Source organism: Trachurus trachurus, assembly GCF_905171665.1.
Source record: "Trachurus trachurus genome assembly, chromosome: 6".
Classification (NCBI taxonomy): domain Eukaryota; kingdom Metazoa; phylum Chordata; class Actinopteri; order Carangiformes; family Carangidae; genus Trachurus; species Trachurus trachurus.
This window is the reverse complement of record NC_139897.1, coordinates 28,887,981-29,032,159: the sequence shown is the minus strand read 5'-3', so window position 1 is coordinate 29,032,159 and position 144,179 is coordinate 28,887,981. Positions and strand designations below refer to the sequence as shown.

At 41.2% G+C, this 144,179-nt stretch overlaps 5 protein-coding genes and 1 long non-coding RNA gene across 7 annotated transcripts; 3 read left to right on the top strand and 3 right to left on the bottom strand.

The window, feature by feature from the left end:
- The first annotated feature begins 50,982 nt into the window (after positions 1–50,982).
- On the top strand, positions 50,983–56,759 carry LOC310988002 (ferritin light chain). The gene is made up of 3 exons (XM_083974482.1): positions 50,983–51,368; positions 52,476–52,622; positions 56,372–56,759. The coding sequence occupies exons 1-3, from the start codon at positions 51,198–51,200 to the stop codon at positions 56,660–56,662; spliced, it is 609 nt and encodes a 202-aa protein (XP_083830608.1). The 5' UTR covers positions 50,983–51,197; the 3' UTR covers positions 56,663–56,759.
- Positions 56,760–61,187: 4,428 nt separating this feature from the next.
- Positions 61,188–65,431, top strand: LOC310986959 (myoblast determination protein 1 homolog). The gene is made up of 3 exons (XM_083973090.1): positions 61,188–61,986; positions 62,863–62,943; positions 63,771–65,431. Exons 1-3 carry the CDS (start codon positions 61,366–61,368, stop codon positions 64,017–64,019), a joined length of 951 nt encoding a protein of 316 aa, XP_083829216.1. The 5' UTR covers positions 61,188–61,365; the 3' UTR covers positions 64,020–65,431.
- A 2,455-nt stretch (positions 65,432–67,886) lies between these two features.
- LOC310987594 (troponin T, fast skeletal muscle isoforms-like) lies at positions 67,887–77,152 on the bottom strand. The gene is made up of 11 exons (XM_083973923.1): positions 77,065–77,152; positions 76,378–76,542; positions 73,824–73,842; positions 73,652–73,697; positions 73,440–73,556; positions 72,996–73,073; positions 72,768–72,881; positions 72,325–72,437; positions 71,672–71,762; positions 70,914–70,954; positions 67,887–68,257 (listed from the first exon to the last, which is right to left on the bottom strand). The coding sequence occupies exons 1-11, from the start codon at positions 77,135–77,137 to the stop codon at positions 68,221–68,223; spliced, it is 894 nt and encodes a 297-aa protein (XP_083830049.1). The 5' UTR covers positions 77,138–77,152; the 3' UTR covers positions 67,887–68,220.
- Positions 77,153–77,773: 621 nt separating this feature from the next.
- Positions 77,774–80,014, bottom strand: LOC310987633. Its single transcript, XR_014595453.1, has 3 exons — positions 79,843–80,014; positions 77,888–77,928; positions 77,774–77,785 (listed from the first exon to the last, which is right to left on the bottom strand). It is a non-coding gene; the product is annotated as an uncharacterized lncRNA (long non-coding RNA).
- Positions 80,015–82,466: 2,452 nt separating this feature from the next.
- On the top strand, positions 82,467–91,845 carry prr33 (proline rich 33). The gene is made up of 3 exons (XM_083973865.1): positions 82,467–82,709; positions 83,163–83,210; positions 86,549–91,845. The coding sequence occupies exon 3, from the start codon at positions 86,564–86,566 to the stop codon at positions 89,894–89,896; it is 3,333 nt and encodes a 1,110-aa protein (XP_083829991.1). The 5' UTR covers positions 82,467–82,709; positions 83,163–83,210; positions 86,549–86,563; the 3' UTR covers positions 89,897–91,845.
- On the bottom strand, positions 85,440–122,799 carry lsp1a (lymphocyte specific protein 1 a). 2 transcript variants are annotated; one of them, XM_083973889.1, is made up of 13 exons: positions 122,469–122,799; positions 108,138–108,284; positions 103,786–104,182; positions 102,393–102,523; positions 101,983–102,223; positions 101,354–101,491; positions 99,754–99,797; positions 95,566–95,647; positions 94,179–94,319; positions 93,427–93,522; positions 92,860–92,940; positions 92,515–92,623; positions 85,440–86,139 (listed from the first exon to the last, which is right to left on the bottom strand). In XM_083973889.1, exons 1-13 carry the CDS (start codon positions 122,525–122,527, stop codon positions 86,117–86,119), a joined length of 1,689 nt encoding a protein of 562 aa, XP_083830015.1. In that variant the 5' UTR covers positions 122,528–122,799; the 3' UTR covers positions 85,440–86,116. The 2 variants fall into 2 exon arrangements, with proteins under 2 accessions (XP_083830015.1, XP_083830016.1); XM_083973890.1 differs by having other exon boundaries at positions 101,983–102,220.
- Positions 122,800–144,179: the final 21,380 nt, after the last annotated feature.

Below are 144,179 nucleotides of genomic sequence, written 5' to 3'. Positions count from 1 at the left end.
GTGCTTTTCAGATGGAGTCGCACACACACACGCCAACATAATGATGATGATGATGTCACTTCCTGTCCATCATGTACCAGAGAGTAAACATAAATGAGTGAAGCACTGTAAACAAAACTAAAATCACATCCTCGTGCTCGTCTGAAGCGTTTTTGTGTGACATTTTGTCGTGACTGTTTATGTGAAATTTTGAGTTTGAGTCCAAGTGAAGGTTTGCACCACATCTGTAAGAACTCATTGACAGATGTGTTGTGTTCAACAAGGCACAGCTTCTACAGTATTGATGAGTTGAAACATGAACAACAACCAGCTCAGTTCTCTGGGGTCCTCAAACGCCACCCGGGCCGAGTCGGGCCAGAGAACAGAACGGCTCCACAGCTCCACATCTGTCTCATGTTTCAAAGTCAAGTCCTCAGCACCAGCTGTGGGGCGAGTGAGAGAGAGAGAGAGAGGATGAAGACAGAAGAACGAGCTCGTTGGATAAAGTGCAGATGTTCTGCAGGACGAGAAGAAGCTGCTGAGTCTCTGAGCCGACACAACGTCAACAACAGACTCTCAATAAAGTTTATTCAATGAAAGGCTGAAACAGACAGTCAACAAACTACAGAGTTTTTAATGACGGGTTTGTTTGTTTGTTCATTTTACTTTTTAAATCACAATAAAACTCCGATCACCATCACGATCATCTCTGATGTCAACAGTGAAACATTTGTTGTTAATTTTTTGTGTGAAAAAGACACAGATATAAAATCAATTTAAATGCAAATTAACTGGATTATAGTTGCATTTCCTACATATTCCTGATGAATTAGCTTGTACAAACAGTAAAAATATATATATATTTTTTTTTACTTTTTCCTTATATATTATTTTCATTGATTATAAATAAAGATATGATCGTTTTCACAGGTGCCTGTTATGTTTCATGTATTTTGGGACTGATGTGTTTTTAAAGGAGTCAAAAAGCTGACTTTTTTTTTTTCCCTTTTGGTCTTTTCTTGATGTTTCTTTGTTTTTCTTGTGTTTTTGTTTCCTGACTCTCTCATGTCTCAGCTCAACATTATTGTTTCCTTTTAATTTATCTTGAATTAAAGTATCTTTATCTTTTTATTTAATCCTTTTGCTCAAACGAGTCTCTATCAATGTCAACATCTTCCTGTTTTAAATAAAGGTTGAATGAAACTTGGTGGAGGGATGGTAACATCATGTTACAGGAAAAAAAACAAAATAACATCCAATTTCTTTTCATTTCCTAAACCTTGTGGTTGTTTTTCTCCTCGGTGAGTCAAGCGATTCACCGATTGATCATTTTTATTGCGTCTATAAAATCAACAGGAAGTGAGAAACGTCCACTCGTCCGTGTTTCCTGACGCTTCGTCTCAACATCTGTGTGTTGTGTCCTCACTTCAGACGTTACCCTTGACTTTCCTCCTGTAACCTGACCCCCCCACCCCCCATCGCCCCGGACGACGACCCCTCCCCCTTTGTCCTCGCTGACCCCCTCTCACCGAACAACAGAGCCTGAATTTACATTCTTGCACCAATCCTTTAAGCTCGGCGACCAAGACGCTCTCATCCCCTGATCAAAACAGACCTGTTGACACGTCCAGCCGAGTCCCGGGACGCCGCTCGTCCTCCTCGCCGCCAACAACGCCGCCTCTAATTGGCTCTTTGAGAAGAAAAAGATGTCGGTGCAGAGACGAAGGGGGAAAAAAAGAGGAATCCTGCTAAAAAAATATCTGCTGTCGTCGTCGTCCAAGGAGACAAGAACGTCTTCATTAGGAGGAGATGAAAGGTCAAAGGTCAGGGATGATGCATGGAGAAGAAAACACCTGCAGGACCTGGTTCAAACTGTCGCTGTAATACACCGAGTGGCCACTAGAGGAGGTGGTGGTGGTGATGGTGCTGGTGACCTTTGACCTCCGTGTGGAAAAACAAACGCCGGCCGGAGACATGAAGCATCTCACCGACCTGAAACCAGATCTGAGAATGAAACGATGACGGATAGAGAAGCGATGAAACGATGACTCGGTCGATGCCCGAGCTGTGACTGTGATCCCCCGGCATGCTGTGACTCATCATGTTAATATCAAAACTATGAGAGGGACTCGTTTCGCTCTGAGTAACCATGACGATGATGACAATGATGAGGAGGATGACGGCACAACTGAAGCCTCACAGCCAAAAAAAACCTCAGGAGAATAATGCAAACAGGAAATATGGACATAAATTGAATTTCCATACAAGTAAAAACTAAAATATTGTGTATGGTGATGTGTGTGGCCCTTCACAATAAGAGCGCCTAAATGATATAGGTCATATTGAGTTTCAGTCTGGGATGAAAGCAGGAAATGATATTCACCGATATTATTTGTGTAATGCACTTCTTCTTCCAGGAAACTCTCACTCTGCTAAAAATAAAGTTATTAAACCTTTAACACCATTAAAATTGTTTCACAGCTTGAAGTCTTTGCAGTCGGACGACATCATATCGTGTGTTGTCATGTCCAGGTTTTAAGTCGGCCTCAGGGTGGAAACATTAGGAGTTATTTTTGATTAAAAATGATTTTGATCATTCTAACAAAACAACAAAACAGATAAAAAAGCTTCTTAGTAGATAAATGCAGGAAAAATAGGCCACGCCCCCAGCTATGCATAACTTTAAATATTGATAAAATGTGAGTTACACCGGGGAAAAAAGTCTTTGATCCTCTGCTGATACAGTATTTGCCCTTATGTCACTTGATCAATTATATGATGATATTATTTCTGGATTGTTTGTTGATATTCTGTCTCTCTTTCTTTTTATTTAACCATAAAAACTATAGACCGTCCACTTCTTTGTGGGAGAGCAAACTTACAAAATCAGCAGGGGATCAAATACTTATTTTCCCCACTATATATAAACAGGAAATTAGTTGTTGAGACCAAAACTTTTTTTTTTTTTTTTTTTTTTTACCAGATTGTAAACATGTTTATTTTAGCTGTTTAACACAAGACTGACTCACTCACTCACTCGACTAGTGACTAGTGGTCATCAGAGGAACTGCAGCTTTTATCTCCTCACTGTCGGCTTCATGTTTTAGTTGTTTCTTGGTTTCTTTAAGGAATAAAAAGTTATTTTCTATAAAGTTACCTACCGAACCTTTTAAATCTGGAACATGTTTCTCTGTGTCATGTGAAGAACAACAGCTGCTGGACAGAGAACATCTGTTTGGCTCCTTCTCCTCCTCCTCATACTTTCTTTCATTCTTTCTTTCTTTTGCTTTTTTTTTGACACAAGATTCACCAAACTGAGAATCTCAGAGAAGGAGCCAGGATCCGTTTACAGGAATCTGAGACAACACCAGATATTAAAGACGCCACCTCTAACGCCTCCATGAAACGACTCTCAGACTCAAACACTCTGTTATAGATTTCAAAATAAGAGTTTGAACTGGAGTCTCAGACTGGACCCGTCCTGATGGACTCGGGGCAGCGAGGTGAAGTGAAGCCTCGGTGCTGAGCGCTACCGTCTGATGGCCGGTCTGCGGCTGCAGCGGCTGCGGCTGCATGCCTGAGGCCTGACTGTCGTAAAACTCGCTCTAATCAATTAAAGCGTTGAGCTGCAGTGTGTGGAGCCGATCGTGTTTCCCATTCAGAGCACCTGCTATCGGCCGTGATCACAGCCCAGAACCCACTGACTCACACCGGCCTCACAGTTGGCCCGTCCACTGACAGGGCATCAACACACACACACACACACACACATATAACACAACACACACACACACATACACACACGTATGCATACATATCGGCTTACACAGCGGCGTGCGTGCCAACAGCTAACACGCTCCTCCATGCACAGCCCTGCAAACTTTGTCATTTTATTTTCGTGCCCGTCACAATTTCACACGTCTTTTCCGGGCGTGGCTGGATAATCCCTCGCGGGGCGAACGCCTGCGGGCCAGCGGGGGCCAGCGGCGTGCCGAGCCGAGACCGTCACGACCGCAAAAACACAAGGCATTCTGGGTGCTTTCTGTCTTTTTTTTTTTTTTTTTTCTGGAGGTTCAGCGATGAAACTTCATCCGACATTTCCAGGAGCTTTTTTCAGAGCAGATCGAGTGACTCGGTTAAAAACTGAGCTGAAGACGAGTCGACACAACAGAAAGAGAGAAAGAGAGCGGTGTCACATTTATAGATGATTTACAATTTAATTTCACTGTTAAAGTTCAGCTGACGACAGTTTAACATCAATAAAATAAAAAAAACAACAACACAAGTTTGAGAAGGAACTGGTTTCCTTGTGCTGTCTTTTCTGTTTTCAATTCAAAAAATGTTGTTTGTTATGAGGAATATGGAAAATATAAAATCTTTTACTGATCCTGTTTACGTATCAAACGACCCCAGAAAGGACCCCGACCCAAAGGTTGAGAAACTCTTTGACAGAGTTTTACCCTTTTGTTTCATCAATTATTCAAACAGCAGAATTGGTCTTTATATGATTAATTCATATTCTTATGTGTGGTTTTAAAAGAAGAGAAGGCCGTTCCCTTTCTCTGTGTATCATTAAAATAAAGGTAAAAAAAAAAAATCGAAACAATTTAAAAAATGTAATTAGGGTTATAATCCAAAGTCTCTCCTGGTTGTTTGTGTTTTCAGGTGTTGGTCGACCAAAACAGGACATTTCAGGACTCTTATCTTCTCTAAGACTGTTTTTTTTTTTTTTTTTTTTTTTTTAAATCACTGTCAGACATCATGTAGATCAATTAATTATCTAAAACCAAGGAAAATCTTATGTTAATGACAATAACTGAGAGCAGCACTTAACAGCAGAAACTGTTTTAAACACTGTCGTTCTAAAGTATATACACACTACTCACAAAAAGTCAGGGCTATTTGACTTTCAGGTGAATTTGATGTCTAAAATGTTTCTGCTACAGTGATGTTACATCATGACAGTGGTGATGTCATGAAATGGTCATTTCTTTGTTGTGTGACCAAAGGGACGTCCACTTTTCTGCCTTTCTGTGACTCTTCCAGTCTCTCTGTGTCTCCATGGCAACCTGCTGTGACACAACTTCCTTCTGACAACATCCCATCGTCTGAAGCCTCCACATGGCCCAGGTAACTGTTGGTGGGTCGTTATACAGATGTGGTCGTGGTCTCATGATGTCATCACGATGAAGAGGATGATGATAAAAAACAGCCCGGGCTTCTATACAGTAATATCACTGTAGCATGATTATTGCCATAATCCCTATAGTCATAGCAGTAGGTTCGTTACCTTTAATTGTCGGTGCAAGCTATTTTTAGAACGGCGGAGCAGAGCCGTGAGCTGCTCAGAGCTACACTACGGAGGCTAGTGGGATTTCTTTGGTTTCCCTCATCAAACTCATCAAATACACAATCCAACAACTCCACAACGCTCTGGTGGACAAGTTGTGACCTGCACATTCACCACGCTATGAGATAATAACACAACGTTACCAGACAGAGTTGGGTTTTTTTTTGTAAATATGTTTTATTGATTTTCTGGATTTTTTTGAGATAGAGTTGTTTTAAATAAAGGTAACAAACCTACTGCTAAGACTATAGGGATTATGGAAATGGGCCAATTTGCCACAATGTTGAACGTTAAATCTATTGTCTGAACTGAAGCAGGAGGAGAACTTTACAAAGAGACATCAGAAGGAGGAGAAGAAGACGTTACAGTCTGGTTTTAAGACCTTGAATCCAGGTAATTAAAACCTCCTCAGACTTTTAAAGGGTCAGAGGATCTTCCTGCCGTCCCCCTGGTGGAGTAACTCAGTACGCCTGCTGCTGCGTCCTGCTGCGTGTACTCTACATGAGAGCGAGTGCTGCTCTGGGCTCATGAATCAGGGCGCCGGCCTCTCTCCCGTGGAGCTGTGGGACTCCTGAGATTAATCTGCTCCAGCAGTTTGTCTTTTCTCTGCACTTATACGACTCATCGCTGTGAAGCGCCCCTCGTGCTTTGGGAGTGGAGTCAGCTCGTTAAAAACGGGGGGATTACCTCAGCGATTGTGCACGGTGCAGAGGCCGGGCTCTGCCGCGGCCTTCACACACATTCCTTCCAGTTTACAGCCGCGAAAAAAGACGAGTAACGGAGCGCCGAGCCACAGAGAGGAGACCGGAGGAGAGGAGGCGTTTTCTGAGCTCTCGGCTAATTATGTTGTTGTTAACAGACAATAACAGACTGTAACTGTGTCTGTGGCTCTGAGTGCAGGTTTCCAGCTGCACTGCTCCGTCTCAGAGTTTTACATCTTGATCTGTTTGGGTTTCAGAGTTAAACAAGAGTGAAGTTTAAAATGTCTGTAGTAGTAATTGAACTTCACAATATTTTCTGCCAGATGTGATTAGTCATAATATGATTTTGGACAAAGAACTTCGCAGTGACCTGTTGCACCGACGCCATGTTGGCTCCTGACTCCGCCCCCTTTCTGCTAAAACCTGTAAAAATAGACAACCTCCTTAATTATGCGCAAGTTTAAGCCTTAATAAAAATGTAAACAGACGACTTGTATAATAGTTCTTACTGGATTTAAACATAATCTATAAGGATTGACTCAGTGTTGGAGTCAGACTCTAGTGGCCATTAGAGGAACTGCAGTTTATTCAATTTTTTTTGCATCAGTTTCTCAAATTTGTTTACGCATGACAAATGAACCTTTGAAATATTGTTAAGCTGCAGCATCACTTATACCTGCAAAATAAAATATATAATAATATATTATGTACAAAAAAACAACAACTGAAACCGAAAATAAAACAATATCATGGTACGCTGCCATAATATCATATATTTCCATTTTTGGGGGGTCCAATTTCTGAATTTTGGATTTCATGACAGACATGGCTGACTCTCTAACAAGCAGTGTTGGGAAAGTTCACTCTCTACATGAACTAGTTCAAAGTTCAGTTCACAAATTTTAAAATGAACCTTCAGTTTAAAGTCCATAATTCAAAAATTTGAACTAAGTTCACGTTTCTCAAAATTTAAATTATTGCCACAGCCCATATAGAACCACAGACAGCAATTATTTATCAAACTACTCATCTTCGTATTCAATTTTGAATCCTCATCCAACCAGGGTTTTATATTAGCGGTGTGACACTCTGATAGCTCGTGTTGCCAGATTTTTTGTTTGTTTTGCTTTGTTATTTGTGCAATTGCTTTTATCGGTGAGGTTTAAATATAAGACCGTAGTGGGTTTCTACCTCACCCACACATGTTTTATTTTATTTTATTTTATTCTATACCTTAAGCACAGAAACATCCCACACATCGTTCCGGGACAGAGCGAGGTCGTACTGTACGGGCGGTCCGGGTGTCTGTGGTGTGTAAGAGGAGGGGGCTCAGAGGTCAGAGGTCGTGGGTGACTGTGGAGGCTGTAAACAGCAGTGGTGGCCACAGCGGGGCAGGTACAGCCACCGCCACTGTTTTATTTATGAAGCCGCAGCCGCAGTCCAGGTCACGGTTGCCAGTGGCAACAGGGGGGGCGCAGTGGGGTGGTGGGGGTTGGGGGGGGGTCGTTACCGTGCCCATGGGGATAGGAAGTTGGTCACAGGGTCAGAGGTGGAGGGGGTGGGGTAAAGGTTTGGGTTTGTGGGTAAGAGGGGGAGGAGGGGGGGCTGGGGTCGGATCGACAGGTGGGACGCCGCTGCAGACCGGCCACACCTGCCCCGCCTGTCAATCACCGTCCAGGCACGAGTGTGTGGTTACAGTGAGAGTGTGTGTGTGTTTTGTGAATGAGATGACAGAAATACAGAGAAAGATGAACAGACGGAAAAGATAACTGTTTAATACACACTGTGTGTGTGTGTGTGTCTGTGTGATGACTAGAGTTACATGGATAGACTTTGTTGATTTCCTATAATGTCTAAACCAATAATAATGAGGTTAAACTAAACAAGTAAAGCTAATATTTATTGATTTAATCACTCCTGCTATTTTTGATGTATTGATTAAGGACGTCCCAATCAGCTCCATACAGTATAAAGGTAGATGTTTGTATTAAAGCTCCATACAGTATAAAGGTAGATGTTTGTGTTAAAGCTCCATACAGTATAAAGGTAGATGTTTGTGTTAAAGCTCCATACAGTATAAAGGTAGATGTTTGTATTAAAGCTCCATACAGTATAAAGGTAGATGTTTGTGTTAAAGCTCCATACAGTATAAAGGTAGATGTTTGTATTAAAGCTCCATACAGTATAAAGGTAGATGTTTGTGTTAAAGCTCCATACAGTATAAAGGTAGATGTTTGTATTAAAGCTCCATACAGTATAAAGGTAGATGTTTCGGTAACACTTTATAATAAGTATACCCTATTAAGCATTAAATACTGAATTCATCATTTATAACACATGAATACTCATTAGTATGTGGTTTATAAACACAGTTAAAAATGTTTAACTCATCATTAATAAGCACTGTATTTATAAACTACATACTAATGAGTATTCATGCGTTATAAATGAAGAATTCAGTATTTATTAATGCTTAACCAATGCTTAATAGTGTGTACTTATTATAAAGTGTTACCGATGTTTCTATTAAAGCTCCATACAGTATAAAGGTACTGTAGATGTTTATGACTTTGTGATGTCAAAAACAGTCACTAAGGCCCCCCACCTGGATCCACCATCCAACACTTACAGGATTTGATTTCTCTGAGTGTTTTACTTCATCTAAAATACTATACTAATATACTAATATAGTATAATATAGTATAATATCGTATAGTATAATATAATATAATATAATATAATATAGTATAGTATGATGTATAGTATAGTAGTATACTATATTGTAAACATGACTCCACTTGATGATCATCACTCTATCTGAGGAACATTATGTTTATCTGTCGATCAGTTTCCCAGCATGCACTGCAGTTGGTCAGTCGGAGGCTCGGCTCCGTCTGGCTGTTATGTTGTGTGTGTGTGACTCTGTGTGTGTGTGTGTGACTGTGTGTGTGTGTGTGTGTGTGTGTGTGTGTGTGTGTGTGTGTGTGTGTGTGTGTGTGTGTGTGTGTGTGTGTGTAGACGTACATTTGCTGTGTCAGTGGCAGGTGCAGATTAGACGGGTCGTTGTCCCGACAGTTGCAGCCGACCCAAAACAACACATGCAACACACACACACGCAACACACACTAAACCGCTTCAGTGAGTCAGCAACGTGTGTGTTTATATGTGTGTGTGTGTGTGTAAACTACACTTTCAACAAAACACTTTCCTATGAGCTTGTTTGAACTTTATTTTCTTTATTTAATCATTTGGATCAATAAAGTTAAAGTTCAACTATTTATTTTGATCAGAAATCATGAGTATGTATATATATATATAATGTGTGTGTATTGTGTATATTTGTTTACATATTGGTTGTGTATATATTGATAACATGATATAGACACAACAATAATGTTTTAATCTGCAGATTAAAAAGTGTTCAGTGTTGCTGTACCTAATAAAATGGAAACTGTGTCCAAGCTTTAAACTTCACTCTTAGTTTAGAGAAACTTTTCTGTATCTTTTGCTTCATTTACGATCAATTCTATTGATCATTATTGATAAATCTTCCTTATCTAATTGATCTGCAGCTGTTTTATCACCCACTGATTAACTGTTTCCTGTAAAGTTGATGACAGCAAACGAAACTGAAAGACAAACGCAGCAGAGCTGAGATCGTGTCGGCAGCTTTAACTGATCATCCGTATCGTTGTTGGTTTGTTTTCTGTCAATAAACCGATTGATAACTGATTAGTTACCACACTGATCGCTGGTTTCATGTTAAAGTTTCACCAACACTCAGCTGTGCAGCGCGGGACTCACTGGTGGGTCCAGCAGAGTGTGTGTGTGTGTGTGTGTGTGTGTTCAGTGTAATTTCACGGTGTGTTTTCATGAAACTTGCCTCCGTTAACTGAACAGATCGTTTTCTTCTGTCGTTACACAGTCGGCTTCAAACACACAACTTCACACACTCGACTTCTTGTATCATTCATTATCTGTTTCAAGTCACAGATCAGACTATTTTCATAATTTAGCTTTTCAGATCATCACTCTTTATTGATCGGGAACTCTTTCTAATGAGCTGAGCATCATAAAATCAGTTGATACCAGTAAAAAAATTGACTAATCCAGGGATGTAAATACAACACGATCTTTCTATTGGGGAGTTGCATCAATGAAAGTATCAATCAGTGATTGTTTTCGGTCGATAACATGGTTTCAGATCAGCCAGGACAAACATAAAGGACGAACACAGTGTTCTGTGCAAAGGGAGAGAGGGAGGGAGGGGGTGAAATATGTTAAAAAAGCATGTTGTCTCTAGAGGGCGCTAATCCTGCTGTACTGCCAGCGCGTGTGTGTGTGTCTATGTGTGTATATGTGTGTGTGTGTGTGTTTTGAAGGCCATGAGGGACCCATGGGACTCTCCAGTTGCAGGCCTGCAGACTGGCTGGCACCCTCAAAGTAGCTTCTTCATCCTGGAGACAGCTGTTGTCTCCGTGACGACACGATTGGCCAATGAAGGAGTGGGTGGGGAGGAGGGGGAGGGGGAGGGAGGGTTGTGTGCTGGCCTGCGCATGTATGTGTGTGTGTGTGCATGTGTGTGTGTAAGTGGTCATATCAAGTGGCACGGATCAAGTAAAGTCAGATTTACTTGTAAATAAATACAGACAGAAAATAATGAAACCCGGGAAATTAAGAGTTTGAGACTCTGACGTACAGCTTGTGTTTGAACGGTTGTGTTTAAATGTGTGTGTGTGTGTGCGTTTAAGTGTGTGTGTGTGTGTGTGTGTCAGCAGAGACCAGAGTCCAGTTGGCTCCGTGCAGTAAACACCATTCCTTCAGTCCCACCGTGGCCTGAAGAAAAGACTCTATATAGATTCAACAACAAGGAAACGTAATTCTGGGTCTGATCCTGCAGTTAGCAGCTGGACGCCAGAGTCCACCAGGACGAGTCCACCGGGAACCAGACCAGGCTAAGGTCTCACTAACAAAAAAAGTGTTAGCTTACATCCAACACAGCTGAACTGTGCAAATATATATGTAGCCTACATACACACGAGCATGTAAACAAAGATTCAAGATTAGGATTAGAAACAAGATTCCTTCTGAGCACCGCTAACACGCTAACGACTGACGCTAATGTTTAGTGCTAAAAGTTGTTAGAAGATACGTTCATGGTTTTAAGATATAAAACCACCATCAGAGAAACCAAATGCTGAGAGTTGTTGGATGGATGGTGGGTCCAGGTGGTGAGGGGGCGGGGCTTTGTTGTGACATCACAAAGTGACAGGAAGTCCTGACGGCTGGTTTTAAGGCTCAGTTTCTGAATACAGGCTGTGTGCATTTCTCTGTGGACTGAGGCTTTGATACTTTCACAGTATTAATATAGAACCTAGAGCTGCTTTATAATCACACTACACATGGACATCTACCTTTATACTGTATGGAGCTTTAATACAAACATCTACCTTTATACTGTATGGAGCTTTAACACAAACATCTACCTTTATACTGTATGGAGCTTTAACACAAACATCTACCTTTATACTGTATGGAGCTTTAACACAAACATCTACCTTTATACTGTATGGAGCTTTAATACAAACATCTACCTTTATACTGTATGGAGCTGTAATCGGAAGAAGAAAACAAAAGAAACAGCTGGTGTCCGTGATGACGACTCCACGGTCGACAGGTGGAGTTCAGAGATTAAAAGAATAGAAGAAGAGGAACACAGTGGGGTTTGAACCAGGTGAACGAGTTGAACAACGGTCTGAACAAAGTGATTGGCCAGATGAGGCAGCGACAGGTCGTGACCTCTGCTCCTCAGGAAGTGACCTCACAGCCACGAACACGACGTCCAGTCTGAACCTCTGACCTCCTGCAGGGAAAAAAGTGCTGACGTGGTCTGAAGGAGGCGGAGTGTGTCCGGGACAGGTGTGTGTGTGTGTGTGTGTGTGTGTGTGTGTGTGTGTAGGGACAGTAGGTCGGGTTCATCTTCCTTTGGTCTTTAAAGTCACTTTCAGCTGTTATCTCCAACTTTATCAAATATAAACATGCCAGATTTTACTTACTCACCAGGGCTGTCAACGAATATTCTAAATTCGAATATATATTCGAATATTAAAAAAAACACGAGATTCGAATGTGAAAATTAATATTCGAATATTAAATAAACAGTGGGGAAAAAAACGAAAAAAGAAAAAAAAGGCCTAAATAAAACAGCGGGCGCACTGTATGATGGCCGGGCTCATCGCTCATTATTTATACTAATAGCCAACTGCACAACTGAAAATATTGTAGCGACCCCGCAGTAATGTTGTTATGATGTCTGTGATTTCTGACTGACTGTGAATGTGTACGGGCAGGTAGCGTATGGTTGGATGAGAAACGGGGCCGGGGTGAGTGTGAGGACAGAGTCCTGTGTGTGTGTGTGTGTGTGTGTGTGTGTGTGTGTGTGTGTGTGTGTGTGTGTAGGTGAGTGAGTGAGTGAGGAGGAGCACTCACTTTTTCCTCTGCTCCTCCTCACACTCACCCCGGCCCCGTTTCTCATCCAACCATACGCTAATAGTCAGTCAGAAATCACAGACATCATAACAACAACATTACTGCGGGGTCGCTACAATATTTTCAGTTGTGTTTTAACATAACTCAGCTTCTGCAAACGGAGTTCTGCATGTGGATGCAGCAGCTGCTCTGCTCTCACCCGCGAGGCTCCAGCAGCTCGGAGCAGAAACAGGAAGCTCTCAGCCGACTGTCCCGCCCGGTCTTCATCTGGAGCAACACCGTGTCCTCCCCAAAGTCCTCCCGCGGTAAAATCTGATGGTCTCTGGGCCAAAGCAGACCGGCATCACCGACCCGAACCACAGAAGGACCGCGACCACCGGCGGGACCGGTGTTCATGAGCTACCCACAGACACACAGCTGAGTGGCCGAGGCGCGGCACGGAGAAATGCCCCCCCCACCCCCTCCCCTCGTGCACCGGAGCGCCCACGGAATCGGCACCGCTTCAATCACTGAATGAAGCCTGTCTATACAGACAAGAGTCGGGACCTTTAATTGCTCACACAAGTTAGAGGGGGCGGGAGAGCCGCGAGCCAGTTCATTTTGTAATGTCCTGGGCATTGTCAAAGATGTTAAAATTGAAAAAAAAAAGCCTATACAAGTAGTACTAGTTTGTCCACCTGTTGGCATAATGCGCAATTAGATATTCGAATATATTCGAATTATGTGTTATTTTTAGAACGAATATTCGAACGTCATTTTGGAGCAATTTTGACAGCCCTATTACTCACATACCTTACTGCCATTCCTCCTTACTCACTTAGGCACTTTCCTCCTAACATTTATCCCTACTCCCTTACATATGCCTTTACTTCCTTAACTACTTACTTACATATTCCCATCGAGCTGACCGGCTCTCCCTGCCCCCCCCCCTCCCCTCACCAGAGACTGCCTTCATCAACTCCTGCTAACATTTCCATTCCATTCGCACATTCTGTGACAAACTGTAAACTGTTTTCTTGTCTGTAACAACATCTATTGCACGTCTGTCCGTCCTGGGTGAGGGATCCCTCCTCTGTTGCTCACCCTGAGGTTTCTCCGATTTTTCCCTGTTAAAAGGGTTTCCATGCAGTTTTTCCTCAGTCGATGTGAGGGTCTAAGGACAGAGGATGTTGTTACGATGCCATGTAAAACCCTTTGAGACAAACTGTTTGTAAAAACGGGCTATACAAATAAAATTGCCTTGCCTTGCCTTGCCTTACTTTCTTTCATACTTCCTTCCTTCCTCTTTTCCTTACGTACTTCCTTATCATCTTACCTATTACTTCCTCCCTTACCTCCTAACTCACATACTTCCTTAATTCTCCACCTCTTTTTATCCTTATTAATATACTGCCTTACTTAGATTCCTGCTTCCTAACATTCTTTCTTCCTTACATACTTCCTTACCTCCTACCTACTTCGTTTTTTATATACCACATTTCTTACTTACAAACTTCTTTACCTCCTCACTTACACACTTTCTGTCTTCCTTCCCATAGACCAGAGCGGCATCTCTATGCAAATGAGAATGACTGATGCATCCTGGGTAATTTAGGGGCAGCACCCGGCATTTTTAAATTGCACTCAGTGGCTTTTTGTGTTTTGATGGAGCGTAGACTAACTAACAATCAATTTGAATGTTTTATTTTTTGTTTCTTTTGTAGCACTATGTCTCATAATTATTTTGACACCCTCTTTGAAACCCACCGTTCACGCTACCTTGAAAAATTACAATTAATGAATCTGCCGGTATGCTCATTTAGCCTCCCACAGTGATCAATGACCCCACAAAGTGGCCAGAAATGTCTTACCCAGACATCTACACGTGTTTGGTGGAATCACCGGGGAGGTTTTGGCTCAGTGTTGTCTGTAAATAGCCTGTTATAGACAACTTTTTGTTAGTTAGTTTGTCAAGCCAGTTAGGCTGAACTTTTCAATGGAGGGATGCCGGGCACTGCCCCTAAATTACCCAGGATGCCTCAGTCACTCTCATTTGCATAAAGATGCCGCTCTGGTCTATACACACTTCCTTCGTTACTTATGTACTTCCTTCCTTACCTCCCACTTACATACAGTACTTCCTCACCTCCTTGCTTCCTTATTCAAAAACTACCTTTCTTTCTTTCTTACTTACCCAGTTACCACTCCCTTACATACATATTTCTTCAGTTACTTAAATATGCACTAACTTCCTTACATACTTATCTCCTAAATTCCTTGCATACATGCATACTTCCTTTCTTCCTCCCTCAGGCAACAGCTTAAATAAAATCAATTAAATCATCAACATCAAATCAAACTGTATCTGCATTAAAGCAGATATCAGCTTCACGGCCGTTTCGGCTAATGCTGCGTTCAAGGCAGGCTTTTGAAACCGTAAGTTACAGCTTCAAGTCACAACTACGACTTGGTAGCGTTCCAGGTAACCCGTAGCTCGTGTTTTTACCATCCTGTTGTCTGTGAAAGTTCCCTATAACGGCCACTCGTAACTTCCGACCCGTGAACTCGTACCAGATCGAACTGGTATGACTTCACAGGAAGGAAAAACACAAAGTACGAGTTTCTTTGAACGCACCATGAGTTAGCAGCCCCCGCCCTTGTCAGGCATCAATTGGTCCTCGTGCTACGTCACCACATTCACGCGCATCCCTTGGCTGCACACACAGCCCTTCATGCCGTTCTCTCTCCTCATTGGATAACACTTGTATCCCACAAGGAAAATTTTCTCCTCGGGTTACAGCAGAGCAGAGTGACGGAGAGACTCGTGTTTAGGCTGAAATACTTCATGTAAGTGATTGCTGACGGAAAATAGGACTATTTAGGACTTATATTAACAAAAACATTCCACTGATATCTGCTTTAACTGCTTTCCTCTCCTAGTTAAATTATTAGTCTTTGGTTAAATGTTGATAAAAGACACACAATCATCAAATATAGACAAATATATGAACTCCACTACCATGGAAACATAATTGGGACTTTTTTTTCTTCTTTTGGCTGTGTGAGCGACTCCATCTGTTCCCAGAATCCTCTGCTTCTCGACCAGTAGCTGGACAAGAGAAGAAACCGGACACTGACTAGTCTGAGTGGTGAAGGAGGGTCAGGTCGAGGCGGGTCGGGCCGAGGTCAAGGCCATCATCCAGAAACCAGGAGCAGCCGCTGATCAACGAGCTCGAGGTGTCGCAGGGGACGAGTTTGACCCGTGAAAAAGTCCCAGTGGAAGGAAAACACTGATCTGAGAGCAGTGGGACACAAGAGGACGGACTGAGGGACCATGACGACGGACGGACCTCAGGTTCAACCACGAGTCCAACCAGAACAAATCAGAAGAGGGTCAAGGATAAAACCTCTGAGATAAATTATATTTTTGTTAAAAAACTTTGAAATGATTAAAAATAACTCAAAAAATAAGTCAAGGTCAAGATTATATTTTTTACTCGACAATTTAGCTTAAAGCTTCAAATTACAAATCTTTTTTTTCCACATTATTAAACATTTTAAGTGGCTGGAAACTCTTTTCTATGCATAAAAAAAACAATTTTTACTCAGTTTCCCCTGAGTTTTTTCTGGGCTCGTGCACATCAACAGTCTGAACTCCTGCTCGCTAAGTGGGAGCCACTGAGTGACGCCACCAAACGTCTCAGACCGAAGCTTTTAGTTCAGAGTCTCAGTTCGCTGATTGTGCAGAAAAAAAGCAGCTAGAGAACAACGTGTGAGGACGGCAGCTGTCAAAACAGACCGAGAGGACGGAGAGGTTTCTGCTCTTTTAACGAGATGCAGGAAAAAATTCTGATGCAAAGTCGAAACGATCATTAATGCAAAAATACTGAGAGCAGCAAAGTTCAGGAGACTGATGTTCCCTGTAGCCCAGAGTCAAATTAGACTGTAGGCTGAAATGTTTCATTTATTCACAAATGTTGCTTTTTTATAGCTTTGCATTTATTATTTGTTATTTGACTGATGTCTGTTGTTGCAATAGTTAATTTGCCACCATGGGCCAAATAAACAAAAATCTTATCTTTATCTTAGTTAAGCTTAGCTCATTTGATCTTATCTTATCTTATCTTATCTTATCTTAGCGATCAATTGTTGCCATCTCACAAAAACCACACAACCCTGTGCTAGATACAGTATAAGAGGATGTAGAAACCTGAACATTAAACTACATCTATGATTAACAGAATTACGGCCCAATTAATATTACAAAGTAAAAAATTATGATAACCAATGATCAATCAGCTAATGTTCCTCATGTTTACATAAACACACATATTTTTATAATGATCCAAACACTTAATAAACCTATATTGGTGATTCAATATTTTACTATTTAACAATAAATAACTTTGGTTATTGATGATGTCCTCAGTTGCAGCTCTGCAGTAAACTCTGAATAAAAACAAGTAGAAACGGGTGAAAATCCTCTAATGAATAATTTGCCCACTGTGTTGGATCAAACCACAAACTGAATGAATAACAATTACTTTTCTCTGGTGGATCAAACCAATGACAGGACATCTTTTCTACATGAAACCAGACAGTTCGTAGTTCAACTGCAAAGTCTAAAGATACGAAACAAGTCTGAACATCAGGTTTAATCAGATCGATTGATTGAAAATTGAACAATTTAAAAGGTGTTCATTGGTTTTTCAGCCTGTTGACATCATCTATTGGTCCGAGCCCAAAAACATCAGTTCCCTTTGAACATGTGAATTTGAAAAATATAAAAAATTGTGGTTTATTTTCTCAAAAAATGCGAAAATAGTGCAAAGTAGTGAATTCATCAGGGACTATGGTGGCGTATCAATGCGAGGATTTAGATTCTGACAGATGAGCTTGCTCAAACTCTCTAAAATCTTTAGCCTCCTCTCCAGCAGACTGATTACCCACGAGCCCCCTCTGCCTCGGGGACTTCCTGGTCAGAAAGTCATTTGTCAGTATTAAGGTGGATCATGTCGGGAGCCACCGGTGGTACCGAGGTTACAGGACGCAGCAGTTGAGTAAACACACGTCGGGGTATCGCTTTCAGTCCGGCTGCCGGCCTTCACCTCGACTTCTGCTGCTCAGGTATCAAAATCAAACTGACCCTCCATGTTCGCTGAAGAAAGAGAGGAATGGGGGGAAGAGGGGGGTGGAGGGGCAGACAGAAGATGACGGCGTGTTTATGTTTCCTCTCTGGTAATCGTGCGATCTAGTGTCCTGTCTGAGACGAGGCTTTCACTGCAGGGCAGACGATGACCTGTCGGACCTGGGCCGTCGCCACACCACACACACACACACACACACACACACACACACACACACACACACACACACACAGGAGGTCATTTTCACATTTCATTTTAGATTAAAAAACATCAAATTGTTGAGTCCGTTGTTTTTGTCCCGTGACGAGTAGTCGATGTGGATTTAAATTAATACAGATTAACTTCATGTCGGTTCAAATAAATTCTGACTTTTGTGATCTGAACTCTGTATATTTTATATTTTTAATAATAATAATAACAATAGTCCAAACAAAATTGACTTTGATGGCGAAGGACTTTTAAACTCCCCTGTGTGTGAATAACCTGAACCCAGACCAGCGACACTGTGTGAACACAGAAGCTTTGTTTTGTTTGTGTATCTGAATTCCCAGCTGGCTTTGAAGTATCCGCTCCCAAAGGCCCCGAACACAGACCAAGTGGTCAGAGAGGTCACGACCTCTTCAGACGTCCAGTTCATGTCCAATCAAAAGGTCACAGACACAGAGGAGCGATCAAAAGCAAGAGGAAGAAGAAGAAGGAGATGATGAAGACCCTTGTAGAAGAAGATGCAAAAAATGCACAACTTAAAATGACATAAATAAAGCAAAATAAAGTATTATACAATATCTTTGTTGGGATTTTTTCCCATTATTTAGTCTTAAAATTAACTTGACTAACTTGGCGTCAGGACCTGAGGCTGTAAACATCACGTGACATTGAACTCATCGTGTTTACTTCGCTGTTTGACACTAAACTATCACATTTCCAAAACAGCGGTGAGTCTCGATGAAACATTCAATGATGCTCGGGTTTCAGATGTTCAGCAGCCTGAATCCCCCAGCCCCCCCCCCCCCCCGGGTTCCCCAACCTGGAGCTTGGACCCTGTCAGTGGGATAAATGGCCCCCGGGAGCCATTTATAAGCCGACCCTGAGCTGGTGGGTGGGGGCATGCTCGTCCTTCTGAGCTTCTCTGCCGAGTGTTAAAAGAGAGATTCTAGAAAACGGAGCGACGGCCTCAGAGCTTTAAATGAGCTTTTCATCGAGGTGGGGGTCAAGTTTTCTCCTCTTACAGCCCAAAGCACTCAGAGTCAAGGCCGACCGCCTGCCCGACCCCCCAAACCCTCAACCACAACCACTACCACCGCCCTGGTCCTGGAGGATCTGAGCTGATGGAGCGAGGTGTTCTAGGGGAAGTCGGGGAAACATGTTCCAGTTTCCTCATCTTATTACACCCGGACAAGTGAATCGATCTATCGATAAATCTGTTACTCAGGCTCCGCCCCATGAAGTCATGTGACTAGAAATGGGAGAAAGACGTCAGATAGAGTCAGGACTTTATGTCAGTAGCAGGTCGGCGTGATATCAAAGGCCTGTGATGTGAGTTGTATTGTGTTTTATGTGTGTGTAGAGAACAAGTGTTGTTTTTTCATTATTGTGATGGATGTGTGGTGCATTTATGTTTTTTACAGTGAAACTTAAGGTAGGCTACATTAAAAAAAAACTAAATATAAAGTTGTTCTATACTGTGCAGAATTCCCATTTCGCAGTTTGACGTGTCTGTGGCCTATACGACCGAGATAAACAACAAGACAACAAACAAGAGAAAATACGACTTGAATCAGAAAAGTTCTGCAAAGCTGCAAGAAACAACTTAAAGACGGAGAATAAACTCTGCTGATGACGTGAAACCAAGGTGGCAGTTGTCGGTCTGAGAAGTGAAGCTCACTTCCGCGTTCAAAAAACTGCAATCCCCTCGGCTGTCGCTGGGGGCTGGCTCCAGAAGGGAGCAACTCCAATTAAGCCCCATGTTAAAATAGCCGATTTTACAGCTTAAAGGACAATTCCAGGCGAATTCAACTCTGGGGTGTATTTTCATATCATTTTAGGTCTAAAAGAAGGAATCTGAAGATTTTCAGTTTAATTGCTCCTGTTTTGCGGTAGTTGCATCTGTCCCCGCATCCCCACGGCAGCAATGAATGGGAGTGGATGTAAGTTCTGCTGTTTAGGCTGTTTCCAGCCCTCAAAGCCGCAATGTTTTTCCACAGACAGCGTCAGATGGCTACTCAAACATGCACCGAGAAGTTTATTTACTTCAAGCAAGCCGGCATGTTTGTAAAACTAGATCTAATTCAAAGTCTCCCGGAGTCTCGCGCGAGCCCGAAGTTGCAGTGCGCGGTGTATTCAGGCGCAGTAGGAGCTACCGCTTGTGTCATAAACACAGGAATATCAACTCTTTACTTGCTTCAAGTGTACATTTTTTTCCACAGACAGCGTCAGGTGGCTACTCAAACATGCGCCGAGAAGTTTTTTTTACTTGAAGCAAGTCAAGAGTTGATATTCCTGTGTTTATGACACAAACGGGAGCTTTCCAACTGCACCTGAATACACCGCGCACGGCAACTGGGTCTCGCGCGAGACTCCGGGAGACTTTGAATTAGATCTAGTTTTACAAACATGCCGGCTTGCTTGAAGTAAATAAACTTCTCGGTGCATGTTTGAGTAGCCATCTGACGCTGTCTGTGGGAAAAAATTGCGGCTTTGAGGGCTGGAAACAGCCTAAGCAGCGGAACTTACATCCACTCCCATTCATTGCTGCCGTGGGGATGCGGGGACAGATGCAACTACCGTAAAACAGGAGCAATTAAACTGAAAATCTTCAGATTCATTCTTTTAGACCTAAAATGATATGAAAATACACCCCAGAGTTGAATTCGCCTGGAATTGTCCTTTAAAAAAACATATTTACAGCCTGGTACATTTAATTTTTTTGGTCTCAACCGATACTTTCTACCCCCGCACACACTCTGAGGGGGGTGAATTTTTTTTAAACTCTACTGTTTTACTATTATTAGGTTTAAAGTTCTGGCCAATTAGGGCACAGAACCGTTGAGTGACAGGTCCGGGGACCGCTGCTTCGAGGCCAGTGGGCGGGCTCTCGGCCGGCCAACGGCCGCACCGCTCCAAATATGGCAAGTAGAATCCAACATGGCGCGGTTCAAACCCCCGTAGTAGCGGCACAAAACAGACTCCCCCAAACCAATGGGTGACGTCACGGGTGCTACGTCCATTCTTTTTACAGTCTATGCGTGAAACTGGTCACATGGTCACGACTGAGGAAGATGTTCGGTGAAGGTGAGGACAGTCAGCTGCATTTCTCTCTTGAGCAACACACACACGCACACAGTACATTCTCAAACACATACTGTACATACAGTTCACCGCAGACAGGTCGGGTATGGAGCCAGATCACTGACATTAAAATTTGGCATTGAAAACCGAATTTGACATTTTAATAAAAACTTTTGACATTTAAAATACATTTTTATTTATAATTTTTATTACAATGCCAAATTCTGTTTTCAATCGCAGATTTTAATGTTAGTGATCTGACTCCATAGTCTGGCAGTAAACACACAGTGACAGTAGCATATGTTGCTGTGGTCGCTATGAACCTGTCAGACCGTTTGCAGGGCGTTACACAGGTGGAGCTGAGTTGTAATTCGATGAACTGACGAGACTGAAAGGTGAGTGAAGGGTCGGAAGTCGGATTTTCTGAGTTTCATCATCAGAAACGCTCAAATTTTCCACCCTGAGCCTTAAATCCAAGATGGCCGCTCTGTGCATCAACAGTGAATAAAACAGTTTATCAGACACTTACGGTGCGTTCACACCGGGTGCGAGTAAAATATTCGCCTCGCTCTACTCGCTCGAGTTTTCCCGCTGGAATATTTGTTTTTACTCGCGGCATTCGCGCAAATATTTCGCTTGAGTTCAATATTTTGTGAACACGCCGTTAGTTTTGTGTCATTACATTAGTGGAAGTGACAGGATTGTTTAATTTCTACCTGTAGATATACTGTTATGTTGTTTTTGTACGTAAACTATCACCTAGTGTGCCATTATCCGCTGCTATTAGCTAACAATGCTAACAACACCAACAACTTTTCCCACGTGTTTCCAACTCAGATGTTGATGCCTGACTTGAATTAAACGCAGCATCAGTCAAAGTAGCAACATTCACTAACTCAGCAAACATTTCTTCAACTGCGTATATCAACACAATATGACCCAGTCTATCTATTTTAATAAGCATAAATTTAATCACATCCCAGCTGCCGTCCTTTGACCGTGATTGCTACGGTTCTTAGACACTTTTGTTTAGCTAGCTGGTTTTACAGGTGCAACTGATGCATAGAAATAAACGTCACTGTGTGCTCTTTATATTATGAGAGTTTTTTTTTAAATTGACTCAATCACTTAATTACCATGCTTACAGTATCCCATGCCAATATAAAATATCGTCACCTCCTTTATGTATCGTATCGCCACCTTCTTGCCAACACACATTACGACTGGTGATTGAAATGTTGGATGAACTTTGAAATTTAAAGTCGTCATTCACTCATATATTATTTACAGGATATTCAGTGCGTGACGTAACGGGGTGTGGGGGGGGGGGGGGAGAGAGCGTTGCTTCCCTGAGAAACGGGAGTCGGGATGCTCTGCAGTCGGGATAACCGTGTTTCCCAAAATAAAACCTTGAGAGCCTCTGGTTTGGGAATGTGAGCTATGGACGCCCTCTAAGCCCCGGGACCGGATTCCTCCTTAAAATAGCGCCGTGGGTGAAGAGAGAGAGACGTTCTGAGGCTGCACAGCTTCTTTCTGCAGGAATTTACACTTCACTTAATTGGCGGTTTCTTCATAGCGCTGGTGGACCGGCACGGAGACCTGGGAAATATCTGACATGTCTGTTTTAAAGGCAGGACTAGGACTGCCCTGACCTCTGACCTGCTTTACTGTCAGCTCCCTCGAGGAGATGTAGGCAGTTGGAGACTGTTTCTTATAACCTGATGGAGTTTGACCATCACTGTGTTTAAATTTGGTAATTAACTTTTTCTTTATGAGATTTTCTGCAGAAGAATTGTACCAAGGATTTGTCATCAGTTGAACACGATTGGGATTTGTCTCTACGGCTAATTTCCTGTTTATATAGCTCATGTTGTCTCAAACATGTTAACCTTTGATTAAGACTTAATAATATATAAAATTGAGGTGCATGGACTTTTTGAGTGACAGGTGGGTGAGTCTGCGAAGTCTGGGATCCATTAATGGGAGTTAAGGCCCATTTATACCCTACGGTAAAAACGGATACGGACACTTTCGTCCGTATCCGGAGGTCGTTTCATCCGTCAGTGGATCTGTTGCCTCTGAGTTTACGAATCCGGAGTGCTCCGGATGAAATGGAGCAATACCACTGGTAACCGGGGTGGCAGTATTGAGTCAGAAGCAGAGAAAAGTCACTCCATTACAAAAATCGGCGAGGAAGAGAGTAGTTGCCGGTAATTCAAAGAAGAAGGAGAAGACAAGAGTAAACATTGAACATTTAAAAATGGTGCAAAATTTGGAGAAGATATGTGAGTTGGTGAGAGGGTACATACTGTAGATTTAATGTTGGTGCCGGTAATGACAGCATTCGTCAAAAACACTGTAATTTATGACACACACTGCCCCCTAGAGGATAAGTTGCGTTACGTCCATAAAAACGGTGAAACCGGACGGAGGTATGTAGGCCAGTTACGGAGATAACGTTTGGTACGGACAGGGGGCTTTAGGGGGTGGAGTCAGGTACTGCCAAGATGGCATCCGTGCAGCAGCTCAGTCTGAACTTCAAACAGAAGGTAGGCTACATCCATCTACAATCTTTTTTACTTCAGTCGCTTTGGATCTCACAACATGTCGTCAGTCACAACCGAATTATAAACTACCAGCTGAACAGAAACCTCATCTATTAGGTCATTAATAGGTCAATAAAATAGAGTCGTAATCGTGATTATTTAGTTAGGACAATGTTAAAAATGTGAAAATCGTACAATCGATTTTTCACTTTAACTACGGTAATTACAGTATTTAACATTCCCCTTGGGATTAAGTTGGATTAAGTTGCTAAAAAGAAGAGCAAGTCTGTTGTGTGGAAGTGGTGCGGCTTCGACGCTCCGGATGAAGAGCAAAATACTCCGCATTGTAAAGTCTGTCTTAAGTCCGTGGCAGTTAAAAGCAGCACTACTGACTTATTTCACATCCTCCAGAAAAACCACGCACTGGAATAGCAGCAGTGTGTTGCATAGCAGACCGCACAGGGAATGCGTATGCAGCTACGCCACCACCAACTCCTCCAAAGCAAGTAACTCTGCCTGTGGTGTACCTTATGACAAGACCGAAAGGAGGTGGAAAAATATTACGGATGCAGTCGCGTTTCACATCACAACAGACATGGTCTCGATATACCCAGTAGAAAAGGCAGGCTTCCAACATTTGCTACAAGCAACCAGGCCGAAAACATTTCAGCGAAGTTGTCTTGCCCCATCTGTACAACACTACTCGTGTGAAAGTGACAAAGAATCTGGAAGACGTGCAGTTCTTTTCCGCTACGACGGACCTGTGGTTCAGTCGTACTATGCAACCATACCTGAGTTTAACAGCACTTTATCACTGACGAATGGAGTCTAGAAGATGCCTGCCTGCAAACCTCTTTCTTCCCAAGCGACCACATAAGTAACTAAAAATTGTTTAAAAAAAAGTTTATCTCTCTCTTTATACAGTGAATGCTGTCAAACACCCAAGGATTGATCGTGCCATCGGGATTTGCAAGAAGGTTGTTGGTTCTTTCTCATACAGCTGGAAAAGGAGGAGGGAGCTGTGGGGCTCCAGACAAGCGATGATAGAGCGTGTCCTGGAACAAGAGAGAGCCATAGCACGTGTCCTGCTCACCTGGAAAGATGGTGAGATTTTGGAGTCGTGAATAAAGCTGTTTGACTGCAAGATTTCACTGAGGCTTTGTCTGGGGAGAGTTATGTCACTGTCTCTATCATCAAAACGAACACTCAGCATGTTCAGAAGCAGCTTCTCAGGCCAGAAGACGAAGACTCTCTGTGCTTACAAGAAAAAAATCAAAGGACACATCCTTCATTACATTACTGAAAAATACAGTGACCCAGACAAAGACGAACTACTGGACATGGCCTCGCTGATGGATCCCAGTTTCCGCACAACCTACATCGACCCTGCCAAGGTGGAACAACATTAAGGAGAGAGCTGTGTGGAACAACATTAAGGAGAGAGCTGTCACAGAGCTGCTGCCAAACACACAAAGAAACCTTCCCTAGGCTCAGCAAGCTAGCCAGGAAATACCTCTCCATCCCTGCAACAAGTGCCCCGTCAGAGAGGCTCTTTACTGTAGGAGGGGGCGTTGTAACATGCTACAGGGCATCCCTCAAGCCAGACGCCGTAGACAGGCTCGTGTTCCTTGAAGGGTTAGGGTTATTTATTTTATGAAAAGTTAAAAGTTTTGCACTCTATTTATTCATTTTTGTTTAATCAAGGGGATGGAGAAACCTTAAGTTAAATGTGAAAGTGAGGTTTTTCCCTTAATCCCAAATGGATTGTCCTTTTTTTGTTCACAAGCAGTCTACAAGAAGATATGGAGCAAAGCCAAATGGCAAAAGTTCATAAATTTGTCTTTATATTTACCCCTTGAGGGATTTTTTGTTTAATAAAGAGCAAAGTTTGCACTTAAATCCCAATTAGTATTTGCAAAATGTTCAATAAAAAGTAACATTTGAAATATTTGTTTTGCCTTTTGTCATTAAAAAAAAAAAACGTAAACGGAAATCGGATTTTGAGAGTAGAAAATTGGGATTTTATTTTTGGGCAAAACACTGCCTGCAAAACACATAAACCCGTCTGAATGGTGAACCTGAGGCCGGTGATAATTGGGGGGTTTACAGCTGTTAGTCACAGAGAGCCTCCTCTCACAGGAAGTAACCTGTAACTTAAGGCCCATGGCCCCAAAATTGGTCAAACTGAGAGAGCAGAGACAAAACATCGTCAGCGTTTGATTTATAAATGAGAGACAATGTGTCTCAGTGATGAAGATGAACGATTTGTGGTGGGAAACGTCACGTTGACAGAGGAGGGATCATTAGAGCAGCTCCACTTCACTTTCTTTTTCTTTCTTTCTTTTTTTAAAATCAACAACAATTTTTAAAAAAGCTTGTTTTGCTCAACACAAACCTCCACTATGACTTCCAAACAAATTCAAAGGACATCTTCCACACGTTTCACTACACAACCAGACACCATGATTATCAGCAGAGTGCAACTAACTGCAGTCAACACAAGCCTCCATGTTGTTTTGCAGTAGGCTACATGTAGGCCTATAGATATTACAATAACAGTAGGTAAGGACTGATTTCAAAATAAAAGCGAACTTCCAAATCGAATTCATGTCAAGTAAATGTTGTAATTTTTTTTTACATATACTTAAATTTGCATCATTTGCAAGTTGATGTAAAAGTAAAAGCCAACTACTTCAGATTGATATAAATAGGAAAATAACGCATTATTGCAGAAAAACTCGGACAGACTGATACAGTAGTAGGCTACTCCACCTCAGAGTGTCACTCTGATTAAGCATTTCAGAATAAAAGCCACATGAATTATCTCATACTCTGTGTTCCCTCTAAATTCAGATTAGCATTAAAAGGAAACTGCCTGTTATTATGGAGCAATTCAGACTGATAGTGCTCCACCTCAGAGTGTCACACAGAAAATCTCAGGTCAACCGGATGTAGCATTTCAGAATAAAAACCCTCTAAATATCAATATTGTGCTCCATGCAGTGATTCAGTTAGCTACACATTGAAATCAACACCAACAACTTAAAACAAAAAAACACACTCGAGTCTTATTGGGAGCAGAAAACAACAACATGGAGGGAAATTCAAATTCAACCCGAAGCTGAACACAACAACAACAGCAGCAACAACACAACAATGTAGAAGTCTATGCACAACACATTTAGCCAACAGGAAACACACACAACAACTGTTGGACTTACCTGCTGATGTCACAAGGCTTTCTGGTCTGCGTCATCATCATCATCGTCGTCGTCGTCATGCAGCAGCGGTAAACCATGCTAAAACGACCAAACCGACGGCGACCACGGGAAGTGTTTCTTTAATCAGCGGAAGTCCAGTCCACCTGCCTCACCTGTGTTTCCCGCGCGGCTCGGTCGGAGTCAGGGTGCACTTCCGCTTTTCACCACCGTCACTGGTTATAATGGAGCCGCCGTTGGAGCCCAGAGGGGCGCTGTTGAGTTCAGTTAAAGACACTGAGGACTACGTGGTGATGAGTGACGAGGATCGATACATCAAGCTACAGCGTAAACAGATATTGATACATTATGTGGGAGCTGAAATGTTTTGGAGGAATATTTTTCTATTTATATATTGAGTATAAGCTGATTTTCTTGTTGTTATATTTATACAGTCTAAATATATCTCTTTGATACCGTTATTTTTACAGTTTTTCTTTCATTCTGCTGTTACTTAATCAATTTTTAAAGTTAAAGGTGTACAGAAAAGAAAATTGATTTTGATCCCACTATGGGTCCTATAACATTAGTGTAATAACTCATCTATCAGACGATGTAGGCCAAACTTTGTGCAAAATTCTATTTTCCAGTAAATCCAGGATGAAAGTGGCATAGTTTTTTTCGCATTGGATAATGCAGGCGCACGGATTATGTGTCACGTTGCTCATGATTCATCAGCCACTGATATTGGATCCGTCATCTGTCAATCAAACGTCTGAGACACACACACACCGAGCTCGGTCTCGCCCCAAACATTGAATATCCCGCCCGCTCGATAACAACCAATCAAATTTGTTTTCCTTACACGGTTAAACTCGTGCGGCAACTCGTGGAAACTCACGGCCATTTCTGAACACCTTTAAATTGTTGAATCATGAGGATATTCACTCATGTGTGTGTTTTGTCTTTTGTGTTGTGTAATTGTGTTACATAGTCCACTCAAATCAAGAAATTAAAGAATGTAAATAATAAACATGGAACCGTAATGACACAACAGTTATAGTTGAGTGGTCTGAATCTGTATTGTACTACAAAGAAAAGTCTCCTCAGTGTGAAACTTTTACAATAATTTTCTGTTCACAAAACAAAATATGTTGTTGTTTATATATTTATTTCTGTTTGTTTGTTTGTGAGGTTGCGTCTGAGCGTTGCTCTGAGCCGACCATGTGAACAGTAGCCTGAACGTTTAATGAGTCTCACAGATGGACAGACACCTGTCGCACTGAGACAGTGACCCCCAGTCAGGAGGTCAAAGGTCACGGAGCTGCACAAACACACCGGCCTATTTCTGTAGGTGGATCAGACAGATCTGCATCCATCATAATATACATGTATAGATGTAGAAACACAAATACACTAAGTTACAGTTTAATTAAAGTTTGATTTGGTTCATTTCCTCCTCGTTGATATAATGTGTAACACAACAGACAATATCCACCTCACACACACTTTACTTGAAGGAGCAGACTGAGATTAATCAGCAATAATTCTGCTAATCAATGAGTAATCTGAGTAATTAAAAAAAAACAATAAATATCAGGTAAAGTTCACTTATATGACACAAAAAGATAAAACACAGGACATATATCTGTATCTAAATACATTCACAGTCTTTACTCTATAGCAAATCGTTTAGTGAACATCTGATTAAGCTTGTGTTTTCTGATGTTAAATAAAGTAAACGATTAATCAATTAGTCAGAAAATCATAATCAGATAAGCAATTAACACACACATACTGTATGCACTAATATATATTATGTGTGTATGTATGTATGTAACATTGTGTCTAACACGCTGGGACGTCCCAACAACTGATATAAAGAAATAATCAATAACACTGAATTTGATTTTTGTGTGAGGTTCCTGCATGTTTCAATCAGCCTCATTTTTACATTTTATTGTGTCATTTTAATGTCAATTAAGCTCATTAACATAAAAACGCACTTGATTAATAAGTAAAAAAAAAAATAAAAAAAAAGATTTTGTCTTTGGTTAACCCATCACAAACGGGTCAATGTCAAACTTTGGGTTTTGAAACCATTTTGATCAATGGAGCCAAATCCAAACCAATGGATTTAGAGAACAGGTGAGTGCAGTGACAGACACAAAGAGGTTGAGTGGTGACGTCCTAAACTGCCACAATAAAGCGTAAATCTTGGCCTTAAGTGCACGCGAAGAGGCCGGAGCTGCAGAGTCAGCAGAGAAAACACTGGTGGAGCATCTGGAAACTCCATCCGCTCTCCCACTGTCCCTGAACCCCCCGCAGGCTGCAGGCTGCAGGACCAGGGAGCAGGGAAGTGTCCTCACTGGAAACTCCCACGGGACGGGAGGACAAACGAGCCTGCCATGTTAGAGCGAAGAGGGAACCGCCACGACCTGGAAGTCTGGTTTTCTACGTCAGACTCAATGTGGTAGACCCATCTCTCCACGGACGCCCTGGGAACCCAAAACACCGGTGAAGTACGAGGGGAAGGAGCAGGGAACACACAACCAGGAAGTGGAGTCAGAGGGTCAATAAAGTCAATTATGATGGTTTTCAATGTGACAATGAAAAGACACTGTTTTCAATTTCAAAATAAAAGAAAAATGAAGTTGAAAACAGAAATTAAACCCACTGCAAAGTTCATACTACTGAGATTCTATTGATATTATTGCACCATTTTCCCAGATAAGCAAATTTGTACCTGTCTTGTAATATATATATTTGTTTTACTGGGAAAACTCAGGAATACACTTAGATATAAGCCAATTTTAAAGGTCAAAAGACAAATTAAAAAGTGATGTTGAACTTATATCAAAGGGTTAGGACTAAAATGAAATAAAAGGGTCCAAAGAAATGCGACAACAATAAAAGCCATGAAAATATTGATAGATAAATAAATATAAACCTTAACAATACTGAAAGGAATGAATGAAACATTCAAATTATAATGGTTGGATCAGATAAAACCAGGAGCATCTGGAAGTAAAGTGATGTAATTGAAGATTTAAAGAGAAGAAAGTTTTCAGACTATTCTGCAACTTTGATGCATGTTGCAGCTGCACATTAAAATAAAATCATTGACAAGAAGTAAGAGGTTAAAAGACCAATAAGAGCTTCATAACTGATCATGACCCGTTTGACTCCAAAAAAAAAAACTAAAGAAGAAAAAAAATGATATTTGTCTGTTTCTGTAGAAACCTCCTGTGATTCTAAACACACCTGGACGTACAGTCTGATTCTCCACGCCCACTCAGGTTACCCCCCCCCCCCCCCCCCCCCCCCCCACACACACACACACACTCACACACACCCTGAGGCCCCGCCCACTCTCTACAGGTTTAATATTAAACCTGATCTGTGGTCGTAAACATCCAGTGTTTATATAAAACGACCGAAGCTGTGAAACAACTCAGACGACTGCACCTGTTTCTGACTGAGACCGAGGCGTTCAGGGACACGATGGTCGTTGTTCTGAGTGGGTTCACGTCAGTGGAGCTGCTTAGAGGTCAAAGGTCACTCTTCATTTTAATCTTTATTTTCAGTTTTTCTTCTTAGTCATGCTTTAAATTGCTGCCTGATAATGTTTGATGAACAAATTCAGAGCAAACAACATAAAACCTAATTCAGTTTAAAGATCAAAGATTATTTTTTACATCTCTCTGTCACAATAAATCAATAATAATAATCACAATTAAACAACATATTAAACAGTCAAACTTACAAAGATTTTCATTCTTTCATCAAAATTGATGTTAAAAGCAAAGCACATCAGTTCAACAACTGTCAAAACTGAAGGCTTAAAAACTTTGTTATGAGTTACGTGTCAGGGTTGCTGGGCGACAGGAGCCAGGCTTTATGATGGGCGAAGATGTTGCATTACAGGAAGTGCAGATGTTCATGAGGTGGTTACACTTCCTGTTTTCTTGTGTGGGCATGGCCACGTGGGTCTAATGCTTGTTTTTTTTGTTTGTTTGTTTTCCACCGGCTTCACATTAAAGGTGTACAGAAATGGCCGTTTGTCCTGTTTGTCGCGCTGAGTTTCCACGAGTTGCCGCACGAGTTTACCCGAGTAAGGAAAACAAATTTGATTGGTCGTTATCGAGCGGGCGGGATATTCAATGTTTGGGGCGAGACCGAGCTCCGTGTGTGTGTGCGTGTCTCAGACGTTTGATTGACGGATGACGGATCCAATATCAGTGGCTGATGAATCGTGAGCAGGGTGACGCATAATTTGTGCGCCTGCATTATCCAATGCGAAAAAAAAAAACACACTTTCATCCCGGATTAACTCGAAAATACATCATCATCTGATAGATGAGTTATTACACTAATGTTAGGACCCACAGTGGGCTCAAATTCAATTTTCTTTTCTGTACAGCTTTAAAGAGGAACTATGCAAGTCCAGTCGCCTTTCCGCTGTGTTGCTAACCTTCCTCTCGTCCATGTGCATCTGTTTGCAACAAAGCCGGCGAAAAATCAATACATGGAGCAATGGTTAACGTTACGATGTTACGGTGTGTGTGTTTGTGTAGTCTTAACCGTCAGAAACAAAAGATTACGGGTTATGGAGCTGCGACGGGAGCTGGGACACCTGCTCCCAGATACACTGATGTTGCAAGGTTGGTTTTCAGCCGCGAGACGCCAGGTGAAGGCAGAGAGCCTCCGTTGTCACTCGTAACAAGTCATGTAGTTACAATCACAATTACTCTGGAGCTTTTTAATTAAGGTAAACATGTAGCGAAGAATCCTGCTTAGTTCCCCTTTAAAAAAACAACCTTCTTCCTGGTCTACGGTGGCTGCAAAGGGCCAAACTTTCATAAGAGTAGTTCATCAGTTTGCCAGCAGCGGATCAATATTCAATTAATAATCAATAATCATGTGGCTGTAATTGTGTTAAACACAGAGGTGCAAGGAGTTTTTTTTTTCCATTGTGCAGCAGGGAAATTTAAAAGAAAAGAAAAAAAGCTGCAGAAACTCGTAGCTCCTCCTGCAGCCAGTTCTCACAGCTTCTTCTTCTCTTTCAACATTTGGACCCCACACTAAGCTCCCTCCCTCTCTCTCTATCTCTCTCTCTCTCTCTCTCTCTCTCTCCCTCTCACACACACACACACACACACACTCTCAGATGGCCTGGTTGGCCTGTTCCTGCTGTTTCCCGGTTTGCTCTACGACCCCCCACCCTGCCCCTGGCTGGTTGCCGCGGCGGCAGCAGCAGGACGGCGCCTCGATGGGCCGAGATGGTTCTGAGTCCGCGGCTCCCTCTGTCTGCCAGCGAAAACGTGGGATTACATCCTGCGGTTTGTGCCTAAATCCACCGACGCGGGGAAAAAGGAAAAGCTCTCTCTAAAGGCCGACGTCTGATTAAGAGCCTGAAAGCGCCATGACAGAACATGTGAGGTATTCGGCCGAGCGCCGCGCCGGGCACTGACTGCAGCAGGTGGAGCTTTATGAGGCTGAAACTCAAACATTTTAATGATATAAACAGTCCAGCGTATGAATGAAAGTGAAAACTGAGCTCGTTTGGATCAAGACGTCAGGGACAAAACACGCCGGGGCTCGTTGTTAAAGGGTTTAATTAGGGAAGTTAATTTCATAAAACAACTCAACATTGTGTGCTTGGTTAGCATCTTAGCATGTTAGCACAACCCCAGCCATTGCAGTCAGTTTTATTGGCTCATTCAGGCTAAATAAGCCCCTCCCACACAGAAATGGCCGACATGATCGTGTCAGCGTGATGCTAACAGCGTCCTTTAAACATGAGCATGAGGAGGTTGTCACATTTCCAAGCCGACTTTGAAGGCATCCTTCATTTCAACTCCTTATGGTCGAACCTTTCCCAGGATTCATTGCACACCAGCAATATGGCGCCTTTCCAAAGAGAAAAAAATTGCGTTTTTCTCCATTGGTTTGGCTCATTTCTTGCCACAGAAAGTACATTCTCAAAACAACATGGACAAACCTCCAAACCACTTCACAACAGGATTTAATTTCTCATTAATTTCATCAAATTGCAAATGTCTCAGTACGTCTTTGCAAATGATAAAGTGCAGGTGGCCTGCAGTTAACACAGCGTCCAGGTTAATAGATCTTGTTGATAAACTGATTGATTGATTCTCAGTCTAACGGTTGTTATCTCCAAAACATGTCGGCATCGTTTCACTGTATAAGTCATCACATGCACAATAGTCTGTTCAATTGTCAAAATTAGGCAAGCCATGAATACCGCATATAAATCTATTGGAACATTAATTGATTTGATTTGATATTACAGTATATTATGCTGTATACATTTTCTTTTCACTCTGATGTATGTGCGATGTCAAACCTTGGAAGCTACTCTTACCGTAAAATCCTTTTTTTTCAGTTTTATACACAATTGTATTGTGACATAAAAACTAGTACAGTAACCATTGTCACCTAAGGACTGGGTTACAGTAACTTAATCTAAATAAGTCATTTTTTAAAATGGCCTAGAGACAACAAGTTTTATTCTTTTACACTGGATAAGCCTGTGCATATTCTCATTTGTCCAGGTCATAGTATCTCAAAGGAATTGTAAATTGAAAGCAACTGGACTGTTCCAGTTGCTTTCGATTTAAAATTCCTTTGATTTACACTTGATGTTTTTCTCTGTTGAGCTCATTTGGATTTGTTGTCACAGGATTTGTTGTTTCTCTTTTTGTCTTTATTTCACTCACATACACTTTGTAACTTTGTTAAGAAAGGTCATAAAGTGTATTATATCATTTGGGACCTTGGATCCAAAAGGTCAAAGGTCAACATCACTGTGACATTCTGCAAAAAAACAACAACAACAACAGAAAACATTTCCTGTTTGTTGGTGACATTAAACGTCATATACTGTAGAAGGAAATTAAATTAAAGCAGCAAGAACCTGATCTTGGTTACTCAGATCCAAAAGACCTGCGATTTATTAAACACAAAGATTAATCCTGTTGCCTTTTCATTGATCATTTTCCACCTCATGAGTTCAGAGACTTTACTTGTTGCTTCACCACAGGAGAAACTCAACACGTTCATCTGACGTTTCCTGTGTGAAGCACCTTGCAGTGGCTTTAAGTGCTGATGATACGTATGTTTTGGGGTTTCTTTTCTTTTTTTTGTCCAGGACCCCCCGTTGGGAATCAAACCTGCGACCTCACAGGGCAGAAAGCCTTGCTCGCTCCGCACGCCGAGAGCTGCTGCACAGGACACTTGATCCGAGTCATATCGGAGGGTTTAAATGGGTTTAAATGAGGGCTCTGGGGAGTGGGGAGGGAGGGGGAGAGTGAGGAGGGGTGTTGGGGGTAAATGGTGAATGTTGGGAACGGCACAGGGGCATTCTGGGAAGTGGTCATGCTGAGGCCTTCCTTATGGCTCTCTATGAGAAATGGAGAGAGTGTGACAGGAGCCAAATGGAGCTGACAGCCAACTGGTCCCACTTCCTCCAACACACACACACACACACACACACACACACACACACACACACACACACACACACACACACACACACACACACACACACACACACACACACACACACACACACACACGTCCTTGTAAACATATCTTTGTGAGGACACGTCATTGACATAATGTGTTCCCTAGCCCCTTACCCTAACCTTAACCATCCAAAACAAATGCCTAAACTTAACCATTACTCTAAACCTAATTTAAACCAAATTTTAACCTAACGTCTTAACCCAAGTCTTAAAGGGACAACGAGGAGTTTTGGAAAAGCGAAGCATTTTCACACTACATTTATGAGCCTCCGCGCGCACCGTGAAATTCTTTGACCGGCGCAAGACAGACTCATGTTTTCATTCAACAAGAATTAAAGTCAGAGGTTCAAAGACGATCACATACCGTCATAGTTCCGACCATAAACGGCGATTCGGCGGCGTTATTCTCATAACTCGCCGCAAAACCGAAAGTAAAGAAACGCTGGTCGGCTCGACCAGCATTTCCTCCACCACTAATAATAACAAAATAACGGTAGAGACAAAACGATATATTTATCGAAAATGGGCCCATTAACAAGTGTGGGTAGCGTAGATTCATCCACATTAATATGAGACTTTTTTATAACCAAATAGAAACTCCTCGTTGTCCCTTTAACCCTCAAAGAGCCCTTGGAAAAAGTGAGGACTGGCCAAAATGTCCTCACTTCCCAAAAATGTCCTCACTCTGTTGGTTAAAAACTCGTTCCGGTCCTCACAACGTAGCATGTACAAGAACACACACACACACACACACACACACACACACACACACACACACACACACACACACACACACACACACACACACACACACACACACACATACGCATCAAATCTCTTCCACTTCCATTTTTTTCTTTCTTTCTTTCTTTTTTTTTCTTTTTCTTCTCCTCGTCCATAATTTTGTTTTGGAATAACAGCGGCTCATGTTTCGTTGCTCTGAAAGCCACCAGCGCTCTCTGGACTTTCATGTGTCCGTCCTGCGGCGACCCTGCAGCCACTCACAGGGCCTTTTTGTTTTGGCCCCGGGGCAGATCTTGGCAGCGGCGGCAGGTGCTGACGGGGACGAACTCCATAACGCCGAGCGCCGCAGCGTGTGCCAAGAGGCTAATGGTGGCATGAAAGAAAGAAGTGAGTCAGTTAGAGAGTTAGAGTGTCAGGTGGAAAATATCCTGTGATGAGCTCATCCAGGGGGAAGTTTCCTCCGTGGGCAGAAAGTCACAGGTTAAAACTCTGTACGGTGGCCCTGAAGGGTCAAACCACAGCAGCTTTAGAAAATAAAAAGATGTGCAAAGACACAAAGGTGCTGCAACTTCAGAAAATAAGTTTGCTGCAAAACTCACAACACGACAGAAATCAGTGGTTTTGCATGAATTTCCCTCTAAAACAACTCTGGTAACGTTCTGTTATTATCTCATAGCGTGGTGAAAGTGCAGGTCACAACTTGTCCACCAGAGCGTTGTGGAGTTGTTGGATTGTGTATTTGATGAGTTTGATGAGGGAAACCAAGAAATCCCATGAGCCTCCTTAGCGTAGCTCTGAGCAGCTCACGGCTCTGCTCCGCCGTTCTAAAAATAGCTTGCACCGACAATTAAAGGTAACGAACCTACTGCTAAGACTATAGGGATTATGGCAATGGGCCAATTTGCCAAAATGTCGAAATATCCCTTTAAGGCCCCAGATTGGTCCCTCACTTTATCGTGTCACCAGAAACACTTTCTGTTGTGTTGGTATTTTCTGTCTTTGCATGTGTTTTTCCAAGCTGCAGTGAGTTGAGCCTTCAGGGCCACCGTAGTCTTGTCTGTCCTTTCACAATAAAAGCATAAAAAATAACTTTAAAACTTGTCTCTTTGCTTCGTGTCTTTTTGAAAAAAGAGTTTTTTTGGGGGAACAGATAAAAAGATAGATTTTATGTTTAAAAAGATAAGGAATTTGAAGATGATCTTCACAAAAACATGGAGGTCCACCGACCCGTGGTGGCCTTGGGCGACGCCTCTGTGGGTGGAAACGACCGACCTGACGCCGTCTCGACACTCGGAGTGTGTGAGAGGTGTGAAACAGGAACGGCAGCCTGGGAGGTTCAGACGGAGGCGTCAGGACGAGTCCTAATTACAGCAATTCACTCTGACAGAGTCAAACACTGAGGCCTGATGAGACAGTGACGCTTTGACCTTTGACCCCAACACCACCCTGCTCATCTCTCCATCCAAAGCTGATGTCATTAAACACAATGGCCACCATCTCCTATAAGGATATTATCATATTTCTTTTGATCAATAATTGAATCAAGTTTTTATCATAAAAAACAATAACAATGATTATCTGTATTGCACTTTTCCTACATAATTTACAGCTCAAAGTGATTTAAAGAGGAAGAAATAATAAACACAGATGACGTAAACGTAAAGGCAATATGATGAATAAATTACTTTAAAAAAACAAAAGAAAGTTGTAAAATATTTATCAATTTAAAGTGTTTTATGTGTCAGTATCATTGAATAGGATATTCCACTGTCTGTAGGCTACTGAGTGTAACTGTGTTAAATGTCGATTGCTTTTTAAATTAATTATTTTTGGCTTAATTACCTGTATAATGTGTATTGTTATAAATATACTGTAATGTTTGAAAAAACTTGTTTTACATCAGCTTCATTAATAAAGTTGAAACAGGCCTGTTACAGTAGCTCATGTGTTTGATCCATAAATGCACCCTTTCTAAACTGATTTATCAATAATCAATCAAAGTACACCAAATTTAATAAATGATTAAAACTGCACCATATCTATCAAACATCACCTGGTCACAGCTTCAGATTCATGTGACAAATTTCACATTTTACAAAAGAGTTTTCCTTGTTCTGGTGTTTCCTGGATGTCTGACACTGCACTGTAAAAACAAACAAACAATAAACTGTCGATTTGACGATATTTGGAGGAGGAAAAAAGGTGAAGTTTCCTGCAGGTTGTTTTATTAGGGCCCGAGCGGCGACTGCAAGTCGCCCAGCGAAAGCCCTATTGTAATTGCTATGTTTATTATTATTATATTCTCCCTAAAATCGCATTTTTGGGGGCCTCAACATGCCCCAAAACGCGTGAATTTTGGCATGCACATCAGGCCTCGCGAAAATTTTGATATTTTAAAGTCGTTGGAAATGGGCGTGGCCAAATGGCTGAATAGCGCCCCCTACAAACACATGTCAATGGCATCGCCATTCGTCTTACTTTGTCGTACACACACAAAATTCGGTACACATCTGTATTATACCCAGATATACAAAAAATCCTCTTGACCTTATGACCTCAACCCAACAGGAAGTCGGCCATTTTGGTTTTGATTTTTCCCGCCTAAACTTAACTCCTCCCAGAGCGTTCGCCCGATCAAGTTCAAATTAGGTACACCACATCTCCAGACCTAGCTGAGCTTATCTTGTGCTCCGTGAGTCCGTAGGTCAAAGGGCGTGGCTGCCAGCGCTCAATTCACTATGGCGTTCTCGCCATGTACATACGTGTGGCTCTCACGCCCACATACTTCATCCAATCAACTTCAAACTTGCTGGACATGATGATGGCTCCGCCCTGAACGTCCGGATATATTAACTTCCCACGTAACTCATAGCGCCCCCCGGTGGTAACAGGAAGTGTACTAAAATTTGGAAATTGTACATACTTTGCCCCATCAACTTCATTCCACTTCTAAAACATGCAGACTAAGGTGGTGAAGCTCCATCATGAACGCTGTGAAGCTACGAGTAATGGCGTCCGTGTGGCGACGCGGCGACCATTCCTCGCCATGACAATACGTTTGCCCTTTGGATGGCTTTAATCAACTCGTATCATCATGAAAATTGGTACACAGGTCCAGGGTCACGACCTCAACGTTTCTATGTACTCATAGGCGATCTCACTCCTTTTGCCCCCTAGTGGAAACAGGAAGTGCCATATTTTACATCAACATTGTCCGATTTCCACGAAACTTCACATGAGTGATGAGGGACTGACCCTGAACACACCTGCACGCATCTCATTACTGCCCCTAGTGGACGAACCTTTAACTGCTCATAACTCCCTCATGCTTTGTCCGATTTCCACGAAACTTCACATGTGTGATCAGGGGCTGACCCTGAACACACCTGCACGCATCTCATTACTGCCCCCTAGTGGACGAACCTTTAACTGATCATAACTCCCTCATGCTTTGTCCGATTTCCACGAAACTTCACATGTGTGATGAGGGGCTGACCCTGAACACACCTGCACGCATCCCATTACTGCCCCCTAGTGGACGAACCTTTAACTGCTCATAACTCCCTCATGCTTTGTCCGATTTCCAAGAAACTTCACATGTGTGATGAGGGACTGACCCTGAACACACCTGCACGCATCCCATTACTGCCCCCTAGTGGACGAACCTTTAACTGCTCATAACTCCCTCATGCTTTGTCCGATTCACTCCAAACTTCACACGAGTGATGAGGGGAGGCCCCTGAACGCACCAGACCGCATGCGGTGACTGCCCCCTGGTGGATGAACGAAACATTGCGTTTTTGGCCTCCTTCCAGGTTTTTTCTCCCTTTCTGCTCCGCGCCCCGGCGTGCCTCAGGCCCCGCGGTGGCATGGGCGAGCGAGGGCCCGCCATCGCCGCTTGCGGCTTTAATTTAATTTGATTTTATTATTATTTTTTTTTTTACCTCTGGTCTCTGTGGACAAAAACTTTTTCCAACCTCTTCAGGAATGTTTGTGTCCGACTGTCGACACTGAGCTCGTCAAAAGGTCCTGCAGAGGCGTCGATGTCCGACAGATACTTCACCATTTGTACAGAAGAAGAATGTAACAAAGTGTTATGGACCACCAGGATGAAGAGGAAGAGGAGGAGGAGGACGAAGAGGAAGAGGAAGATGAAGATGAAGAGGTGGAGGAGGAAGAGGAGGAGAACACCTCAGAGCCGGCGTTAGGCCCTGATCTACAGAAGCTGCTCTGTGGTTCATCCTCCTGTTGACCAGCGTCTGTGTCTGGGTTGTTTTCAGCTGCTGGTCCTGTCAGAGCTGCTGGTTGCCCCTCTGTCACCCCCTTGTTGCCCCCCCCTGTTGCCCCCCCCGGTTGCCCCCACCCAGGAGCTCAGCTGGAAGTCTGAGGGGACGCAGGGGAATCAAACGGGCGGCGCTGAAGGTAAACACAGAGCTGCTGTGATCTTAGCTGAGGTCTGGAGGAGTCCAGCTGAGCTCAGTCCATCTATCTATCTATCTATCTATCTATCTATCTATCTATCTATCTATCTATCTATCTATCTATCTATCTATCTATCTATCTATCTATCGTTCTATCGTTCTATCGTTCTATCTATCGTTCTATCCATCATTCTATCTATCTATCTATCTATCTATCTATCTATCTATCTATCTATCTATCTATCTATCTATCTATCTATCTATCTATCTATCTATCTATCTATCTATCTATCGTTCTATCTATCTATCGTTCTATCGATCGTTCTATCTATCGTTCTATCTATCTATTGTTCTATTGTTCTATCTTTAGTTCTATCTATCTATCTATCTATCTATCTATCTATCTATCTATCTATCTATCTATCTATCTATCTATCTATCTATCTATCGTTCTATCGTTCTATCTATCTATCTATCTATCTATCTATCTATCTATCTATCTATCTATCTATCTATCGTTCTATCGTTCTATCTATCGTTCTATCTATCTATCGTTCTATCGATCGTTCTATCTATCGTTCTATCTATCTATTGTTCTATCGTTCTATCTTTAGTTCTATCTATCTATCTATCTATCATTCTATCTATCTATCTATCTATCTATCTATCTATCTATCTATCTATCTATCTATCTATCTATCTATCTATCTATCTATCTATCTATCTATCGTTCTATCGTTCTATCTATCTATCGTTCTGTTCAATCATTCTCTCCATCTTCAAACCAGTAGAATTCAAGATGGCTGCCTACAGACGTGAACAGTTCTTATCCCCTGTTTGTCGGCAGTTCAGTATTGCTAACACTAGCTAGCAGTGGCTAACGGCTAACGGCCCGAGACGTTTCCTTTACATAAACACCTTAAATTTCCACCTTAAAGGGATAGTTCACCCTAGAATGATATTTCGCTCATTATCTACTCACCCTCATGTTGACTAAGGGCTGGAAGAAGTTTCGGAGCCCACCGTCCCTTCTCTGAGTTACAGGGGGTCTTAGCGTAGCAGTGCATTTCAATGCCATGGTAGCAAAGGGACACCAGAGCTCTTCGTAAAAAAAACACACACAAAAAAACATCCAAATACCTCCATGATGCTCGTATGTAATGTCCGTCTTGTGCTGAAGCCCCAAATTGCGGAATTGTCCCGAAAAAAATTAAATAAGTCCACATTCCAAGCATGTTTGTAGCATTAGCTCCCAGTGTTGTTGTCCGGTCTTCCGCTGCCAGCGCGCATGCGCAACGTTCGCACTGAGACTCGAGTCGGTCTCAGTGCTCTCATGTGCTCTTGCGCATGCGCGCTGGCAGCGGAAGACCGGACAACAACACTGGGAGCTAATGCTACAAACATGCTTGGAATGTGGACTTATTTAATTTTTTTCGGGACAATTCCGCAATTTGGGGCTTCAGCACAAGACGGACATTACATACGAGCATCATGGAGGTATTTGGATGTTTTTTTGTGTGTGTTTTTTTTACGAAGAGCTCTGGTGTCCCTTTGCTACCATGGCATTGAAATGCACTGCTACGCTAAGACCCCCTGTAACTCAGAGAAGGGACGGTGGGCTCCGAAACTTCTTCCAGCCCTTAGTCAACATGAGGGTGAGTAGATAATGAGCGAAATATCATTCTAGGGTGAACTATCCCTTTAAGTGTGACGATGAGTTTACGTAAAGTGTGAAGCTCTGAGGCCGTTGACTCAGAGCGTGGAGCCTCCTCAGAGCTGCAGGTTAAAGGGTGACAGACCACACAGAGAGGCCACACACACACACACACACACACACACACACACACACACACACACACACACACACACACACACACACACACACACACAGTGACGTGACAAAGCTCACAAACATCCAGTGTAATCTGAGTCTCATTAGTCTGAGGGAAGATCACTGTGATCTGCTCATCACAACGTTAACTGCTGTGTAACGCACAACAGGCAGCGTGTGTGTTTACTGCTGCGTGTGTGTTCGACATGTCTACACACACACACACACACACACACACACACACACACACACACACACACACACACACACACACACACACACACACACACACACACACGCACACAAAACTCACTGTTTACCTTCAACAAAGACACAAAAATATAACTTATATACTGTAATCCTTTGTTACTGTAACCTAAGCATCATGTGACTCTCTGTGTCTCCTCCAGGCCACCGTACAGTAGCCTATTTTGTTTGTAAACAATAATGAAGGTATTAGCCTATAGTAACACGTGACGGCCAAATACATGAGGATCAATTAAACAGTTTATCGTCCCTTTGAAAGAGTCTTTACTATTAGTTCATTAATCAATACGCTTTTATTGTGAAGATCTGTGTGGTTTTGACTTTTGAATTTGATCTTCAAAATAAAAGCCCTGAGTCAGAGAGAAAAAGTGTAACAAATCTGTTTTTTAAGTGCATTATTCTTATTCGTAATATTTATTACAGTTTTTACAGTAAATCTTTGCAGTGACCTTTGACCTTGGCATCGTATGCTCTCGTCAACACATCCAATTCAGCATACTAGCTAATTTAGCTATTTAAAGCAGGAATTAGCACATTAGTATCCTCTGGCTCAAGTTAGCTGAAGTGTTTGTGGTCAACTGAGTTGATCTGTTACTGACGCAGATTTACATGATGATATTTGTCTATTTAGATGTTTTTGTTTAACCTGGACTAAACTATTTAACAAGACACTTTATTATCGGAATGTAAAAGTAAATAAAGTTAAAATAAATACGCACATTGATGTGTTTGCGTTTGAATAATTGTGATGACCTAGTGTGATGACTCAGTGTGTTTTTACAGAGCTCGTCTTCAAAGGAGGTATACAAACACACACACATACATGCACACAATTTGATATTCAGAAACATAAAAATAAAGTACAACACAATTGTAATTGTCTCATGAAGAAATATCCATACAGTAAATACACAAAGAGCAAAGGTCAAGACAAAAGACTACGTACACACACTGGCACACTGTTGTCTTTTTAAAACAGCTTTGGTTTCACTCTGTGATCTCACAAAGCCACACACACACTGGCTTTAAACACACACACAGTGCTGACACATCCACACACCACCACCACCACCACTGTGTGGGCTACTCTTGTTGTGACCACGCCCACCAAATCAGTTGATCAGTGATCCTCAATCCTCAATAATCCTCAGAAGTTGTGGCTATTTTCACACCTGAAGTAACAAGAAACATCTCAACTACTCAATGAAATTAAAATAACTGAAAAAAAATAAATAAATTGTGCCATTAAATTTGCAGAAGTAATTAGTTACACAACTTGTTGCTGCAAAATGTCTTGGTTTAATGTTACTGCCAACGCTGTCTATGACATAATTATATAATGTAGTACAATTAATTATAGCTGCTTCTTTAACATTTGATTATGGAAAATAACATGATGTGTGACATTTAATCAGTGACTCATGTTCCTCTCAGGTCAAATAAACACATTTTCATCATGTGTTTAACCCACATTCATGAAACAGATACAACAGAGCTGCTGATACATTATCTGTCCTGGGCACAGAGACGAGTGAGTGTAACAGCAGCAGGTTGGAGAGATGATGTTCAGTCAGGACGATGACAGTGATCACACACATACACACACACACACACACACACACACACACACACACACACACACACACACACACACGATATCTGGGTCATCGTCACTATTCCCACAACGTGGAGAAACAGGAGACATTAATCTGTGCAGAGCTGAAGATCAACACAGCTGTTAAAGACGAGCTGTCAGAAACAACCTGCTCACTATCAGCTCTGTGCCCATCACCTGTGTTTCTGGGAGTTTCCTGCAGATATGACACCATTTTATCCTAATATTATTAAGCTAAAATTCAAAATAAACAAGGCCTATGCTGTTTTATTTTCAATGCAAAGTTACATATAGGTGTTAAAAATCTCAACTAGAGTGAAAAAGATGTGTGTGAGTTTATATTTGCAAGCTTCTGATGGATTTGATGCAATGCATTGAAATTACGCCAACAGCGAATCGCTAGGCTAATGATCAGATGTTGGATGCAATCCATGGAAAATAAGCAAGACGCCAATTCTAGATGCCAAGGCTACATTACCAAGAAATTACTGTACACTGATGAAAACAACTTTATATTACGTAACACATTGAGTTGCTGTTTTATTCTTTTATCAAAAGATTAAAAAAAAACAAGATTGTGCAGCGCTACTAGGAGTCGCTATCGGTTGTTACAGCAACTTAACTCGCTAACTTGAAATAGAAGAAAAGATGTGATAGAGAAATAGAGCAATTGTTGTCGTTATAAGATAAGATGTTATAATATCTTATCTGTGTCATTAGCCTACATCTTCAGGGCAAACAGGAAGTTACACTAATTTGCTATCTGAAAGTGATGAGACAGGCCTGGGCTAGCTAGTTAGCATGCTAACTTGGCGACTTTTCGCTAAAAGACTTTCCAAACCCTCTTGCCGACTTTTTTTTTAATCAAAAGCGTAAAATCTTGTGACTTTTTCCGGTGTTGTGAGAAACGACAAAGACCTGCAACACCCCTCCCCCTGACATTGCAATGACATCATTTAGCGACTTTTAGGTTCAGCCAACAAGGGTTCAGCCACAAGGCTGAGAAATACCTGCAATGTTACTTATCTTTTTGTTTCGTTACCTTTAAATTTAATTGGATTTATTTAATTTCTTAAATGTTCCTGCTTTTGGACAAGCAGTAACAAAGTAGCCTATCCTCAAGTTTGAGTAACATCATTGTTTTTTCTGGAGCTGATAAATCACTTAAAGTTTCTTGTTGATCATCAAATGTTATCAAAAAATACATCAGCTATTATCAGGCACCTGTAGCAGCAGTAGTTTTGGGAGTCTCAGGTGTAATATTACTGACAGTTAATGATGCGCCTTTATATAACTGTGATGATCACATCCTGTGTGAGCATCACAAGGCACTAATAGACCTGAAAAGCCTTGAAGCCTCATGCACTGATTTCCCACAGGCCCCAAACGCCTCGCATGTGTAAAGAATGTGTTTCTGCCATCACTGGAAATAGTCCTGTTTTTAACCCCCTCTCCCCACCCACCTCCTCTGAGCATCATCATTCATCATTGTTTAATTTCTGCCACATAACACTGCGGCGTCCATTTACCCCCCGGACCACACCGGGCTATATTTGTCTCCTTAATGAGGAAGGGGGCATTCCAGAGGCTTTCTGGGTAATCACAGCGTCTGGCACAAAAAGCATCTCTGGGGGTGGGGTGGGGGGGTCTCACCGGGCCTCAGCGCCAAACCTCGGATTTACTTTCCTCCACTGTCACTGAGCGGCGGCCTGAGTCCTCAGCTCGTCCACGCGCTGAAGGTTTTCACAACAAAAACAGCGACTCGTGAAAAAGCAGGCGCAGCGCTGTGACGGAGGTTATGGTCCCGTAACGAGGCAGACTCTGGTGTCGGGTACCGGCAGTGAAACGGGACGCCGCCGCTGTCGGCTCGAGTGTCCCGCGCTCTGATCAGTAATTGTATTTACCTTGTCTCTGTCTTCCCTCCATTAAGGGCGGTAATGAGGCGAGTTGTGAGCTGAGGAGTTTACCGCTGATGACGATCCGGAGGATTCTTAATAGACAGCTGCTGGCTCGGCGTAAAGAGAGGTCCTGCTGATCTGTTTGACAGCTGTGACCCGCTGCAGGCCCGAGCCTGGGCCAGAGCCGGGGGCCCAGGGCCAGAGTCGGGGGCCCAGGGCACAGAACTAGGGCCAGGGCCAGAGCTGCTCAATGATCATGTTAAAAAGCAGATTTCAGTCCAGTCATCAATGAAGGATCTGATTGTGATTGAAGAAAAGTTGAACAAACGCGGTGTGTTGCGTCTGGGAGTCCCGTCACACCCGAGTCGAGTTTGTTATGGTTGGTGGTGTTTTGTACAAACAAACGCACAGACGATTATATTTAAAACATATAGCTTCTGTTTCAGCAGAACACTGGGCGGCCATCTTGGATTTGGAGGTCCCATTTGGGGAGCTTCTTCCGTTGAAATTTCCAACTGGAAACTCTGAATTTCTGAGTTCCCAAAACGGTTTAAATTCCTGCTCGTCCTGAAAACACAACAGCAATGATGTTACAACAAACTGATATCAATTAACTTCTGTTTTATTTCCCAGAAGGTAGTTGTGGTCATAAAGGTCATAGTATTTGATATGATGCTAAATCTGGTTCATTCAAGTAGCTAAGTCAGTGGTGAATCAAAACCTAAAGCTTCCCTCTTTCTCCCAAATGTTACAACATTTTCAACATACACTATGGAGAATTTCTATAATAAAAGTCTTAAATCAGTGATAGAAATATGAAATAATCCATCATAATCTATCACCAATCCTATTTTTGATAGTCTGAACACCAGAACATTTCAGTGTTTTTGTCAAAACAACATATCTCCAGTTGTTCAGGTTCAACAATCCTGTATATGAACTTGTCACTGAAGATATTTTAAGGTCAAACCGTTCAAATCCTGCGCTGATTGTTCTCGCGGCTTCAGGACGAGATTAACTCATTCATAAAACACAGTAGCTACACACAAGACTGTGAGTCTTTGTTCTCCTGCAGGAGTGGGTCGCTCTGTTTTCGTTGTGTTTAGTGGACCAGCTGTTCTGTCTGAAGCATGAAGACATGAGGCCTGACATGAGCCCAGAGCAGCCACATATTTATAAAGCCGGGTCATGTGATGAGAGACAGGAATTCAAAGTGAGAGCTGACGTTCCAGAGGAGCTCGCAGACCCTCGAGTCCACAGGGACTCCCCCGAACAAGCGCTGTGTCTGAAGCTGAGGGGCCCGACGTGGGGGCCCGGTTCAGCCTGTGGAGATCTCACTGGATTAATGACACTCAGAGAGCTTTGGTTGTAGGTTTGGTGTTTTATAGTGACACTCAGGTCTCTGTTTATCTGCTTGGTTCAGTCTAATCCAGATGTTTTCAGAAAAGGTAGCTAAGGAGCCAGATATTTCCCTCAGGAGGTGGAGGAGACCAAACATGGAGCTAAAAATGAAGGAAACCAACATGAATCTATGTTAAAGCTTCATACGGTATAAAGGTAGATGTTTGTATTAAAGCTCCTTCAAAATAAAGGTAGATGTTTGTATTAAAGCTCCTTCAAAATAAAGGTAGATGTTTGTGTTAAAGCTCCTTCAAAATAAAGGTAGATGTTTGTATTAAAGTTCCTTCAAAATAAAGGTAGACATTTGTGTTAAAGCTCCATACAGTATAAAGGTAGATGTTTGTATTACAGTAAAGCTCCTTCAAAATAAAGGTGGATGTTTGTATTAAAGCTCCTTCAAAATAAAGGTAGATGTTTGTATTAAAGCTCCTTCAAAATAAAGGTAGATGTTTGTGTTAAGGCTCCTTCAAAGTAAAGGTAGATGTTTGTGTTAAAGCTCCTTCAAAATAAAGGTAGATATTTGTGTTAAGGCTCCTTCAAAATAAAGGTAGATGTTTGTATTACAGTAAAGGCGAAGATGCACAAGTGAAGTTGAAGCCTGAGGTAAAATCTCACTGTTAATACAAGAGTTTATGAAAGTAAACAGAAATAAAGAGAGACTGGAGGTAAAAAACCTTTATTAATCAATATCTTTGTTTTCTATTGTGTTTTATTTTGTGTTTTTTTCTGAGGTCAAACTTGCACAAATCACATCAACATGAAATCTTTATTCACTAAAAGTAGAATCAGAGTTTGTTCAGAGTCTGAACTCAAACACAACAAACCACACGACCGGCTGCACGGCAGTAAATCTGCTCCACCCAGATAATCCACCTCAGTGTGTGTGTGTGTGTGTGTGTGTGTGTGTGTGTGTGTGTGTGTAAAGTAATCTGCCACCAGTGCAGCACAATGTAGTCGTTGTGGTGTTGGTGGTTTACAGCAGGCAGCAGGTGTGAAGGCCGACACCTCTGCTGTCAGTCTGAACATTTTGGGTTTATTAAGTGCTTTACGTGTGTGTGTGTGTGTGTGTGTGTGTGTGTGTGTGTGTGTGTGTGTGTGTGTGTGTGTGTGTGTGTGTGTGTGTGTGTGTGTGTGTGTGTGTGTGAGAGAGAGAGAGATTGTGTGTGTGTGTTGGTCCTGTCTTGTTATCATCTTGTGTTTAATCTCTAAAATCTACAAGACTAAGATGAACAAGACTGATATTTTTTATTATCATCATTAACAACAATGATAATAAAGAGAAGTGGAAGCTGAACTCAAACAGAAAAAACAGAAAACTGTCTTATTGATCGCTGATGACGAACTGATCAGGAGCAGTTACGTAAGACGGTAACGATGACATCATCAGATGTTAATACTGTTTTTAAATGACATCAGTGACTATAGATTATTGATCAGCTGTGACTCTGTGAGTTTGTTTCGTCCAGACAAACAACAACAACAACAGTGTGTGAGAGGGAGAGAGAGCTCAGAGTGACCGTTGACAGCTGCAGCGTCCAACACACACACACACACACACACACACACACACACACACACACACACACACACACACACACACACACACACACACACACACACACACACACACACACACACACACAGACAGTGAGTGTAAGTGTGTGTGTGTGTGTGTGTGTGTGTGTGTGTGTGTGTGTGTGTGTGTGTGTGTGTGTGTGTTGCAGTGGGGGTTGTTGTATCTGAAGCTGTAGGAGAAGGAGAATCAGAACCTGGAGCTGAAACTCAGAGCAGAGAGAAGATGATCGACTGAAAACACTGAGCTTCATCCTCATCATCAAAATGATTGATTGATTGAAATGTTTATTTCGAATATGAAAAAGGAAATTAAAAAAAGAGACAAAATATTTAAACATGAGATTCGAAAAGGAGTGAGAAGAAGTAAAACGTATAAACTCCACCCCCTCTCCTTAAATAATGAATAACTACCTAAACCTGTCTTATGTTACATCATCATCAGTGTTTCTGTGATGTGTCCCATCGACCGATCAGATGTAGCTTTCAGATGTTCTCAATTTCTTTGCAATAAGGTGAAAGTATTGATCTCCACTAAACCCACTGCTGTCCTCCCTTCGTTCTCTCTCTTGTAACTTTTAGCCTCATAAGTAACTAATCTGAATCTTTGATGTTGTTTTAATTGTGTGTTTATCTTATCTCTATCTTGGTCTACATTCACATTCACAATCACATTTATTGAATAATTGATTCTGGTTCTGACTTTCAAATTACGTAATAAAATGTATTATTTATCCTCTGGGGGCGATTCAAAAACAACACACACAAATATACAAGAAGGACCAACTGATTCACTTAGACAAAATGACATTAACAAACACAACCAGTGCAAAGATATTTTAATATTATAATGAGAGAAAGAAACAATAACATGATTGATGTGCTTGTATCTGTGAAAATCTCTTCAATATTGATGCACAGACACAATCAAATGATACTTTCATCTACACCACAACATGTTTTTCATCTTCTTTTCTTCTTATTATAGAGTGACAGTGTTCATCACAGGAGGAAGTCGACTGTTTCCTGTTTAAATGAATTCTAGCTCAAAATAAAGTTTCTGTTTTACTCCTGCCTTTTATTTTTTAACTTTGATTTAGAAACATCTAATAAATCTTGGGACCTCTAATCTGCTGTATTGCTATTTTATGATGAATTTTAAATTGCAAAAAGATTAAACTTTATAATCGATATCTTTTCAAGTATCTTTTTTGTATAAGATATACATCTGTTTCTGTATGTTTGTGTTTTGCATTCAATGGCACTAAACACTTTATATAAATGACTGTAGTGTGTAAAGTTTGCTGTACCAAGCAATGATTGTCCTTGTTTTTCCTTTTTAATTGTTGGTTGCTCATCTTCTCTCTCTAAAATTCACTGCAGCATCGTCATGAGATGAGTCAGATTCAGTCAGAGTCTTTATTTTGAAGGTCGTGTAGAGGTAGAGGACAGTAATGGTCAAAAATAGGAAATACAATATAAGTAAATGGGTCTTGGATGATGGACCGTCTCCCATGTGGATCAGGTGACGACACAGATAGATGTGCAGCGGTGTCCGGGCCTCCTGCGGTGCGGCTTCACCTGGTGGAAGCTCCACCACTTCCTGCAATCTGTTACAGTGAGGTCTGGCCCATGCAGGTGAGGTGGTGGGGGGTCGGGGTCGGAGGTCACGGAGCCGGTCTTTCTTCCCTCCTGGACCCGGCTGACCCCCCGGGGAGCGACCAGCCCCTCCCGTCACTCATCATCACTGCCTCCGGGAGCCGAGCTGAAACAGGAGAGGAGGGAGAACCAGGAGGAGGTCCACGCTCAACCAGAGACACAGAGACAGAGACAGAGACAGTCAAACTGATGAGGAGGTTGTTCTGACCTGGCAGCATGTTGACCTCTCAGGGCCACCGTAGTGCAGTTCAACAGGGAACTTCTTTAGAAACTTCCTGATGGGAAAAAGTCCCAAACAGGTAACAGGAAGTTGAATGTTAAAAAACAAAAAGAAACAGGTTCTACAGGTTCAGGCAGGTCGGATCAGAACTAATGGACCTGGACAGGCAGAAATAAATAGCGATAAAGAGGTGAGAACAGGTGAAGGGAGAAGATTCAGACACAAACCAGATTAAAATATTCAGTAGCCTATTACAAACCAAAAACCAAACATTCTGTCTCCAGATGTTGCATAAACATGTGCAACATTATCTACTTGGTCCAGATGTTTTAGTGCAGCAGGAAACTGTAATATTTCAAATCGAAATACAGTACAAGGATTGAAAACAGGATCATCTGGAGAGGAAAAAACAGCCTCTATTTCCCAAGATGGCCGACATCACCTATAGGCTACACCTTGCTGTTAAATCCTGAGTTTTTGACCATTTTTGACGAGTCAAATTCACAATTCATGATGTGAATGCCAATGTTTATTTTCTATATATTCTATATGCTCTAATTGAGGAGGACTTTTAATTTGAAAAACGTAGATAAACATTGATTTTTTTTTTTTTTTTTTTTTTTCTTACAGTGCACTAAACTTGACGTGTTAAAAAGGGCGATTTGACTTCTAGATTTTTGTGGAAATTGTAGGTGAATTTATTGCATAGCCTAAATGAATAAATGCTGCACATTTCTGACAAGTTTTTTAAAATTTTTTGGATTTGGATTTTTTTTTCTGGCAGGTCTTGAAAGATTTCTGCAGAAATGTACACACATTCTCAAAATAAGAGATTTAAGATAAGAGATAAAAGACAATTTTTTGTAGTGCACCTTTTCTTCATGAGCTTTTTTTTAAACTTTAATGTGGCAAATAAAAATGTCCGTTCAACTTGTTCTACCAGGAAACAGGACGGTTAATCTGACAGATTAAACCAGACTCAGTCAGTCTCTCTGCAGCAGCCAGCCATGCTGATGCTCTCATCCAGTCTCATCATCCCCCTGCACTGAACTTTTGCTGTTTTCATGCTGCAGCTCTGAGCTCCGTCGCCCCGGATGAACTTGAGCAGCTGACCGGGAAACAGTCGATGCACGCGGTCTATATTTATCCTCCTGTGAAGGTTCAGATCAGATCAGCTGCTGCAGCACAAAACGCCTTTTCTTCATCACAGCTTGTTTGGCGAGGCTCTTGTTTACTAGTGATCGAACTTCCGCGTGGTGCTTTCTGTTGCGCGGTGTGTGTGCGTTGGGGAGTGTGAGTGTGTAGTGTGTGAGTGTTGAGGGATCAGCGGCGGTGGTAACATCATGGCTGAGCCCGCAGGAAAGAGGTTAAAGAGCAGCCTGCCTCTGTGTAAGACGCACCGGAGCTCCGCGGCCACCAGCCGGGCCAGACACAACCTGCCGGCCGCCGTGGAGGAGGCGCTGTGCGGGGTGAGCAGCCTGCTGCTGGACGGCGCGTACAGACTGCAGGCTCTGGTAGGACACAATGTAGCCTGTAGTTTACTGTGTGTGTGTGTGTGTGTGTGTGTGTGTGTGTGTGTGTGTGTGTGTGTGTGTGTGTGTGTGTGTGTGTGTGTGTGTGTGTGTGTGTGTGTGTGTGTGTGTGTGTGTGTGTGGGTGAGAGATCAGACTGAGGGGATTTAACAAGGACATCAACGACCACAGCAGGTGGAAAACACCAGTTATTGGGTTCAACACATTTTTTAGTGTTTTCATGTTGAAGACAAACTTGGATCAGACTCTAAAATCTATAATATGACTTTATAAAACATAAAGACTTAACTTGTTTTAACTATCAACCCATTTGATTTCCATTATGTTTATTATATATTCAATGTGAGTTGTAATGAATCCAACAAAGGAAGAATTAAATTGTAGCCTAAACATAAGAAACTAATGACCTCTGTGACCTTTTTCTTACCTTCTTACTGCCTTATTCCAATATTTTGACATCAAACATACAGAAACCAGATGAATTAGACTGATAAATAGATAAATCATTATTTCTGCACCAGCGATGTTAAAAGAAAGTGTTGAGGAAAACTTTAAACCAACATTCAGACCTTCATTCACACAAATGAGCTTCAGAAGTGATTGATTTAAGACGTTTTTAAAGTATAGTGTGAATTCAACAGTGATAGGTGTTATGTTAATGACGATATTGCATAGAATTCACACTCATGTCTAATAAAGAATAGATTGTATGTTCTTTTCTGAAATGACAAAACCATTTCAACAAAGGTGACAGATTAATTTGACTTGAACATCTGACACCTGTTCAGAATCACATCATGTTGATTATAAACGTTGTCACTTCTTTCAGTCATGTGTGTAATTGGATGTACCAGCCAGGTGAACTGACCTGTGCAGGGTGGATGTGTTCAGTCCTGAGAATTCAAAAGAAACAACAATCTTTAATGTGTTTGCACTGAGTTTTAAATAAGACACCGTGACCTTTGACCTGTTAACACCTCAACCCTGAATGTCTGTTTAAAATTCACGCAGCAGAACCTGAGATACTCGAATGATTGATCTTTGTATTTGATTCATAAATGCGCTTGTTGTCTCTTTCTCCTCCTTCAGGCCAGTGTGTTTGAGCGGGACGACGTCTCTTTGCCTCGCGTCGCTTCTTTCTTCCACCAGGAGGCGCAGAAGCAGCAGGAGGAGACGGAGGCCATGCTGGGCTACCTGGCCGAGAGGGGGGGCAACTACTGCGGCAGAGACATCCAGGTAAAAAAAAACATTAGATGGTTAGACCGGATCAGACAAAACGAGATGACGCTGGTTTATTTGTTTCTGGTGGAGCCAAACAAACGTGAAACATGTCAATAAGTCTGTCGTGTGTTTGTTAGACCATGGAAACCTAGCTTTATACAAACCTGCAACTAGATGTGCACAATATATCATTGAGTATTTATACTACCTTGAAAAGAAAACCAGCGGAAGGCGCATAGACCAATCAGCAGGCAGGGTTCAGTCACAGTCTCGGCCGCAACCATAATACAACATCGTCTCTGAGGCTCAGAGCAGGGAACCTGAGTGTTTACTTATTTAATGTCTCCACACTGGAGTTTAATTGGGAGTCTTGTTGAATGCTTAAAGGTCCAGTGTGTAATAATTAACAAGGTTTACTGGCAAAGTCTGAATATACTAGCCATGAATATATTTGTATAAGTGTATTATCGCTATAAAATAAAATACGTTGGGTTTTTGTAGCCTTATAATTATTCTTCTATATAGCAAGGGTCTTGCTTTAGAGAGCGTTGCCATCTTGCGCCGCCATGTTTGTATGGAAGCCCAATCGGAAAATCCAGCCAACCAGAGAGCACGTTGCGCGAGTTTCGCGTTCATAAATGAACCAACAGAGAAGAAGGCGGAAGGAAAGAAGGAGGAGGAAACAGCAGACATGTTAAAATGGTTTCGATCTTCACCTCATCACTCCATGCTCCTGAAATACTCCCAGTCGTGGTAAACACGTTTTTTTGTCCTCGGAGGCCACCGTCACTTTGCCGACGGGAGGGGTGAGTGCGAGCGAGTAAGTGAGCGCTGGAAACTTGAATCTGAACGCTGGATAACACGGTTTTACCCCCATATTACACACTGTACCTTTCAGTTCATAGAAAATAAACAAGAGCTGTTGTTCCAAAACACTGTATCCATCAGAAAAAAAACACATTTTTAAGGATATCGTCAGATTATCATTATCGGAAAATTTAAAGAAATATTCGCGATTTTTTTTGGCCCATATCCCCCACCCCTACCTGTGACTACCGTCTTTTACAATGATATTTGATTTATTTCAATGATAAATGTGTGTTTTAGTCAGTCAGGTTTATGGACCCCCTCGAAAATGAGATGGCACATCTCAAGGGGCTATCCTGTAAAATAAAGTCAAAAGTCAAATAAAGTTTATGTAGAGGCGTTAAAACTAAAATATTTCCTTCAGTAGTTGAGATATAAGTGGGACATAATTGTAGTGAAGTGTTGGAGTCAGTGGGGTTAGTTTGTGTCCACAGAGGTCGGCCAGAGGTCAGGGTCAAGAGCATCTGTTGCCCAGAGACACTTCACTTCAGCAGAAGGAAGAAGGGTTAATTGTTGGTGAGGGGGGGGAGTTGTTGGATGGATCCTCCTGGGTCCTTGGAGGGTGGAGGTGGGGGAGGGGAGTGGGGGAGTGGCTGGGGGAGTGGGGGGGCACTGAGATGATCCGGTGTGAAGATCTGATTTGTGGATCCATTTTGAAACAAAATTTACGATTTGAACTTTATCTGTGAGACAGAGGAGCCTCAGTGTGTAACAGCGTTCTCGTTTTACCGCGGCAGCGACGCTCACGTTCCTCCAGGACCCCAGGATTTATTTCTCCTCCTGCGCCATCCGTCACTTTGTCAGAGCAGGTGTCTCTCTCTCTCTCTCTCTCTCTCTCTCTCTCTCTCTCTCTCTCTCAAATTCAAATTCAAATTTGCTTTATTGACATGACAGTTAAAATAACTATGTTGCCAAAGCATTAGGAATCAATGACACAATACAACTCATGAAAACAAATATATACAACAATATACAAATAAATAAAAAGTATACATACAATTATTTACCTTATGCGTGTGTGAGCACTCTCTCTCTCTTATACATAGTCTAAATGACATGAAACTTAATATATGTGTGTGTGTGTGTGTGTGTGGTAAGATTGGGCATCATTAGACTGTTGCAAGTTGTTACATATAAAACATACACATATTGTTCTTAAATGATGACGTTAACAAATGATAATAAAAATCGACAACAATATTAAATGACATCAATAATGGTTTTGATCAGCATTCGTGTACTTTTCTCGTATCGTGGCAGAGTGTTATATATATTGTGCAGCTAATTTAGTAAATTGTGGATCTTCTCCCAGAAATACTTTTAACAGATCATCACCTGTTTTGGATTGGATGATGGATCTCTCTCTCTGTCTTGCTGGGTTTTCTTTTTCTTTCTTTCCAAACGGCTGAGGTCTCATTCTGGAGAGCACTTGAGTTAAGACACCAAGAGGCCAGAGGAGAAGGGAGGTTAAACCCCTGGAGACCTCCCACCTCCTCCTCCCCCCTGGGGCTCTGGCCATAAGCCCGTCAGGGTGTATAACCCCCTACCTCACCCCACCACCTCAGGTTCCGGAAAATTGGCAAGATTAATGCTGCGGCAGGGGGACAGTAAGGCTGATGGCGTTTCCAGATGGCCCACAACAACAACGGTGGCGGTTTGCGGTGGCGGTAGGTAGGGTGTCGCCGCAGCGTGGCCTCCGACCGCCGACCCCGACGTTTATGAGTCGTGCAAAATCGTTTCAGGACCGAGGCCCCGGGGCCCAGTCAGCAGCGTTTTGGGACACCTCGTTATCCTTATCCGTCCACTTCAGTGAAGTGTAGCTACTTCACCTTGATGGGACGTCCCAGCGTCGGCCATTATTGATCCGGTCCAATTTAGATAAGTTTATAAATGAAGGCAGTTTGTTGAAGATGAAAGTTTGTACCATTCACTACAAAAAGAATATTTGTCCTATTTCTAGTCAAAATGTCATTTCTAGTCAAAACAAATCTCATTAAAATAAGACTCATCACATTTAAAAACTTGCTTGTTTTTAGACACTTTTTACTTCTTTCAAGCATATTTTCACTTGAAATAAGTAGAAAAATCTGACAGTGGAGCAAGTTTTTCTTTCTTATTACAAGCACAAAAAACTTGCTTTCACTGGCAGATTTTTCTACTTATTTCAAGTGAAAGTTTGTTTGAAACAAATGAAAATTATTTCAAAACAAGTTAATTTTTAGGTGATGAATCACGTGAAAAGAGTTTAGTTTTGACTAGAAATTAGACATTTTGACAAGAAATAAGACAAATATTCTTAGAAAGATTTTGAGTTTTTGCAGTGTTGATTGACAGCGGTTGGGGCAGTCTTTATAAAATGCATCTTCTTAACTGTTTCTATTTTATTGGACTCAGTCTTTACATCGTTTGGAAACTCCAACTCCACAGTCTAAATTCTCATTGTAAAGCATTTTATCCCCATATCACTGCAACAGCTGTTGTTGTTTCCCCCACATGAGCTCCCACCACAGGCTTTATATTCTTTCTTCTTTTTTTAAAAAAATACCAAAATAACTGAAAAAGTGTATTTCTGCTGTGCTTCTGCCTCTGTAGTTTCTCTTCTACTCAGCTGAACTTGTTGGCTGTAAAATTTAAGGAGTTGGCTTTCAAAGGAGACCAGGGTTATGACTGCAATCAAAAGGGTTAAAGAACAGTAACCTTTTTATTTTTGGTGCATTATTTTTGGGCTTGTGAACAAAAATGGCGGGTGTCTGGTAACAGGTTAGCTAATTGTGGCTTCACAGTTCGTCAGTGTTCACAATAAACTGAACTCAGCAGCTCTGTGCAGATTTATTTCCCCTCTTCTAAAGTTCAAGTCAAAACAAACTGAGCACAAGTGAAATCTTTTGGTTTTCCAGAAGCCGGGCTGCGAGGCCGTGGCCGCCGTGTTGCCGGCTCTGGAGCTGCTGCTGCTCCAGCTGAAGGAGGAGGCCGCCGTCCTGGTCGAGCTGGGCCAACTGGCCCGAGAGCAGGGGGACCCGCACACCGCCAGCGTCATGAAGAGCCACTTCCTGGCGCCGCGGGTGGAGCGCATCAAGCTGCTGGGAGACCTGCTGACCAGCGGCCGGCGGGCGGGCTGCACCGGCGACCAGACGGGGAGGTTTGGGGAATATCTCCTGAATGAGCTGCAGGAGGAGCTCAGCAGATGATGGATCTGCTCCTCTGAACAGGAAGTCTTTACTGGTGTATTACTCTGCTTATGGTGTTTCTCTGCAGGAAGTAAAGTGTTAATTTTCTTCTATGAAAAAAAAACATTTGGGGAAATTTGCTTGCAGACATCTTCCCCAAAGTCAAGATCAGTTTTATCTCCACCTGTGTCCAGAACAGATGTGCAGGTCATGTTTAGCCTAGCTTAGCCTAGCTTAGCCTAGCTATCTTAGCTAGCTCAAAAGAGTTAATATATAATATAAAATGAAAACTAGCTTACATCAAAATTTGATTTACAAGCTACCACTTTGTAAAAACTTACCTGACCTGTTAGTAAAAGGGAAAGTAAATTAAACTTAGACAGATAAACATTCTTCAGGATGTGACGGCTGGCTTAGCTATCCACAAGTTTCCGAACGTCATCTGTGGTCAAACCCGGAAGCCGGTTTTGCCGGTTTGGTGGAATTGTACGTTTACGTTTCCATGGTTTTCAGTCGTTGTCATAGTTGCGGTAAACGCATGGATCTATTAACGCTGGCTTTTAACACGGATGTCAATTTGTGTGATATCCACTGTTTTTCAGATTTTCATTGAAAAAAAAAAAAAACCAAAACAACAAAAACCAAAACAGGCTTACGTTTTTGACGTTCGGAAAAAGGTGGATAGCTTACAGCTGCAAAACAGATAAAAAAAAACTGTTAGCTGTTAGAAACTGTTAGCCTAGCTTGTGTAATAAATTTCTCCATTAGATCGTTAGTTAGTTAGTTTCACTTTCAAAACACAGCCATAACTCTTAATGTCACTCCTGCATGTTTTAGCCTATCCTGTGTGTTTGTTCTCGTTATTAGCCGAGGCAATGCTACACGAGTCACTGTGAAAGTTGATGGAGCCAAAGAGCCTGTAGCTATTAACCTAGCTTAGCACGAAGATGAAATGAGGCCCGGGGGGGTTAGCCAAAGTGTTAGATTAGCTTAAGAGGAGGCGAATGCACCTTAGAGGGATAGTTCAATATTTTGGCAAAGTCACCTATTGCGAATGTTTTGAGATAGGCTACACGGGGCAGAGGATGGAGATGAGGTGAATGGTAGCCTACTGATTGCTTGTCCCTTATCAAACTCATCAAATACACAATTCAACAACTCCAAAACACTCTGGTGGACAAGTTGTGACCTGCACATTCACCACACTATGAAATAATCATGTCACATTACGAAACAGAGTTTGTTTTTGAGGCAAACGCAGCCAGAGCTACATTCCAGACACGGCTGCTGGGCGGGGTGATTTTAAAAGCGCAAGTAGTTCCCGAGTATTAGCTTCATGTGTCGTAACATAGGCCTATTATTTCATAGCGTGGCGAATGTCAGGTCACAACTTGTCCACATGAGCATTTCAGAGTTGTTGGATTGTGTATTTGATGAGTTTGATGAGGGACAAGGGACCTGTACCGTTCACCTCCATTGTGTTCACTGAGCAGCTCACGTCTCTGCCCCGCTGATCTCAAAACAACATGCACCGATAATTAAAGGTAGCCTAATGAACCTACTGCTATAACTATAGGGATTATAGGAGAATTTGCAAAAATGTTGAACTATCCCTTTAAGAAGAAGCGAATGCACCTTAAAACACAGCCAAACTGCTACTGTCTGTCACTCCTTTATGTTTTTCATAATATGTGTTTGCTCTCTTTGTTATTAGCATATAGAGGCTGCAAATTAGAAGTTATCACTCAACGTATTAGCTTAGCTAAGCAAAAGCAGCAAAGGTGAACGGCTAGCCTAGCATCAAAAGAGAAAATGTGTCCTATACTTGACGAGTTTGATTTATATTTTACACTATTGAAAGTTTGTCACATTAACTATTCTCATTTATAATATTAGCTATGTGAAATCTGTTCACTAACGTGAAATTGTGACTTCTTTGTGTGTTTTTCTCTCATCATAACTTCCCAACTGCTCCATTAAAAGCAAAAAATTCACCTTTAAATAACTCCAAAGCTCTGATTTACATGTCGTATCTTGCTAAATAACAAGCTGGTTAGTCCATGTGGTTTTCAGCTATTTAGCACAAATCTGGCAACCCAACAGGAAAGTGTAGCAAACAAACAAAACCAAAACTTTTTTTTTCCAAATGTCTTTTTGTATTGAAATATTGTATTTTTCCAATTTTCCTTTGAAGAGTTTAAACATATTTTTCTACCAAACGTTTTAACCCTGACAAACAGAGGACCAGCAACCTGCACTGGTGTTTTAGTAGGCTAGCTGTCGATACCAAAGACCTGTTGAGGTTCAGCCCTGTACAGAGGTTGCTTTTTTTTTATCAGACTAAATTATTTATTTTGAAAATAATGTGACTGTTTCCTAAATGAAGCCAGTTTTAAAGGGCACTTTATATTTGTAGCTAGGCTACATGTTTTCCTACAAAGCCTACCTTGCTACTCCACGTCTTCTGTTTGTGAACTTGTGCAGCCTCTTCCTACAAATACAAATATTCTTAAGCATGTAAATGACACAGCCTTGTTTTGGGACTTGATTGTTGTATGAAAGTGTTTATTTGTTTGGGCTTGTGCACTATACAATAAAGTTGGAAAAACAAACAATCTGTATTTTCTCTCTCTTGAATTCAAACAGCTTTATTGACAAAAACAAAGCCATGTTGCCAAAGCAGTTACAGAGTTATTGAAACGGACTTAATCTGTCAAGACTTGATGTAATGACTTTTGTGGGCTATATTACTAATGTACAATTGTGTCTTAATGAGGAGTCCAGATTGTGAGTCTTGTGTTAAAAAAATATTATAAAATAAGTAAAAATTTGAATTTTTTTTGGTATAACTTCAAGATAATTTATATGAAGCCACAGAAGATGAAGTTTTATTGAATGTTTCTCAACTAAGAATAAAAGTAAAGTGTGTTTAGCTCCAGTATTTTGATAAAACACATGTAGGCCTATTTAGTTGTTCGTCCTGTCAGTCACGTCAGACTGATAGTGATAATCCCTTGGGTACAGGGTTTGAATATTTCCTGAGACACTTGAAGCACCCACACAGTGGAGCTTCTAACCATCTGTCACTCAGGACTGGCAGAGGATGATGTGTGGTTAGTCCACGGCCTGCGAGACAGCGCTCAGGGCACAGACACACACAAGGCAGACAGGCGGGTGGGCAAGCAGTTTGTTTTCAGGCTCTGCTCTGCAGCGCCCTCCAGCTGCTGCTCTATGCCACTGCAGCTGCACAACAACAACAACACATTTGGGAGTTTTGCTGCAGGTTTCAGTGAAAATCACTCAATTAAAATATTTGTGGATGTTTGTGTGATGATGATGATGACAGCTGAGAGAGGAGGAGGAAGAGGAAGAGGAGGAGGAGGAGGTGAGTCTCTCCTCCTGAGAAACACTCACATCTATAAATAAACTCAATGACATTTAACTTGATTACTGCGTTCACACTTTCATGCAGTATTAACACTCTTTAAAAATGGTGTTTGGCTCCGTAAAGATGTGAAATGTGAGCAGACCTTCTGCTAAGTTTGGATGTGACACTGAGTCATGCAGCTCTGCATCATCAACAATAAGAAAAACAGCTCGTCTGCATCAACTTGGACAGAAAACCTCCTCCCAAATATGATCAATTGCTCTTCATCATGCTATGAGAAATGTTGTTTTCCATAACATTAATGTGCAATATTTGCATTTTATAGAAGTTGTTTGTATTTTAAATGAAATCCCTTTAACATGTATTATTCTTAGTTTTATGCAACATTGTGCAAAACTTTAAAAACCTATAATTTGGAATTGATTGGCAATATATAAACATTTAATTAGCAGGCTATAAAACATGTTCATCATATAACACATCTCATCTACAATAATATTTTAGTGAAACAGCACCTACATGTTGCATATACAATGTGTATGCACTTTTATTACACATATGAATGTTTTATGCACATTAACACTTAAAATGTGTTATGATGTGTGTGAAAACGAATGTTTATATGCTTCTAAATACTAAATAAACTAGTTTTAGTCTGTTTTCATTAATATACCTCCAATTACTTTATAATTTTCTCTTATTTTCATTCTTTCTGCAGTTTTATACCAACATATCTAACTATTTTTATAGGTTCAGGTCTATAGTTTGAACAAACTGCATTAAAAACATTAAAAAAGAAAGAAAATGTCAGAAAAAGATTGAATTATTAAGAGTTTTATCATTTTCTTCATCATATTTCAGCCAGAAAAGAAAAGAAACCCCCATGTGTTGTGGTTGAGTGATGACTAAGTGTGTGTTTCCAGTGTTAATGTACCATGTGTGTGTGTCACTGTGTGTGTGTGTGCTGCAGTATATTACCTCGCTCTTACTGCCCTCTCAGGGGTAATTGTACACTAATTACCGTGAAGTTGTAAACCCCTCCCGCTGCTCTGTGATTGGTCAGGCCTCCCGGGCCCTCGGCGCCCTGGCCCCGCCCCCCCCGCGCTGTCCCAGGTATAAGAGCGTCCAGGTCGACAGCTGAGGGACAGAACAGTTTGTGACAGGACTCTACATTCCCCCAGAAAACACTCAGTGTCTCCTCCACCTCTTCCTCCTCTTCATCTCTACCCTCCATCTTCTCCCTCTGTGTTTTTTGGCTCACGGCTCCTCTGGATTTTCCTTCCTCTTCCTCTTCTTCCTCCTCCTCCTCTTCTTGTACTTCATTTGGGACTGAACCATGGAGTTGTCGGATATCTCTTTCCCCATCCCCGCGGCTGATGATTTCTATGATGACCCGTGCTTCAACACCAGCGACATGCACTTCTTCGAGGACCTGGACCCGCGGCTGGTCCATGTGGGCCTGCTGAAGCCGGAGGACTCCTCCTCCTCCACTTCATCCTCCCCTTCCTCCTCCTCCTCCTCCTCCCCGTCCTCCCTGCTGCACCACCACCACCACCACCACCACCACAACCACCACCACGCCGAGGCGGAGGACGACGAGCACGTCCGCGCCCCCAGCGGGCACCACCAGGCGGGCCGCTGCCTGCTCTGGGCCTGCAAGGCCTGCAAGAGGAAGACCACCAACGCGGACCGGCGCAAGGCGGCCACGATGCGGGAGCGCCGGCGGCTCGGCAAGGTCAACGACGCCTTCGAGACGCTGAAGCGCTGCACCACGGCCAACCCCAACCAGCGGCTGCCCAAGGTGGAGATCCTGCGCAACGCCATCAGCTACATCGAGTCTCTGCAGTCGCTGCTGCGGGGCGGCGGCGGCCAGGACGACGGCTTCTACCCGGTGCTGGAGCACTACAGCGGGGACTCGGACGCCTCCAGCCCGCGCTCCAACTGCTCCGACGGCATGGTGAGTTCAGGGACCGACAGGTGTCAGAGGATGGTGGGGGGAGGTGGAGAGGTTTCTCCATGTGGTTGTTTCAGCTAGGTTTTAACTTTTGGTTTGTTTGATTTAATGCTCATTCGATCATTGGCCTGTTAGAGTTTCCCTCCTTTTCTCCAGTTATTTTTGATTTAAAAAAAACTAGAAACTTCATTATTTTTCGTTCAAACTTGAGTTTTTCGTTTTTTTTCCCGCTGTAAATTTTGTGTAGGCTAATTGAAGTGTTTTATACTAGTTAAAATCATCAGTAACAGCAGCTTCACTCCAAAGGGCTCGATGCCACTACATCTTTTTCTTCTACTCAGTAATAAACTTATTATAGGCTTTTTTTCGTCTTCTATTGAATCACATTAGTTTTGTTGCTGCATCTTAATTTAAAGAGAACATTAAAATGTGTTTTATTATACAAAGATGTTCCAGTTAATACAGTAGAAACGAAAAAAAGTCTGTTTTAGTCACTCCATTAAAAACAAAAATCTGTCTCTATCAATTAAACGGTGATAAACTACTAAACGAATGTTAAGACAAATGTGTAGTTAATTTATCTGTAGTTTATAATTATGTAAAAAGATGAATGCCTAAACAGAAACGTTTTATTTTGAAAAATAAGTGAATGGCCTTATTTATATTATAAGGTGAAGTCAATGATGTATGTTGGCTGTTTTATTTGAAAGATACATTTTACTTTTAATACATTTATTTCAGCACTTGATCTTTTTGCTACATTTTAGTTTCATAAAATAATTTGATAATGATCAATAATAACTGATATCTGTGTTTCTGTGGTGAATGAAAATCTCACATGTTGTAAAATCTAATTCCTACTTTCTGTTTCCTCCTCAGACGGATTTCAACGGGCCGAGCTGTCAGTCCAACAGAAGAGGAAGTTACGACAGCTCTTATTTCTCTCAGACACCAAACGGTAAGAAAAGCTGCAGTAAATGACACATCAGACCACTTTAATTCATTCATCAGCTGTGACAGTGAAACAGAGAAAAACAAACAGGACGAGCTGTAAAAACATCAACAGGTTATAAATGAGCCCAATAAACCAATAAAACTTAAGAAGTGTTAAAGGATGTAGTGGACGTACATTAATATTATTATTGCTTAAGCCTTTTACTGGCCTTTAAGAGAGAAAGATAAACTGTATAGTTAATAATAATGACACCATATGTTATTGTGGAGTAATAAGAATAGTCATATTTGTTTTATTCAGTCAGCACACACAACACAGAAACATACACAATTTTCTTTTTACAATATTTATGAATATAAACATTCTAGATCGCATAAAAGTTAATTAATGACAATGACTGGAAGCAAGTATGATGCTTGTATTTGCTACATAAAATCCTACATTTATCTTAATAAATAAATAAATAAATAAAAACGTTTCAATTTATAACTCTCTTTATAATAATAGCCGTGATACAAAATGCTAAAACATACATTGGTATATTCAATTTTTTTGTTTTGTTTTTTATACAAACGTCCACCATTTTATTACATAAAGTTTAATGTTCTTTACCTTTTTTGCATTTTTAAAATAAATGAAAACAAACAAAAAACTTGAATTAAAAATTAATCAGAAAAAAACAAGTTTGGTATTTTCAGCCACAATAAAATTAAAAATAAAACGTTAACACTCAGAAAGTATAAAAATGGTTAAAACATAGAATGACATCATAAAACTGAAACTGATAGGCTATAATGAAGTTTCTAACAGCGACCGGTGTTTTCCATCCTCAGGTCTGAAGAGCGACCGCAGCTCCGTGGTCTCCAGTCTGGACTGCCTCTCCAGCATCGTGGAGCGAATCTCCACCGACGCCACCGCCGCCACCACCACCACCACCAGCAGTCTGCTGCCGGCCGCCGACGGCCCCCCTACTCCCCCCTCAGACCCGGCCGCACAGCCGGCAGCGGCCCCCGGACCCGCCCAGCAGACCCCCTCCCCGACCGCCAGCCAGGACCCCAACCTCATCTACCAAGTCCTATAGACTCACACACACACACACACACACACTTGGGACAATCACATATACCGTACACACACAAACACAACTTATTTAGGATGAACTGAGTCTTTACAACCCGTTTGTTGTTTTTAAAGCATCAACATCCTTCCACACCGGCTTCTATTCCCTCGGTATGGAAGCTCATTACTGCCAGAAAACAAAAAAAACAAAAAAATTTAAAGATATGAGTTTAAAAGACAAAACCAGCCTTAATAGTAGTGACTTATCGAGCTTTACGCCACATTTCAATCATCATCAACAACAAATAGAGATTGATATTTTATAATGACATTTTATAGATTTTATAGTTAATGTGCTGGTGAGGATCATGAAATGTGGTTGAGAGCTCGGAGAAAAACAAAAACAAAAACCTTATTCCTTTTAATCTTACTTCAGTCTTAATTCAATGTGCTCCATGTATAAAGAGAGAAATCCACAGTTATTCATATAGTGTAAGGTATATAAGTGGAATTTTCAAAATAAGATGAAATCAAAACAGGTTTTTTCAATAGATTGCTTACCGTACTTTTCCTGGCAGGAATGATCTTCCATAGCTCAAACTCCCTTTTCCTGTCGTTAATACCTAAACGGATCGAACCACTCGAATGCTGGAAAATGTAGTTTTTGTTTTTTCTTTCTTTCTTTCTTTCTTTCTTTCTTTCTTTCTTTCTTTCTTTCTTTCTTCTTGTATAACAGGTTTACTGACGAGTAGAAATCACTTCAGTTCTGTACGTTTATTTAGTTTTTAAGTTATATATATATATATATATATAAAACTAGTTTCAGGCTTCAGCCGAGTCGTTCAGAAGGATTTTCTTTTTTTTTCTTCCTTTCTGTGTTTTATTCTGAAGGACGGAGGCCAAAAAGAAACCATCCACTTACATTCCTCCACACTCGTCCATCTGAAGTCCTAAAGCCCCCAGCTGTTCAACTCCCTCAGGGGGAGGAAACAAAAACTACAATAATGCTGAAAAGAAAAAAAAAAAGAAAAAAGATACAACACTGTAGATTTCTGTATAAAACTTTATGAACACACAACTACAGACACATAAATTCCTCAGATTACATCTCTGAGAGTTTTACAGCAGCATTGTAGTGTTTTTATTTTATTTTATTTTATTTTATTTTGAAGTAGGTTCCGACCTCCTTCCTGTCCAAGTCAAATTTAAAAAAACAAACAAAGCTTATTTCATTTGTTGTTTTCATTCACTGCAGCGGAGGACCATTTTTCTGTTTCTGTACATATGATGTAAATAAGAGCTGATTTGTTCCAACTGAAAAGTATTAATTATGTATTTAATGTTTCTGTCTGTATGTGCTTTTGTTTGTTGTGGAAAAAAATGTTAAACTTTATATTTATACATCTGAAAACTGAGTGACAGTCTAATGACAAATAAATGAAACTGCTTATTTATACAAAAAACAGATCTTTGAATTTCTTTATTTTCAGTGTGGAAATATTTCATTTATGTGCCAATATACAACACACATTACACACACACACACACACACACACACATACACAGTAATTTTACCATTTATTATAAGAAATTATTTATATTTGGAAGGATTTATAGCCCTAATATAGCCCTAACCCTATTTTATATGCTTTATAAAACAACTAACTGTGCATGTGATCTTTTCTAAACTTTAAATGATCATTTGTGGCTTTTTTAATGACTGATTTTAATACAAATTTTCATGTTAGTCTTTGCAGAACAATATTTGGTGTTTATTGTGACTGTTTAGTATTAGATTATTATTATAGCTCCATAAATTAAGTCCATTAAAAGTTTAAAATCTGTCACTTACATTTTAATTCATACTGTAAGTGATGACATGTACAAAAATGAAATTTAAAAAATATATATATTTAGTTTTATTCAGCTCAAAACACTGTTGCAGAACATTTGACCTTTCACCTCTTCGCTGACACTTGAACTCAAAGATCAACAGTGCCATCGTGTGGTCGTTCAGAGGAGCTGCAGGTTTATGAGACACATCACGCAGCTTTTACAGAGGAAATATAAACACACTATCTTTTTTTTTCTTTATTACTGATATTTGAGGTCCGACTGAAGGAATATCAGGCCAATTAATTCAAAAAGCATTAGTCTCTTTATTTCATAGATCAATATTTTCCAACTTCCCAGCCGTGTGTGTGTTTGTGTTTCTTACTTACTCTTACAGCCCACTCCTTTTCGGACATCTGCAAAGTGCAGCTACTGTATTTGCTTCCCTTGTTTTCTTTCCTTGTTCCAAATAAAGAAATGCATTCATTCATTCATTCATCAATATTTTAAGACGCCTGTTGAAAAAGTTTTCCATTGATCGCAAATTGGTTTTCTGTTGACCTCACTGTTCTGTGTTGGTGTATTTATGAATGAGAGGACATATATTTGTACATTGATGTAGCCTACATGTTCTGATATACACTTACATTTTCAATGAAAATATGAAAATATTGTTTAAAAAAACGCTTTAAAACTGTTGTTGTTTTCCTATGATCTGTGAACCAGTTTTGTTGGACACTGGTAATAGGTTTGCTATTGGGGAAGGAGGCCCAACAGGATCCACTGAGGCTGTTATGAAGAATCGAGGTGGAACAAGCAACATAAATGAGATGTTGTGTGAGAAATGTGTTGTATTGCATCAAGGCAAAAGGCCCCAAAACTTCAAACCTGTGGCCCCAACCCTCAACAACCACCTGTTTCCTGTCGGGTCGATCAGGAGCCGAATCTTCCAAGTGAAGATCGTATGACTCGAGCCTTTACAAACCTTTTTAATAATGAAGACGCCTCTAATTCTTTAAACAGCCCATAATGAGACAGCTTCTTGTTTCCTTAAATATACTTTTGAATATTATGGGTCTTATTTATTATTATGTATTTATGAAATTATTTCACAACTAAAAATATGGTATAATAATAAAGTAAACTTTCCCTTCAAATTAAATAAAGCAGGTTGAGACATGTCACACAAACTGAAAACCAAATCTGGTGCAAACAGTATGAAGCAATGTTTTTTTTTTCTATGAATGAAATTAATATAAAATACTTTCTGTAAGAATATAAATCCAATAAATACGTATAATATAATAATCAAAAACCACTAAGGCTAACAGGTGTTGGTACATGTTCGTATAGTCAACATTCAAACTATACATAAAAATGTCATGTCTGTTACCGTTCCTCAAATTTTACTTTTTAACATTATGACTCTTATGTATAATTAGCCTATTATATATTTACTGAAATTATTTCACAACTAAAAACAACTTTAACCCAGATTGATTTTCTTCTTCTTCTTTCCTTTGTCCTCTGAATTATTCAATTGATCAGACATTGATCCATTGATAGACTTGCTCATCATAAAAACATAACACACTCTCAACACATTTTAAATAGATTTGAGTTGATGAATCATCCAACGGTGAAATAAATGGCCATGGTTAACAATAATAAGGGTCGTGTTCTAGTCAGGTTTTAGGGAAAGATGGTGATTTTTATTCAAGCATGTACTTGTCATGTTGTCATGGTTACAATAATAACAAAGCGGTATAGAAACAACGTAAACTGCTGGTTTCACATTATTCATCCCTCCACTACAACCTCCTCCTCATGACGTAAACTTTTTAATCTTCTTAAACTACCACCCTTCACTTTTCCTTTCCATTTTGCTCCTGTCTTAATTAATTTGGCCACTAGGTGTCGCCCGGCAACAAAAATTTAAATACACCTGTAGGCCATAATGACCTCATTTCCTGCCGACTACTACTGTATCATTAGACACCAAAACCTGCAGTTAAGAAACCGGTGCTGAACACAAATGACTTTAAAATTACACGACTAAAAATACTGAACTTTATTGATTTCTGAATGACAACAGATCTACAGACATGGCTTGAAGAGTCACACTTTATTTACAAAAATACTGAGAACCAAACAGTTGAGGGTGAGGAAGCGTGAGGCGAATCAGTTTTAGTACTTTTATTCCTACTGAACAGCAGCTATAAAGGCTCCTGGTTGCATGTATCAGGACGTGGGTTGGTAAACGCAACGTAAACTTCAGCATCGCTCGTTTCTTCTGAGCCACGACCTCCGCCACAGTGTGCGTTGCTTCATCAGGCGTGTGTCCGAGGCGTTCGTAGTTTGGTTTCTGAGACGAGGCGGGACGTGCCTGTCTACTTTCTGCGGCGGGCGGCGGCTCCCTTCTTGCTGCTGTAATACGAAACAAACGGAAAACAAAACATGTCAGAGCGCTGGTTCGTTTGTTCTACGGTTTGTAGGAATTTGTCCAATGGGCTCTATGCACAGCTCCACTACTTCCTGAATTTAATGCTGCTCCATTATTTCCTGTCTTATATTATTGGACAAACTGATTAATCCAGGTGTGTCTGACCATTGTGACCACTCAGACACACCTGGATTAATCAGTTTGTCCAATAATGTAAGACAGGAAATAAAGGAGCAGCATTAAATTCAGGAAGTAGTGGAGCTGTGCATAGAGCCCATAAGGGGTCGGCGGCTAGAGCTTCAAAGCTAACAGGCGTTGGTAGGCTACATGTTTGTAGCTACAGTCAACATTCAAACTATACGTAAAAATGGAGGTGGATATGTTGCATTAGCATGTCTGTTAGCATGTCCTTTTTGATAATTAACGACCACATAACATGAAAAACAACTTGCACTATTTATCTTTTAGGATGTAGGCATGTAAGCATTTCATCTTTTTGCATGTAAATGTTAGAATTGTTTGTATGTTTATCTAATTGTGAAAATATACAATATTATGGAAGCTAACTTTGGTTCTTTGGTCAACATGCTAAACATGCTAATTGCTTAATATCTGGCCTTCGACTCTACGTCCATTGACTGGTTTCACACTGGAATCGGTCACAAACTCATGCAGCACTTACCTGCACACACTGAAACATTAGCCCACTGAGTTCAACAACCACCAACTCATCGCTCTTACATACAGTGAAGAGAAGGACCCAGAACACCACACCACGCCAAAATAGAGGCCTAATTATGTTTGTTGTGTGTGTGTTGCTACCATCAGACGGTTTGATGGTGAATAAGATGTTGTTGTATGTCAAAGGTTTAGGAACATACAACACACAAAACATATAGGACATTGAAGAAGCAACACAAACATAAAGACACATTTTATAACGGCACATTGGAGTTTTAGGAACATTTTAAGCTAATTTTAAAGGAAAACCATGTAAAAATTTACGTCATGGCAGCTAGCATGCTACTATTAGCTGTAAAAATTTAAAAAATATATAAAAAATGTAAATTTAGTTTAGAAATGAAAGGTTTTATAGCTTTACTAACTTCCTGTTATCAATGTAGCTGCAGTATGTTAGCTTGTTGCTCTATTAGCTGGCCTGTTTCTGGTAGGCTATAGCTTGTTCGCATGTGACAACGTTTTGAAGCCTAAAACTCCAGCATGCGTGAACATGAACACAACACGTATGACCTGTGAGTCCTCAGCTGCTGGTGGACGGTGACCTCCAGACGGTTTGATGATCTGAACACTCGGTGGTGGTGGTGGTGGTGTTAGTGCTGTGTTTATGGCTCGTTTTAATCAAACGTAAAAAAAAAAAAATAAAGTGACCTTTGCTCAAACCTTAGACTTAAAATGTCAGATTTAAGCTGCTGCTAAAACTAAATTTACAGAGAATCAACAACTGACACCCTTAAAACTGTAAAACTAAAAATTATTGTCACCTCCGTTATGAAAAAACACTGGCCAATATATGATCAATTTAAATTGGTTATGTATTGGCCTGGTGCAGTGATGTGTCCTGCCATAAACTGACATAAACTGTTGTGGATGTTAAAACAGTTATGTCTTTCTGAGGGAGGGGGCGGGGGGGAAACGAGATTGTGAAATTCACCCAAACAATGATTTGAAGTTAAAAGTGAAGTTAACTTCTTGAGATTACTGGGTGTCAGTGAACGCAGCAGCGACTGTAGGCTACTTACTGCTTCTGCAACTGGTCAATGCGATTCCTGAACGTGAGCACCTGAAAACGACACAGCAGCAGCTTTACTAGTTTACCTCTGATGAGGAGAACCGACCCCCTTCTGCTTCTTCTTCTGAACTGGATCCGTTGGGCTGGAAGCTGCAGACTGAGGCATTGTGGGAAACCAAGACCGGGAATGGGCGGAGCAACTGAACACCAATTCCCCAACTGTTATTGGATTTAAGTTGGAATTGCTTTTCCTTGAATCACAAATTTTGCCCATCCATCGTGGTTTCCCAAAAATAAACATTGACGCCGACTCAGAGGCGTTCAGCTCTGAAACTTACCTGTCGAACCGCTCGCCAGTCGGCCAACACCACCTTTACACCTACTTTACATAAGAGTTTGTTTTCCAAAATGACATCGTAGGCTTAAAAAGACAAACAGACATGTGAGTGTCTTGACATTAACTCAATTTCAGTTTGTGTCAGTCGTGTATGGAAGCTCAGAGCCGCCATTGTTGACCACTTGGACTCACTTTTAGTCGACAAAACGATGAATTTGTGTTGTGCATTTCTGAAATGTTGCATTCAAGTGATCGACTTTGTCAAGGGTTTTTGATAATGGAGCTGACAGACTCATCTTTGGCTTTAACATTGTTGAGTCTGATCGTCAACAGATTTTCTTTAAGAGATAAACAGACGTCACTTTTGGAAACAAAGGCTTCGCTCTTTTGTTTGTTTGTTTGTTTTTTTCCCCTGGTGGTGTGTAGTGTCCTCTCCGGGACCAGAGGTGGCGCTCTGGTTCTCTTGACCTTCCTTCCTTCTTTCCTTCATGCTAACATGCAGCGAGCCTGAGGAGGGCAGGCAGACGCAGACGCCCTGCTCAGCTCTACTCACAATTTACTGAGCTCCTCCACTCTCTTACGCAGGGTTGTAACCTGGAGGGAATCAAAGAGCAAATCAACCGTTCAAATCCAGAGGTGACGGCGGGAACGACAGGAACCCGTAGTGCCTTCAAAGTCTCAGTTATTAGGGTTAAACTGTGATGTGAAGTCAGATTTAGTGTAACGGAGAGGGAGGGGTACGTACCCATACACACAGCTGTGGATCAACATCTCAATTGTGATGCATTAAAATGATTTGATGATTATTAATCAAATCTGGATCTGATCTGAATTCTCACAAATTTCACCATAAAATTTAAAATCTATCAAAGTATAAATCTATAGTAAATATTTTTTTTTCAGAAAAAAGAAGAAGCTAATAACCAATAAAAAAAACAAAAACAAGATGGTATATTCTACCTTTAAATTCAGACATCAGATTCAACCTTTAAATTTTTGTTTTAATAACGAACTACCGATATAGTTACAGCTAAAAAAAAAAAATTATATTTATGATCAACTAACTAAAATAAATGTACAAAAACAATCTATATAACATTAAATATGTGAATAAATCCAATCCCCAAATGTTTTGAGGAATAATAACTACATTTTAAAAAAACTAACTTTTTTTAGGGTAATATTGCATTTCTCTTGAAAAAGTTGTGCATGTTGTCACGTGACTTTCATGATTTTTCAAACCCGGTGGACGCAGCAGAGGTTATTGATGATGCTATTATTGCCATGACGACGCCGGGGACAAAGTCTCACCTCGTACTTCTGCCTCTTCAGTCTCTCCATGTGGTCGAACTTCTCAGACTCCAGCTCGCACATCCAGTCGTGCAGCTCGTTGATCTTGTCCCTGAAGGAAAAAAAACATCAAACATTACATTTTACATCAGTTTGATTCCCATGATGCATCACACTGTGTTTGCCTCTTTCCACTCCTTTCTGAGATGGAGGAAGTGTTTGGATCCTAATCATCAACTATAAAAATATTCCTTAATCCTTAATGAGGGAGTAAAAGTGTAAAAACAAAGTACAAAAATCCACTTTAAAGTTTTTAAATTAATGACTATGATCGTTATATATAACAATATGTCTCGATTACGTCATTGTTTGGTATATAAAATGTCAGAAAATCATTGTCACGGTTACCCAGAATCAATGTCACAAATCTTAAAAAAAAAAAAAAAATTAAAGGAAATCGTCAAATCTGAGTATCTGGAATCAAACGTGTGACATTTTTGTATAAAAAGTGAAATAATTATCAAGTGGCATAATAAACAAAATGGAAGTACTCAATTAAAGTGTCACTGTAACCAATACTTTAGTACCTGAGGACATATACGTGTATAAACTGTCAATCAAACATGAAGAGTGAGTGGTTTAGTGTTGTTGTGTTGTTGTGTTGTTGCTCGTACTTCAGCTTGTCTTCGTTCAGATGGTCGATGTTGAGTTGCTTGCGCCTGGCGGCCAGGATCTTCTTCTTCTTCTCCCTCTCAGTTTCTTTCTTTCCACCTCTCTTCGAGTCGGCCTGTTGAGTGCAAACACACAGATGCAAGTTAACACACTGCAAAAACTCAAAATATTTCCAAGAATATTTGTCTTATTTCTTGTCAAAATGTCTCATTTCTAGTCAAAACTAATCTCTTTCCACTTAAAATTGTCTAAAAACAAGCTACTTTTCAAATGTGATGTGTCTTATTTTAAGTAAAATTAGATTTATTTAGACTAGAAATGACATTTTGACTAGAAATAAGACAAATATTCTTGGTAAGATTTTGAATTTTTGCAGTGCAACAACAACAACTACTACTACTACTATAACTACTACAACTACAGTTACAGTGAGTTGTGTACTGACCTTCTGCAGGTGACTGCTGTAGCTGGAGCCCATGCTGGACAGAGCCGACTTCTTCTTGGCCTCCTCACCAGCCTTCTTCTTGGCATCAGCCTCCTCCCTGACCCGCCTCTCCTCCTGGTTTTTTTGAATGGGAAAAACACATCAGAGTGAGACAACACATAACACCCCAAACCAACAGGAAACAGACGGCACAACGACCGACTTGATGTGATGGTGTGAACCACGAACCTCACGTCTGGCCTGGCGCTCCTTGTCCTTCTCAGCTCGGACCCTCTGCTGCTCAGCCCTTTCAGCACGACGCTTCTCCTGCCGGACGTTAACAAACATGGTGTCGAGCATTTAAAATCCACAACTTCACTGCAAAAACTCAAAATCTTTCCATGAATATTTGTCTTATTTCTTGTCAAAAAGTCTCATTTCTAGTCAAAACTAAACTCTTTCCACTTAAACTAAGACTCATCACCTAAAAATTAACTTGTTTTGAGATAATTTTCACTTGTTTCAAACAAATTTTCACTTGAAATAAGTAGAAAAATCTGCCAGTGAAAGCAGGTTTTTTGTGCTTGTAATATTCTTGGTAAGATTTTGAGTTTTTGCGGTGTTGCTACACAATAGTAAGTAGGGTTATTTTTTTTTTGGGGGGGGTGGGGTTATTAAGTTCGATGGACTCACGATTCTATCCTTGAGAGCGATCAGCTCCTCCTCCTCCTTCTTCCTGCACTCAAAGTGAGCATCGATCAGGGCCTGCAGCTCGATGAGATCCTTGTTCTGACGTTTCTTCTGGATGTCCTGCAGAGACAGAGATGACAACAACGCTCACACTCTAAACCAAATCAACACAAATCGGTAGAAATCCTGCACGGCGTCTCTGTGGGTAAACTTACATCAAAGTCCACCTTCTCACCATCGGGGATCTTAGGAGCACTGGGCCTGTGGGAGAGGGTTAGAGTCTTAACTGCACTGATTACATCATTATATATTACTACAATCACAATAAATATTATTAATTTTACTTTTTGTCTTTTTGGACAAATCATTAGTGAGAAGAACACTTACTTGAACTTTGGCTTCTCTTCTGCGGGTTAGAAAATGAAGAAGGGACAAGTACATGTCATTGGGTTAGATTGCATAAAGTCTCAGGCATCACATGGATCAAAATGCATGGATTTGTCTCTACGTGACAGATTAGATAAAGATTAAGAAATTAAAAAAAAAAATGATTGCCTTGTTTTTCAGTTTTTAATTTGGGGTTAGAAAACAACAGATTAATAAAATAAAAATAAATAGAAGCAAACTAATGGAAATGTCACATATAAAAAGAAAAGACAGAATAAATGAGGGGGATTATTATGAAGTTTAGTGAACATGTGTCAACACAATAATGAAACAATGTTGTCATCAGATTTGTCACAAACCTTATAGTGCGCTGGTCTAAAAAGCAACTACAAAGTGATTTATATTCACTCTTGTTTGATTTGCTTTTGTTGTTGTTTTGTTTTGTTTTTTCTTTTGGCTTGACCCCGAAACTGTTTTACACAAGCAAGACAAAATCATTTTCCCCAGTTCCTTGTTTTGTTTTAACCCAGATTCTGGCGGCTCCATGCCATGCAGATGCACGAGTGCAGTGACGGTAGGGGTCGCTGCGCAATGAAGCACGATGTTAGCATTTCATATTCTTTCACCCTTCTTCCCCACTAAGCAATTTATCTCACATCTGATTTAATAAGTTTGTGTTTGTTTTTAAATTCAGATTTCAAGCTCTCAGCGCCATTTTTCAGACCTGTGGGAACTTCCACAACCAGAATGACAGATTTTTTTGTTGTTGAAAGTTTTGTTTTTGGATCAACATACCTTCCTCTTCAACAGCCTCTGCATGCAGCAAGCAGCGAAGAAAAAAAAAAAAAGAAGCAGAATAGACAACAGTATTAGCAGGCGTAATAAGAGCATAATTATAAAATTCAGTCAATCTTATGCAGCTACAGCATCTCTAGACACTCACTCAGAGAGTGAAGATGTTTTTTTTCTATAATTACTGTAAATTCTCAAATCAGTCTCCAATAATGCATGGATAAAATACATATAAAGTTATCTGAACCCACAAAATAACTTAAGAAAGACTTTGAAAACAGTGAAAACCTCAAAGACTTCATCCATATTTGAGAATTTACAATTTACAAAAGCCTTTGTTTGAGCCACAGTTTCACCTAAAAACAGCCCAACAAAATACAACACTGTAACAGGTGACCTTGCATTCATGTGCCACTATAAAATGCAATTACAATTTCCCTAAACAACATGGCAGAAGATTAGTTATTTAGCATTAAATGGAAAGTTTTACATTGTTTTGCATTTGCTGAAACAAACTAGAAACTAGTTTTTTCCGTTTTGACAAAATCGCACATGAATACAACACTGACTTGAAAAGTCATATCTATTAGGGAAATATTGAAAAAGATGAAAACTGCAGCACCATCTTTTTCTCTTTATAAACTAAATTAAAAAAACAAAACAAATAACATTTTCATGCTAAGCAGTAAATGTTATTCTAATACAAAAAAATAAGCATAAAAAAAGCAGCTTTACATAACTTCTGTTTAATGTGTTTAATCTGATGTTCACCTTCATCAGAGGAAAAAAAGCAACTATGTACTCCAAGTACAAGTACTTAAGAGTACATGTGGTGCAGTAGTTACACTGATAAAAGAGGCCAATATTGTTTTACTCTAAATGTATGCCCATGTATCATTACTTACTCTTTGGATGCTAACGGGAATTAGCAAGAATTAGAAAAATAATAAGGTTATGTTGATGTTCAGATCTTTGTCCACTGCTGTTGTACATTACAGTAAATGTTAAAATTCACCTTCAAAACCTAAGTCAACTTTTCAGAAAAGGAAGTGAACAAAAGCTATATGGGTACACTGGGCTAATTGAACTGAAGTTAATTGAACAAAAGCTAAAGGGACAAAAAGCTAAACTGAAAAGAATTTAATAAAAAGCTAACCGAACATAAATATAATTCAACAGAAGCTAACTGAATTAAAGATAAATTTAGAGAAAGCCAGTTGAACAGAAGCTAACTGAAGAGAAAACTACTTGAACAAAAGCTCAATGAAGGGAAAACTACTTGAAAAGAAGGTAACTGAAGAGAAAACTAATTTAACAGAAGCTTGCTGAAGAGAAAACTACTTGAACAGAAGGTAACTGAAGAGAAGCTAACTGAAGAGAAAGCTAATTCAACAGACGCTAAAATAACAGAATGCTAGCCAAACACATGATACAGATGCGGGGCAGCATTTTGGATCTTTATGTTTGGTCACATGAAATAAAAATATTGGTCCTCTCCTATTAGTCACATTTTAGTTGTAAAACACCTTGAATAAAAATAATCTCCAATTTATTGCGGCCATCAAGTGCTGCATAACCAGGCTGTTTCTGACTTTGTCCAGAGGTGAAAGGAAGGTAGCGTTAGCATTACTAGCAGACGTGGTGAATGTGTGTGCGGATCAGGATTAGTTGGGGGGCGGGGGGTCTGTCATAGCTGGTAGAGCGCACATGTTGCCTGGGAAAGGATGATAGAATACCCTCCTCCCCCCTCCATGTCACATACCTTCGGCCTCAGGCTCAGGCTCAGCCTCAGGTTCTGGTTCTGGTTCTGGTTCTACTTCTGGTTCTGGCTCTGGCTCTGGTTCTGGCTCTGGCTCTGGCTCTGCCTCAGGCTCAGGGGCCGCCTCAGGGGCCACCTCTACTTCCTCTACTACCACCTCTTCTACAGCTACACAACATGCAGCGAGTCACCAGGGGAGAGGAAGGGGCGGCGAGAGGGTTAATGGAAGCAGGAGAGAAGGGAGAGAGAGGTGGTGGCGGTGAGTGAATGGATGGAAGGCGGAGAAGTAAGACATGAGGAGGTTCATGGAGGGGGGAAATGCCACCGGATGGCGCTAAAGCACGTGAGACAGCAAGCAGTTATAGAAGTGAAAAAGGTCAGTCATTGATGGTCAGTCGATGGATGAAATGAGATTAGCTCCCGGAGAATACCTGCACTGCAACTCTGTGCTCCAACACAAAAACAACAAAGATGCTATCCTGACGTGAATGACCGATCGGTCTACGGTTCTCGACCCGTGTCTGTTCATGTATTTTATCTAAAAATTACAGTTAGTGTGACCCGGCATGCGAATGAAATAGAAAATTAAAGTAACATGTGGATGAAAGAGCACACATCTTCAACAGTGACTGACAAATTAGTATCAGTGACATAAGACTTATCATCCGGAGTCTGCAGGCTTCGTCTTACCATCGAATTCTTCACGTCCGTCCGAGAAAGAAAGGAGCAGAAGGACATTATGAAAGATCCTGTTTGTACCCATTTTTGATATAATACAAATTCAAAATATGGGTACCTTGGGGATCCATGCTAAGCATAACACGGGCCCTGGGGCCCTCCTGGGGGCCGATCGGCACTCGCAGACGGGAATACTTTCAAGAGCTCAAAGAAGATGAACAAGTTTCACCTGGGAGTGCACGCTCGGCTCAGGAGGGCCGCGCCAGTTGCAAGATGGACATGCAGCGCTGCAGGACAACGTTGGCAACAGGTCAGTGTGAGCTTGTGCAATTTAGTTTTTCATTTATTTTTCGAGATTGAGACTCCGCACAGCGTTAACACGACGCTGTCCTGTTGCCAGCGTTGGTGCCTGCAACCATGCCACAATGAGAGGTAAATATGTGTGTGCAGATTTGCTTCGAGAAAGAGATCATTGTTGCACAACTTGAATCTGGAGGAGTCAAGCCAAACCTGCATACAAACATACTTTGAATTTATCCGCGGCTAAAATAAATAAATAAAAATCTGTCTACAAGGGGGGTGGAAAGTTTGGTTAGGCAGAATTCAGGAATAACACTTGGATGTAGCATGGAGCTCCGGACTCTACAGGTAGGCTACATCTAATGTTTGGGAATTTGATGTCTTTTTTTAAAAAAGGGGTGGGGATGGATGGTGCTACTTACCCCCGGCATCGCTGCAAGACAGAAGACAAAGGAAAATTTGATTTAGACTCAAATATAATAAAGCTTTCAAATATTTGCATGACTGTGGAGACACTGGTTGTGAATGGACTTACACTTCCTCTGTGTCAGACATGGTGTCAGTGGACTTTGCAACCTGGAGAGGAGAGAGAGGAGAGGAACTTTGAGTCTGTCTGCAAGGAGCAACTGAGCGTCCTGCTGCTGTATTAATAGCTCAGGATTAAGTTGCAGATGTCTTAAATATCTGCAGCCTGCCCCACCCTGACTGACCCCCCCACCTCCACCTGCTGCCCTGCACATATTTGACCAGCCATCCTGAACATTAAAAACATAAATCACAGATTATTTTTGTAGATTTTGTAGTTCAAAAACATTCATGGCGTTTCTAATCATTTCAAGTGTTTTATCTGGAAAGACATCCTTATGTATAATTTGTCCTGTACAAACAATTATAAACCATCTGTGGTTTATAATTAGCGTGATGACTTTGGCCTGAAATTCGAGCCTCCGTCCTGAATCTGCTTCTCTGATGATAAGTGAGAAGGGGAGCCCAACATAGATTTATGCCAATGGTCTGTTTTCAACTGCCGAGTGAAGATTAATGTTGCAGTTGGAAGACAAAAAAAAAAGAAAGCTTCAGGGGTCATGGTAAAAAGGTCAAACCTCCTGTCCTCTGCATCCAGTTGGCATCAAAGGTGCTAAAGACATTTTATCTTTAGAAAATTGTTGAGTTTTATGATTTTAAATTCCCAACTGATCTGATTGAAACCCCTAAAACCGTCAACATATGTGACCTGAATTTATGCATTATTTAATCCACCAGTGATTAGTTTTGGGATTAGTCGGCCATTAGCCTCATTAGCGTGAGGCTACCATGAAGGCGTCCCGACATCACAACTATTTCCAGCAGACAGCTGCACAGGCTCCCAGATCTGGTTTCAGTGGATCCGATGTTGAAGATTGGTTTCTTTCCCCTGGACCACTACCCATAATTCCACCTCCATCTCCTTATCTGGCTCTTTGGGTTCCTCACATGGTTCCTTCAATCATCTTGCCCGAGGCTCCCTGCTGACTGAGACCACTTTGCTCAAGAATTAAAATAAACCCAGTGTAAAGGGAGCCGTGAAGGGTTAGAGGTCTAATGCCGGCTTCCCTGGGATTTGTTCTTTCAATCTCCGCAAATTGAAACTGTATTTTTCAAAGTGTTTGCACCGTTATGTAATGGTGCAAACACCCAAGGATAAAACACTCCAAGTTTAGATGATTCCTTTACATCCAGTCTGGAGGTTCTTGGCTCCTGTTCAAGATGTTAAAGTGTTTATCCTCCAGCTATGTGACCATCAATGTAGACACATGCCACAGCCATTTACAGCTCTGCTAATGGACATCATCAACAACAACAGAAAAAGAACATCAAACCTGTGAGCCAAGAGCACCTGTGTCCAACAAAACATCACAGCAACTTCAAAAATCACAACAATCAGGATTGATAGCTGCTGTTGTCATGATGTTACATAACTTATTAGTATCATCTTCTGTCTCCTGATGTGGAAAGCTGCTTCAGAGGCTTTAAGCCATCTGTAAATCCCTCAGGTATGAGCCTGTGCTGGCTGTCTGGACTCAGACCAAACTGGCAGGAAAACAACAACAAGCATCTGCTGCTCCCACAAAACTCTGCAAACTTTTAAAACTTTAAATCTCAGGTAAAGGTTTTTATCAATTTACAAACTCAAAAGGCAAAAAATAATCCAGTTTCACAGCTCATTTTGGAGTCAAAAGCAGCTCCTCAGGCGCTCGTCTGCAATCAAACACCAGCACAAACTAGATTTAATTTGCAACACAATAGAAAATCAAACTCTTTGGGCTTCATAGAGAGAGGCCTGTTGCCCCTGACCTCGGCAACAGCCTCTGCTAGTCATGACAGTGATTTTAAAACATGTGGCCTTAGCTGTCCTCAGTTTGGGTGATTTGAGTTTAGGGGACATTGCACTTGAGCTTCCTACCCTCACTAACACTCACACTCCCATTCGCCCCCCCCACTCTTCCTTACCTCAGAAAAGCTGAAAGAAGCGAGCTCCGGCTGGCCAAGACAGGCTGTAAGGTTCTGCAAACTTACCGCGCTGATTATGTCCTTCTGTTATAGTGACACTCGATCCGCTCGGCCTTCCCATTGGCCGAGGACCCGGTCCGGAGGCGAGGCCCGAGGAGGGCGTACCGGCGGGGCAGGGACCACGGCTCCGGTCGCCACCTCCCACCGCTGGCACTCAATAAGGAGATGGAAGGGTCGAATGCTAAGGAGGGAGGCTCAAGTTTGGAGAAGGGGGCAGCCAAGACGTCCCCTACCCAGGTTGCTATTCTGGGGCCGCTGCATTAGGCAAGCAAATTTCATCTGAGACTGAGAGCAGAGCTGGACGTCAGGGAGGAGAGGCAGGTGCTGTTCCTGAACCTCTAAACATAATGTACAGCATGGGACAGGGGAGGGCAACAACCTCACTCAATACAACATGTTCAACCATTGTTTGCTCAAAGGCTTTGAACCTGTTCTCTTTGTCTTCCTGGTTTAGGGTGAAAGTGTAAAAGTTGTATCCACAAACATCAACGATACACCATAAATAGGTCCTAATACGAACTAAAACTGAGATAGTACACAAACACAAACACATCCTCCTCCAATCATTATGGGACTGAATCAGAAGAAGCTTTCAAATTAGAAGTATTGGGTATAAATGTGAACCTTTTGTGTACTATGTGAATTGACAGTTCAGTTTTTTGCCATATAAGCTGTCAAAATATATACTTTTGTTTCATATCTTCAATGCCAATTAATGTTAAGTCAATTTTAATTGGATTGAGCTCTGATGTATTTATTTATTTATCTGTATTCTGTATTTCAGGTGCAATGTTCTCTCAGAAATCAAGGGTTCAGCTTCAGTCAAAACAAGCTGCAGCATGAATCATTCACCAAGCATCACTTATACAGGGCTGGATCTTGATCCTCAATCCTGAAACCTGAACAGTCTTCTCATTTCCTGCAGAGGGTGCTACAATGACAGAATTAAGAGCAGCGACTCCTCAGACACCAACATGTGGGAGTGTCAAATGTTTTCATGCCACTGAAACACAAATAGACAAATGTCAGGCCGAGGACCTCCTGTTTGATTCTCTGTTGTGGATTGACGGTTAGACCAACCTGTCTGCGCTCCAGCTGCTGTGAAGTAAAGAAACACTTCAAACATCTGTACAATGCTTTGGACAAACTCCACAAGGAATTTCCTGTTAAGGACACTATTAGGACCCATTTAAGCCCCTGTGGGATACTTAAAACCCTACACCATCACTATGATGCCATTGAGAATCCCTGACACCCCAAGGGACTTACAAACCCTCTATAACGATTAAATCCAGCCATTAAAACCTACCGTGACACCATTTGAATTCTATGAATGGCCCCACAAATCCTCTATAGGACTCAAAGGTCACACAAGGACCTAGAAATATGAAGGCCCCAAAACCCAAATAACTCTTCAACACCCAAAGGTTCCTCTTTGAAGGGTAATATAAGCCCCCATAAAGATCTTGTGGAACTTATCAATGAGTCCTGGAATCTCAACTTAAAAACCAAACATCGACACCTTCAAGTACCTTTTAAATCACCCAACAACTCCCAAAAGATTCCTCCTTAACAAGTTTTGGGGAACCCTGAACTCGAGAACTTCCTGGAGAACCAACAGAAAGCCCTCAAAACCTTCAAGAAAAACCCAAGGAACCAACCGCAGCATTCATGTGGGATAAATGATAGAAATAGGAAATATCTGTTTTGTGACCCTTTCACATCATTTTATTTTTTATTTATCCAGGAAGAGATCCATTGAGAACTATCTCTTTTCAATGGATGAAGGGGAGATGTCATCAAAATGGTTGTGTGATCATAGTTGAATCAAAAAACTGGTCTTTGATGAAATAAGATCTGATAGATGTACTTGTTGGATTGTCTTTTTCAACATTGGGTTGGGCAAGGCAAGGCAAGGCAAGGCAGTTTTTATTTGATTAGCCCGTTTTTACAAACAGTTTGTCTCAAAGGGCTTTACACGGCATCATAACAACATCCTCTGCCCTTAGACCCTCACATCGACTGAGGAACTGGGGAGGGCACAATGATGAGCCATAAACTGATATTCACACCTACTTAACTCTAGTGATTGGCTAAGTTTATGGTTGGGGTTGGGGGGTGAGAATGGATCTTCTCTCTTTAGCTCCATTGTCTCTTTGTTTATTCAACAATTTGTATCGCTTTGTACATGAAAAAGATGTAAACAACCTGGTGCAATACTACAACTATCTGGCCTTTTCTATGACGATTGTCTTAGCTTTCAGTGTAGATGTTTGGACAACGATTTCTGATGTCTTTGAACAATACATCTAATAGACTTGCATGACCCAACCTGCAGAGCACCAAGGAATGCTTAGATCCTCTTCAAGGTCTTCCACAAAGAACCTTCAAAAACTTCAAATATCAGGTACCACCTAAATCTCTAAACAAGGATTGCTTCTACAAAATTTTAGTTGTCGCCCTCCTCAGCATACTGTGGAGCCCCCTATCGGATCCCTGGTACACCCTTAAAGGACCCCTGGGTGGCCCTCGGACCCCACTTTTAGAGCCCTGAGGTGGTGAAACCTAAGGTCCTGTGGCCCGTCAGTGCTGTGACTCGCCTCGCTGTGCTGTCAGGGCGACGCTGCTGTCACTCTGAGCAGCTCACAGGGCTCAGGATTTATTTTTGGACTGCCATGGCGTCTGTTCCTTCCATTTGTAGGAAGGGGGGTCGAGTTGGGCTCAACATGAACCTGCCGCTCTGACACTCCGGGCTGGGACAAGCAGGCAGCAGCCGGCCGGCCGCCCCCCAAGCAGAAGTCGCACAGGTAAACACGCCATAATTACACCTTTTATTCTCTAGACAGAGCACGGTGAAGTTGTTTGCGGTGTCGGGGAGGCAGCTGCTGTTGAAGGCAGTCAGAACCACCCCCCCCCCACACACACAACCTCGGCAGCCAGAGGTCTGATGGGTGTTTGGAGAGCTCGGGGTGTGTGTTTCTTTTCTCGTGCTCAGTTCAACATTAAAGCACCAGCAGGACTGAGCTAAGTGTTAGCCTCTCACCGTCGCTACTCCCTGCAGCTTCAAATCACAGCTCTGCCCTGTCATTTATCCATCCAGGCTGCAACCAGGCATGAGTGACTGATGATCACTTTCTGCGTTTTTTAAACTTTGAGATGTATACTCTTCATCCTGTGTAATTATGGAGAATAAAGTCATCCTTGTTGGGTTTGGTACTTTACATTGAACTTGAATCGATGTTTTCTCCTGTTGTGTCAAGGGGAACCTGCCTGGAGCAGTTTGAACATCAGCAACAAGTCTTTACCTGGTAAGTTCGTCTGTTTTCCATGTGAACTCACGTTTGCTGTGTTTGTGGGTGTAAAGCCTCAAATCTTCTTCTGGAGGTAAATGGCTTTTTTGGGGTGGATTCATTTACTTAAGGAGGCCATTGTGGAGCAGCTTTGGTTTTTATTACACATCTATTATTACCCTTTCCTCTTTTGAACTTGCATCCTGAAGGCGCTCCAAATACCAAACCTACCAGAGCCTTAAAAGGAGGAGTGAACTCTCATATGTCAGACCAGGCAGCAGGTTCAGGGGCGGGGGAGCAGGGGGGGAGGAGGGAGGGCTTTAAAACACAACCAGCTCTGGCCTACATTTCACTGAGGTGACACACATAGTAAACTATGGACATTAAGCAGTTGTTGTGTTACGGCCTGCGCGATGCCAGAAATCATTTATTAGCAACACAAACCGCATCGTAAAGATATTTTAACACCAAACTGGTAACACAAATGTTATGTGATGCGTGTGCAGTGTTATTTTTAAAGACGGAACGTTCAGAAAAAAATGAAAAACAAAACAATTAAATTTAAATGTCTCTAGCTTATATTTGTATGAACTTCCTGTTCTCTCATCTGACTCAGTGACAATGTATTTCTGAGACCCTATCCGGTGTCAGCGGGCCGTGATGTCATGAGGTTGGATGCTCTGCATTCACTTTCACCCTTCAGAGGATATATATACTCAAGCTATATGTGTGTATTCATGTGGGCAGAGACGTGAGAAGAACCTGACGTGACAAAGGTGCAAATAACTCTCGGATCATAAATTCTAATCTCACTCATAATGCAGAGTTAACCACAGTCTTTGTTTTCATCACATGTGCTGTGGACGAACCAAATGGTTTTTTGTTTGTTTTCCCTACTTTAAAGATCTTCCTCTTGCAACATCAAAATCTGGTGGAATAATCATATTCCAGATTCCTAGTTAAATGACCCGATGACCTCCCCTGTAGCACCACGGATGATCTGATATCACCAAGTAATTAACAGCCCAGGAGCGCTGTTATAACCAACTGGTTAGGGTTAGGGTTAGATCCTGGGCTGTTAGTTACTTGGTGATATCAGATCGTGCGTAGCACCACCCTCAGGACAAACTTTACATTTATTAGCTCCAGTACCTAATACTAAGGTTTCAGATTAGTTTTATAAAATGTATTATTATGTGTATTGTATGATTCATATCTAATCCTGTAAGACTTGTTCTACTGGACATGCTTTGCCAAACAACTGCATAATTCAATTTTACAGCCTAATGTTGTTGTTAATTGTTAATCTGCTCTATTTAACCTCTCAGCTTGTGTCTGTGTTGGTATTATGAGAATTTCACCTCACCTTGCCCTAAAGTCTTATTTTACTGTCTTAATTTGAGCAGAATCAGGATTTGCTGCTACCTGTTGAGGAAAATCTGATAAAACCATCTTTACCTCAGCCTTAAAGACACCTGGAGTTTGTTTTTGATGAGGCTGCAGAGGCTTCATCGGGCCTGTAAAAAGCCAAGAGTCTTAAAAAAGGGGAGGCAGGTGATTGGCCAGCGTCCTCTCTGCTCCATCAGACTAAAATTAGGAGTGAAAGCTTCAGGATCAGCTGTGAGGTGGTAACATCATCCAGGAGGAGTTCAGCTCGATGCTGCTGTCGGTTTCTCAGGCTGCAGCACCCGACTGTGGCTTTTATAAACAGGCCTCACACAAATAGGATGAGTCATGTTTAGCACATGTGTGAGGAGTTCAGGGTACATGTTATGTAACTGTGGGGAAATCTATTCAATTGAATCAACTGCACGTTCCTTTGCAGAAGGAATATATTTTATACTTGTTTTTTTATTTATATATAATTCAGTCTTCATATTGTTCTACTCAACTCTGATATATACAATGTTGTTTAACAGTTTAGTGTTTAATAAAACACCTTCAGAAACTGATTATTAATCTAAAACTCTCCAACCACTGGAGCTAAAAATAAGGATTTTCCTGAGGATGTCATAAGGGAATTAAAATTGAAAGGGTTCATCATCTGGTGACCAGGATTTTTTTTTAAATAACAGAAAGTTTTGTCCCAATGTTGGTGCCACATGAACAATAAAGGCATCACTAGTAAACCATTAGTTACAATCCTCTGGGGACCATGAATCTCCACTAGATGTTTTCATGTTGTTCAGGTGTGTTGTGTCACTAAACCAAACCAAAATGAAATCAGACAGATGATGCAGCTTTAAGTAGAAAATTATTTTAATTTATTTAAGAAAAGAGGTTACAAACACATACAGGCAGGAATCTCAGTAATTGGAAATGTCTCCAGCAGCACAGAGGAAGCTAAAGACCAGTGGGTTAAACTAGAACATAAACATTGATTGTACAGATGAGGCGTCTATGTGATAAACATGGCTGCAGAGAGCGAGTTGAATTAAACTACTGTCAGGATGCACAAGGTCCCGTCCAAACTTTTCCAGATTGTTCCTTAGCCAAAAGTGAAAGTGCAGAATAGGTCACATATATCTACCTGATTGGAAATTGTAAACGTTTTCTATGACTTTTAAATTTGCCTCTACACCATCGTACATAAGGGGCAGTCAATAGGAATGATTAATCTAACCACATTTCTGGGGAAGAAAAAAACAGGAACAGTAAAGCCGCCAGTAAGATATATATACATCATAATAGAAAAAGAATGTCAGAAATGACAAAAAAAAATAAAAATAATAATAATTGATGATCAGGTCTTTTGGACTTGAGCTGTGGAATTTGTACAAACTGAGAATCAGAAAAGTTGATTTATTGGATATAAGTGAAATGTTGAGACTGTAACTGTTGAGGATCTGGTTCTATTCGATGTCTCTATAGCCAGAAGATGATTTGTTATGAAAAGTGGAACCACTTGTGGAGATGTCACCAGCTCAGTAATCACGATGACACAAATCTGCAAAAAAGACAAAAAGAAACAAAAAAGTTAGACATGCAGATGTTGCAAATTATTCCAGACGGTTATTGTGCTACCTTTTGGACAGTTTTAGGATTAAAACCCTGCTAGACTGTGTAAGACAATTCATCAAGGTTTCACTTGAGGTCTTTGGGTGGGGCCAATGACATGATTGACAAATGATGTTGGGCCAAACATGTTTTCTTTACTGGAAACAGATTTTCAGTGAAGGAAATTTAATTTGATAGAAGACATAGGTACTTGTTCAGGATGTATGGACGACTGAAGATTGCAGATGACAGAGCCGACTGATTTTAGTAGAGCATGCATTAGATATACTGCTTATTAACTATGTGAAACTAACACTATTAATTCATCTTATCCAACATTTTTGCTTTTCTCTCCACAGGGTGCTGAAGCGCTCATGGCTGTCGCTTACGGTGCTGCAACCCAGCCGGGCCTGCTTTCCCAGCAGTACCCTCCGCCCCTGCTGCCCAAGCCTGGAAAGGACAATGTCAGGCTTCAGAAGCTCCTCAAGAGAACCGCTAAGAAAAAGGCATCCGCTCAGGCGACGCAGTCAGCAGTGCATTTCCGCTCCAGCCTTTCCCCTGTAAATGAAGCAAGCCCCGACCTCGAGCACAGTGACCACTCCACCCCTCCCCGGACTCCGGAGACACCGTTCAACCTCTATAGCGTCAGGCAGCCTCAACGCTTCTCCGTCAGGCCACTGTATCAACATGTGGCATCGCCTTACCCGCAGCGTGCAGCTTATGGCCGGGCAACAAGTTTCTCACCTCAGACTGTGGCAATGCCGTCGTACTCTTACTCGCAGCATGTCACCACGGTTTCCTCTTATTCTGCACCAGCCTACCCTCCTGGGCCCTCCCCAGCTTCGGGTCCATTCGCCCAGCCAGCGGTGCCCAGAATATCAGTGTCAGCATCGTCTGTGCCTGAGACAATACCAACTGCTGAGGTGAAAATGACAGGTTTCAGCACAACAGCTGAAACGCATGCTGGTCTAAGACCTTCTGCAGGTGCAGTGACTCCACAACCAAAGAGTCTGGGTCCGATTCCATATTCAGCTGCAGGAGGTCAAGCTCTGATTCGACCTCTCACTGTGTTGACCCCATTCGTCAAGTCCAGAAGTCCGCGTCCAACATTCAAAGCAACCGAACCCTCAAGGTCACCTAAACCAATGTTTGATGTCCCTCAGATCCGTATGTACACGGCAAGCACATCATACTACGAGACATCCAGGACCCCACCGGTGTACGACACCTCTGAATTAACTGCCATTGGTAGCACAGTACCTCAAGTAGTACCAACAGAAACAAAAGAGGACTTGACTCCCGTGTCTGAGGTTAGAAGGGGAGTGACACAGATGACTCAGAATACTTTATTGGCCACAGACCCAATGAGAAGAACACCAACCTCAGAAATTAAAAGAGGCGCTACACCAACAACAGAAATCAGTACGATCTTAACACCCACCCCTGAAGTCAAAAGAGCCACTCCAACATCTGAAGTGAAAAGAGCCACTCCAACATCTGAAATTAAAAGAGCTACTCCAACATCTGAAGTCAAAATAGCTACTCCAACATCTGAAATTAAAAGAGCTATTCCGACGTCTGAAGTGAAAAGAGCGACTCTGACACCTGAAATCAAAAGAGTGCCCCCAACATCTGAAATTAAAAGAGTCACCCCAACATCTGAAATCAAAAAAGTCACCCCAACATCTGAAATCAAAAGAGTCACCCCAACCCCTGAAATCAAAAGAGTCACACCAACACCTGAGGTCAAAAGAGTTGAAATAAAAATAGTTGCTCCATCATCTGAAATCAGAGTTCAAACACCAACTTACGAGTTCCAGATGTCAAGAACTTCAGCAGGACGGCCAAAAACTCCGGCATACCATGTGACCCGTGCGCCAACACCCGTCTTTGAAATCTCAAGACCCAATCCTCTCCTGTTTGCAGTGTCACCAATCACAGTACAGTCTGAGAGGCCAAGAACACCCAAAATTACTTACACTGCAAGTAGTTTATCTGCCTCCCAAAGTGTGATGACTACACAAACTAAGCCTGCTGAAACAGTGCTGAATGGAGACATTCATTTGGATGTAGCACCAGCAGCTAAACCAATCCAGCAAATTATAACAAGGTCAAAATCAGAGCCTTCTCTGACAAAAGAAAAGATCCCAGCTGCTCCTGCTGCCCCTCAAAGACCTAAAACTCCTACATCTGAGCCAGCAACAACAGCAGTGACATCTTATGGCTCTCAGAGGCCGAAGACTCCAACCTTTGAGGCATCTCGACTAATGACCACATCACCTGGGTATAAAAGACCAAAAACACCTACTGGTGTATCACCTGTAGCATTTCAGAGACCTAAAACTCCAACCCAAGAGGCTCAAAAGTCAAAATCTGGTTATCGTGGATTGACACCAGCTGAATATGCTGCTTATGGTGGTATCAAAACGTACTCTCCAGCTTTTGGTATCTCGAGGTCTAAGACACCAACTCAAGAGGAGGTTCAAGTAACAAAAGAGGGATCAGCAGAAAGTAAAACACCAAGCCAAGAGCCCTCTGTGAAAGCACCTTCAACAGCTGAAGTGTCAGCCAAAGAAACCTACAAAGATGTAAGTAAACCCCAAATGAGAGAGGAGAAGGTTCCCGTCACCCCCACTATCCCTATAATTGTTGTTACACAACCATCTGACACCTCAGGAATGACATTAACGCAAGAGACAACTACTGTAACCAGTCAGGTTGCAGTAAAACATGATGAAACAATGGTTCAAGTAACACCAAAAGTCAAACCTCCTACAGCCGAGGTGAAGGCTCCAGAGAAAAAGAAGGTGGAAGCACCAGTTCAAGAAGTCATCAAACCAAAACCAAAAACTCCTGAAGCCAAACAGCCTCTGCCCAAAGTTGGTGACAAAGATCCATTGATGGCAGTAAGGAAACTTTTAGGCAAAGACAAAGTCCCGACTCCTGAAGAGAAGGTTGTAACTGAGACGAAAGCTGATGCATCCAAAACAAAAGAGCCAGTAAAACCTGTACCTGCCATTAAGACAAAGGCCGAAGGCTCAAAGCCAAGTTCTTCAGCACCTGCGAAAGCAGAAAGTGAGGACAAAGGAAAAGCTAAGAAAGCAGAACCAGCAGCCAAATCTGCAATTGAGAAAAAGGAGGGTGACAAGTCTCTCCCAGCAGCCGAGTCCCTCCTTAAGGTCATGCAAAAGCCAAAGGGAGTCAAATTGAAACATAGTGGTTGGTCCCGACTGAAGAAACACATGGTGGTGGAGCAGGAGGAGCCCAAGTTTCCAGAGATTGGTGGTCAGAAGGAGGCCACCGCTCAGGACCAGAGCAAGGTGGAAAAGGCTGATGAGAAGGCCGAGGACAAGCCCGACACTCAGGACCCTAACGCTCCCAAGGCAACAATGATGTGGGATGCTGTCCTCTTCCAGATGTTTTCCTCCAAGGAGAACATCATGCATCAGATCGAGCTGAACAAAAGTGAGGAGGAGAAGGAGGCAGAGGAGAAAAAGGAGGAGCAGACAGAGATACCTTCATTTGCGTTCCGGCTGCCCGTGTTGCTTTTCAGTCCAAAGTTTGACGCTAAGAAGCTTAGAGAGGCAGCATCGAGGCCGGTGACGAAAATATCAACTGTGTTTGAAATGGGTCTGATCGGGCGAAAGGGTAAAGAAGAGGAACCAAAAGACTTTAACAGAAAAGCGAGAGGGTTCGCCGCTACTTAAACTACATCTAATGTGAAAGCGACAAGAAAATGTTTAATGTACAGGTGCAGAAATCATAGCGACAGAAATAATGTACAGGTCTGGAGTCTTAGTCTCTGTGGCAGAGTTGTAGAAAATTCAACCTTAACTTTATACTTGACAAATGCTTTGTGGTTCGTTTGTGTGACTGGTTGTCAGGATGTTAAATGTTTTGTGTTTGTTTATTAGCTTGAAGAGGAGAGAGCTTCATTTGTCTTAAAGTCATTCAGACGCCACATCAGATTAAAGCCTTTGTCATTTCAGAGCTCCTCATTTTGTTCTGTTCATCACATTCACAATAAAAATAAACTGTTGTCATGTATGGACTGAATGGATCTGAAAACATTCGGCTATTGTGAAGACAATAGAGAGACTGTGATTATATATGCAGTAGCTCAAACAGTATAATATTTATAATGTTGTATAGTTGCTTTTTAGTTAAAAAAAATCAACTTATAGCGAAAAATTTACAATTTAAACATCTATATTTTTATATAATTTATTATTAAAAAAACTAGACTTAATGATTTTAAGACAAATCATTTCTAACAGAGAAAAAAACTTATCTTTTCATTCAAATATCCAATTTAATTCAAAATGGTGCTACTTGCCTCAGGGTAAGACCTCTCACTAGTCAGTGAATGTGTATGTAGAGTGATATTTACTATTATTAATATTTATTTGACTTTTTTTTAGGTTGTAGATGGTTGTGTTTTATGAATGAGCTTTCTTGAAGTCACAATAACAAAACATTTTAGATTTTAGACTAAATTTGGCCTTTCACATAATGCAGTGACAGATTATTTTTTATTGCTAACTCAATCATTCAGTATTTTCAATTTCATTAAAATCTTATTCAGATCCAGAAAATTAAATCTGTAACAACTGTAAAATTTGAATATCAGTTATTATTACTGGTGAAGTTAACATGAAAATAAAAATGTAATATGATCTTATAAACCTACAATAATAATAATAACAATAAAAAAAAAACAATTTAAACCAATTATATTAATTTCAGTTTCAATTAATTCAAACATTAGAATTAGGTGTGTAATTGCAAATATTTACAATTTTTAAATACTATAGTAACATAATTAACAATTTTAACTTAATTTATTGTGACTTGTAGAAGCTGCTGAGCTAAGAGCTTGTGAAAGTAGTTAGAAGAAGATGAACGAAGAAGAGAATCCTCCGCCATGATGGAGGTCAGTGGGACACTGAACTGTAAGGTCAAAGGTTGAGATACATAGAAGGGTTTTAGATGACAGTGATGCAATTTATTTTTCTAGTTTTGTTTTCACACATGCTGTTTGTTTTTTTATTCTAATGTTGTTTCTAATGATTTTGAATGTGTGTGTTGGGATTGTGGCTGCAGTTTGGGGAAATGTACTGTAAAACTTTAGTGGGTAGATTTTCTGTGAGAGAATCAAACCCTGGTGACACTTTCAGTTTCCCCTTAGATTTTATTTATTTGTGAATCTGAAATGTTAAAAACTAAGATGCAAAAACAAGAATTGGAATTTGATTGTTTGCATCAATGTTTTTTTTCAATCACTCATTGTCTATTTAACAATTATCAGTGTATTATTTCAATGTTAAAAAAAATATAAATTGTTGAAAAATATTGTCATTAATGTAAAATTTTGATATGTCAGTTTTTTCTTCTGTATTTTGGCTTTTAGAGAACCATAAAAACTGATAAACAAATGGCTATAAACTAGTCCTAAACTTTGACTATTTATTTTAAAGATGCAATATAATGAGTAAAGGATCATAAATCAAATTATTTAAATCTTTTTCTTTTTTTTTGTTTTATAATGAAACTAATAAGGATTACAAACCCTTTAAAATGTTTTTATTTAAATGTAAAATAATAATGATACAGACTACAAAAACCAGAATAATAGGTAAATACAGAAAAATCTTCCCAATATTTCTGTATATTCTGTTTTTATTTTACAGTTTAGCTTTTACATGGTCAAACCAACTTTGACTTGTTTCAGCTTCATCACCTCTACTGTGTTTTATTATCACCACTCACGTTGTATTTTAAGTGAAGCACTTTGAACTGTGTTTTTTCCTTATGTGAAGCACTGTGTTCTGCACGAAAAGGAGCTACAAATAAAGTTTGACTCAATTTCATTTAAACATTTCTACCATTTTCATTAAATAAGTGCAGAGAACGTCTGAGTCGTTTGTTGTCAGGTGGAAACTCACACATAGCTGATTCACCTCAGCTCTGTCCTGTTTTTTTTAATCTAAATTAATTATCTGTCCTTTATTTAAGGAATAAAGCAAAATGTAATGAAATAGTCAATGGTCCCTTTTAATATATTATTAAATAATATTGTATACTGTTGACAAAGTATTTTATTTTATACACAACTTGGTCATATTTATCGCTGGATATAAAGTTGAGCAAGAGTTTGGTTTGAAGATTAAAGTAAAGTAAAAAACTCTTTATACTTGATGTTTTAACCGGGAATCGGGAAATCAAATGTACAAACACTAAAAATTCATCTTCATCCCTTTGGAATAAAAACAAAACTATTGTTATTGTATACTATAAATCGACCATCGTGTGACTGTCGTCTTACCGGACTTCCCATTGGTGAATTCCGCTCCGTCTTCGTCGTCCATAGGGATTTTCTCGTATTTGCCGTGACCAGTGACGACAAACTTGTATTTTTTACCAGCTGCTGAGTTCTGAGCAGAGAAAACACAGAGAAAATGTTCAGTTTGATGATCTGAGACCTGAAACCATCTGTTGTAGATGATCATTTTATAAGATCCATAAACTGTCCCACTGCCATTTTATATACTCTCACTTTAGTCCTGCAAAATGTGAGAGGAGTCATCATATTTAGATAACATACAGTATGTCAGGATGAAGGTGATGCTAAGAATGATTGAAATAAGAAGTTTGATGTGTTTCTCTTCACCTTGGCTTTCTGCCTCCCTGACGAGTCTCCGATGATCTCCCACATGTTCTTCTTCTGCATCACGTCTCCAGGCTTCACATCCTGATAAATAGATCAATAATCAATCCAAACAAGCAGCACAAGAATTTCCCAAGCTGCTTTTAAATATCCCTGTGATTAATTTGAAACACACTGAACAAAAGTATTATGAATATAACACTGTTGTTTTTGCTCCTGGATTTTTTTCATTGTGACAGTGGTGTCACTAACATGGTCAGAAATGGTTAAAAACCTAAAATGTTCTGTGTTTATATTTTCACTGAGTGCAGTTAAACAGGTTAAACCACCAACTACAGCAATTGAAGAAGCTAATTTTTCAGCTGTTGTACCTTGTTTCTCCACAAGGAGGAAACCTCAGATCACAAACTTACAAACAAAGCTGCACCTGAACACATCACACCACAGTTGGCTCAGGATTTTAAAAACCTTGTTCACCTGAAAAACTTACAAACTTAACAGATTTAAACCTTTTAAACCTCTCCATGTGATAGAAGAAAAATAACTTGATGGTGACAGTTAATAACTTACTGCTGGTTTGCCGGGCGACTGTCTGCTGCCGTCATTGGGGCCTTTGACCCACTGGGTGATCAGGCTGGCCACGCCCACTTTCAGACCATCAGTGTCCTGAGACAGAGACAAAGCGTTAGGACTTCCTGTCACTTTGTGATGTCACCACAAAGCAGTCACTACAAGCCCCGCCCACCCACCTGGCCCAGATTACGTAACAAAACCTATTTGTTTTTGCATTATGAGACAAAACGCACACACACAAACAAAGTTAATTTTAACTCAACATCTGGACAAGACAGATATGTGACAACATGTTGTCATGTGACAACATGACAGTTGAGTGTCATCCATTAGTGAAACCACTGGGAGTCTCCACAGTCCCCACATGGAAAGAACCTATAGGTTTTAATATAGGTTTGAATATATGTGACATACATAAAATTGGCCGTTTTCATATATATGCATATATGCTAATATATTTGCAGCATATATGCACAGATAAACTGCATAGAGGTTTCATGTGCGCATATATATATATATCCTCATGAGGATATATGCGCATACTGTATATGAAACCTATATGCAGTTTATCTGTGCATATACAGTATGCTGCATATATGCACCATATATATTAGCATATGAAAACGGCCGATTTTATGTATGCCACATATATTTAAACCTATATTAAAACCTATAGGTTCTGTCCGTGTGGGTCTGTTGTATGTTGTGTTGGTGCGGGAAGTAGTCTGGTCCCTGACAGGTTCTGTCACCTTGCAGGTTGCTCCTCCTTTGCCTGGACTCTGACTCCAGGCCTCTCCGGCCTCAAACAGGTTCTTCTTGTGGGCGACGACCTCAGGTGAGCTGGGCAGGTCGGTCAGCGATGCCTTCGCTGCCCTGGCCTCCTGAGCGTTCTGCACAACAACAACAATGAGACTGGATTCGTCTTATGTTCAGGTAATGTAACGTTACAAAATGTTGTTTAAGAAGATGCTGTCTTCTTTAGTTTGGATTTTCTCCAAATAAATCTTTGCTTCATTTAAATTCATGAACCTCAGTTTATTTTTTTGGACTAACTGTAATATTTTACTTTTATTCCATTTATTCTTGTTGATATTTTTTCCATCTTTTTCTCCATTAATTGTTTTTAACTCTCACTCTCTTTGCTGATATTTAAACACAGTCATATGTTGTTGACATAAATCATCAAGCTGTAATATTAAAAAAAAGTATTATTGCTATTTATTTAAGGTTTTAGGTTTATATTGCACATTGTCATCAATCACTGCATTGGTGCATGGTGTGTAGCTTAATTATGAAGACACCCTGAGCACACAGATGTGCACATGTTTGATTCAATATTGGCAACCTGGACTTCCATACAAAGTTTGCATAGTGCTTAGTATAAAGACATACAGTACATCAATATATCATCTCAGCCCTAAGATGTATGGTGGGACTGTTCTTTCTTCTTCATGCCTGTAATTCAGTGTCTTTATTGCGCTTGATGTCAAACCTGTTTTTTGTTTTTTTAAACGGCTTCACTCATAAAAGCAGCTGGAGTTAACCTGAGGTCATGTTCACTGTTGCTGTTAATCAGCCTGAGGCGACAAGTGACAACAGGGAACGGAAAGACGAGAATAAAAGACTCTGAACGACGGGTTTTCCCATCGTGGATCTGCACCACTGCACAAACATTACAGAAATAAAACCACCAGAGCTGTGAAGTCGCCGCCCAGGTGCTGCAGAGATTTGTGATTCCAGCACACACACAAAAAAAGGTCAAACCATCTGCAACCGGCTCAAAAACAATGTAGGGTCAAAAGGTCAAGTGAACATCAGCAGCAGGAAACACGGTAAAGGACACAAGCCACATTTTGGGAAATATATCACATTGAAGTCAGTGATTTTAAGGTCCCATAGTGTATAAAAGTACATTTCAAATCAGGTTTAGGTTCTATATTAATACTGTCATCTGACTGGACCCTGTAATATTTACAGCTACGTTTGCAAGTTGCTAAAATAGCAGCTAATCGGCTTCTCCACCTGCAAACTGGAGTTAGCACATCACTCTTCAAAAGGCTACCAGGGATTAGCAGGAAAGCTAACAGCATGTATATGCGTGTGTTTGTGTGTGTGTGTGTGTGTGTGTGGTCTGACCTCCACGGCGTGGGTGTACTGCTCCAGCTTGTCGTCGATCTTGGGCATCAGGACGAGTGGCTGCGTTTTCTTGAAGCTGTTACTGTTTCACACAAAGCAACAACAGATCTGGAGTCAGTTCAGTTCAGTGTGATATTGAATTTTGTCACCCTCACAAACCCTGATTTCTCCCTTAAATTCCTCCTGAAGAGATAAACGCCTTCAGTTCAGCCTCCAACAACCAAAAACATGCCCCACTGCAGGACTCATTAAATATATCTGCATATGCAGATGCATATATTTTTAGATGACAGATAATGTAAAAACCAAATATTTACAGCCCCTACAAAGAACTTTCATTTTGTGTTGATTTTGGCGACCCCTGTGGACAAAAGTGGTAGTGTTTTCCTGGAATGAAGACTGAATTTCCCGAGAGCTCTAGCACGTATTGCTGTAAAGACGCTTATCTACATAGACATCAGCAGAAACCAGAGACTTTTGCAAATCCAGTTAAAAGTTCTTTGTAGGGGCTTTAAGGTGACGTCTTACTATTTTACATGGCTGTACTGTCACAATCTCCTCTTACTGTACGTGTTACAGCATTGAGATACATGTGATATTATGATCTTTAACCAGTTGAATATAAAATGTCCATCACTTAACTGTCTATTTGAGTTTAGTTGTGTCGTTATCTGTGTTTAATTCATTCAGTATGGCTGCAAATATGTGTTTTTTCTATGATGTCACCATGAAGGCGTGACCTTTGACCACAAAATTCAAATGAGTTCATAATTAAGTCCGTGGGAATGTTTGCACCAAATGTGGAGAAGTTTAGTCAAGTTGTTGCTGAGATATTGTGTCTACAGTTTTGATTCATTTACAGAAAATCAATCAAATTCCATTATAATTAGATTTAACTTAATCACCCTGTAAATTAACTGCTGCAGTAAATTAGACCTAGTCGACCAACATCCTCTAAGTCAAGTGATATAATGAGACAGTGAATTAAGTGTTTTCATGTGTTTCTCTTTGTTTCCTCGGTTTCACTTGTTCACGCCTCGATCAGAACCAGGAAGCTTTCGGGTCAGACCGGCACATGTGGGCTCCAGGAGTCCAGACTCTGACTCAGATCCGGGGGTTTGAGTCTAAATAAATGGAGGTTTTGAAGTCTGAAGTGTTTTTGTCTTGGGTCTCTGCAGATCCATGAGAGTTTTCATTCTTCCACCCAGCTGTCCAAACTAAAACCTCTCCGCCATCATCATCGTTCTCTGAACACCAAAACTCTCCTCCCGCACATTTTTATTGTTTTGATTTTTACAGCTCCAGATAGGAGCCGTGCCGCCGGATGAGGTCATCCACCTCACACCGGGTGGGTGGGGGGAGGAAACATCATCCATCATCTTAAAATCACTTGTTTCAACATGTCTGATATCGCTCTCCATCGCTCTCTTTTAGAGGAGGTTGATAACTAATGATGTAATGATGACCGATGGAGGAATGACATCATTGACCTGACACGTTTGGATCTACAGAGTTTATGAGCTGTTTCCTCTCACTGTTAGGAAGGTGTGACTCAGTCTGCTCTGAGTTTTACCTGCAGCAATACAATTAAAGTTAAAGGGGGAAGTTTCCTTCCATCAGTCCATTAGCAAGAAATCTGGGAAGGTTGACTCCATAGGAAAAAAAGTCTTTTTGCATAGTCTGCTGAGAAACAAAGGTAAAACCAAACGCCAGCCTGTAAGACAGGAGTGATAAAAGCTGCAGTTCCTCTCCTGACCACTAGAGTGAGTCAGTCTCCATAGACTCCCATGTTAAATAAACATGTGTTTACAGCCTGATACAGAAACAACTTTGATCTCTATTTGGCTAAATTCTTTCATTCTTCTCACAAACCATCATGAACTGAAGTCTCAGCTCCAGATATGGAGCTCCTTTTTGACCAGTGTTTAATGAGCTGGGAGTTAAAACATTGCCAAGATGGCGACAGTGCAGCAGCCCACTCTTAACTGAACCTCCTGGACTACATCCATCTTAATTTACAGTCTATAATGAAATCAGAAACTTTGATGAAAAGTTTGATGAAACCAGAGCTGATATGTTTTTCCATCTATCCATCTGTCTGATTGAAGTGGACCTGATATCTCAGAAACACCTTCATGGAGCTTCTTCAAAATTGGCAAAACCATTCATTTGGTTTTGAAGATGATCTCATTAGATTTTGTTGGTCCAATGTCAAAGATTAAAGGTGTACAGAAATGGCCGTTTGTCCTGTTTGTCGCGCCGAGTTGTCACGAGCGGCAACACGAGTTTACCCGAGTGAGGAAAACGAATTTGATTGGTCGTTATCGAGCGGGCGGGATATTCAAAGCTTGGGGCGAGCCCGAGCTCCGTGTGTGTGTGCGTGTCTCAGACGTTGAATGACGGATTACGGATCCAATATCAGTGGCTGGTGAATCGTGTACAGGCTGACGTATAATCCGTGCACCTGCATTATCCAATGCGAAAAAAAAAATACACACTTTCATCCCGGATTTACTCAAAAATAGAATTTTGCACAAAGTTTGGCCTACAACGTCTGAAAGATGAGTTATCACATTAATTTTATCACCCAAAGTGGGCTCAAATTCAATTTTCTTTTCTGTACACCTTTAAGGTCAGCCTGAGCCAAAATTTCACACAAATGGGGAATATCTTCCATCGCTCCGGATAAACAAGGTGTCAGCTGAAACTAGTTTGAGTGGCAGAAGGCCGACAACAAAAAGGCTGTGACTGCAGTTCCCGATAAATCTTCTGCAGGTCCAATCATAGACTCAGTCAGAGAACAGCTGGGGAACATTAAGCAGCTTCTAAGAACCGGGTTTCCCTGAGGAGGGGGTGGAGACCAAACACTGAGCTAAAAGACCAAAAAGAAGCCGGACTGAGAGCGATCATGTTGCTCTGAACAAACTCGAGATGCATTGACTAAAAAAGATCTAAAGTAACAACATGCAGTGAGTTATTGCAGGTTTAAGATTTTTTTTTAAAAAGCTGCTGACTGCTGGTCGGAGGCATTAACGCTGCTGGAGTCAAAGGTTTTGTCTGCTGGCCTCATGCCTCCTCTGAACACGGCCTCTGTTCCCGCTACAATAACAGCAGCACAGCAAACAGAGGCTGGGCTCCAGCTGGGAGCTCCGTGGAGCTGGTAACTACCTGCAGCAGACTGCCTGGAGCCGCCGGACCTCAGCAACCACCAGAGACAGCACAGAAACGCTGCTGCATCTGGACACGGTTAAGAAGAGCTGTAAATCTCAGAGGAGGGCGAAGCGGTGGGAGAGGTGAAGAGGTGGTGACCTCTGACCTTCTTTACCCTCAGACTGACGAAGGCTGAAGATCCGACCAGAGAAACTCTAGTGGAATAAGTCGATTTTGATATCATTGTGAACTGAGTGTTGGAGGTTTTGGACTGTTGCTTGAAAAAGTTCTGGCTCTTAGATATATACACCACTCAATGGAAACACAAACCATTTGTCATTTCCTGAATAATTTGCCTCAAAACTGCAAAAGGAAATCGGACTGATGTTATTTAAACGCTTCATTTACAAACACTAATTGGTCTTTTTTCCGCATTCTCAATCTTTGGGTTGTGGTTTTGGAGAGTACGGTGGCCTGCAGGGACAGTCCAACCACAACAGCAAACTACAGAAAGTGAACAGTTTGAACACGACAGTAGCTGCACCTCCTTTAAACGTTTTATGAGGACAGCAACACTTTGGAGTTCAGGAAATTAAAGTCATTTTGGATAATTAATTAATGGAAAGTGGATCTTGACTTTTATCTTGACTTCTTTTATTTGAGGTGTAGATGCACATGCAGTCAGCCATTTCTATACGTTTACTTCAGGTACGAATCAGTTTTTATGTTGCTAACCCGATAAAGTTGTTTTTATTTTAATTTAAGTCTGCATCGGTGCAACATCAGTGCACAATAAATGTCATGTAGAAAATAAACTGGAAATATCCTGTAACTTCCTGTTTACATTTGATTTAACACTGGTTTAATACATGTTTTTGTCCCTTTCTCAAATTTATCCTCAGTGTCCTTAGCTGTATAAGTTTTAATGTTTGTCCAAAAGTTGGACTTGTTTCTTGATTCAATGAATGTTTCAGGGAAATGTCACTAAAATGACTGAATGATCTGCTATTAGTTGTAAAAATCAATCAGGATATTCACCTTTTCTTCAGCGAGCGGTTCAGGGACTCCGTCCTCTCTGTGATCTGAAAGACGAATAAAAATAAAAATAAGAAGAAGTGTGAGGTCATTTCTCTGATGAACACAGGAAGTTTTCCTCCGTGTCGCTGCTTCGCTTCAGAAAAGCTCTAATTGCAGCTCGGCTCTGCGTCGGGCCACAGACCACTACGACCCGATCCAAGACAAACAGAGCCGGGTCTGCTGGCCTTCATCAAAGCCGTACCCTAAGCTCCGCTCTGAAGGCACGAGCAGAGCATGATGGGAATGTGCTTTTTAAAACCATATTTCCCTGAATAACAACAGACCGGCTTGTTTAATGTCAATTTAGCCCCATTTTTTCTACTTAGTAAGTCTTTGAAACTGATTTTTGCGTCTCGGGGTTCCTTTTCATTTTGTTTAGTGTTGTGTTCAGGGAACACCTGGACACTCCAGTCTTGATATATATTAATGTATACTGTATTCCTTTGTTTACCCTCAGCAGCTCTTTGCCATAACAGACACTGTCACATGTTAGTCAAACTTTAATTTAATTTTCTCTGTTAGCAGCCTGAGGCTCAGGATCAGTGTTTTCTCTGACCTCAAAGGTCAAACATCACACACACACACACACACACACACACACACACACACACACACACACACACACACACACACACACACACACACACACACACACACACACACACACACACACACACACACACACACACACTGAGGAAACCCCTTGAGCTAAAGTTGAACTCTTGACCTTCTGAAATGTCAAATCAGAGGAAGTTACAGAGAAAATACATCACAAACCTCATCACTCCCATTATTGTTTTTTGTTTTCAGAGCAGAATCACAATCAACCATGGGATGTATAACGAGCTCTCTAATTGGTTGGGGAACTAACCAGTCAGGTTTCAGCAGCATTAAAGGCCTATAGGCAGCTAGAGTTAATGAATGCATGTATTCCTAGTGTAAACCAATTTTCACTGTTAAAACATTTCTTGATGGATTAATCTTTCAACTAAAGAATACAATTTTCACAATTCCTGTTTCTAATGGATGTTAAATTGTGAAAATAAGAAAATACTTTCCTATTACATCCCTAGTCCTCCATAGACAAGAGTCTGTTTTCTTTCAGTCTTGTGAAAAATTTGGACATCTAAAGACTTCAAAAATGTGAATATGTAATTTTGTTTTCTTTGTTTCTAAATTGTAAAATAAAGTTGAGAAACAGCAGAAAATGTGACCGACAGGGAGCAGATGACGTCGTTGCTGTAGCTGCTGCTGACGGTTATAATTCTCCACACTACGTGAGCAAAATAATACTTCATGGACTCTGTGGTTTTGCTTTTCTCTCTGGTTCAAAAACGTAATTCATGTCTCAAAGAAAGAAAAAAGTCCTTTAATCTGGAATCATAATAATAATTAAAATGGAGTTTGGAGATTTATTGGTCCACTGCTGCTCAACCAATGATCTCACTGTGTAAACCGTCTGAGCAGCACCAGGAAGCAGCTGTGTGATGCTCACAGTTTCAACATACAGTATGTGTATAAATAACTTGTTGACGTCTCGGTCTCTGCAGGTGCGTCTCACCTTGTGTGTGGGAGTTTTGGGGCTGATGGGACTGAACATCTCGTCTCCGTCCACGCTGGACGTGCTCAGGCTCTTCATCCTCTCTGCTGCCTCCATCCTCCTCCTCTCGATGTCCTCCTTCATCCGCCTCCTCTCCTCCTGCAGTCGCATCACAAACACCGTTCAGATCCAGACAAACTCCTAATGTTTCATTGTCCCATGCATCATAAAACTGAATCCACGAGGCAGAAGATGCCAGATGTTTAATACAGTAAGTGTCAATCCTGACTTTGTTGTAGTAACTCAAGATCTTTTGAAAACACCTTGAATGTTTTTTATGCATCATTTGATAATTTCATTGAGCTTTAACAAAGTCATTGAGGTTGTTTGGAACAGACAACAGTGGTTCATAAAACTACTTTAAATAACGATCTGTTGTATTTCAGTTAAAATCATCCTGTCTGTAATTCTTGTGGAATTGTAGTAAAAAGCAACTTGACTTCTTTTCTTTCTTGAAGCAGAAAAGAAAAGAAGTCCAGTTGCTTTTTACTGCAACTCCAAAAGAATAAGATGACCTGGATGACTGAGAACCTTCACGGACATCCTGTCTGTAAATATCTAAGCGACTCCTCATCTTGTTTTTCCCACACCTCCTCTTTAGCCAGCCTCTGCTGATCCTCCTCCTCCCTGCGGCGCTCCTCTTCCTCCCGGACTCGGCGTCTCTCCTCCCTCCTCCTCTTCAGCTCCTCCAGCTCCTGCTCGGCCTCGGCCTGTCGGTGCCTCAGCTGCTCCATCTCCTGGTTCTCCTTCACCTGGAGGCTCCGTCGGATCTTCTCCAGACGCTGCTCCGTCTCCAGGATGGCCTCCGCCTCCTCGGGCTCCGTGGACCTGCTGCGTACACCACAGGAGGTGAAGGTAAAGTTTGATTCATGACCAGGATCTGGACTAAAGGAGCTGTGATCAAGGTCTTCCTAAAAGTATTATCTGCTCCTGTACCAACAAATACAGTTAAAACATTTTAACAAAGATAAATGGCGATGGAATAAAAGACTCTACACACCTGGTGGATCTCTTTGTCTTGCTGATGTATGATGTCACCTCCTCATTTGTTGCGTCTCCGTTGGTGTTGTTGTGTTTCGGCTCCTGGTGAAGAAAAACCTTTGATGTGTAGGAGACTTTGACCTTCTCCACCTGGACAAAGGAAGAATGAAGAGACATGAAGATCATCATGAGTGTTTGAAGGATGATGTCCTGTTGAGCTGCTGGACTCCTGTTTGATCTGATTGGTTCATTCTTATTGACCACTCATGGTACTTTACGAAGGAAAAGCCATCAGGGGACGTTTGGGGTTCAGTATCTTGCCCAAGGAAACTTCAGGGGTTGAGATTGAACCAACTACCTTCAGACTGTTGTGTGGCAAGGTGAAGAGGATTGAACCCACACCTCCCGGGTAAGAGTCATGCGCGCTTGCCAGTCACCCAAAGGGACATCCCCTTGGCCAAGTAGCCAGGGCACATGATCAATTGGAGGCATAGTGACAGGACCACCACTGTCACAGTTGGATGACCCATTGACCCTGAACCATGACCATCTGGTTTTTTGATCTCTCCCTGATGGACTTGGCTTGAGACTTGTTTTGAATAAACCGAGACTCATTTCAAAAGTTTTAAGACTTGGTCTGGGCTGATCTTGGTCTTGGATTATTCAAGGCTTGACTCTTTTTGACTCAAACGATTCAGTAAGTGACTCTGTGAAGGATCTCAGTCATCTAGGTCATTGTGGTCACTTCATGTACAGTGTCCAAAGGAAGAAGCCTTTGGTCAACTTTCAGCTTCTTTTTGGTTCTTGAACGGGCTTTTTTGAAAGGGAGGTAAAAACGTCTCTGAATGGCCTCTGGAGAAGACTTTCAGAAGATGTTCAAGAACCAAAAAGAAGTCCAGTTATTTTCGATAACTTGAGTCTTGACCTAGATTTGTCATATCACCTGACCCATGACTTGTCCGTGTCTTCGTCCTCATCCTTTAGCCTTAACTTTACTATACACCCAACTTAAATTTGTCTTGAACGACTCAGGGCTTCTCTGTGGAAACTAAACTTTGTCTTGTCTCTAATAACTTGGGACTGGACACAGACATTTCCCAGTTGCTTAGATCTTGTCCTTGATGACTTGAGACTGTCTGACTCATCATTACTGTACTTAACTCAAGACAATGACTCATCAGAAAGATTTGGGACTTGCCTCAGATTTGTCTTTCATCGTTTACCCTTTAGACTTCTCTTGAGTAACATTAAACAGTTTGAAATGACACAAGAGTTTATTTGATTGTTAATTGTTGCCATGGTTTCAAATTCCTCTGAACTTGACTCAGATTTGTCTCCAATGATGATAAATAAACATTATTTGCCTTAAATAAGTTGAGACTTATCTCAGCTGTTTGGTGAAGGAGCCTCACCTCTGTTTTTGGCTTTTGAATCTCTTCCCTCCTCCGGGTCATCACCTCCTCCCTCTTCCTCTTCTCCTCTTCCTCCCTTTCTCTCTCCTTCCTCACCGCCTCCTCCCGCTCCTTCCTCCTCTCCAGCTCCACCCTGGTCCGGTCCCTCTCCTCCGGCTCCTGTCTCTGGAGTCGGCTGGAGGATGTGACGGAGGCCTGGACGGCCTTCTGGACGGTCTTGGCGGCGGGCGCAGCTTTATTTACGGCGTCCTCCTCTTCGTCTTCGTCCTCCTCGCCTCCCTGGCTGAGCTCCTGCAGACGCTGCTGCCTCCGTCTCTCTCTGCGTTGAGTCCAGTCGCTGAAGCCTTCGTCCTCCTCCAGAGACGGGTAGCTGCTCGGCTTCAGGTCGCTGTCGTACCTGAGGAAAGACGAGACAGGACACGACAGTTAGGACTCATTGACAGAGTTTCAGTGATGTGACTCAGCAGCAGTTTTCACATAATAACCAGAGGTGATTGTTTCAGCTTCTGTCCGTCAAAAGGCATTAAGAGATTTTTATAACAAGGCCTTCAGCGCCTCAGTAAACACAGGCTTAGACTGGCAACAGAAGGTGGGGGAGTCAGTGTTGGGGACAGACTTTATTAAAGTAATCTGGACTCGTGGCCAAGCATCACAGTCGAAGGATACTCTAAAATAGTCCATTATCGAGCTGAAGGTTTGTGCATGCACTGTATTTAGAGTCGAGCGCGGTGCTGATGGACGATTGGAGTCTGGTTCAGCTGAAATAACAACCAGACAGTGCAAACAGGAAGTGGAAACTGTCCAGAAACACATGCGGTAATGTGTCTGGGATTCTTCTGCATGTTTGGTTTGCAGATTTATTTATAACAGGAGTAATGATCACAGTTTTGTTTTTTGTATGAAGTCAGATACAAGATTACAGGATGTTGGCTGAGAAAACCATAATAAAATTGGTCTTGTACAGAACTTTTCCACTCAGATGACGACATACAGCACCTTTAGCACAATACCCTGATTTCAAACCTGGTATGGACATGGATCTGTACCACCCAACCCTATTGGACCTGAGTGCATCACTTGTCCTGCCAAATTTGAGAGGTAACCTTTATGTTCTATTATCAATGAGACATTGAGTTAGATAACATTGCCTAAGTCTTCCATCGCAACAGTGAAGGGTTTGTTTTAGGGGCTGGATCTTTGCAATCTTGTCTTGGAGGAAGAAAATTGTTTGAGAAAAGATCATGGATCAGTTAATGTCACCTCTTCCTTAAGGTTAGAAACCAATGTTGGTTGGAAATGGATTGTTGTCCATTGAGTCTCATGTTACCATACCATACCATACCATACCATACCATACCATACCATACCATACCATACCACTCAAACTTTATTTATAAAGCACTTTAACGCACCACAGTCCACCAAAGTGCTGTACAAAGGATAATGTTGTGTCTATGTCATGTTGTGTTGACTTGTCCATCCATCCAGATCCTGGATTTGGTAACGGTACATTAACGTTCCCATTTCCTCCATTACTCCCAACAGACCAGAGTTGTAATTAATCTGCCACAGTGGAAGCTTTGGGCATTTCCTGGAAAGTCTCCTCAATTTGTCCATTATTGACCATTAGTTTACAACACTACTGCATCTTACTGTACTGCTTGTGTCTGCAACACAAATAAAGACTCAAATACCTCAAGAAAACACTGATCCTGTTTTTTTCTTCACAATGGACTGAGGTGGAAAAGGGCAAAATTTCCTCATTACAGTAATTACATTTGATGACAAAGTCTTCCCCAAACCTGAGCCGGACCAGAAGTCAAAGTTTCACCACATGATGATGAAATGACCTGAGATTGAACCTGAAACCTGCTCCTCATCGTGTTCATTTGTTCCAGTGTGACACATCAGAAGTTTACGGTGAAGCTCGGGTCGGGTCAGTATGTTGACGTTGTTGTGGTCTGAACAGACGACGTGTTGAGTGATTCCGTTTTCCAGCTGCCTCCGTCTGCAGCCGTCACCAAACAGCTGAGAGGAAATCTCTGCAGCACGCCGCGTCATCTAAATCCTTCAGCTTCCATTCGAGTGATAAATATAAATTTAACTGTTGATTAATTTAATTTATCATTAGACAGCTTTCCTGCCATTAGCACAGTGTCTCCCTCTGTTCCCCCCCTGCCGATTTAAGTAATCAAAGTGTGTTTTGTGTTTCCAGGAGCTGGCAGAAAGGAATTCACTCAGCATTCCCCACATGATTAAGACGCCTGGCCGGTGGGCAGAGTCCCCCCGCCCCGCTGCATGATGGGAGTCTCTGTGCCTGGTCTCTCAGCAGCTAATCAACCCTAACGAGCCGTCGTGTTTCTGCTTCTTGTGTTTGACCAGTAAAGTCGTCACCTGTTCAGCCGAGGCTCTGATGTGTTTGATGATGAGTTTTGGGAAGAAATAAACTTTTTCCAGATTAAACAGTAATGTGCTTCAGTTTCATGTGCAGCGGTTAGAAAATAACTGCTTCAGAATCGCATGGCAACCTCCAAGGCTGAACTATTGAGTAACAAAAACTGCAGTTCTTCAAATGACCACTAGATTGAGTCTCGAGCAGTGAGCCATTCTCCATAGACTCCCATGTTAAAATGTCCAACTTCACAGCAGAAAGAAACACATTTGCAACCTTGCACAACTGTTTTTTTCTCTACGGCTTATTTCCTGCTTAATAACAACTGTTTACATATAGCTCACCTGTTAAACTTTTGCATAATTAATGAATGGGTTGTGGCCAGTTTGAGTAAAAGGATATTACCCAAACTGGTCAACTGCTTATTGGAAACCATCATGGACCAAGTCTCGACCCCAGACTGTTTGATCATTTATGGATTAGCCATGAGCTAGGGGGCGGAGTCAAGCACTGCCAAGGTGACAACAATGAAGCAGCTCACTCTGAGCTTCAAAGCCATTAAAAGACCAAAACACCAATCTGACTGTATCACCACTAAAATCACTTATATGTCTTGTTCTTCTATGCTATGGATCTTCATTGTTTCTAAAAGCAATTTAAACACATTTGTGAGCTGTTTCTGAAGTTTTACATCTCTAGCAGGAAGTGAGAGAGTTTGGAGTTGAGAGTCAACAGAAACAAAAACGGTATTACTGACAAACTGTTGGTCCATCCATGACAAAACCTAGAAACATCCGTGTTTGGTTTTAATTAAACCCTTCTCAAAACCCCTCGGGCCTCTAGCAAGGACTGATGTCGTGTCAACCAACATCTGTGTATCCAGACTTGACCTCTGACCTTCCTCGAGGCAGGAAACCATGCAACAAGTTTACCAGAAGAGGATTTCAAAACAGCATTACATCACCGCTGCGTCTCCAACAGAGAAAACCTTTTGTCAATTACAGAGCTCAGCGGCTTCGCGCCTCAGACCAGCTGAGGCTGTGATGTGATGGCGAGGTGAAGGTGTCGGAGGCGCAACCTGTAATTAAGTTTGTGAGATTATAAGTCGGCCGAAACGCCACAAGCTTTGACACGGCGGTGGTTTTCCCTCGAGACGCTTTGTAGTAAACATTCCTCTGAGGTTGTGTAATGAAAAGGCAGCTGTGTGTTCGTCTTCACGTCAACACGACGGGGGAGCCAAGAGGTTGTTTGCAGCTTTTCCCAATGGAAACATTTGCTTTAAGTAACCAGACGTCCGTGAAGAGTTGTAAAACCAGCGAGGGCACAGCAGCAGCACATCGAGCCTCTGGTTTCACAGCTCGAGGGTGGGAGTGGGGGGGCGTGATGACAAACGTTAAAAATTATCAACAGGACAAAAATCCAGTCGCACAGTTAACAGCTCGTACAGGAAGTCGTTGGACACGAGGTGAGTGAGTGAATAATGTTCAGCACTTAATAACTTCCTCAGTTCCCATGATCACATGGATGAGGAATTCAACCACACTGATGTTGTATTTGCATCTTTTAATCTTTTAGCATGAAACCAGGACCAGGACCGAGACCAAGATTCTTCAAGCCACTTAGACTTTAATTAATAATGCCCAGTGAAATCATGTCACATCTCCAAGGTTGTTGTTTTTCATTGATGTTACTTTTTTATCCGGACACATAAGGATCTAGATCTCTCAAAGTGAGGTCCATGGACACCCATAGTCCTTGAAGGAGGTCCAAAGGGGGAATGTATGACTATCTTGGTCGTGGGTTTTACAACTCTAACAGCAAAAATCGTTTCATCATTAATCTAATCATTTCATGTGGGTCAACTGGTACTGGACCAAGATTGGCCTTTCCAGGTGGTCTGGTTCCTGAACCAAACCAACAAACCACACCGAACAGGTTGAAGGAGAAGGTCTGAACTTACACATTCTCCTCGGTCGGCGTCTCGTTCTCCAGTGACAACTCCCCGGGGGTCGAGCCGCTGTTTCTCCAGCGTGACGCCTCTCGAGCTCTTCGACGGCGCTCCCTCTCCACCTCCTCGGCGTCTTCGATGCTCCTCTGAGCCGTCAGCCTGGACACGAGAGGATGGATGATAAAAGGTTAATGAAATGAGCAAGTGATGAAAATTGTTTATTTCAGGTCTTTGCTACTGGAAACAAAACAGCCAATCAGAAACAACAGGGAATGAAGTCTCAGTTCAAGAAGCCCCGCCTCTTTTTGGTCATTCATGGGAATTAGGTCTTGAATTCACTTCTATGGATCGACTTTTGTTGCAGCCATCCAATAAAATATAAAACTTTCATATCTGTGATTCTCAGTGAGAGTCCTCAGAGCTGTGTGCAAAATCAAAAGAAAATCCCCCACACTGCTGAAAACTGACGACACTAATCGCTTCAACTCTGACTTTTCCACTGTAAATCCGCTCCGCCACAGATGACTTCCTTCGTCACTGGCGGTTCGGAAACAATAAAAGCTTTAAATGAGAAACATTCGTCCTGTAACAGACAACACTGATCCCTGACTCACTGCCGTCTCTCAGGCCTCTGTGAGTGTGAGGAGGCAGATCTCCGGCCAGACTGAAACATCTGCTGAGCCTCGAAGAGAAGTGACAGAAGGTTGTTTATCTGCAGGATAAACACACGAGCGCTTCACCTCGTGTCGACATTACATCACTGTATTTATTACAAACAGCGTTAAGCTTTTATTTATCCACAGACGCCGAGCCAAACACGGAAACGCCCTGATTTACACTAACACTGGAAGCTTTTCATGACATGGAGACCTACAACACTCTGTTTCTTATTGCACATAATATTCTGGACAGATAGTCCTCTGAATAAAGGACACATGAAAATATGAAGACCACACCTGGATCTATAATATAATCTATATTCATAGGTAGGTTTAAATATTTTTCAGAAGGTTACTAACGGATTGGACGATTTCCATCCTGATGGTGGGCTGCAATTATCAAATGGGATTAGAAATTCGACTAATTGGAATAATTGATTGTACTGATATGACTAGTCCATACAAATATGTATTGTATGTATTTGTGCTTACATTGATATGTTACATAAATGCATATCAATCACAAAGTCTGGTCATAAACAATAGAATCAAAATGTTATACCAATGTTAAACAATGTTATAGAAAAAAGCTTGGAACATTTTTTATGTATTTATTTTATAAAGTTATATAAACCACCTACAGTAATGGTGTATATACTGTATATGGTCAACAGTTTTGTTGACTCATAGTTTAATCTGTATGTACATACATCATTATCTATATGACGTCTATAAGGTATAACATATTGCAACTATATGTGTTCATAGTATAAATATATATATATATATTTTTAATTAAATACGTAAGTTGCTTCAAGGAATGTACAGTATATATGGTATAAGAATTTCAAATATTACATTTTTTTTCTTGTTCAATTTTCCCATGTATCTTCAAATTATGTGTAGTCTTTCTTGACCAGGACTTTGGAAGGAATATATGTTTATGTCATGTCTACATGCATACATCCATAAACATACATATTAAGTACAGTAGACATACATAACATCTCTGTATGTGAAACTGCTCCAATTCCAACTCATTTTGTAGATTTCATAGATAACGCAGATTTTTGCATGAACAGATAATTTAATATTTATATATCTAGACTACATATGGGAGGAACAACATCTTATTTTGTCCAGTCACAGCTCTCAGATCAAAGACCTGTAACAACATCTGTTCACTGGTGAAAATGCTTTGTAACTTTATCTAAAAGACTTTTATTTATTGATGTTTCCTAACTCTGGTTTGAATTCAGCTAATTCCACAAAACTGTTTCCAGTCTCATCCGGAGAAATGTTTCCGTATTTTGCTCGCATGATTAATCGTCAACAAGAGTGAAGAAGACTGAAAACACACCAATCGGATCGCTTCGTTTACAATAAACAACAAAGACCAGATATTTGTTAAAACATCTGTGGAGTTCAGATTCTCCACACCAACAAACAGAGGGAGAGTTGACCACAGTAAATAAATACGTAATTATTGCTGCACAAAGAGGGAACTGATGCCTTTTTATTAGGAACATCATCCACACACTGTTAAATATTTTCCCATGATTATAAATGATTATTTCAGTCACAGATATCATCAGAAATGAGCTGTTTTTCCCCTTCGTCTCTGCACACAGTCATTAATTTAACTTCTTTATGTGCGTCACATGTTTATAATTGCCTATAATTCACTGATTATAGTGACTTATTTACGGGCTCAGTCTGGAAAGTTGTTGGAAAGTGTTTCTGCAGCTTCTCTCTCAGGTCATGTGACCGTTTGTGTCGTCAGGTCAATAAAGTCCATGTGGTCGCTCAGGTATCGAGTTACTAAACTCACATTTGGCTCCTGGGTCACTAATAGACTCCTAATGGCTCCCGGCCTACATCTGCTCCCTCTCTAACAGACGGGACTGGCTGTGACCTCTGGCCCGTCCTCAGCATCATCACAGATGAAGCTTTCAGGCAGCCTCACCTCCTCTCTGACTACGCCCCGTCCTTCCTGTGTTTCCATCAGAGATTCACCTCAGCAACTACAACAAGAAACAAACTCAGGCTCGTCTTTGTTCCCAGCTCTGGTTTGGTTTTACTCTCTGGGAGATTCAGGAAACAAAGGAACAGTTCAGGAATGAAATGAAAGTCGTCATCCTCTCCTGAATCTTCTCACCCTCCTCCATCACTGACATCATCTCCTCTGCTTCACATATCTCAGAGTTCACCACAGTCTACATCATCAGCTCCTGTTTGAACATCCGCTGGTTAAAACCACATAAAACCAACATTTCCCACCGTATAGCCAAACAGTCAGATGGAGCGCAGCCATTTAACAAACATACTCGATTCACTGACAGAATCTGACACATGGATGGTGATATATATGGAAGACCAAGGATGTCAAAGTAAAAATAATAAAGCATTTCCTGCATTTCATAATGTAACAGGACCAATAAGCCAACAAACCAATCAATCAGCCATGGGATGTAACAAGCTCTCTGATTGGTTGAAGAGTTAACCAATGTAAATGTTACACTTACTATATATACTGTTTATTTATGAATGAATACATATATTTCTAAATTCATTATGTAATGATTTAATCAGCTTTTTATCGATACATTTTAGTATTATTAATGATAGAGTATTTATTTATTTATGGATTAATTTGATTTGATTTAATTTGATTTAAATTGATCAACTGTATTAATCCCAATGCGCAATTCTGTTCAGCAGTCCGCCTAGAGCTGTACAAACTCCCACGCACACACATAGAGGTGCATATATTTACAATGTCAGTGAGAGCAAATAAAACAATAGGAAAGTGTGCGCTAATAAATACATCTCTAATTGTTCATACAATTAGTTTTTTTTTTATATTAATTCCAATTTCAGTCTCTATTCAAATTTGAAATCTAGGAAATACTTGATTACTTTTACAGAGACATCTCTGGTCCTCCGTAGCTTCAGGCCTTTAACTACAGAGGTGATAAGCTCTACACTCGTCAGCATCACATTCACTTCCCTTTTCCTCCTTCCTGTTGGCAGACAAGGACGAGTGGGGAGGAAACGAGTGAAGGTTGCAGAGGTGGAGAGGCCGGAGCACATCTGGATGTGGGTCAGCTGGGCGTTTCACCGAGGTGACCCAGAAAACTCTGATAGTGGCCGAGAGGAGAGAGAAGTGTGTGTGTTGGAGTGTTTGTGTGTGGATAGATACACAAACAATTGGATTTCAAAATAAAAGTTTTCCCTCTGGTCTGAGTAAAACTAGTCAGATCAGCCAATCCAGTGGTTGTGTAATTCACCACACATGAACCTCGCTTAGATTTAGGCCACGTTTTTATGATGGACTTTTTATTCCCAGGTCGTTTTCAACTGTATATTTTAACCAGATTAATGATTTTGGTCATCACACATCTGGATCTTAAGTTATCAGAGAGAAACTCTGAGCAATCCCACAGCCCCTCTGAGTGTAAAACTGCTAAATTGACAATTCCCATGATCCTTAGCCTTATTCTTCAAGAGAACCAGAGCAGCAGAATCTTTCATTCTGCGTCTGTAAAGAGCTTCAGACTCCACATTTTGCATCCGCGTACTATTTCAGAGACATTTTAATAACTGAGGGAACATCTGGAAATATTCAGACACAAGTAATAAATAAATGGCCATTTATATCTATTGTTATTGATTCAAACTGATGATAATTTGTGATCTGTGTCCTGACAGTGCAGCGTAGGTGCATGGTGTATGAGAACTGGCTCTTTTTTTCTTCTTCTCGTTTTCTCAGTTTATTCTGAGTTGTTGGGAGTCTGGGTGTTGAAATGTGCTCGATCTAAACTCAGACCTCCTCCCCTGCCCTCTCATTACGCCTCCTTTCTGTAATCAGCGCTCTGGGATTCAGTCATACCTGGCACCGGCTCAAACATCTGATTCGGACCGAATGATTAATCCTCTCTCTGAGTGACTCTAAAGTGCTGGGATTACCAGCAGCTCGACTTCCTCCTTCTCATCCTGTGTTTTATCAAAACTAAGACTTTTTTTCTCATCCTTGTGTCATCTAATCATCACAGCAGGACAGAAATCAGAAATCCACCCCCTTAGCTACCTCCCCTTAGCTCCAAACACAGATCCTAGTCTGGACTGTGTCGAGGTAACGTTACCTCTCCAGACAATTACTACAACGTGCAAAGAACCACTTTCTCTTCCTCAGCGGTCGGGTGTCGAGTAGGTTTTCTATTGTCCTGAGTTTTGTTGTTTCTCTGTAAACTGACACCAGAGACAAGACTGAGCACGCTGCTTCCCTGAACACTTCCCCAGATAAGCTGCTGACACACAGTCCGTCAGCCCCGGAGGTCTAACACCTGATCCCTCAGCCCATGAATCAACACTGAGTACAAGTAAAAGTCGGGAAGGTTATTACAGTACATAGAAAACGGAAACAGAAAAATTGTTAAATGTCTTTGTTTTCTGAATGAATGAACCCTCCCAAAAGTGATTTCAATAGATTTTTTTTGTAAGGAGGCTTTGCATTATTGGTGAAGCTCAATAGAAACAAGAAGGAGAAAAGTGATCAACGGAAAACAGAAAAAGAAAAAGATTAATGGAGTAGACAACGGCCACAAAATACATAAGACGAAACTGTAAAAAGTAAACTGATAAAAGACGTGAAAGAATTTAATGAGAAAATGTAATGGAAAAGGAAAAAAAGTTGATCCAATGGAAAACAGAAAAAGAAAAACAAAGGTTTTTGAAGTAGACAATGGCAACAAAATCCATGTGACGATACTGTGAAAGGGAAAGATTTACTTGAAAAGGGAAAAAAAGAAGTTGATCAAACGGAAAAAAGAAAAATGTCTACAACCCTGAAGAAGTGAAACATGTCCTTAAAAAAGAGTAACGTTATCCTCCAAGTTTGGACTGAACAATGTGCAAAAGCTTTTATTTTGTTTTCTATTTATTTGGTGACTCTTGTAATGGAGGAACTGTTTCTTAACTTGTTAATTTCAGCATCTCAAATGAAATGATTTGCTGCTTTCTGAGAATAAACTCAGTATCTTCACCACTTTGAGTTTTTGTGAAGCTTTTGGCCACATCGTCTCCATACAGAGAAGAAACTAGTATCCATCTTCTCATCTGACTCTGGATGAGCACGTCGAACACCATGATAAATTATATCCCACAAGGTCAGACTGTCTCTTTAAGCAACGCACGGTTCTCCAGTGTTTTGGAGACACATGGTTGCTAACAGATTAGTGGCAGAAGATTTAATGAAAGAAATAGAAGCCTTGAGTTCTGTGATCACCAAAATTAGAAGCAACAGAGAAAACACATAGCAAACAAACCCACAAACCAGTTGAAAGCTGCAGCACCTGCCAGCGCAGCAGCTAAGCCACACAGTGTCGGTCTCTATCTGCCCGCACTTGTCCCGGCTTTAACTTTATTGTCCGGCAAACATTTCACCGGAACGAGGGCGAGAGAGGGAAGAAACGGCTGAAAGCATTAAACCCTCATCTGCTCTTTTGTAAGCACACATGCTGTCAGCGGCTGGATGAGTCGGCTGAATGACACAATAATAACACGGTTTCCTTTCAGCCTGAAAGCCAGCCAGGCTCCGCGGGACAGACGAGGACGGTGGGAAGACGTTTGTGAGATGAAGTCACTGTTGTGTTGAGACAAGTCGAGGCGGCGGAGGGCACTGAATCACTGACACGACGACTCAAAGACGCAACTTCCCAGGAAAAAAGAAGAGATAAAAAAGGCTAAACTCACTGAAGTCACCAAACGAGTTGTGAAGAAGAAGCCGGGGGCTTTAACCTGCACAAACTCAAACTGCTGCTTATCTCATTTTAATACGACTGATTCACTCCAGAAGTCTGAACATGAACATGCATGCTCCATGCATTGGTTTTAAACAGTGGCGCATCATGTTAAGATACAGTAGCCTAAGTCTGAATTAAAGTCAAAACATCCCTTTAAAAAGGCTTATACTTACATCACTGCTCAAAAGACCTTAGTAAGTAAAGTAAGGAAAAAAACGAAAGGTACCTCTGACTCTGTCTTGACCACAACGTGGTGAAGTAATAGATGAAATAAACGAACGCATCCTCAATGACGAGTAATTGATTTTACATTAGAGTCAGTTTATGACTTGTCTCGAGTTTGATCCCTCGACTTTCCGCTCTTTAAAGGTTCTCTGAAGCTCTACGGGTTTAAATGCCACATGTTCTTTCCAGTCAGGTACATCGCTATCATCAGCAAATCCATGATGTCCGTGGAAATTTCCCCACTGAGGGATGAGTAAAGTCTTATCTTATCTTAGAAACAGCAGGATCTCACATCTGTAAAATCTCTTCAGCTGCCTCGAATGCCTGAACTCTTGAGGGTGTTGCATAGAGTCGCGTCTGCAAGAAACTGTCTCAGCGAAGTAGAAATTCAACCTAAAGTGTCATGATTCAGTAGAAAGTTCAAGGTGTTGTGGGCAGCTGTCAAAGGAACTCAGTTAAATGGGCTCATGAGATGCTTTATAGCCACCGTCAGAGGATGTGTTTAGTAGCTAAATAAAAAACAGTAAGGTCAAATGAATGTGTCAAATGACATTATACATGTTTATTAATATAACAATGATATCTGGGACTTTCTGAATGATTCAGCTTTGTGGACTCCTTTTTACGCACGATGAGCTAATTCATGGCGCCATTTGTCAAAAGCCTCCGCGGCCTCAGACTCAGTTTGCAGCCGGACTACCGGGCCAAGTCTGGCAGCCATATGTGGACCAGATCTGGCTCCCATTTCATTGTCTGAGGCCAGAGCAGAGCAGGCACAAGGCCACGTACCTGACAGCTTGTTTTATTATCAAACATCTGAATCCAAATGTAAATGTCCACAATAATGATATTTGTGTAATACAGCACCTCTGAGACTGGGTGTTTGGAGGCGCTCATAGGCCTGGAGCTGGACCATGCAAATTAATCAGAGACAGAAGAAGAAACTCAGAGGAAGCAGGAAGTGCTGAGTCCGGGACACTTCGGGGACCAGCATGATGTCAGACACAGGGCCAGAAGTCCAACAACAACCCCCCCCTGAGACCTGCAGCAGACGGCGATCACCATGTTATGGCTGCATGTCTGGGTGTCTGTGTCCCCCCCTATTAAGAGCACAAATGGACCCCTGATCCCTGAGGTTTGAGTGGTTTGTTTGCTGTGAGGACTTTACTGGACGGACCGGAGAAAGAAACCTGCAGCCAGAATCTGCAGTAAAAAGAACCTCCTCCCACAGGACGACAAACACGTCCGATAGGAGTTTAAAAGACTGCGATGAAGCCCAAATGAACACAGGATCAGACTCTGGTATTTGTCCAGTGTGAACCCAAACAAACCTGACGTCCAAAAACATTCAGCAACCGGGCATCTTCTTCTGATATCAAAGAAAATAAACTCAGTGTGCGACTGCATCTGAAGCTCTACTCTGACTTTAAAAAGGCCAAAAATGACAAACAGCAGAAAACGAGAGAGCGAAAGGTGAAGAGGTCGGAACCCCAGAAAGTTTCCCCGAGAGCAGAGTTAGCTGGGAAAGTATTCAGTCTGATGTCGTTCCCACATCAACAAATCATGTCCTCAGATGACTTCATTTATTCTCACTAATTCACAATTACATCACTATGAAATCATGCATCATCTCCGCTGCGCTCGTGGGAGGCACCAGTTAGCAGTTAGCCCACATAAGTAGCATAGTATGAGGCTATTACAAGACGTAAGAGCACATTCACACAGCCAGAGTTTTATATGTCAAAAACCTGTGGAAGGAATCAATTCCGGCCATTTTTTACCCCTAAATCGTTGTCCTGATGGTCACCAAGTATTGGGGGGAGCAAAAAACGCTACAAAAATTGATGCAGGCAAACTGGAGTTGTTACACCATGGCTACCCGGTGCTAGGGATAGCGACAACGCTAACCTATGGAGACAATTCTTTCAACCACAACAAACACTCAAAAAACAATCAAATATCTATGGTACATGACTGGAATCCTTACGAGACACCACTGAACTCATATAGTGTACAGTATAAACAGTATAAACTTTGTGTTTTTGCATGTAGTCACTCACCTCAGATAGCCGAACTCTGAAGCATCCTGGAAAGACATACTATGCGATAGCAGAGCGCCTGCTCTCCCCACCACAGAAACAAACACTTTTTCCTTGTTGTGATGATTTCTTTACAAAAATAAACGGTCGAGCAGTGCAGTGGTAATGTCCAGAATATCTCCGACCATTTATTTTTGTCAAGAAATCATCACAACAAGGAAAAAGTGTTTGTTTCTGCGGACCCAAAGCAGATGTCCGCCTGACTCGTCCGCGCAAAGCTCAATTTTCACGACCGTGCGGACTCTGCGTATGCGTACAGTACGTGGCACACAATAGACTGCTCGGCGGAAAATCTTCACATCGACCTGTTTTAAATGAGACACTGTACGCTCGACTATGAAACCTCAAGCGTCCGCGGACACGAACAATACGCACGGAGTCTGTGCCGCTCACAGTATGGCCGACTCTGTGAGAGCCTTTAGCATTAGCTCAACCGTTAAGACTGTTAGAACCTACCACTTACAAGCTAACAAAGAACAAATAAAACATGCTAACTAACTAACTAGTTTGAAAAACTTCACAAATCATTATGGTAAGATGCTAACTATGCAAACCGTTTAGAAAAGATGCTAACTACGAATTGATTCTAACTGTGCTAGCAATTCTGAGAAACTTGTGAAAAGATGCAAACTGCTCTAATCGTTCTAGGCCTGATTCAAATGACCCAATCAGGAAGTTAAGAGTAGATCATCCTCCCAACACTTTTTGTTTATATAGAAAAACCAAATTAAAGAAAGTATTAATCAAAGCGAATACATTTTACACAGTGTAAAACGTGTCTAGAAACCATTAAGTTAAGTTATGCTACATTTCTACAAGACAGGACAGTGCAGAGAGACAGGAAATGTGTGGATAGAGACCATGGGAATGACATGAATAACAATCCGCTCTGAGCATTCCTGCCCACGTGTCCCTACCCACCCACCCCCACCCCCTTGTTTTTACGTTTCTTTAGGGCCTGTTGGACCTCTCGGGTCAGGGTGCCAGAGCCCCGTGGACCAGCTCAAAGATCCATCCATGAGAACGGCAAATAAGAAAACAAACAAACAAAACAGAAGAATCCGACTCGGTCTCAAAGTTCAGTTCTCCATCACATATTTTCCCTCTGAGACGATTTCATGTGACTGAGTCTCGACAGTCGCGACCATGATGACATTGTCAACTGTCATTCAGCTGTTGCACAACCAACTGTCACCTCCGGGATGATCAGAGGGAATCAGCTGAAAGTTTCCATCCCCCGGCCCAGCTGCTTCACACCACCACCACCACCACCAGTGTTTAGACTTTAAACCTCATTGTAATTAATCTCTGGGTTAATTAAAGAACAATCATTTCCCTCTATTGTCCATAGGAGCAATCAGTGCAACAGCGTGACTCACTGATGTGTTTTTAATAACAAGTCTATAGCTCAGAGGGAACCCATACATCAGGCTCTGACACACATACACACACACACACACACACACACACACACACACACACACACACACACACACACACACACACACACACACACACACACACACACTTCATTGAGACACAGACACTGAGTCTTTTTCACGGGATCATGGGAATCTCAACAGACTAAGAGTTTACTTGACTTCAATTATAACTGCAGTCAGTTTTCCTGGGGGCTTCTTGCAAAATCACATTTATATCCACTGAACAGCTGCATAGAAAATCAGTGCAAGCTCCAAACCAGAAGGAAATATGCTGTATTTTGTATTATTTCTAAAGTAATTATTCACAATTTCTTCTAATTAAAGCTACAGTATAAAGGTAGATGTTTGAATTAAAGCTCCATACAGTATAAAGGTAGATGTTTGTGTTAAAGCTCCATACAGTATAAAGGTAGATGTTTGTGTTAAAGCTCCATACAGTATAAAGGTAGATGTTTGTGTTAAAGCTCCATACAGTATAAAGGTAGATGTCCATGTGTAGTGTGATTATAAAGCAGCTCTAGGTTCTATATTAATACTGTGAAAGTATCAAAGCCTCAGTCCACAGAGAAATGTACACAGCCTGTATTCAGAAACTGAGCCTTAAAACCAGCCGTCAGGACTTCCTGTCACTTTGTGATGTCACGAAAGAGCAGTCACCCAAAGCTCCGCCCACCACCAGGACAACACCATCCAACAACTTGGCAGGATTTGGTTTTATTCTGAAATCTGCTCAATATATTATTGGATCAACTCAGAAAACTGACAGCCTTCTGATTAGAAGAGAGAGAGGCTCAGAAATAACTGAATAACACAGCACCATGTTAGACCTGGTTATTGGACCCGGTCTGGTTCTGGTTCTGGTCCTCGTCAGTTTTACCATCACGTCATCACGCTGCAGTCGATGTTGACTGAGGTCGAAAACAGATAAAAACCTGTCGTCTGTTCACACAGATACAGATACGACCCCCTGGAAACAGGAAACCCACTCTCTGTTTACTCTCCCTCTGTTCTCTTAATGCAGAAAACCTGGTGGAGGGAGGGAGGATTTAGGGTGGTGGTGGGTTTACTGACCCCGTCACTCATCAGCTTACTCCACTCTCCCCTCAAAAAACATTCCTCAGTGTCTTATCTCCCTGTATCGTAAACACAGAGGGAACCCCCACCCCCGTGTGTGGGGCTCAGGGGTCAGAGGTCAGTTTGTTTTGAAGCAGGTATGCCTCCTGGATGACATCACCACTGCCATGGCGAGGAGGTGTAGGGGGGGGTCGTATTGGACTCATGGAGAGAGCTGATTAAAAACAGACACGCACTGCAAAAACTAAAATATCTTACCAAGAATATTTGTCTTATTTCTAGTGAAAATGTCATTTCTAGCCCAAACAAATCTCATTATACTTAAAATAAGACTCATCACCCAAAAATTAACTTGTTTTTAGATCATTTTCACTTGTTTCAAACAAATGTTCACTTGAAATAAGTAAAAAAAATCTGATAGTGGAGCAAGTTTTATTTCCTTATTATGAGCACAAAAAACTTCCTTTTACTGGCAGATTTTTCTACTTATTAATTTGTTTGAAACACGTGAAAATGATCTAAAAACAAGTTCATTTTTAGGTGATGAGTCTTATTTTAAGTGGAAAGATATGAGTTTTAACTAGAAATGAGACATTTCGACAAGAAATAAGACAAATATTCTTGGAAAGATTTTGAGTTTTTGCAGTGCGTTCACGCCTGGAATGAGCAGCACATGTACAAATATTTTCAAAATAAAAGCACGTCCTAACATAAGAGCTAACACAACTGACCCTTCACTGACTGCTGCCTCTTTTTTCCTCTTCCTTTACAACATCCACTAACCAACAGAGCAGGTGGATTTTCAGTTTCCTGCCATCTGGGCGAGGACGCCGGAGCCCGGTCCTGCATGCAGACCCGGTACCAGCTGTGCTCATGAGGTGGAACCGACTCCCCTCTGCCCCCAAAACATCTGGACTGAGAAGAAGCATCACATCCTCACATCTGAGGAGCCGAAGCCCTTGAAGTTTCAGTGTTTTTAAACCAAGGCTAACATATAAACCAGCAGAGTGATTACAGTATAAAGCAGATTTCAGACTGTAAGAAAAAAAAAAAAACTGGAAAAGTCTGAGCACTTGAATGCATCACAGTTCTGTCTGTCTGTCGCCACGGTGCCAGTGTTTTTGGTCCTGTCAGCTCCTCCCAGACTGACGCCATCTGCTGAGTGGACTGAATCAGAGCGGCGACGTCGCCTCCTCCAGCTGTTTCTCTGCTTCATAAACATTCTGCTCATTGCTCACGGTGACTCAAGAGTTTTTTATGCCGAGCTCACACATCGTAACACCTGTAGAGACTCCAACATAACAACAACAACACATGCCTCAGCCTCCTGACTCACCGCTTACAAGAAGAGGGAAAGATTTATGTCGCACACTTTGACTCACAAGTGTTCGTCAAGTGAATGAAATAGCAAACGTTGTATGACTGAATTGTGAAATCTTGCACAGTTGAGTCACTTTTAGCAGGTTAACATTGTTTGTGTTTTGCTGTGCACAAGTATAACGACAATACAAGTGAATCAAAGTCGACATTATGACAGATGAAGTCATTTTTGACTCATCTGGCGTATTTCCATTGACCCAGCTTGTGAAAGTTGTGAAACACATTGAGTGATATTGTGATATCAAAGCAGGTTTCTCTCATTGCACAATATGGCAGCAGATTTCCAGATTCTGAATATTATTGCATCCATCACAGTAGCTGCTGAAGGTGACAAACATGTCTGGCCTTTTTTGAGGGGAATAATGAATAAGTGTTTAACAGCATTTATTCTGCACTTTCCTCATATAATCTCCTTAAATAGCTCTATATTTGCACTAAGATTCCTACAACAAGCTACTTATGCTTCCTCAACCCCTAAGTCACAGTAAACGTAAATGTGAGAAAATGTTTCAATTTCACTTTTGCTAAATACTTTTTAGTCAAATTGTCCATAATTTCTAAATTTGCCTGTTTCAACTGCTCGTTTTTAAGATTTTACATCGAGCACGTAAATGGAAACGTGGCCTCTGTGTTGATGTTAGATCTGAGCCAGAAGAGGCCAAGACACCTGGAGCTCAGCTGATCCGTCTTATTGGAGGTGAAGAGACTCTCAGTTATCAATAAAACTATTGAAGCTCCATCGAGCGGTCTGGTGTGAGACAGAACAGATGTTGGAGAGGTGAGTGTAAAACTATGCAGCAGGTGAAGATGATGAAGAGTCTCTATCATGAGTCCAGAACTTTTTTTGGACCTGAATCTGAAAACAATGTGTTAAAAAAAAAAAAAAAACCTGAGGTATGCAAACTGATTTTCAAAATAAGAGCGGCCAGAGTGGACGGATCCAACAACAGACTGTCACAGCTGAAGCTCATTGATATTCTTCACACTGAGTCCGACACTGAACCGCCACTATAACCACGTCTTCCCGGAGGACAGGACGCGCCGCTGCCCGCGAGCGCCCGCAAAACAAAAGAGTGACTCAGACGACCTTTAACCTCTGGCACAGGCCGACGACACCGCTTCCCCTCTCAGTGAAACGGAGAAGCCTCGGGCGTCCGACTTCCACAGCTTCCTGCATGCGTTTTCTTTTTTTCCTTTCTTTTTGTTATACCCACAACAATTAATCTAGTGTGTGATTGTGTGTTGTTGTTTTTTTTTGTTTTGTTTTTTTAGGGAAAACGATAGAGATAATTAATGAAAACCTGATTTTTCTGATATTTTGTTTCTTTGTTCTGGTTAATTAACGTGAGAGGAGGTGAGTTCCTTTACAAAACCCCCAAATCCTCCTAAAACCCTGCGTGACCCAAAACACCAGAATAATCCCACTGTTCCCATTTAGACAGACGTGTTTACCACACACACACATAAAAAACAATCCTCTTTATCCTCAGGTTTCCCCCAAATTTCAGGGATAAGGTACCGAGAAAACACATTTTTGTCAGTGAAAAAAGTGTGTATTGTGTTTAAACATTAACCTCAGTTGTGTGTGTGTGTGTGTGTGTGTGTGCAGCAGAAACAAACAGAAACCTGCAGCAGAGACAGAAACACATCGATCACTCACTTCAGCAGGTTCTGTAAACCCTGTTTGCTGGAGTTTCTCCTCAGCAGAGCGTTGGACATGTTGACCTCTTCTCTTCTGACAGAAAAAAAAATTGATCACAACTTCTTTTTCTCCTGTAGTTGTGAAGTTTCCACCGCGTCACTTGAAGGTAGCCTTTCTGTCCTGCAGCTGCACCGAAGCCCGGAGAGCGGAGTCAGTGTGTGTGCTGCGCTGTTAAAGCCTCTTCTAATGGTTTCACACACACACACTTTCTTTTCACTGTATCACACACACACAGACACACACACACAGTTTTCTCCCCTGCAATGCTCGTTGGGAATGTCAGTGGAGCTCGGAGTGACTCCCTCCTCTGTCTCTGGGAGGTTGGGTTTTTAGTCATTACACCCCCCCCACCACACACACACACACTGATACACACACACACCTCCCTCCCATCACCCGGCCCCTCCTCACACACACACACACACCTCTCCCTCCTCCCTCTGTCCTACATGTGGTTTTCATTGAAGAGCTCAGAACAGCGGGGCCCAACATCTTTCTCTCTCTTTCTCTTTTTTTTATCCCGTCTTTCTTCGCTGCCTCTCTCTGTTATACCGGGTCATGTGGTCTTCCTCGAGGGGGAATGAAAGACGATAGCCTACCCAACCCCCCCCCCCCCCCCCCCCCATACACACACTGAAAAATCCACTACTACCGAGCCATCTCAATCCCCTCCCCAACAATTCAATCTCCCTGTGATTTGCCCAGAGCAGCAGCAGATTAGCAGAGAATAACACGAGGGAGGAGAAACAAAGAGATGGAGCGTGTTGGTTTGTTTGTTTATCTCTGAACTGATAAAGAAGAACAGAAGCTCCTCAATAAAGTAAACGATAAATGATCTGATATGAGTAAAAGTTTACTTAAGGTAACAGTAGCAGATGTTTACGTATCTAAACTAAAGGGTCTAGTGACGATAATGAACCAATCTGGTTAGCACCTAGTTAGCTTAGCTTTCTGAAAGCAGGCGGAAACAGCTAGTGCAAAAATACTGCAGTACACCAACACTTATCTTAGTTTAGCTTAGCATAAAGACTGGAAGCAGTGAAACAGCCAAGGCAAAAATAAAGGTTATTTGGCTTAGTTTAGCTTAGCATGAAGACACGGGCTACATCCACACTTAGCTTAGCATAAATAGGCTACTAGAAGAAAGGGGGGAACAGTAGCTAGCCAATGTAGGCTACATACACGCTTATGTTACTTACCCTAATTGGAAAAAAGATCATTATTTGGGTAGTAGGCTACTTCCTGAACATTTGACCAACTTTGTTGAGGTCCGTAGTTACATTAATGAAATGATTACATTGTAGGATAATCTCTGCTAGTTTGAGGTGAAAGTGAGGTGAAGTGACGACTTGTGGCGGTTAGCGGTACTGAAGTTAATCTCACTCACCCATAAAAGACGTGCAAACCCAATTGCCAAGTGGTTAGGTTAAAACAAAACACAACTGTGGGTCATAATCAACTGAAGAAACAGCCTGCAGCTTCATTTTCACTTTTTTTTAATTTTTTTTTTTTACCAGAGAACAGTCTCTAAAATACCACAATAACATTAACACCAGCAAAGACAACAACCTCTGTAACATTGTTCATTAAAATGGAAAATCAATAAACAAATTGTGAAGAAAACAAACAACTCCTATCCAAATTTGTTGCTCGCTGGTTTGTCCATCTATAAACACCCCAAACCCCCCCCAAATTTTCAAATGAAACAGGTTTAGCAGATTTTGCACAAGCCTCAGTAAACGTAGCACCAACGAGGCATTTTAAAAACTAAAACTGGACATCAGGAAGTTCAGTTTCAGGAAGTTTCTCCAGCTTAAAGACAAAGACCTGGAGCAGATGGAAAATAAGGTCAACAGAGTGTTGGAAAAAGTGTTTCCTGTTTCCTAATAACAATTGGCATCGGTCTCTTTTCAACCATGACTGCTCCGTAACCTCCATCATGTGGTTGTCATTGTAACCATGACTGGACAGTTAGAAAGTTAAGTTGTTACAAGCAGATATACAAATACAATACAATACAAATACTATACAAAACATCACAGGGACATAGAGATCGATCAGCTCTTGTAGTCAAGGTGTTGGACACGAGGGACATGGACGGTCTGAGGAAAGTCAAGGTCAAACCATGACGTGGTGACAGGGTGTTGAAGATAGAGCTTGGAAAGAGTCCAGTCCTCAGCTGACAACTGATGGACTTCAACGTCCTGGTGTGAGATGCCACATCATGAGACATTCAGAGGTCTCGTAGAGTCCGGGTCCAGGTCCAGGTCCAGTAAAACATGATTGAACCAAAAGAGCAGCAAGAAATGATGGGAAACTAATTCTGCTTGTTTATCACACATCATCTTTTATTCGATCTGTCTTTATCAGATTTTGGTTTTGATGCCATTTCAAGTGTAAAAGATCAAAAACAAGTGGTAAGAAACAAACTTGCGAAAAACAGGTAAAGTTTTTTTTAATTTGAGGGTTTGCTTTTGTTTTTTGGATCCTCTTCGTCACCTCCTGTGACGTCGTCCTCCTCGCTCTCTGTCGACTGTTTGCTGAGCGGTTGCGGGTCGTGAAACCTCGTCGACAAACAAACTGTGCGTCTTTGTCTTCGCACGCCCCTCCTGAAGCCCTCGCGCTGGCATATTCAACACACAGCCGTTGCTACGGTAACACACTCCAGTAAGTCTCGCCCGGTGGCATGTCAGACAAAAGGGCAACCCCCAACCCCTACCCTCCTCCTCCTCCCTCCTCCTCATTCTCCTTATTTTCCTCAGAGCTCATAAAACAGAGCTGCCGTTTCCAACGCACACAGGCTGACCTGAACACAACACGGACACTCAGATGCTCTTAAATAAACACAACTGAAACACTTTAGGCCAAGAGCTACAAAACATAAAATGAACAACTAAACAAATTAACAAATGCAATCAAAACAATGTAACAAATAAAAGTCTCCTTTCAAAATAAACCAGCGCATTTCAAAGTCTTTTTCAGGACTTGCCTGCTGTGTAATCAAGTGGATGGTGAATTGTCACTAACCCAGATTTAAACATGTTCATGAAGCAGATTTCAGAGAAAGACACTTTAGATCTTAGCAAAATTGGAACAAGATGTTTTGCATTTATATGATTGTTAAGTAAACACTTTAAAAACTATAAAATCACTCATTAAAACTCTAAACTCGTTTACTTTGAATGTGTTGCATGTGTGGAGAGATCTAAAGAAGCAGCAAGAACAATATTTCAATCAAGATTGAACTCCCGCATTGAAAAATGTTGAATTCATTTGATTAAAAAACCAAACAAAGATAAAACAGAACACTTATTTAAAGAAAATGCAAAATTAATTTTAGATGCAAAGAAAACAATCCCCGTTTTTCAATTCTTATTATAACAAAATAAAATAACATTGGACAATAATATTAATGTCTGACATTACATTCGATTTAACTTAAGTGCAGCATGAGTGATGTTATATCTTACAATACAGTGAAGAGATTGTAAATTGTCCAAATACAAATCTTCAATTTAAAAAATTTTCTTAACGCTTCTCACTTGCAAAATTTAAATAGCAAAATTGGAACAAGATGTTTTGCATTTATATGATTGTTCAGTAAACACTTTAAAAACAATAAAATCACACTAAACTCATTTACTTTGAATGTGTTGCATGTGTGGAGAGATCTAAAGAAGCAGCAAAAGAACAATATTTCAATCAAGACTGAGCTCCCACATTGAAAAATGTTGAATTCATCTGAAAAGAACCCCAACAAAGATAAAAACAAAACACTTATTTAAAATGAATTTTAGATTCATAGAAAACAATTCCCATTTTTCAATTCTTCTAATATAAAACAATAAAATAACATTGGACAGTAATGTTAATGTGTGACATTACATTAGATTTGAGTGATACTATACAATACAGTGAAGAGAATGTAAATCGTCCAAATACAAATCTTCAATTTTAAATATTTTCTTAACCCTTCTCACTTGCAAAATTAAAAAAAAAAAATCAAATATGTCTCTAGAATACATTCATATATTATTATCACAAATCTGCCGCTGTTTGTCCAACTCCTGCTGTTGAGAGTCCAGCTCTTTGCTCGGCTCAGTGCTGGATTACAGCAGAGATTAGCAGGAGAACATGAAGCACTCGCTGACTGCAGTGTTGCGTTCACTGCCCCGTCCAAGTGTTTCCCACCACGACACAGTGGATTTCCACCTTCGGTTCAGTCCTCTCGAGCTCTGGTGTGTTGGTGTTGGAGAGCTGTGGTCACAGATTAACTCTGTCTGTGGTGGAGAAACATGTCGGATCATTTTTTAATCTTCCAAACTTCTTGGCTGAGAAAAGAGGTCGAACGTGACTCGTCTCACTGCTGAGGCTTGTAATAGCTGCACGTCTGAACGATTCACTGTTTTTTCCCCTTTAAAATAAAATACACAAATGTCATTTGTGTATATTATATTATTATACATTGTGTATATTATTTTTTAAATCAGCGAATGAAATGTTTATATTTCAATTATGAAAATATGTCAATAATAAAAACATAAAGTAATGAACAAATAAAAATGTTCATTATTAATTCTTTATTTTTTTTTCAATTTTTCAATAGAAATATTTCCTTCAATATTTTACATTCAATACAAAAAATAGCTAGTATGAAATTCAAAGTTTGTTGAATATTGATGCTTTATTGTATTTTATTATATTTTCCTTCCCTGTGTTTTTTCAGTGGTAGTCTATTTTTCCTTTCAAAGTTTATTTTCAACAATATTTTCTGTGTAAATGCTTCATTTTACATTTTGTTTTCGGTACCACCAAATGAGGCGACCACCCTCACACATCAGAGGCAACAGTGTGAAGCTGTTTGCAGGGACAAAGAGTTTTATCTCCACCTTCCCTGCTGAGCACAAACACCTCCATCCATCACAGAGACACAACACCAACACCAACCAACGACACACTGCCTCCATGTGTTGGTTCAGTCAGAACAAACAGCCTGAGCTGCAGGTTATCTGCTGGTGTCAGGCATCGATGCAAAACCACCATCAGTCTGTGCAGAAGGTATAAGATTTAAGAGGTCAAGTGTCTCTTTTTAATTTACTTTGTATATCAGAGCCACTTTCCACAGCTGTGTTTACACAGCTAACAAGGGCCTCACTCACCTGGAGCCCATACATCTTAGTCCAGTGTAACTCTGAATCATTTATATTAGAGCTGGAATTACTTTAAAGATTACACAGTGGTTCCCAACGGAAATAATATGAAAAGTACAAAAGTAAAGTCATAGATCAGACAAATGTAAGCCTTTGACGTGTCTGGATATAACAAGTAAGCCCTGTGAACGTCAACCCATTACTGTAATCCAAAATTCAGCTTCATAACAAGGGGGACAGATTCTAAAAGCTCAGATACTGTTCCACCTGAGTTTGGTGTGAAAGGGAAATCAAAGATCAATCAAATTGATACATTTTACATATAACAAGCATTCCCTGTGGATTTCATACTATTACTCCCAAATTTCCATATCCAGTGCCCAGGGTTCTGGGGCCTTGGTTCAGTCAGGGTTGATGTCTAAGGTCCTAAACCCTGGGGTATATGTAGCTCTATGGACTTCAGGTGAGTGATGCCTTTGTTAGTTGTGTAAACACAGCTGTGGAAAGTGGCTCTGATACCAAAGTAGATTTAAAAAAGGCACTTGACCTCCTAAATCTTACACCTTATCCACAGACTGATGGTGGTTTTCCACTGATGCCTGACATCACCTGCAGGAAACCAAACACAGCAGCTCAGACTGTTTTGCTCAGTCAGGATTGGGGGCCACTAGGATTGGGCCCTAAAATCTAACCAAGCAATAACAACCTGACCTTACCCCATTTGTAGAAGCTACCTTGTCCTACACATCCCAAATATCTGTCAGGTCCAACTTGAATGGGACTCTGTGGCATCTACACTATGGGAAGGTGATAGAGCCACCAGACTTGGTACATATATGAAGGGCCAACACATATGTAGCCCCTCCAAATTTGGGAGGCTCCAAACATGGGAGTCCTGTTCGAGGGGTTGAGGCCATCAAACCCACCAATTGGCAGAAAGTGGGTGGTAAATAGCCTTTTAACAGTATGCAACTGAATGGGGGTCTAAAGCAACCAAACCAAGGAGAAGGAGCTATAGCTACCAAAGGTTTTCAAAGTTTTCACACCTGAACTATGATACCATGGGAGACCACCGGGGGAACCACGTTGTAGGTGAAGCAATGCCGATTCAAAGTCAGGAAGTGTGTAGGAAAAAGTAAATTAACCAATGCTAATGAATGGGGTTGGGGTCTAAAGGCAGCCAAACCAAGGAGAAGGTCCTCAAAGTTTTCAAACTCAAGCCACAATACCTAAGCGACCATCCAAACCAGGTCCCATGTGGTAGACTTGTAGTCAACACCGCCTGAACCGAGACCAAGACACTACCAAGATCAGAGAGTATCAAGACCAAGACAAGACCAAGTCAAGACTAAGACCAGAAAAAACCCAACTAGTTACACCATATTTTGCTATTCCGCATGAGTTGTAGAATGCGAGAGGACAAGTGCCAATGTGTCTGTGTCACAAAATGCATTTTTGGAACCACTTGAAGGGGGTGTATAAATAATGAAATCCCCCCAAAAAAGCATGCCTGTCTAGATATTGTAGGCTACAAATCCCTTCAAGACCGTTCTGCCAGTCCGAGACCGAGACAAGACCGAGACCAAACACTGTCAAGACCGAGACAAGACTGAGACCACAAAAAAGTGGTCTTGAGACCAAGACCGGTCTCAAGAACTACAAGTCTACCATGTGGACGCCCACTTTGAAGGCAGAGCTATGCAGATTAAAAATCAGGAAGTAGATTGCAAATAGTCCCCTAACCCTAAACCCAACCCTAATCCTGGCCTTAGCATTAGTTGTAACCCTCAGACAAGACGACGATGGTGGATCTGAAGTTGGACAGAAATTGTCCAGAAGCCGACAAGCACTTAGTCATTGCACATTTAAGCTGAAACGTTTATTTTGTATCTAAAACTATGATCTGACAAGAGTGAGGGTTAAAGTCTCTCTTCTCCTTCTTGTGTAATCCAGTGGTGTGAACGCTCCGAATTTAAGCTGCACCAGGTCTGTTTTGTTATTTTGGCTGAAGCAGGATTAAAACTACAGCTCCATTCCTGCAGGTCTCCTCCCTGTTCGCTCTCTGAGGGCGAAGGAGGAGGTCATACCAGCACACACACACACACACACACACACACACACACACACACACACACACACTGTTGATCCTCCCCTGCCAGCTCGGGGAGTGCTGCTGACCTGCGACCCAGAATGTGTTCCTGCCTCTCCTCCGTCTGATGCCAGAGCTGCTCTCATCACCTCCCACTCAGAGCGCCTCCTCCTCCCAGCCCAGAGATCTCCTCTCCTGACACCGGGGGCTCAGCAGCACCGAGCTCCGTGACGGATGAATTTACGCTCAGTCACAAGTTCACTGGAAATAGGAAGTAACCAGTCAGCAGGAGCTCTGCCACAGAAACTAGAGAAATATCACGTTTGTCGTGTCTTTAAAGAGTGAACCTTTGAACTTGTTGAACTTTTGAAGAACGTGTTGATTTAGTCAAGTTTGAAAGTTTCCAAAAGGTTTTTGTCTCAAACACTTTTGAACAATCCGTTGGTTTGTCATGACTCTGTTAGCCCGAGTCATACTCAATCCAAGCTCACGTGGTGCGTTCAAATTGTACTTAGAAGTCAGAATTTCCAAGCTCCAGGTGTTAATTTTAATCTTGAACGCTCCCTGAAGTCGGATCTCAGAATCAAAAACTTGGAGGAATCCCACAAGTCCAAACATCAGAATTCAAGATGGCCACTACTTGTGTTAATAACAGTGGACATTGCAATTTTACTGTTTATTTTATTTCACACACAAATCAGTAATGTACATAGTACTGTTCAATTCTCATCCCTGGACATTTTCCTTCACTGTTGACTTTCTTGTGTGTTGTTGTTAAAACAGTGTTGCTAATGATGGCTAGCAGTGGCTAATGGCTAACAGCACTTTTGTTTTGGTGCACGTTAAATTTTTTTGTTCTAAGTTTGTAGGCTACGGCTTAATGAAAACATTAAAAATTGTCAACACTGAAATCAAAACATTTACATGTATGAATTTGTTATATCTACGCTTCATTATAGCCTATTAGTCGTCCATTTGAAATCATTTTCAGACCTCAGAATGCTTTTCCCAACTCCTGCCACAATTTTATAATAATGTTATCACTTATATTACAATAATATTAGAGCTACATGTACTATACACCTATACAAGTTAGGCTAAGCTTTTGAGATATTTGATTCAAAGGTCAAATTTCACAGAGCTTGCCAATTTCGATGCAAAGCAGGAATTGGAGTCATTGTAGCCCAAAAATGGTTTGACGGAGAAAGTCAAACTGTTGTGTAAAGTTTTTGAAGGAGAAAAAGTGAACTATTGGAGTATATTTTTTATCTTTGACCTCAAATTCTAAGGTCTAAAAAAAAGAAAAAGAAAAAAATGCATTGTCTCCTGTTACATTCAAGTTCATCACTGTGACTGAATGTTTGACGTTAAGTTATGTAATTGATGTTTTCTGTTACAACTGTGCAGTGGTAATCAAACCCGAGGTCGACTGAGTGACACGTGAAACAGCCACAGAGCCTCATTGTGTCGCCGTGAGATTCAGTTTCAGACTCTTCAGATGTTCAAAACAAATCTGAGAGAAGCTGATGACGGGGAAAGTTGATCCAGAGACAAAGACCTGCGGCTGCAGATGACAGAGTGAATATCTGCTGCTGGATGACGCCCGCCGTCTACAGTAAACAGTGTGTGCGTGTGTGTGTGTGTGTGTGTGTGTGTGTGTGTGTGTGTGTGTGTGTGTGCCGTAAACTTGTATTTTATGCCTCTGTTGCCCTGGAAGGCTTTTAGTTGAGAACATGATCGCCTTGTTTTTCCAGCTTGTGGGGGTAAATAAAGATGTTTCCTTGCCAGCACAGATCTGCTGACACCGGCTCATAATGAAACCTTTTTATTTCTCTTACAGTAAAAGTCAGTTTGTGCTGCTCAATATGCAGCGACACAATGGATTCAAGATGCCCTGTGTCCTCTAGAAACCACTATGAGTTCAAATGCTGCCATGGTGCATGCACAGTATGCACCTGAGTTCACTGTCCACATCCGGCCCATATAGCCTACATGATGATGCTAGATGCTACTTTCACCAAATAACTGCTGGAATCTGTTGATAGCTTATTTATGTATCATACAGTGCATCAAAATGAAACTGTGATTTCAGAATAAAACACTCAAAAGAGAGAAACAAAATCCTTCAAGTATTGGATGGTGGGTCAAGGTGGGCGGAGCTTAGTGACTGCTTTGTTGTGACATCACAAAGTGACAGGAAGTCCTGACAGCTGGTTTTAAGGCTCAGTTTCTGAATACAGGACTGATACTTTGATACTTTCACAGTATTAATATAGAAGCTAGAGCTGCTTTATAATCACACTACACATGGACATCTACCTTTATACTGTATGGAGCTTTAACACAAACATCTACCTTTATACCGTATGGAGCTTTAACACAAACATCTACCTTTATACTGTATGGAGCTTTGACACAAACATCTACCTTCATACTTTATGGAGCTTTAACACAAACATCTACCTTTATACTGTATGGAGCTTTGACACAAACATCTACCTTCATACTTTATGGAGCTTTTACACAAACATCTACCTTTATACTGTATGGAGCTTTGACACAAACATCTACCTTCATACTGTATGGAGCTTTAACACAAACATCTACCTTTATACTGTATGGAGCTTTAACACAAACATCTACCTTCATACTGTATGGGGCTTTAGTACAAACATCTTCATTATTCTGTAACTTCAGATATTCAAATGTACCGTAAAATATTTTCTAATCTAATTAGGTGTTAATGTGAATCTGTAAAGTTTATTCTTTGATGTTGTTCCTCAGTCATGTCTGGTTCTGTTTTAGTTTTTTTCATATTTAATCCTCCTGACAGATTCGGAGGAGCATCCATCCACCTTCCATGAAGAAGTGACTCACTCCAGTAAGAGCCTTGTGTTTGTGTTGTATCGTTCTCCGCTCGGTGGTTTGTCCCTGTGCTCTGAGCCTCCTCCAGTTCTTTATGAGCTCCAGTCAGGATGGTTTTTATGGCGGCGTAGTAACTTTACAGCCCCCAGCAGGAGCTTTACAGTGTGCAGGAGACGTGTGGAGGGCAGTGACGGAGTAACACGGCAGCGGTTCCACATCCAGGTGGAGGAATGCAGCCTCATTAAAGCAGGAGCGATGCATTTCTGCTGAGTGAGGTAACTCCGAATAAAACACACTGTGGAGGAGACCAACACACCTGGGGAAAAATATAGCATGTATAGGCTATGATTAATGCTCAAAAAATGTTAAAGTCCTACACAGTAGGAGCCTGGCAACAATGATGATAACTGAAGTGAAGTCAGAAGCAAAAGATCTGGGAGTTTGATATAGGGTTGCCAACTGTCCCTTGAAATATGCAATCGTCCTGTATTTGGAGACTAAGAGACTTGTCCCTTATTGAACTTATACGAGACGCACTTTGTCCCGTATTTTTGAAAATCCATGTCGGCCGATTTTTATTACCTCATGACCCAGTGCAGTTGTGACTGCGGCTGCTGACTCTGCCTGTCTGGAATGAGCCTCTCAGAGACCAATGGGACACCGGTATGTTTCTGGGTCGCTGAAGTGTTGCAAGGACACGCCTGCGAAGCCGCTTTCAGATGTGGCTGATGCACTATGCTATGAAAAAGAATGAAAAAGGAAAAAGGTCCACAACACTGGCTCCAGTGCAGAAAATGTATTCAAATCTCATAACATTTGGAGCTGCAAGCTCTTCTTCAGATGTAAGATGTAGATGCCTTCTTTTGGTCCAGCACCTACCCGACACTGTTTTTTCATTTTTACTATGATGCACTATGCTACCCAGACAAGTGCGGTGGCAAAAAAAAAAAAAAAAAAGATTGCGGAAGTGTAGAAAAGAACGGGAAAAGAAACACAAATGGCGTGAGAGATCATTTATACAGAAATGTCTGCATTAGTCACTAAGGAATCACTGGGTCGGGACTCACACAACCACAGAGGAAGGAGAGGCTTCAGAGGAGTCAGGGAGCTCATTCAGTTTGTTCTTCACCAGGTCTTTCAGGAGGCTGATAAAGCATGTATTAATAATTATATTTATTTAATTTGACTCAAATCTGGTTGATAGATAGGCTAGCAGTGACAGAGAAGAAGGTAATCTGAAAGCATAGCTGGAGAAGCTGAACCACAGCAAAGCTGTCAGGATGCCCCAGAGGAAAAGTCATTGAAAGTCAATTGTCTGAGCAGCATGAACTTCTGCAGCATCCATCCACACATGTGACCTCATGACTACTGTGAAAAAATAAAACAAAACTGGGTCAAATGAAAGTCAATAAAGCAGAAAAGGATAAGAAGGGATTGTGCAAAGGGTTCAAATATGATACAACACACACACACACACACACACACACACACACACACACACACACACACACACACACACACACACACACTCACCGGCTCCCCCTCCCCTCGCAGATTTCACATTCTGATTCGAAAAAATTCCTCCAAATATTTGTTCTCCTCTTCACATCCACTTCCATTTATTTATAGATTCAAACATTTGTCTTGGCAGCAGGAAACTCCTTCTGATTGAACCTTTTTTTCTTCCTGCTCGGGGTCAGAGAGTTGCATCTTTACTTTACAGATGAAGCTCTGTCACATCTCATCGCTTTTTTGCAGGAAACAGTATCAGACGTCGTTAAGCACCAAAGATTACTGTAATTATCGGCATCTTTGCTGATTCAGTGTTTTTCTTTGTTTTGTTTTTTTATGCAGATAATTTTCTGTTATTAAAATAAATCTAAGAGATTGTGTGTGTTATGATATGATGATAAAGGTTCTTATGGTCGATTCCTGCTTTATGTCCCGACTGCAGGGCTCCGTCTACTTTTCAAAGCTTTATTTATTTATTCATTTTTGTGCAACAGATCCAAACGAACTGAACCGAGGCTCGGTTTTGGCTCCAAGGCCTCGTCGCAGGTTTGATCCCGCTCTGTGTCGTGTGTTTTACAGATGTCTCGTCTTGTATCTGCAGCTGCAGCTCTCTGTTTGAAATCAGATCGACGCGGTCCCGTCGGCCGTCCCGACTCGGGTGTCTCAGCTGGGCCGCGTTCAAGATTCGCTGTAACAACAACAACCTGCTCTTGACTGCAGAAGGCTGAATTCAAAGAGAAATAAATCACCGTCCATCCAGAGCGCGAAGTGTGACTGTCGAGGTTCAAGCAGAGGAAACAGAAACAGAAAGAGAACCTGGGCCTCCGTCGTCTGCTGCAGCTCTCAGAGTGAAACCATATGGGACTCGGGGCAAACGGGGGAAAGTTAATGAGATTTTGAGCAGGCACTAAATATAACGGCGCTCCTTGAACTTTTACGATGACCTCCAACAGGCTGCACATAATAACCCTAAATGACTTTACAGCCTGGGTCAGTTATTAGGCTGCGCTTGGGTTACAGTCATGAGGTCTCCGGGGGACGGAGACGAAGCTGTGCCGAGCGATGGAGATCTGATTCGGCAGCAGCAGCAGCGGAGGAGTGAGGAGGTGGAAAACGACCTGAGTGATTTTCATCATGCAGGAAACACATAGGCCGTTAAAAGGCCCCATGTTTCATTCAGATGTGTTTTATGTGAACATTTAATATTTGTGGCTTTATATGAACCCAAAAACCATCTCAGTCTAGTTTTCCATCTCCTCTCTCAGCTTCTCTCTGGAGCTTTAGTAACAACAGGTCGGTGTCAGCCAATCAGAGGAGAGAAATATTACATAAAGAGAGGAGGCTCTGAGCCTCTCTTCTGATTGGCTGACTGTTTTCTGAATGATCCAATAAAAAAATAGAGCAGATTTCAGAATAAAACACTCAGAGAAACCAAATCCTGCAAGTTGTTGGTTGGATGGTGGGTCCAGGTGGTGGTGAGGGGGCGGGGCGTTGGGTGACTGCTTAGTTGTGACATCACAAAGTGACAGGAAGTCCTGACGGCTGGTTTTAAGGCTCAGTTTCTGAATACAGGCTGTGTGCATTTCTCTGTGGACTGAGGCTTTGATACTTTCACAGTATTAATATAGAACCTAGAGCTGCTTTATAATCACACTACACATGGACATCTACCTTTATACTGTATGGAGCTTTAATACAAACATCTACCTTTATACTGTATGGAGCTTTAACACAAACATCTACCTTTATACTGTATGGAGCTTTAACACAAACATCTACCTTTATACTGTATGGAGCTTTAATACAAACATCTACCTTTATTTTGAAGGAGCTTTAACACAAACATCTACCTTTATACCGTATGGAGCTTTAACACAACATCTACCTTTATACTGTATGGAGCTTTAATACAAACATCTACCTTTATACTGTATGGAGCTTTGAGTTGATTTTAACAGTTGCATATTTCAGGTTAATATAAATCTATATAAAAACCTTAGTTTTTTATGAACGGCTTTGGATCCTGTTCACACCTGAGTCTTGTAAGGTTCGTGTTTCTCAGTCCTCTGTCCTGCCTCTCAGAGCAGAAAAACAGAACAAAAGCGCTCCCTACTGGTCACTGCCTTCACTCACAGCAACACGGACAGAACAGACTGAATCTGATCGACTTCATCACTGTGCAGGAAAAAATTATGTTCCTCGTCCTCCAGGAGATAAAAGATTTGTACTTTAATTTCTGCTCTTTGTGTTTTTAGGAGTACTTTTTCCCCCCTTACCTTTAGTCTCTCATGTGTTTGGCCTCTGACCATTGACCTGCTCGATGCATCTTTGATGTTGCAGCCCTGAACCGTACAAAGACTCAGAGTAAAATAAACGTACTTAGGTCTTCTAAGTGACCAGCAGAAAATACCTCTCAGCAGCATCAGTCCAAAATTACCAGGGTCAATTTTTAGAGAACCAAATTGGTCAGAGAGGACGCCCCCCTCGGATCTTTGATCTTTGACCCCTCAAAGAGCCAACGTTGGTGTAAATGTGGACCTGGTGGGAGTTGTAAATCACTGTGAATTAACACATCAGAGTAAATGTTTCTTCGTTTCATTCTTTGTCAGCAAATTAAACATGACAGGAACTCGCAATAATACATTTACATGTAGGAAATAACAAGCACAGGATAAAAGGATAAAGATTAGTGGTTATATAAAAAAAAAAACTAAAACAGAAGAGAGGGTAAAACCAGAAATTAAAAGCAGTTAAAAACTGAAGATAAAGACAAAGTAGTATACGACAGAATAATGAAATAAAGAAAATAGTAGTAAAAAGTATATTTAAGTAAAGTAAGTAACAAAGTAAAAAAAAAAATTAAAAGAAGTTAGGTGATACATTTTTATTATAATAACATTAATATCAATCAATCAATTAATCAATCTTCTGTCATGAGCTCTTTCTTGGGACTTTGAATAGAAATTGTTTGTCTGATTTCCTGTTTTATTTTGAAGTGGCTCTTTTTGTGTGTCCACTGCTGCTTTACTTCCTGTCTTGTTCTATAGTGCCATCATCCTGCTGGGTTACACCTGTGTGTTGTTTACCCGTCTATGTATCCTACAGTACTTTATATTGATTAATAATCAAATCAGTCAGATAACATTTAGGGGCAAAATTGATTCCCACTGCTTCTTTTTTCTGCCTCTTTTTATTATTATTAGTGTGAATGCTGGAAGCATTCACACTATTGTTATTCAAATCTTTATACTTATTAGTGTGACTGCTGAGCAGTCACACTATTGTTCTTCTGTTTGGTCATTTTCTTCCGCCTTTTTACGGTCTTCTTCTAGTCCTTCATACTTTGTGCTATTTCAACAATTCATATATCAAAACGTGCAGCTTTTTCTGGACTTTATTGGCATTACTTTTCTCTTTTTAACTCTTTATACTTTTTAAAATATTTAACTTTTTCTGATTTTTTTCAGCTTTATAATGGGTGTGTATTGCGTCTAACGAGCAGAGCCAGAGTGGTGTCAGAGTGGAGAGAGGCAAAAAAACATTCTAGAGTTTTTCTGGCTAAACTGTCAGCACGGCCACAAATTAAACTCTAGACAAATTATTTTCTCCAGTTTTGTAGCCACACTTGTCTTCTGGCTAAAATTCTGGTCAAAAATGCAAAGAGACTTAGATAATAATTTAAAATATTTTTTAAATGCAGCCAGGGAGCTCTCTGCTCTCATTCAGCTCAATGTATTTTTTTCACATCAGCAGGAGAAGTGTAGTGTAGGGGGTAGGGTGGCTGCTTCCCAACCCCAAGGTCACTGGTTCGAATCCAAGGGAAGAACTCTTGTTATGTTATGTTGAATTCTGCTCTCCTCCACCGCCTTCAATTGGTTACAGGTGTTTGTTATCTCCTTGATTACTCATACCAGTTTGCAGCACATCATCACATTACAATGAATGACAACAGTCTTGAAAGCAGTGTGCTCTCTGTAGCCGAGTGGCAGAGTAAAGGTTTAGTGATCATATGGTCATGGGTTCGATTCCTGCCTCAGTCATTTCACATCATTGCTTGACTTTTGATTCCAATTATTCAGCTGTCATTGGACAGTCTTTGATTCCTCATAGTATAAAGCTCATTGTAACTCAGGTTCTCTGTGGCCATATGGTTAGTGTGTTAGGTGTTGTGCTATTTCAACAATTCATATATCAAAACGTGCAGCTTTTTTTTTTAACTTTATCGGCATTACTTTTCTCTTTTTAACTATTTATACTTTTTAAAATATTTAACTTTTTCTGCCACGATTCCTTACTTTTTTCTTTAAGCAGAAGCCAGTGATCCTCTTATCAAAGGTTTTCTTTACCCTTCACATACTGTCTCTGTCTGTAGCCTAGTGGTTAGCTTGCTGGTCTGGAGACCTGAAGGTTGCTGGTTCAAATCTTGCCTCAACAACAATTATAGTGAATTATTTTCCCAGTTGTCCTCTGTTGACTTCTGATAACTTGCTTCATGTTGAAACTGCTGCTCTCAGCCTGAAATTCACAGAAATTTTCATTCTAAGTCATTCAAGCTTGACTCTCAAGCTTTCTTGGTGTTAACTGTGTGTGCACCGTGGCCTAGAGGCAGAGTGGAAGTCTAATGACCATGAGGTTGTGGGTTCGATTCCGACCTTGGTAAAAAATTTGCATGGTGATCACTGCTTGCACTATTTGCTAATTCTGCAACAGCGTTCAGTTGCTATCAGCAGTCACACCATTTCCATTCTTGGAAATGCCTTTTCTAGTTAGTGTGACTGCTGAAGCAGTCACACTATTGTTCTTCTGTTTGGCCATTTTCTTCCGCCTTTTTACGGTCTTCTTCTAGTCCTTCATACTTTGTGCTATTTCAACAATTCATATATCAAAACGTGCAGCTTTTTTTGAACTTTATTGGCATTACTTTTCTCTTTTTAACTATTTATACTTTTTCAAATATTTAACTTTTTAGATGTTGACAGTGTGCAGATCATTAACAGACAACAATCTCCCTGACAACTCCACTGTAGTGTAGGGGTTAGGGTGGCCGCTTCCCAACCCTAAGGTCACTGGTTCGAATCCAAGGGAAGAACTCTTGTTATGTTATGTTGAATTCTGCTCTCCTCCCCCGCCTTCAATTGGTCACAGGTGTTTGTTATCTCCTTGATTACTCATACCAGTTTGCAGCACATCATCACATTACAATGAATGACAACAGTCTTGAAAGCAGTGTGCTCTCTGTAGCCGAGTGGCAGAGTAAAGGTTTAGTGATCATATGGTCATGGGTTCGATTCCTGCCTTAGTCATTTCACATCATTGCTTGACTTTTGATTCCAATTATTCAGCTGTCATTGGACAGTCTTTGATTCCTCATAGTATAAAGCTCATTGTATCAAAGGTTTTCTTTACCCCTCACATACTGTCTCTGTCTGTAGCCTAGTGGTTAGCTTGCTGGTCTGGAGACCTGAAGGTTGCTGGTTCAAATCTTGCCTCAACAACAATTATAGTGAATTATTTTCCCAGTCGTCATCTGTTGACTTCTGATAACTTGCTTCATGTTGAAACTGCTGCTCTCAGCCTGAAATTCACAGAAATTTTCATTCTAAGTCATTCAAGCTTGACTCTCAAGCTTTCTTGATGTTGACAGTGTGCAGATCATTAACAGACAACAGTCTCTGCAACTGTGTGTGCACTGTGGCCTAGAGGCAGAGTGGAAGTCTAATGACAATGAGGTTGTGGGTTCGATTCTGACCTTGGTCAAACATTTGTATGGTGATCACTGCTTGCACTATTTGCTAATTCTGCAACAGCGTTCAGTTGCTATCAGCAGTCACACCATTTCCATTCTTGGAAATGCTTTTTCTAGTTAGTGTGACTGCTGAAGCAGTCACACTGTTGTTCTTCTGTTTGGCCATTTTCTTCCGCCTTTTTACGGTCTTCTTCTAGTCCTTCATACTTTGTGCTATTTCAACAATTCATATATCAAAACGTGCAGCTTTTTTTGAACTTTATTGGCATTACTTTTCTCTTTTTAACTATTTATACTTTTTCAAATATTTAACTTTTTAGATGTTGACAGTGTGCAGATGATTAACAGACAACAGTCTTCTTGACAACTCCACTGTAGTGTAGGGGTTAGGGTGGCCGCTTCCCAACCCTAAGGTCACTGGTTCGAATCCAAGGGAAGAACTCTTGTTATGTTATGTTGAATTCTGCTCTCCTCCCCCGCCTTCAATTGGTCACAGGTGTTTGTTATCTCCTTGATTACTCATACCAGTTTGCAGCACATCATCACATTACAATGAATGACAACAGTCTTGAAAGAAGTGTGCTCTCTGTAGCCGAGTGGCAGAGTAAAGGTTTAGTGATCATATGGTCATGGGTTCGATTCCTGCCTTAGTCATTTCACATCATTGCTTGACTTTTGATTCCAATTATTCAGCTGTCATTGGACAGTCTTTGATTCCTCATAGTATAAAGCTCATTGTATCAAAGGTTTTCTTTACCCCTCACATACTGTCTCTGTCTGTAGCCTAGTGGTTAGCTTGCTGGTCTGGAGACCTGAAGGTTGCTGGTTCAAATCTTGCCTCAACAACAATTATAGTGAATTATTTTCCCAGTCGTCATCTGTTGACTTCTGATAACTTGCTTCATGTTGAAACTGCTGCTCTCAGCCTGAAATTCACAGAAATTTTCATTCTAAGTCATTCAAGCTTGACTCTCAAGCTTTCTTGATGTTGACAGTGTGCAGATCATTAACAGACAACAGTCTCTGCAACTGTGTGTGCACTGTGGCCTAGAGGCAGAGTGGAAGTCTAATGACAATGAGGTTGTGGGTTCGATTCCAACCTTGGTCAAACATTTGTATGGTGATCACTGCTTGCACTATTTGCTAATTCTGCAACAGCGTTCAGTTGCTATCAGCAGTCACACCATTTCCATTCTTGGAAATGCTTTTTCTAGTTATTCTTACTTCTTTCACCCTTTTTCTGCGTTTAACTCCTTCTTCATACTTTGTGCTATTTCAACAATTCATATATCAAAACGTGCAGCCTTTTCAGGACATTTATGCTATTATTTTTCTCTTTCATACTATTTATACTTTTTAAAATATTTAACTTTTTCTGCAATTTTTCTCTCATAGGAAATGAATTGAAACAGTCTTCAAATTCTTCAAATCTTCTGCTTCATTCAGCCTCTAATAGCTTCAGCATACTTTCAGCTACAGACTTCATTCAACTTTTAAACTGTTCACAAACCTTTCAACTATTCAGCTATATCTCAGCTTATTGATATCTTCAACAGTTTCAGATATATGTATAGTTTTAAAATCATTAAAATTTCTGACAAAATTCAGATTTAACATGAAAGTCAATGGGACGGAATGTTCGGACGTTGGCAGTTGGCAGAGTGACAGAGGGTCTAAAATCCTCTCACATTTTTCTCTCTATCCTGTCAGCACGGCCACAGATTACACTCTACACACATAATTTCCGCCACGTTTGTAGACAAGCTCATCCTCGATCTCTTCATGTGCTCAAAAAACCAGAGAGACGAACACAATTTAAACTGGGAGCCTCCGAGTGCGGCCAGTTCCCTCTCTCCTCTCATTGACTCCCATTCAAGTGTAGGCGCTGATTTTCTAAACATCCCAAAGTTTCCAACCTGCGTCACAATCAACAATTTTTACTCTAGAGACACCAAATTGACATGGACGCGTTCAGCAAGGTCTCATGGTTCGGAAAATGTAAACCTTTTGCTCATACTAAGTACAGATTTGTCGTACATTAGATCTGTTTGAGGGTGTCACAGAGCAGTTAAAGCCTATGGTTAAAGCTGCCACCATGCCTTAAAGCCACCAGCCACCAGTTACATGGTAACCTCAACATGGCAACCTCACCATGGTAACCTCAACATGGTAACCTCAACATGGCAACCTCACCATGGCAACCTCACCATGGCAACGTCACCATGGCAACGCACACACATTCTCTCTGTCTGACTGTCTGTCGGTCACACACACACACACACAAATGGACACACACTAACTACCACACACACACACACACACACACACACAAATGGACACACACTAACTACCACACACACACACACACACACACACACAAATGGACACACACTAACTACCACACACACACACACACACACACACACAAATGGACAGACACACACACACACACACACTCACCATACACACACATCCAACACACACACACACAAATGGACACACACTCACCATGCATACACATCCAACACACACACACAAATGGACACACACTAACTACTACACACACACACACACACCATACACACACATCCAACACACACACACACACACACACACAAATGGACACACACTCACCATACACACACACCCAACACACACACACACAAATGGACACACACTCACCATGCATACACATCCAACACACACACACAAATGGACACACACTAAATACTACACACACACACACACACACACACACACACACACACACACACACACACACACACATCCAACACACACACACACACACACACACACACACAAATGGACACACACACACACACACATCCAACACACACACACAAATGGACACACACTAACTACCACACACACACAAACACACACACACACACCCAACAAACATACAACCACTTACCAAACACATACACAATTTACACAATTACACACAAACAGACACACATGCACACACAACAAACACACACACAAATGGACACACACTAACCATACACAAACAGACACACACGTCCAACACACACACTTTTCCTACAGTTGTCTGACTGTTTTGTATGTACCTCTCTATCTTCCTGTTGTAGTTAATGGACTCGTTGCTGTTAATTTTGTTCTTTAGCTATTTAAACTGAAAATACACACTTCCCCATTTTGGTCATGTTGAACACATTGTTTTACACGTATCCTAAACTACTGAGGCTCTTCTCAACCATTTCACACCATTAAACCCGCTGTTTACATGTTCTACTCCTCAGCTAATGCTCGATCTATATTCTTCAACAATGTTCTTCTGCTGTCAGTTTACAATGTATTTCAGTAGGCATTAACTTTTTTCCTAATTCAGGAATTTTTCAAACTCTTCTTTGACAATTCAAGTAATTTCCAGCCATTTCATACAAAGTCTCACATCTTCTACTTTTAAATATATTCTCAGACATTGCTTCGGCTATGTTAGTGCTGGTTCATCAGTTGTCCTTCCTGTCAGGTTAGCTGCAGATTTCAACTATTTAACCATTACATTTAAACATGCAGAATTTCAATGTTTTCTTCTCCCTTTAGCATTTCTACTGCTTTTTACCTTTAAAAAGGCATTCATCTCACACTACAAGTTACATGTTTCAGCTTTTTCCCTCCTAGGGATGAGTAAAGTATTCCTCTACTCTCTACTCTACTCTACTCTAGCATTAGTCTTTTCAACATTGCTTTAGCAGTTTCTTCAGCTAATTTAGCGTTGATTCAACAATTTCTTCAGCTCATTCAGCATTGCTTCAGCAATAGCGTTCAGCTGCTTTCAGCATTCACACGCATTTTCTGCAGGAAATGCTATCTTTTTCTAGTTATATATTATCATCTAGTTATTGTTATCTTTATACATTATTATTACTATTCTACTACCATCATTGTGCTTTGTATACATAAATGCACATATACTGTATGTTTCAGCTAATATAACAATTATTAATAATATATTTTAGTTTTTGCTTTGTTTTTTTAAAAATGAAATGAAACAATATATCTTTTTTTTTTTTTTACTAAACACATAAAAACTATAAAAATCAATAAATCTTTTGGTTAGATCACAGAGAGTCTGTAGCAGAGCGAGGCAACTGAACTGGAGCAGAGAGAAAACGCAGCGTTTTTTAAAGGGAGTCGTCTTGTGAAGTCACATGATACAAATATAACTCTGAGGCGTCTCCTCACATTCCCCCGGAGGCTGATGGGATAAAGTTAGCTCCTGAGGAAACTCTAGAGGCCCCTGAGGCTCGGGGCCCCGGAGG

Bases quoted from the DNA above. Each gene is read 5' to 3' on its own strand.
- LOC310988002 (XM_083974482.1), top strand. From the start codon at position 51,198: ATGGCTGAGCCCGCAGGAAAGAGGTTAAAGAGCAGCCTGCCTCTGTGT. The intron at 51,369-52,475 runs GTAGGACACAAT...CTCCTCCTTCAG, and splicing joins CGTACAGACTGCAGGCTCTG to GCCAGTGTGTTTGAGCGGGA. The intron at 52,623-56,371 runs GTAAAAAAAAAC...TTGGTTTTCCAG, and splicing joins ACTGCGGCAGAGACATCCAG to AAGCCGGGCTGCGAGGCCGT.
- LOC310986959 (XM_083973090.1), top strand. From the start codon at position 61,366: ATGGAGTTGTCGGATATCTCTTTCCCCATCCCCGCGGCTGATGATTTC. The intron at 61,987-62,862 runs GTGAGTTCAGGG...TTTCCTCCTCAG, and splicing joins CCAACTGCTCCGACGGCATG to ACGGATTTCAACGGGCCGAG. The intron at 62,944-63,770 runs AAGAAAAGCTGC...TTTCCATCCTCA, and splicing joins TCTCTCAGACACCAAACGGT to GGTCTGAAGAGCGACCGCAG.
- LOC310987594 (XM_083973923.1), bottom strand. From the start codon at position 77,137: ATGGGTACAAACAGGATCTTTCATAATGTCCTTCTGCTCCTTTCTTTC. The intron at 76,543-77,064 runs GTAAGACGAAGC...CATGTTGTGTAG, and splicing joins CGGACGTGAAGAATTCGATG to CTGTAGAAGAGGTGGTAGTA. The intron at 68,258-70,913 runs GTGAGTAGAGCT...TTCGTATTACAG, and splicing joins GTGGAGGAGCTCAGTAAATT to CAGCAAGAAGGGAGCCGCCG.
- prr33 (XM_083973865.1), top strand. From the start codon at position 86,564: ATGGCTGTCGCTTACGGTGCTGCAACCCAGCCGGGCCTGCTTTCCCAG.
- lsp1a (XM_083973889.1), bottom strand. From the start codon at position 122,527: ATGTCCAACGCTCTGCTGAGGAGAAACTCCAGCAAACAGGGTTTACAG. The intron at 92,941-93,426 runs GTAAGTTATTAA...TCTATTTATCAG, and splicing joins AGTCGCCCGGCAAACCAGCA to GATGTGAAGCCTGGAGACGT. The intron at 86,140-92,514 runs GTAAGACGACAG...TCTTTTTTGCAG, and splicing joins ATTCACCAATGGGAAGTCCG to ATTTGTGTCATCGTGATTAC.